Below are 144,179 nucleotides of genomic sequence, written 5' to 3'. Positions count from 1 at the left end.
ATAGTTCCAAGTGGGTTAAATGAAAGCATATGGTCCACAAATGCTCCATGCTGGCATCCTCTAAAGTGTACAGATCTGCCCGGGCCATTGCACGGTCATCCCTCCACAATGGCCTCCTCTGTTCTGTCTTCCTACCTCCTCTCTGACCATATGGTCCAGGTGCCTTCTGCTGCCATGTCCTCTTGTCAAAGACATAGAACTCTCTCAGAGCATTTTGCTTGATCACTTATGACCTCCCAGGCACAGGAAGTGTTAGACTGGGATTTGGGGCTGTCTCTCAGGACTAGTTCAGGCCCTTGGCACCCGAGCATCTATCTTTCTTCTATGTTCCTCTACTGTGAGGGGAAGCAGACTCCTTCCTCATTTCTCCTTCTCAAGATTCCTGGTTGGAAAGATCCAGTGTCTCCTCTAATCTTGTATCTGAACATTTTTGGGGGGATTCTCTCATCATTCCCTTTTCCCTTGAAGTTAATAGGGAGGGCAGGATACACCTCTTACCCAATATCAAACCAATGTGTAACAATTTTTCTTCCATCTCAAGTTTCCTCCTCTAGCTTGGAAAATCTTTAGTCAGAAGGGTAGTGGAAGAACTACCTCAGTAAATAGTCCTTCTGTCTTGTTTTATTATCAGTTTTAACTTGGAAGCTGAGAAATTTTGTGTTAATTCTTTTATGGCAATGCTCCCTGGAGGACAGAGCCTCTTAGGGCTGAGGGAAAGGACTTGTGAAACAACTGAAGCTTAGAAAGGAGATAAGTAATTAAATATTTCACAGAGCTTGCAAGGTGCAGATTAAAGACCCTCCAAGCCTCTGGTCACAAAATGTACAAAATTCCAGAGAAAATATACAGAATATTATCCAATGAATGTCTGCTCCTACAAAAAGACATTTCTCTAAAGCCAGAAAAAAGCAAGACAAAGTTAGAGGCTATGAGTGATGCAGGAAGATGCCAGTAGCTAATAAAGGGCAGGGAACAGTTGACCAAGTCTTAGGTCTACACAGGGGGGTCAGCTTAGCAACCCCTCCACCCAAAGCTGGGACTGAGAAAAGGGTGAGCTGACACAAACTCACTAAGCTCACAATAAGGTGGCACTGTTTTCTAAGTCTTTGTTCAGTTAGGGATTAAAGCAGAATAAATAAAATTGTTTATGTGTCTTTGGGTCTGAATTATACTACATACATTATCTAAATATCTGTACACACAGAACTGTAAAGATGGTTGCATTGGTAATATCCCTCTGTGTCTGGCTAAAACAAATGTAAATCTCTGATAAAGCATGCTCAAACCTCAAAGGAAGGTATAAGATGAAAGTACATATGGTGAGTAAAAAGAGAAGTAACTATGGGTAAATTTAATAAAATGTTGACTATCTAGAAAAAGTAATGCTCTGAATAATATATAAATTTTAGAGATTTTTCAAAGGACACAATTGAAAGGCAAGATAACAATAGCATGTAAGCTGGGAGAGTTTAAAGAGTTTAGAATCCTTAAATCGTTTAGAAAGAGGATAAAGGACCTGGTCTGCATTTAATCTTTTAAGTTAGGCATGCATGTTAAAATTTTAAGGCTAATGACACACACACACACACACACACACACACACACACACACACACACACACATAAAATTATTTTTCTAATTATTTTAAAAAGTTATTTGACAGAAGAGGGTAAAAATAGAATTAGAGAAAAAACAGTTTTATATTAACACAAAATAAAATGTGAAGTGCAGGACAAAAGGAAACAGGAAAATCTTAAGTAATAGGCAGCAAGAGTAAGGTGGTAGAAATAAATCTAAATATACATATATATCCATGTATATATGTATATTTAGACATTGAGTTTAAAAAATCCAACTACTTGCTTTTTAGTAGAATACTCCTAAAATATAAAAACTGATAAAAATAAAGACTGAAAATTTGGGAAAAGAAACCCAAGTAACTCTAACCACAAGAAGGCTGGTACAACCATCTTTGCTCAGGGATACCTTTTCTCATGGGGGCAGCTGACTGCAACAGTAGTGGAAGCCTTTACTGACTTTACAGCGGTGGACATCAATGACGGGAAGCAGGTGGCAGGACACAATTGGGGCTGTTTTTAAGCTCATGTGAAGTGCCTTAGGGAAATTCTCAGATATTCTTGTCTCAGAGTGGGGAGACTGTTTTGTGGTCTTAGAGAATTATGATAGGCTTATAAGTTAAGGACAAATAATGTCACATTAACTATAGTTAACATTTTCTGACTTGCACCAGCAGGGAGATGAGATCTGGGGAAATATGAGTTGTGCCTTATTACTTGTGATTACAATTTCCCAAGAGACCTTGCTTGTCACTTATGGGCAGTTATTGACCTATCAAATGAGAATTATCTCAGCAAATGAGTAGACCTGACTAATACTAAATATTAGTTAATATCAACTTAGATCTTTTTTGTAATCAAACAATGAGGGAGATTACGGATCTCTCATAAATATAAAATTAATTACATCTAAACTAGAAACTATAAAGCATACAGGGTGGTAATAAAGTACTATCAGTTTTAACTTATTGGGCATATATTTGGTGTCAAGTACTAGTTGGGGTGTTTTTCTTTTAACATATTCTTATTTGATCTTCAAAAGTAATCAATATAGTGATTATATTATCATTGCTTTTAGATAGGAAAATTAAAATTTAATGAAATTATGTAAGTTTTTAAGGTAACATAGGAGAACTTAATATCACACTTCCCTAAAAATCCATATCCTGTTTATCTGATTTATTTTTTCTCCTTAACACTTACCACTGATGTATTGCAGTATTCATTAAACTTTTTCTTCTTTTATTGTCAATCTCCCCAATTAGAAAGAAGCTCCATGAGGGAGATTTCTGATTGTTTGATCACTGCTCCTTTCCCAGACCTCCTGGCACAGAAAGCAACAACATTTCTTTTAAATGAATGAAAAAATAAATGAATGATCTGTGATTGAGACTTTAGGTTTGTTCAATGCGTATTGACTTCAAGTCTTTATTATGGAGAGATGAGATGGTATCTGTGGGATATCCCATCTGCCTGGGAAGCCCTGTTCAAAGAGGGAATTTTTCTTTCTTAATCTGGAGACAAATCATACTATTATATAAAGTGTTGAAAAGAGAGGATTTAAACAGTTGAAAATAAATTACCAAAGAAAACCTGGAAAAAATCATTATCAGGTAAGAAGGAAATAATAGAAGAACTAAAAACCAGTGTGGATTAGTGATACCATTTACAAAATGCAGAAATTAAGGGAAGAAATGAACACATTTGCATATTTACTGAAGGAATATAATTGTGTATTTTGTGATTTAAGGCCAGTGATATCACCTTTGGACACAAATCAAAGCCACTAGCTGTGTCGTAACTCAAAATAAAATGGTTTACTTTAATAAAAATTAATTGTGTTCCAATTCCATGTTTATTATAATTGATAGGCAATACTATATGTCTACTTCACCTCTTGCCCATAATATGACTTTTAAACAAGCCTGAATAATGTTCAGTTCCTCAGATCAGCCAGAGCAGTAATCTTGCCTCTAGCATTAATTAATTGGTGGCTTGTAAAGTTGAGGACACAATTTCACTTATGTAAATATTCTGTTTCAATTACTCTAAGTTATAGATGAATTGTGAGCTTAGTTATAAGAAGAAATCAAGATGCACTTTAATTAGTATATTCAGGTCTACCTATGTAGGGACAGAAATAATCTGAAAGGCATTTTGTGTTTTGCATTCAGATTGAATTCATAATTTGTTTTTGAAATGTTATTGCTGTAGTTATTGTAATGTTCACTAAGATTTTATTGTTAAAAATCACTCATTTTATTATAAAATCTTATTAATATAATTGAATCCCTTATTTTGTATGGATGTATTTTGCCTAACCCACTATGAATGTGTTCTCTGTTCCTTAGGTCAACATATGAACTTGTGGTGTCAAGCATGGATTTCTATTAAACAAATGATACTAGTAGTAATAGCTAACATTTATGGAGTGCTTACTATGACCTGGGCTTTTTTTTTTTCTAAGTACTTTATATGTATTAACTTATTTAATCTTAAACACAGTGGTGTGGAGTATTTGCTACTATAAGTACTATCATTTAACAGATAAGAAAACTGAGGCTAGTAGAAGTTAAAGTAATTATCCAGGTCACATAATCTATGAGCAGTGGATCCAGGATTCAGACACAGGTAGCCTGGATCCAGAGCACAAGCCATTAAATACTATAATGATATTAAGTATTGTGAGAACTAAAATAGCAATAGCACCCACCACTTACATGACAAGCACAGTGCTGGATGTGTTTATACAGATTACCATCTCTTCATTAATTTACTAGATCTTTTACCTGAAGCCAATTGACCATAGGTATGCATGTCTATTTCTGGGCTTTGTTATTTCCACTAATATAAATATTAATATTTATACCTATATCACACTAATGAGTACAACAACTTTAGAGTAAGGCTTGAAATCATGTAGTGTAAGTCCTCCCATATTTCACCTTTTTTTTTTCCAAATTTGTTTTGACTATTCTGGATGCTTTTCATTTCCATATAAATTTAAAAATCAGCTTTTTAACTTTTGAAATAAAAAAATATTGTTGAGATTATTTAATCAGGTTGTTTTCTTATTGTTGAGTTTTAAGGGTTTTTTTGTTTATTTTGGCTAACAGTTCTTTATCAGATGCGTCCTTTGCAACTAACTTCTCCCAGTCTGTGGCATGTATTCTCATTCTCTTGATATTGTTTCACAAAGTAGAAGTTTTTAATTTTAATGAAATCCAGCATATCAATTATTTCTTTCATGGATCATTTCTTTGGTGTTGTATCAAAAAACGGTTTCACCACACTTAAGATCATCTAGGATTTCCCCTATGTAATCTTCTAAGAGTTTAAAAGTTTTGCATTTTACATTTAGGTCTGTGATCCAATCTGAAATAATTTTTGTGAAAGGTGTAAGGACTGTGTCGAGATTTATTTTTTTACACGTGGATGTCCAGATGTTCCAGCACCATTTGTTGAAGAGACTATCTCTGCTCCATTTTATTGCCTTTGCTCTTTGTCTAAGATCAGTTGTCTATATTTATGGGAGTCTATTTCTGGCCTTTCTGTTCTGTTCCATTGATTTATTTGTTTGTTCTTTCACCAGTACCACACTGTCTTGATTACTGTAGCTTTATAGTTAATCTTGAAGCTAACCACTGCCATTCCTACAACTTTGTGTTCTCTTTCAATATTGTGTTTATTCTGGGTCTTTGCCTATCTATATTAATTTTAGAATCATTTTGTCACTATCCATAAAATAACTTATTGAGACTTTGATTGGGGTTGCACAGATCCATCGATCAAGTTGGGAAGAACTGACATCCTGAAAATATTGAGTCTTCTGATTCATGAACATGGAATATCTCTCCATTTATTTAGCTATTTGATTACATTCATCAGAGATTTGTGGTTTTTATCAAATAAATCTTTTATATATTTTGTTAGATTATTAGATTATTATATTAATTTATACATAAGAAATTTATTTTGGTGAGTCCTGATGTAAATAAATGGTATTGTTTTAAATTTCAAGTTCCACTTGTTCATTGTTGGTATATAGAAAAGCAATTGATTTTTATATATTAACCTTGTACCCCAAAACCTTGCTATGATCACTTATTAGTTCCAGGAGGGTTTTTTGTTTGTTTGTTTTTGTTTTTTTTTGTATAGGATTTTCTACATAGGTGATTATGTCATCTGTTAACATAGTTTTATTTCTTCCTTCTCAATCTGTATTGAGATTCCTTTTCTTTCCTTTCCCTTTCTTTCTTTTCCTTTCCTTTCCTTATTGTATTAGCTAGTACTTTTAGTACTATGTTGAAAAAAGTCCTGAGAGGGAATATCCTTACCTTGTTCCTTATCTTAGTGGGAAGTCTTCATATTTCTCACCATTAAGACTGATGTTAGTTGTAGGTTTTTTGTAGACAGTCTGTATCAAGTTAAGTTCTCCTCTATTCCTAATTTACTCAGAATTTTTATCATGAAAGAATATTTGATTTTTGTCAAATGCTTTTTCTGCATCTATTGCTATGATCATGTAATTTTTCTTTCTTAGACTGTTGATGGATGGATTACTTTAATTGATTTTCAAATGGTGAACTGGCCTTGAATACTTAGGATCCCACCTGATCTTGGTGTGTAATTATTTTATACATTTTTGGATTTGATTTGCTAATATTTTGTTGAGAATTTTTACATCTATGTTCATGAGAGATATTAGTCTGTAGCTTTCTTTTCTTATAATGTCTTTGTTTGGTTTTGGTAATAGGGTAATCTTGGTTTCATAAAATAAGTTAGGAAGGAATTCCTTTGTGTCTATTCTTTGAAAAAGATTGTAGAGAATTAGTATAATTTCTTCCTTAAATTTTCGGTAGAATTCACCAGTGAACTCATCTGGGCTTGATGCTTTCTCTTTTGGAAGGTTATAAATTATTGATTAATGCATTTAATAGATATAGGCCTACTTCGGTGAGTTTTAGAAAATTGTGTCTTTCAAGAAGTTGGTCCATTTCAACTGGGTTATCAAACTTGTGACCACAGAGTTGTTCATAATATTCATTTATTATCCTTTTAATGTCCATAGTACCTATAGTGATGTCACCTCTTTCATTTCTGATATTAGTGTGTGCCCACTCTCTTTTCCAGTGTGGCTAGAGGCTTATCAATTTTGTTGATCTTTTTAAAGTATCAGCTTTTAGTTTCACTGATTTTCTCTATTGATATCCTGTCTTGAATCTCATTGATTTCTGCATTTTTATAAAATTTCTTTTCTTCTGCTAAGTTTGGATTTAATTTGCTCTTCTTTTTCTAGTTTTCTTAAGTGGAGACTTAGATTATTAATTTTAGATTTTTCTTCTGTTCTAATATATGTATTCAGTGCTATAAATTTCCTTCTAAGTACTGCTTTCACTACATTCCACAAATTTTGTTAAGTTGCATTTTCATTTTCATTTACTTCAAAAAATTGTTTAATTTCTCTTACTATTTCTTGTCCCCTTATTTAGAATTATATTGCTCAATCTCTACTATTTTGAGAGTAATCTTTCGTTATTGATTTCTAATTTAATGCCATTGTTGTCTAAGAGTAGGCATTGTATAATTTTCATTCTTTTAAATTTGTTCAGGTGTGTTTTAGCACCCAGAATATGGTCCGTCTTGGGAAATGTTCCATGTGAGCTTGAGAAGAATGAGCATTCTGTTCTTATTGGATGTAGTAGTCTATAGATGTCCAATATATTCAGTTGATTGATGGTGTTGTTGAGTTCAACTATGTCCTCACTGATTTTCAGCCCTCTGTTTCTGTCCATTTCTGAGAGAGGAGTGTTGAAGTCACCAACTATAATAATGGATTCATTTATTTCTCCTAGTTCTATCATTTTTTGCCTCACGTAGTTTGACACTTTGTCATTAAACATTGTTATGTCTCTTGTAGAATTGACTCCTTTATCATTATGTAACGCTCCTCTTTATCCCTGTTAACTTTCCTTGCTTTTCTGCTCTGTCTGAAATTAACATAGTTACTTCTGCTTTATTATTAGTGTTTTCATATCATTTTCTCCATCCCTTTACTTCTAATCTATGTCTTTATATTTAAAGTTAGTTTCTTGTAGAAAACATATCATAGGCTCTTCTTTTTTGACCTACTCTTTTAATTGGTGCATTTAGATTATTGATGTACAAAATGATTATTGATATCATTGAATCATTATCTTCCATATTTGTTACTCTTTGGGTAGAGTGAGTACCTTTAATAACAAAGTAATCCTAATTCATCCCTCCAGTCTCTTGTAGTATTGCTGCCATTCATTTCACTTACATAAAAGCATACATAAGCATATATATATAGGAGAACCATTGCTTTACACACACATATATATATATATATATTTTTTACATCCTTATTGGAGGATAATTGCTTTACAATGGTGTGCTAATTTCTGCTTTTTAACAAAGTGAATCAGTTATACATATACATTTGTTCCCATCTATCTTCCCTCTTGCGTCTCCCTCCCTCCCACCCTCCATAGCTCAACCCTCTAGGTGGTCACAAAATACTGAGCTGATCTCCCTGTGCTACGCGGCTGCTTCCCACTAGCTATCTATTTTACATTTGGTAGTGTGTATATGTCCATGCCACTCTCTCGCTTTGTCACAGCTTACCCTTCCCCCTCCCCATACCCTCAAGTCCATTCTCTAGTAGGTCTGTGTCTTTATTCCTGTCTTACCCCTAGGTTCTTCATGATATATTTTTTTCTTAAATTCCGTATATATGTGTTAGCATACGGTATTTGTCTTTCTCTTTCTGACTTACTTCACTCTGTATGACAGACTCTAGGTCTCTCCACCTCATTACAAACAGCTCAATTTCGTTTCTTTTTATGGCTGAGTAATATTCCATTGTATATATGTGCCACATCTTCTTTATCTATTCATCTGATGATGGACACTTAGGTTGTTTCCATCTCCTGGCTATTGTAAATAGAGCTGCAATGAACATTTTGGTACATGACTCTTCTTGAATTATGGTTTTCTCAGGGTATATGCCCACTAGTGGGATTGCTGGGTCATATGGTAGTTCTATTTGTAGTTTTTTAAGGAACCTCCATACTGTTCTCCATAGTGGCTGTACCAGTTCACATTCCCACCAGCAGTGCAAGAGTGTTCCTTTTCTCCACACCCTCTCCAGCATTTATTGTTTCTAGATTTTTTTGATGATGGCCATTCTGACTGGTGTGAGATGATATCTCATTGTAGTTTTGATTTGCATTTCTCTAATGATTAATGATGTTGAGCATTCTTTCATGTGTTTGTTGGCAGTCTGTATATCTTCTTTGGAGAAATGTCTATTTAGATCTGCCCATTTTGGATTGGGTTGTTTGTTTTTTTGTTATTGAGCTGCATGAGCTGCTTGTAAATTTTGGAGATTATCCTTTGTCTGTTGCTTCATTTGCAAATATTTTCTCCCATTCTGAGGGTTGTCTTTTGGTCTTATTTATGGATTCCTTTGCTGTGCAAAAGCTTTGAAGTTTCATTAGCTCCCAATTGTTTATTTTTGTTTTTATTTCCATTTCTCTAGGAGGTGGGTCAAAGAGGATCTTGCTGTGATTTATGTCATAGAGTGTTCTGCCTATGTTTTCCTCTAAGAGTTTGATAGTTTCTGGCCTTATATTTAGGTCTTTAATCCATTTTGAGCTTATTTTTGTGTATGGTGTTTAGGGAGTGATCTAATCTCATACTTTTACATGTACCTGTCCAGCACCACTTATTGAAGAGGCTGTCCTTTCTCCACTGTACATTCCTGCCTCCTTTATCAAAGATAAGGTGACCATATGTGTGTGGGTTGATCTCTGGACTTTCTATCCTGTTCCATTGATCTATATTTCTGTTTTTGTGCCAGTCTTCTGCCATAATGTCTTGATTACTGTAGCTTTGTAGTATAGTCTGAAGTCAGGGAGCCTGATTCCTCGAGCTCCATTTTTCATTCTCAAGCTTGCTTTGGCTATTTGGGGTCTTTTGTGTTTCCATACAAATTGTGAAATTTTTTGTCTACTTCTGTGAAGAATGCCAGTGGTAGTTCGTTAGGGATTGCATTGAATCTGTAGATTCCTTTGGGTAGTAGAGTAATTTTCACAATGTTGATTCTTCCAATCCAAGAACATGGTATATCTCTCCATCTGTTTGTATCATCTTTAATTTCTTTCATCGGTGTCTTATAATTTTCTGCATACAGGTCTTTTGTCTCCTTAGGTAGGTTTATTCCTAGATATTTTATTCTTTTTGGTGCAATGGTAAATGGGAGTGTTTTCTTGATTTCACTTTCAGATTTTTCATCCTTAGTGTACAGGAATGCCAGAGATTTCTATGCATTAATTTTGTATCCTGCTACTTTACCAAATTCATTGATTAGCTCTAGTAGTTTTCTGGTAGCATCTTTAGGATTCTCTATGTATAGTATCATGTTATCTGCAAACAGTGACAGCTTTACTTCTTCTTTTCCGATCTGGATTCCTTTTATTTCGTTTTCTTCTCTGATTGCTGTGACTAAAACTTCCAAAACTATGTTGAATAAGAGTGGTGAGAGTGGGCACCCTTGTTTTGTTCCTGATCTTAGTGGAAATACTTTCAGTTTTTCACCATTGAGGACAATGTTGGTTGTGTGTTGTCATATATGGTCTTTATTATGTTGAGGAAAGTTCCCTCTATGCCTACATTCTGCAGAGTTTTTATTATAAATGGGTGTTGAATTTTGTCGAAAGCTTTCTCTGCATCTATTGAGATGATCATATGGTTTTTCTCCTTCAATTTGTTAATATGGTGTATCACATTGATTGATTTGCGTATATTGAATAATCCTTGAATTCCAGATATAAACCCCACTTGATCACAGTGTATGATCCCTATAATGTGCTGTTGGATTCTGTTTGCTAGTATTTTGTTGAGGATTTTTGCATCTATGTTCATCAGTGATATTGGCCTGTAGTTTTCTTTCTTTGTGACATCCTTGTCTGGTTTGGTATCAGGGTGATGGTGGTCTCGTAGAATGAGTTTGGGAGTGTTCCTCCCTCTGCTATATTTTGGAAGAGTTTGAGAAGGATAGGTGTTAGCTCTTCTCTAAATGTTTCATAGAATTCGCCTGGGAAGCCATCTGGTCCTGAGCTTTTTTTTGTTGGAAGATTTTTAATCACAGTTTTAATTTCAGTACTTGTGATTGGTCTGTTCATATTTTCTATTTCTTCCTGATTCAGTCTTGGCTGGTTGTGCTTTTCTAAAAATTTGTCCATTTCTTCCAGGTGGTCCATTTTATTGGCATAGAGTTGCTTGTAGTAATCTCTCATGATCTTTTGTATTTCTGCAGTGTCAGTTGTTACTTCTCCTTTTTCATTTCTAATTCTATTGATTTGAGTCTTCTTCCTTTTTTTCTTGATGAGTCTGGCTAATGGTTTATCAATTTGGTTTATCTTCTCAAAGAACCAGCTTTTATTTTTATTGATCTTTGCTATCGTTTCCTTCATTTCTTTTTCATTTATGTCTGATCTTTATGATTTCTTTCCTTCTGCTAACTTTGGGATTTTTTTGTTCTTCTTTCTCTAATTGCTTTAGGTGCAAGGTTAGGTTGTTTATTCGAGATATTTCCTGTTTTTTTAGGTGGGCTTGTATTGCTATAAACTTCCCTCTTAGAACTGCTTTTGCTGCATCCCATAGGTTTTGGGTTGTCGTGTCTCCATTGTCATTTGTTTCTAGGTATTTTTTGATTTCCTCTTTGATTTCTTCAGTGATCACTTCGTTATTAGGTAGTGTATTGTTTAGCCTCAATGTGTTTGTATTTTTTACAGATCTTTTCCTGTAATTGATACCGTCTCATAGTGTTGTGGTCAGAAGATACTTGATACAATTTCAATTTTCTTAAATTTACCAAGGCTTGATTTGTGACCCAAGAGATGATCTATCCTGGAGAATGTTCCATGAGCACTTGAGAAAAATGTGTATTCTGTTGTTTTTGGATGGAATGTCCTATAAATATCAATTAAGTCCATCTTGTTTAATGTATCATTTAAAGCTTGTGTTTCCCTATTTATTTTCATTTTGGATGATCTGTCCATTGGTGAAAGTGGGGTGTTAAAGTCCCCTACTATGAATGTGTTAATGTCGATTTCCCCTTTTATGGCTGTTAGTATTTGCCTTATGTATTGAGGTGCTCGTATGTTGGGTGCATAAATATTTACAATTGTTATACATTCTTCTTGGATCGATCCCTTGATCATTATGTAGTGTCCTTCTTTGTCTCTTCTAATAGACTTTATTTTAAAGTCTATTTTGTCTGATATGAGGATTGCTACTCCAGCTTTCATTTGGTTTCCATTTGCATGGAATATCTTTTTCCATCCCCTCACTTTCAGTCTGTATGTGTCTCTAGGTCTGAAGTGGGTCTCTTGTAGACAGCATATGTATGGGTCTTATTTTTGTATCCATTCAGCCAATCTGTGTCTCTTGGTGGGAGTATTTAATCCGTTTACATTTAAGGTAATTATCAATATGTATGTTCCTGTTCCCATTTTCTTAATTGTTTTGGGTTTGTTATTGTAGGTCTTTTCCTTCTCTTGTGTTTCTTGCCTAGAGAAGGTCCTTTAGCATCTGTTGTAAAGCTGGTTTGGTGGTGCTGAACTCTCTCAGCTTTTGCTTGTCTGTAAAGGTTTTACTTTCTCCATCAAATCTTAATGAGATCCTTGCTGGGTAGAGTAATCTTGGTTGTAGGTTTTTCTCCTTCATCATTTAAAATATGTCCTGCCAGTCCCTTCTGGCTTGCAGAATTTCTGCTGAAAGATCAGCTGTTAACCTTATGGGGATTCCCTTTTGTGTTATTTGTTGTTTTTCCCTTGCTGCTTTTAATATTTTTTGTTTGTATTTAATTTTTGATTGTTTGATTAATATGTGTCTTGGCATGTTTCTCCTTGGATTTATCCTATATGGGACTCTCTGTGCTTCCTGGACTTGATTAACTATTTCCTTTCCCATATTAGGGAAGTTTTCAACTATAATCTCTTCAAATATTTTCTGAGTCCCTTTCTTTTTCTCTTCTTCTTCTGGAACCCCTATAATTCGAATGTTGGTGCGTTTAATGTTGTCCCAGGGGTCTCTGAGACTGTCCTCAGTTCTTTTCATTCTTTTTTCCTTATTTTGTTCTCCAGTAGTTTTTTCCACTATTTTATCTTCCAGGTCACTTATCCATTCTTCTGCCTCAGTTATTCTGCTATTGATCCCATCTAGAGTATTTTTAATTTCACTTACTGTGTTGTTCATCGTTGTTTGTTTCATCTTTAGTTCTTCTAGGTCCTTGTTAAATGTTTTTTGCATTTTGTCCGTTCTATTTCCAAGATTTTGGATCATCTTTACTATCATTATTCTGAGTTCTTTTTCAGGTAGACTGCCTATTTCCTCTTCATTTGTTAGGTCTGGTGGGTTTTTATCTTGCTCCTTCATCTGCTGTGTGTTTTTCTGTCTTCTCATTTTGCTTATCTTACTGTGTTTGGGTTCTCCTTTTTGCAGGCTGCAGGTTCTTAGTTCCTGTTGTTTTTGGTGTCTGTCCCAGTGGCTAAAGTTGGTTCAGTGGGTTGTGTAGGCTTCCTGGTAGAGGGGACTAGTGCCTGTGTTCTGGTGGATGAGGCTGGATCTTGTATTTTTGGTGGGCAGGTCCACGTTTGATGGTGTGTTTTGGGGTGCCTGTGGACTTATTATGATTTTAGGCAGCCTCTCTACTAATGGGTGGGGTTGTGTTCCTGTCTTGCTAGTTGTTCGGCAATGGGTGTCCAGCACTGTAGCTTGCTGGTCGTTGAGTGAAGCTGGGTGCTGGTGTTGAGATGGAGATCCCTGGGAGATTTTCGCCATTTGATATTATGTGGAGCTGGGAGGTCTCTTGTGGACCAGTGTCCTGAAGTTGGCTCTCCCACCTCAGAGGCACAGCACTGACTCCTGGCTGCAGCACCAAGAGCCTTTTATCCACACGGCTCAGAATAAAAGAGAGAAAAAGTAGAAAGAAAGAATTAGTAGAGGTAGAAAGAAAGAAAGGAGGTAGGGTAGGAGGGAGGAAGGAAGGAAGGAAAAAAAGAAAGAAAGAAGATAAAGTTAAATAAAGTAAAGTAGATAAAATATAATAAATTTATTAAAATAAAAAATAAGTATTAAGAAAAAAAAAACGGACAGATAGAACCCTAGGACAAATGGTGGAAACAAAGGTATACAGACAAAATCTCACACAGAAGCATACACATACACACTCAGAAAAAGAGGAAAAGGGGAAAAAATCATAAATCTTGCTCGCAAAGTCCACCTCCTCAATTTGGGATGATTCGTTGTCTATTCAGGTATTCCACAGATGCAGGGTATATCAAGTTGATTATGGAGCTTTAATCCGCTGCTCCTGAGGCTGCTGGGAGAGATTTCCCTTTCTCTTCTTTGTTCTCACAGCTCCCAGGGGCTCAGCTTTGGATTTGGCCCCGCCTCTGCGTGTAGGTCGCTGTAGGGCGTCTGTTCTTCGCTCAGACAGGACGAGGTTAAAGGAGCCGCTGATTTCGCGGCTGTGGCTCACTCAGGCGGGGGGGAGGGAGGGGCACGGAGTGCGGGGCGGGCCTGCGGCGGCAGAGGCCAGCGTGACGTTGCACCAGCCTGAGGCGTGCCGTGCGTTCTCCTGGGAAGTTGTTCCTGGATCCTGGGACCCTGGCAGTGGCGGGCTGCACAGGCTCCCCGTAAGGGGGTTGTGGATAGTGACCTGTGTTCACACACAGGCTTCTTGGTGGCGGCAGCAGCAGCCTTAGCGTCTCATGCCCGTCTCCGGGGTCCGCGCTTTTAGCCGCGGCTCGCGCCCGTCTCTGGAGCTCCTTTAAGCAGCGCTCTTAATCCCCTCTCCTCGCGTACCAGGAAACAAAGAGGGAAGAAAAAGTCTCTTGCCTCTTCGGCAGGTCCAGACTTTTCCTCGCACTCCCTCCCGGCTAGCTGTGGTGCACTAACCCCCTGCAGGCTGTGTTCACCTCGCCAACCCCAGTCCTCTCCCTGCGCTCCGCCCGAAGCCCGAGCCTCAGCTCCCAGCCCCGCCCGCCCCGGCGGGTGAGCAGACAAGCCTCTCGGGCTGGTAAGTGCTGGTCTGCCCTGACCCTCTGTGCGGGAATCTCCCCGCCTTTCCCTCCGTACCCCTGTTGCTGTGCTGTCCTCCGTGGCTTCGAAGCTTTCCCTCTCCGTCACCCGCAGTCTCCTCCCGCGAAGGGGCTTCTTAGTGTATGGAAACCTTTCCTCCTTCTTAGCTCCCTCCCATTGGTGCAGGTCCCATCCCTATGCATTTGTCTCTGTTTATTCTTTTTCCTTTTGCCCTACCCAGGTACGTGGTGGTGGTGGTGGGGGGGGTTCTTGCCTCTTGGGAGGTCTGAGGTCTTCTGCCAGCGTTCAGTAGGTGTTCTGTAGGAGTTGTTCCACGTGTAGATGTATTTCTGGTGTATCTGTGGGGAGGAAGGTGATCTCTGCCTCTTACCCTTCCACCATCTTCCCGATCTGCTTTATATTTTTGTCTTTTTTCCCTTTCAGTTATTTCAAATGAAGGGGATAGTTCCTGTTATTTGATCTTGTCTGGAAGTGGAATGGCAAGAATATTTTTTCTCTAATAAAAGAGTAAATATGAAAGTCAGAGAAAAACGTTTAACAGTTTGGAGAAACAAAAAGGTGTTTGTTTGCAGGTAATCTTTGCTAGGTTTAATTGAATGTGAGAAAACTACTCAGATATTAGTATTGATGATATTATATAAGCAAATTTTTTTAAATGTGCAATTTTAATCCAGTAATTGGACTACCTTTATGAATTCCAACATGTATCATCTTTTTGTGTTTTGAATAAATGGGTTTTTTTATACTGTCATTTCCCTCCAGTCAAAGATCACTGGGGATACACTTACAGTTTAGTAAAGTTATTTTATTGCTCCTGAAAAGTAGGGAGAGAACATACAATGGGAAAATGTCTCAGTAAGAGGCTGTTTGAAAGGACTTTTAGGATTTGAACTTGAACTAGATGACTTTGCAGAAGACTCAAGGAAGAAGGGCTTTGCTCTAGATTGAATTTGTCAAGAAGTGGGGATATTTCAATGATTGAGTATCTAATAAATATCATCTATAAGGCAGGAGAAATAAATTGAAGCTAAAGTTGTAATTGGTATGAGGCAGCAGTCCCTCATATTAGTCAGGATTGGATGTTTGGTCTTCTTTGTGGCACAGATAATGATTATATCATTATTATAATTATCAGCCATGACTATGAAATGATTTTACTTTGTCTTAATTTATCAACATCAGAGTAGCCTTGTCTGATGTTGATGTTCTGTGAAAGTATATATGTTCAACAGAAGAAAACCAGTGTCTAGCTCTGAGTACCAGGCCAACTCCCAGATGTTGAAGGTTGTTTCTCTCTTTCTCATTGTCATGATATGAAGGGCAACATGGTAGAGTGGCAAGAACCCTGCACTGGTATCCGTAAGATTTGCATTACCAACACCCTTCTTCTATCATCTGCACGTCCTTGGATATGTAAACTAAAATTGCTGTGTCTTAGTGTCTAATTTACCTTAGGCAAAATTTCTGGGTCTAACTCTTTGTAAAATTTGAGGGTTAGATTTGATGATTTCTAAAGTTGTTCCCATTTCTTGCACTCCATAAATGAGAATTTTGCTTTAAAGCTAACAGAATTCCATTCTGAAATCTGAATAAAATAAAACCATCAGGAAGTTTTATTTACTATTTCTTTAGATCTAAGCTTTACAGAGAGGATAAAGAGTCTCTATGCTCTGTTTATAGCTTCCTGAATCTCTGGGAATAAGTCAATGAATAAAGCTGTCTCTTATTTCATCCTTTCCAGCAGTGCCAATAATAATACTTCTATTTCATTGAGTCACTCTGAAAATAATGAAATTCATTTTTTCCTTTTAATAGGAAAGAGTGTATTACAAATAAATCTTTCATTTCCCTTCCCTACAATCTCAAATCAATATGTTTTATGGGAAATTTTTTATTTAGTATGTTTTATGGCTGAGTTTATAAATAAGACAGAAAATGTTCAGAATTTTAGAATTATATCCGTCACTAAGATCCATATTTTTGTCTTTTTCTTCTTTGTGACTGCTCATTGCTGTCAGAGCCTCACATTTTAGCAACGAATTCTTTTAAAATGTTTCACACCTAGGTAATCTAAAAGGAGAATAGGCATTTGTTTCTTTTGTTCTCATGTTGGTTTTCCATGAAGATTCTGCTGTTTGCTGCAGGTCATTAGATATCTCTTATCTCTTTCTTAACTGATATTTTGTTATATTATGGTGTGAAATATTGTTAAAAGCCAATATGTCTTCATGTATGTCAGAGTCTTCTTAGTATAATCCTCTGAATACATAACCCAAGCTGCTAAATCAAAGTATGTTTCCTTCTACTTGTATAAATCCCCTATAAATGACTCAATCAGTGACTAGAGCGAGTACTGCCTGTCTGCCTGGTGTGGATCTTTTGCATGTTGACAGATGACCGTGCTTCATCTGTCTACTCCTATGAGAATTATAGGCTGGATGTACATAGATACAATGAGAGTTTGGCCTGTTAAGTAACCACTTAGAATCTGCTTAGATTTATCTTTTTTCTTTTAACTTATACAAATTATCAAAATGAGATAAGATTTACATACTGTTCTTTAATGAAAGAAACACATGGGCATGTGATAACTTGGCTAACAAATATATTGGAGAAGTAAATATAAAGTTTAGCATATGATTTTATTAAGTACAAATATATTTAGACTTTTTTCAGCATTCCTGGCTTAAATGGACTCTTTTTTAGAACAAGTTAGCAATAAAACATGGAAGGTTGATACGGGATGTGGTGACATTTATCCCTAGTGTCCTAGGAAGTGAAATTTATGGTTCACTTCCTAGAAAAACCATTCTGCATTGTTTTTAGCCTCAAGTGTATTTTCAGCTCAGCAGTGATCTTGGCATTCCAGGGAATCGAAATACACATGATGGTCCCTTCAAACAATATACCTATATTGTATAAGATGTTAAATATTAAAAATTATAAAAACTAAGAATTTTCTAAAAGAAAACAATCAAGTAAGCAACATCATATCATAATAATATATGGATTTTTCTGAGATAATTCCCACTTTTCAGAATCTTCTTCCTTTCTTAAAGTGATATTTGTAGAATTCAATGTATATCTCTTTGCAGTGCTTTTATAAAAATTTAATTTTTATTTTATATTGGAATATAACAATGATGTGTAGTTACAGGTGTACAGTAAAGTGATTCCATTATACCTATACAAGTATCAATTCTTTTTCAAATTCTTTTCCCATTTAGGTTATTACAGAATATTGAGCCAAGTTCCCTGTGCTATAAGGTAGGTCCTTGTTGGTCATCTATTTTAAAGGTAGTAGTGTGTACATGTCAATCCCAAACTCCCAATCTGTCCCCCCACCCTTTCCCCTGGTAACCATAAGTTCATTCTCTAAGTCTGTGAGTGTTTCTGTTTTGTAAATAAGTTCATTTGTGTAATTTTTTTTAGATTCTTCATATAAGCAATATCACATGATATTTGTCTTTCTCTATCTGACTTCCTTCACTTAGCATGATCGTCTCCAGGTCCATCCATGTTGTTGCAAATGGCATTATTTCATTCTTTTTAATGGCTGAGTAATATTCCATTGTATATATGTACCACATCTTCTTACAAGAATCTAAACACGTGACTGGCTTCTCCATTTTAGAATGTGGTTATACACCCAAGTACATGCAGAAAGCCATAGTTATAGATAAACGTATTCGTATATAAATGATTTCAGAGATGAAGTGAAATTTGAAGTGCGTTTTAAATGATGAAGATTAAAGTAAGAAGGAGAGAACATAGAGGTTTTGAGTGAGAAGAACTATATAAATGAAGGCACAGAATTAGGAGACTTTGTCTTGAATATGGAGAATGGTGAAAAGAGTAGCCTAGAGGGAGCAAAGGTATATGGGGGAGAAACAAGAAATAAAGTTGGATAGCTGAAACAATACTAGTGTTTGGAAGACCTTGAAAGCTGAGTTTAATTTTACAGGATAAATATTATTGTTATCACTGTTCCATGATCAAAATATTTTTATTATGAGGAAAAATGTTTTTCCTCAACTGCCACAGGAAACATGGATTGTACAAATTCAGATACACAAGGTGGAAGCCAGCATGATAAAGTAGACATAGGGCAAAATTTTGAATTTGAGATTTTTAGTTTAAGTTATCATGAGAAATTTACTTAAAGCACTCTAAGTTTCAACTTTCTCGTTTACAAAATCTAGGTTACAGTAATAATACCACTTTCTTATGGTATAATGTTCACATTTAAAAAGTACATGTTAAAGTGCCTCATAAAATAATAATAAGTGTTATTCAGCATTAGTTATTTAATATTTTTCAATTAAAACACTAAAAATCTAGATGTGGTTTGATAAGGGCCTGGGCAGTGGAGATGACATGCAAAAGAACTGCTTGGATCTGAAGAAATATGATTTTCCTTTTTCATGGTGTATAACTTCCAGGTTCTTTCCAGTTCTTTCACAGTTTTACTCAAGTAGAGCTTCTCCCAGCGGCACAGGGGCCTAGAGATCTGCAGCTGTTGAAGCCTATCAGTCCAAAGCCATGTCACCCTCTTTAACTTCAGTTTAGGAAGGCATTAGATATAAGTGTAGAACTTGGTAACTGAAGGACATGAGGGAGAGAAAAGCATCAAAACCAGCTCTTTCCTTATTTAGAATTCCAGAAGAATAAAGCTGCTATTGAAAAAAAAAAAAAAGTGTTGTAGGACGGAGAAGCAGTTTATGCAATAAAAAATGAGGGCATTCAATTCTGAGTAAGACATACTTCATTTTGGGCATATTGAGAGTTAGTTGCTAGTGGGCCATCTAAGTGAAGATGATTTGTAGTTCATTCCACATATAGCCTATTATAAAACAGAGTGGGCTAGCCTTGCATACAGATTGTGAAGGAAGAAGAAGAAGAAGAAATTAAAGATGGGAAGGGATATGGAGAATGGTAAAACAATAACAAAACAAAAAATGCAATCTTAAAGAAATTTTTTTACATATGTGTATTTTGTTTTATTTTAAATTTTTTATTGACATATAGTTGATTTACAATATTTCAAGTGTATAGCAAAGTGATTCAGTGATACATATATATAAAGAAAGAAATTTTTGAAAAGAGGAAGTGGTCAGTGGAGTCATAGAGAGTTCAGGAAAGATGAGTATAGTTAGAAATATTTTTTATTTGGTTAGAAAAAATTAATCTTAAAAAAGCAATTTCATTGCAGAAGAGGATTAGGGATGGGAGACTCACAAAAGAAACAAGGGAAACAATGAATAACACTAGAATAGGTCAAAAACTGGCCCAGGAATCTGAGGAAAATCTGTGCGACAAGGAGGGGAGCTTCTTATTAAAGTGTGTTTATGTCACACGTATGACGTAGGGAAAGTAATTGTGATTGAAGGTCTCAGGAAGAGTAAAGTTGGATAATTGATGGAGGAAATTGGAGAGAGAAAATGGGCAAGGGTAAGGATCTCAGGGGCGATTCAATATCAGGTTGCATGATATGAAGTCAAAAGCTATGATCTCTGCAGAGACAGATTCCTGCCCCCTTAAAGGGAAGAGATGAGTATCTCAAAAGTAGTTTTCTCAGCTCCCCATAGCCCCCCAAGTTTCTAGAATGTCCCTGAAAATGGTGTGCCCTCCAATAGAAAAGCTACTTTATATAGTTTTTTAAAATGCTTATGGGAAAAATGTGCCTATGAAGCATAGAGAGAAATAAACAATTTTGAGGACCCACTAGAAATTCAGTACATTTAATATCTGTGAGACCAAATCAATGAACAGACTTCAACATGGAAATTTTTGTTGTGGAAAGGCAATATGATACAGCAAAAGAATTCTGAGATTAGAAAGACCTGAATTGAATTCTGGCTTTACCATTCAGAGAGTATTCTAAAGTCCATTTATTTCTGCAGCCCTTAAAGGACATATTAATATCTGCCTTCATAACAAGAGTTTTCTGAGCATTTAATAAGATAATACATATCAAAATGCTTTCTAAATGCTAAAGCACCGTACAACTTAAAAGTGTTAGAATTATTGATATTATTATTATCTAGATGATACTAGATGAAAGATTAGAGTCAAATTTGAAGACCTTGGTATTTAAAAAGTAATTTACCTGCAGAAGGCACTAGTAGTAATAACAATGAGAATTGAAATGAAGAGATTTGGAGAAGACACAAGGATTATTGATCAGAAAATTCTTCTTGTGAGCAAGCAGCAGAGTTATTCTACCTGCCACTGAACAGAAAGCAAGCAGGCATTCACTTGAGATGACATTATGGTCTATAATGTTTTCAGGGAAGAGCCTAATTTGCATTAGAGCATGCAACTAGAGATAAAAGGAGTAAAGATTTAATAAGTATGTCTGTATCCTTTTACATATATTTGATGAAGTAATACTATTATTATCCCCATTTTACACATGAGAAAACTGAGGGCAAAAATATTAAATAATGGTCCTAGTTTTTCAAACAAGTAGTATAGTTTAGTTCCCTAATTCCAATCTAATGTTTTTAGGAGAAAAAAAAAAAAGCCTATGCTCTTTCCAGTATTCCTCTAGAGGCTTAAATGTTAGATAAAATTGGTTTATATGGATTTCACTTTTTTCTGTTGTACTGAGCTTTAAAAAGGCTTCTTTTTGGTGAGGGCAGATGAAAGCTCACAGGAGCCCTTTCTCTTGGAGGGGACAGGTACCCTTCCTTTATTTCTTTATTTGAGAAATGAATGAAGCAAAGTTTACAGTCAACTGAAATGCTACTGGAATTTGAAAACTTGCCTTTTGATTTTCTCCTCCTTCTCCTCTTCCTTCTTCTTCAACTGCTTGCTTCTCTTCAGGAATCTGTGTGCCAGAGACCCACTCACTCTTATTATCCACACACAAGTTGCCATGGCATTGTTGCATATCCCAGCCTCTCTATGAATTTTATGAAGGCTCTTCTTCAATATAGTATTGGGTTGGCCAAAAAGTTTGTTTAGGTTTTCCCATAAGATGTTACGAAAAACGTGAACGAACTTTTTGGTCAACCCAATATATGCAGGCAAGACTGCACTCTCCTACAGATGTGTGGAGCAAGCTGTGGTATAGGGATTTTTTTTTTTGACAGGAGGCGGCTCATAATAAACACATTGCAGCCAAAAAATTGTAAATAGTAGTTTTTTTAACGTTCTACAGTGAGAGCTGAGGTTTTTACATACTTTTCTGATTTTTGTTTTAAGTTTTTATTCTTCAAATATGTGTCTCATCTAATTCTGGGTTTATCTAAACACAGGAGATTTTCCTATGTTCAGGACATCCTTATAATTCAGGTATATAACTCTCTTTCTTTCTCCTTAAATGGTTCTTGTTCTTTTTTAATTTGTATTGGAGTATAGTTGATTTAAAATGTTGTGTTAGTTTCTGCTCTATAGCTAAGTGAATCAGTTATACATTTACATATATCCACTCTTTTTTAGATTCCTTTCCCATATAGGTCATTACAGAGTATTGAGAAGAGTTCCCTGTGCTATACAGTAGGTCCTTACTAGTTATTTATTTTATATATAGTAGTGTGTATATGTCAATCCCAATCTCCCAGTATTTCCCTCCCTCTCTTCCCCCTGGTAACCATAAGTTTGTTTTCTACATCTGTGACTCTATTTCTGTTTTGTAAATAAGTTCATTTGTACCATTTTTTAGATTCCACATATAAGCGATATCATACGATATTTATCCTTGTCTCTCTGACTTACTTCACTCAGTATGTCAATCTCAAGGTCTATGCATGTTGCTGCAAATGGCATTATTCCATTCTTTTTTATGGTTGAGTAATATTCCATTGTATACATGTACCACATCTTCTTTATCCAATCCTCTATCGATGGATTTTTGGTTGCTTCCATGTCTTGGGAATGTAAATTGGTACAACCATTGTGGAGAACAGTATGGAGGTTCCTTAAAAAACGAAAAAGAGAGCTTCCATATCTAGAGAAAACCATGATTCAAAAAATACGTGCACCCCAGTGTTCATTGCAGCAGTATTTACAATAGCCTTAAGTGGTTCTTGATTGAATGTACTGAATATGCTATTGCACCCTGCTGTGGGGCTCTGGAAGTAAGAGTTGAGGAAAGAAGAAAAGCAGCAGGATTTCTCTGTATATTTAAGAAGAACATTCTGATATTCTTAAACAGAATATCCATAAACCAAGAAAAAAATCATTTAAACTTTGGGGAATTCTTAACATTTGGAAAGGAGTCTAAGGAAATAAATGCAAATGATCTCCTTTTAATATCCAGACAAATGCCTAGCCAGAAATAAGAGAGTTGAATAAAAAGACAATAATGGGTAATAGCATGATATATACTAAAATATATTATCTCAGAGACCAAACAAATTGCATAGACAAACAGATTTCATAAGTACTTATTCAAAGGAATTAAATTTGGGTTTCTATGTATTATTTAAATCATTTGGTAACTAATTCAATTAAGATGAAAACATTTCAAAACATTTTTAGTTCTAATTAAAGTATCCTGTTCTCTCCAAGATTTTAGATATAGTTTTGTCATCACTAATATTCTTAAAACTGTTTTATTGTATATTGGCTTCATATTTACTTGGTAGCAGATCTATCAGGAATTTCCATAATTGAGTTTTATCTTGCAAAATACACTTTTAATTTGTGCCAATTCAGAAATAAGTGAATGAGTGACAGAGGAATATGCGTTTGCAGGTAGAGAGCAATATTGTTAATTTCTCCCAAAGGAACAGTCTACCATGCCAGAAATGGCTAAATAATTAAAATAGAAAGATAAAGAAAGCACACACCTGTTGTAAGTAATTTGCCAAGTGAGTTTTATTATTAAAAGCTGTTTTCTTGGAGTTAATACAAAGGAAACTGGTTGTTTTTGAAGATAAGATCTGGATAAAAGGTCAAGTAACCAAATATAAAAACAATATATAGTTTTAGAGATCTGCTAGAATGTTTTTTAGGTTCAGGTGACAAATAGCCTCTCTGATTCCTCCTCTCTTCTAAAAATCTAGAGAAAATAATTTTTTTTACTTTCTTTTTTTTTCCTCTATACACATCTCAATCAGATTAGCCACCAAAGTATTAACTGCTCATCTGCTGAGGACCTGATAGTTTACCCAAGAAGGTATAAACCTAATAAGAAACCCTAAAGGCTGAGGAATTTAGGACTTTTTCAAATGCCCTCCAGTCCTAAATCCTACTAATTAATTTCCATTTACTAATGGGCTTTGATAATAATAATAATTCAAAAATGTCAAATAAAAGAACTAATTTTTCATTTACTTGCTTTGTTTTTCTTGATGATACATATATTAGATACAGATGCATAATGTGTATATAAATGGTATATGTTACACAGTAACATTATTTAGACTATTATGATGTTACTTAAAATATTAAGATATAATATATATATATACACATACTTACATATGTACACATATAATTCTAAATAATATGACTACCTGTAAAAAAAAAATGTACATCACATTTCTTGAAAAATAAAGTAGTTCAGATGACTGGGGTTGCTAATGCTTCAGAAGTATCGTGGTTCTGGTTATCAATTTGTACTCAAATCTCATGAAAGAAGTAGAGCCCCAGAATAAAGAAGGGCCTTCTTTCTCCCTGCTGGTCATCTACTCAAACTATGCTTCAGCTGACCTTAAACAAATAGATTGCCAGACATTCCTCCAGCAAAGATGGGTTTATTCAGGATAAGCAAAGAATTACAATTCAGGATCTGCAACCATGGCAAGCTACGTGCAAATCCCTGCACATCAAGGGAGGGAGAACACTTTTATGGAGAGGAAAAGTAAGTTGGGAGGGTATAGTAAACAAAGAGTTAGTGGCTTCTCATTGGCTGAGTCCTTGCCAGGAAAGAAGAGGAATCGTTCCTCCTGTTGGGATCTCTGTTATGCCCGTTGCAAGGCACGAAAGCTCCCCTTCTGGTCATCCAACTCTATTTAATGTGAGATTTCTGTTTATTAAATGTTTACATGTCCTTTCTCCTGTCTTCACCTGCTACCAACAGTAGATGTGAGATTCAATTTTTGTATTCTCCTATTGCCCTGTTCAAAGGTAGGTGGAGGCAGAGTGGGGAGGGTGCAAGTCCCCTGCCTTTTCTAATTTATAACACACAGCAACTGCCTCCACCTGCCTAACATGCTGCAAATGCACAAAAGCACATTTTATAACAGGCTCTCAGAAGAAAAAGAATAAAACAAAATATATGTGTAACTCTCAGATATGTGATAAAACAGGAACTTTTGTGGTACATGGGGAAGGACTAAATAACATTTGAAATATGGTGCAGTTTTCTTTCTACTTCTGTAGCATCAAAACTGGATTTTATAGTTGTTATTTAGGTAGAAAGGCAAAAGCAAAGATACGCCATGTATAATTTAGCATGGCAGATTGTGTGCTCCCTCCTCATCCCTGCAGCCATTTGAATAACTCTAGATCCTGTCTTCAGCTAATCACAAACATGCCACTTTCTTGGAACAGCATTCTCCCTGTCCCCCCTTATCCTCTGAGTAGCTAGGCAATTTTTTTAACTTGTGGGAGCAGGGCTCACTTCGCCATAGGAATTGCCTTCCTTTGATATCTTTAACCACCATGGATATGCCATCACAGAATGGCCTACTACATATCCAAAGAGAAAATGTAGGAAAAATCTTCACTTACGGCATATCGCCAGGTTGAGAGTCAGTTACTAGGGCATGGTTTCATCATATTTGTATCTATATTATATAGCATAGTACTCCTGCCTTATTTATTGACTCTTCTCCCAACCTCTTCAACATGTACCTGTAAAAACAATGTAGGTCTCAGTATTTTACAATGATCCAACTACATATAAAATTCAATTTAAAACTTTTATAATTGCACTTCAATATGTGTTGATACTAGGAGGTAATTACTTATTATCAAAAAACAAAGCTAATTAAATAATGGCAAGTTAATATACTAAAGCAGCACCCTTCAGCCTATTACCCTTCAATTGTGTAGTTTCACTTAATAATATGGTGTTAATCTAACAGAGATCATGCCTGGTTAATTTCATATCTTCATGTAAAATGTAATATATACATACATTCAGTCAAAAACTATATATGGTATTTTAATATCTGATACTCAGATTAATTATTAATTTTAATATTAAATTGATTAATTGTTAATTTAAATAATTTTGTATTTGATTTCAATCATTATTATAGACAATCTAATTATTTGAACAGCAAATATATATTTGAATAATATTCCTTAAAGGACATTTTAGGTTAATGAATATTAGAAATGACTAAGGAGATAATTTGAATGAAGCTTAAAAGCCTTTAGATAATTTATCTTTGAAAATGTATCTCTCCTAACTCAGTTTGAAAGAGGAAAAGGATACCAGGTTTCTCTTCTAAAAAGGGTCATTATTCAAATAGAATAAAACACAATCCTTTACCCAAAATTCCAACTTTTCACTTTATGCAAAGCTGGCTATTGAATCTCCACAACCCATTTAGTAAAAACAAGATTATATTAAACGTTATCGAACTTAATTGTCCCTACCCACTGCACACAGAAAACTAGAGGATTTAATTAGCACTAATACTCTTGATTGCAGAATAAAGGAAGCAAACTAGTATTTATTGCTTTTTGCCACGTGCTCACACCTATTTTTTGATCTCCTCAAAAGAAATTTGCAAAGTACACATTACTTTACAAATAAATATAAAACATCTGAGATTCAGAAAGAGTATATGATTTGCCTGATGTCACAAGGCTATTATATAGCAAACCTATTATTAAATCTGTGTCTGCCTAGCTGTAAACCCTGATGACTCATTCCTAATGTACTACCTCATTCTTAATGTAATTAATCATGTACTATCTTGAAATCTTATTTAACTTTCTTGTACAGGTTGTCCTTTCAAGAACCTCAATGGCATGGAGCATAGGATTCCAAAAGAATGAACTTAGAAGTACTGGGGTTTAATTTTAATTGTCAGTTACTGGCAAGTAGCAAATCTCTATGAACCTCATTTTACTGATCCATAAAATGGGATTATGATATTGTCCTAATGAATTTGTTAGTTTACTCTGTCCTCCTTATCTGAGGGGTCCACAACCACAGATTCAACTAACCTCAGATTGAATTGGTTGAATCCTCAGTTTCAGAACCTGTGGTTATGAAGGGCCAACAGTACTGCACCATTTTACGTAAGGGCCTTGAGCATCCCAGGATTTTGGTATCCACGAGGGACCTGGAACCAATCCCACGCAGATACCAAGGGAAGACTGTATTAGTGAATATGAGTACTTAACTTCGTATTTAATAGATATTCACTGCCAACACAAATTTCCTATTTCTTATGCATGTATTCAACTACCTACTTGAAACTGCCACTTCAATATCTAATCGATATATCAAAAACAATACATCTGACGTAGAACTCTTCATTTCTGAGTCTGTAAACTAATTCTGCCCTAGCCTTTGCCAACCTCAGTAAATTATACTTCTATCTGCTTACCTGTTCAGGCAAGAACCTAGGAGTCATCATGATCCCACATATCCTATCCAGTAGCAAGTCTCAATTCATCTACTTCTCTCTACTTCTATCATCATTAGAATTGATCACCTCTGATCTGTATGACTATAATAGCTTCCTAACAAGTCTGTTCCTTCTAATTGCATACTTGTTACCTGTTGACTGTACACAAAAGCCAGAAGGATCCTTTAAATATGTAAAGTACATGATCTCACGCTGGTGGCTTCCCACTGCAAGAATAAAAAGCCAAACTTTTTATCCTGCCCTACCAGTCTCTGCATAACATGGTTTCTGCTTATTTTCTCCCTTACTGTATTTCAGCCATACTGTTTTGGGGACAGTCTCTTGAGTAACCAAACTCATTTCTGCCTTCAAAATTTGACACTTGCTACTGTCCTCAACTTGAAAACTCTCCAGCAGTTCTCTCCAGTTTTTTATAGAACAAGGTTTCTTCTTACATTGTATGTCTCAACTCCATACTAATTCTTTAGTGAGTTCTTTCTCCATGATGCCATCAAATGTGTGACTTACCTGAGACCGTTTCTAACAGCATCCTGCTTTATTTCATTCATAACACTTATTGCTCTTGGGTCTTCCATTTTCCCCTTGTATATGTTATTTGAATATAAAATAGCACACAGTTTATGAGGGCAAAGATCTTTTATGTATTATTCAATGCCATATTGCCAAGTGCCTAGAACATTTTCTGGTACATACTGGTTCTCAATGAATATTTGTTGAAGGAATGAATGGAGGAATAAAGAGATGTTATATTCATTCATAGCTGATTAAAAAAAAAGGCCAAAGGAGTTTAAAAACCTAACCAGCAAAATTAAGAATAAACAGAAATTAGCTAATGGAAATAGGTGTCTAAAAATTGTATGTGGCATATGTTTATCAATGGGTGACACATAAGCATAGATTTATAAAATATACCTTCAGGAATTCTTCAGAGTGAATTTTTTTCCAATCATCAAGATATTTTTGAGGACTGGTGTCTTCAACTTGTATTGAAATATGTGAATTAGCTAGTGTTTCACATATTGCTTCAAAGGTATCTTGTATTCTCTACCTTCTGATGGTTTGTAATGAGACAACTCTGGCAATGATTGTAGTAGAGTTTCATCTTTGCCATAGTACATTAATTAGCTTGTTGTGCTTTTTTTCCCAACTGTGCTTGCTAAAATCCCTGCCCAACAATCCCACATCAAATGTGGTTGCTATTGACTGGCATAATTAATGTTAATGTTGTATTTCATGTAGGGAGGACACAGGAAAGACAAATCTATCATGATCCATGAAGAAGCATACCATTAAGATTCCAGGATTGAACTGAGGCAAATTTCTGAAGTTAAAGCATTTCATTCCACTGAAGAAAAGTTTCCAAATGACAGGATGAGGCAGAATGGAATTTTACTTAATATCTAAGATGCCTTTCATTTGGTCTAAAACTACTATACTGCTTTAAGGAACTCCCTCCAAAATAGCTGTGCAGTATGACATACATTCTGATCGAACCGAGGAGAAGAAAGGAGAGAGATGACATATCCTCTGATATTAATTCTTTGAGCTTTGCCTCACTTCACTATTCCCAACTGGAATCAGTCTCTTTCTCTCTGAACTCCAATGACAATTCACTTGTATCTTTCTATTTTATTGAATACAACCTATCACATTTCAAATTGTGGTATGGTTCGTTGTACCCATATCTTTCATCTCACACTAGCTTATAACCTCCTCAAGGGAAGGATCTGAGCTTTATTTTTCTGTTTGGATGCTAATATACCATATACCATGGATGCTAATATACCATAGCACTTGGCTTTAAAAGTTTGTTAATAACAGTAACTAAAATTGCTCTTTTTAAGCATTCATGACATTTTTAAGTAAGTTACAAAATTTATCTCAGCAGAAAAATAAAAAGAGAAAGGAAGGCAAAGAGGAATGAAGAAAGGAAGGAAGGAGATGGAAGAGGAAGGAATAATGCCTAATTAAAGTTACTATTTAGACAGGAAGACTTCGATCTAAGGAGTTTAGCTAAGAGGCAAATTTCTTCCTCATATTTTCAAACCTTTAATTTATTTTAAATCCACTGAAGGTAGGGACACCAAATATCCAGGCACCAAGTAACAGTTTTCATCAACAAGGTGATAGCTTGCTCCTAATGTTTAGGCAATTAAAAGATCTAACGGAGGCACTGCTCTTGCCAACATAAGTCTTCTGCCTTGGTGACTCTGCCACGCTTCCAATCCCCTGACATGTGTCTCATTGATCTCTTAAGGGAGTAGCAATTAATTCCAGGTGTCTCTTTGGTCAAAGCATATTCTTGGCTCATTTGTAAAACTGCATGTTTTCTAACAAATCACTTTGCTTTCCACATTCAAAGGAAGTGCATTTACCTCTTCATGATGTAGTGTGCTCTGAGTCCAAGGTTTCTCTAGCGAATGTTTGCTGCAGTTCTCCAGTGACTCTCAGGGATTTACCTGTGTGACCTCGAACACGTCTTTCAGCCTCAATTTCCTCCCTTTTAAATGTGAATAATAATATTGCTGCTAACTGCTTACCAGGGTACTGTTGAGGGGAAAGTGGAAGAAATGAAATAAAATTCTGCAAAATCAGAAATATAGATGTAAGTTCTCCTAGAAGAAAGAAATGTCAGACAGGTGAGTTCCCTCATGGATACTGCATTTTATTGACAAATAGTATAGTAGCATGTGCAGAGCCAGTAACTTTGCCTAAATTGTTTGGAAGGACAGGAATAAAGCATCTAGGTAAAAAGATAACGTAAGTTACAAAAAAAAAAGAAATCAAAATACTGACATTATTTTTCCCCCTCTCAAGATTAGAGGCAAAGTAAGAATTTTCCATATGCTTAATCTAGGCTAGTAAAGCACAAAAAGAATTAAGAGCAACTCAGGTTAAATAAGGAAGGAAGGAAGGAAGGAAGGAGTAAGTTAGGGAAAGGAAAAGAGAGGAAGGGAAGGGAAGGAGGAAATTCCTAAATTTATTCTAGGGTCACTTTTATTTTCTTTGTTTTCCTATCATAATTTTTACACAGTAATTATTACCAAGAGTAATAATTTAGCTAAGAGTAAAAGCAAAGGAAAAAAATATTCCTCAGTTGTAAAATAGCTTTGATGGCAAGAATGTAGACCTACAATGTGTATACTTTCTCTAGTGTATTTTCTATTGATTACCTGAAAAATCCCTTGTTCAACCTGACCCAAGGAAAATAATATATCTTTGAATAATATTTTCCTAGGTAATAAGACTTTCAAGGAGTTAGAAGCTGTCATAACATGCAAAATTTTTTCACATGTGAGATTAGAAAGACAGTCTCTGGTTTAATACCTGGAAAATGACCTAAACTACCCAATTTACCCCAATATTTAGTTATTCTTCTTGTTAAATTTACTAGTTGGACAGGTAGGAGAGCAACACAGTTGCAATAAGGAAGAATACCTCTGAATTCTTAACTTCTAAAACATTATTCTAGTATAAGAAGATAATTCATTTTCATCTTCAATAAATTGCTTCATTTCACAATTTTATTGCAGTGATATTGATTTTAGGAAATATTAATTACTAAAATGGAACTTGATCACTTGTATCTAATGGGATTTCTTAAAGTGATTTTGTTTTTTTCTACTGGTGAATTATAGGCAAATTATGTTCCCCCAATAGCAGTCTCTTCCAGTTTATCAAACTCTTTGGCCAACCCAATAGATATCATAATTTATCTTTACTAGGAAATAGGGTAGTATAATAAGTATGGCATTAATGAAGTTAACTCTTATTGGTTTGTTATTATATGTTTTATTTTTCATTCGTTTGGCAATTATCTATCAAGTGTTTACTGTAAGAATAAAAACAGCTAATATTTATTGTGAGCTCACTGTGTTCCAGGCATTGCTCTAAGCATATTTTTTATGAATTGATACATTCTGTCCTCTTTAACAATCTGTGAGATCAGTATGTTTTAAACACAATTTTTTTAGATATGGAAACTGAAGCAAAAGGAAATAATTAGTTATAAATCACATATACAGTTGATGACAGAGCCTGAATTCTAATTCAAGCATTCTGGCTCCAAAGTCCACCACATCTTTATTATATAGGAACAGTGATAGAGGATATACTTACTCTGCTTTCAAAGAGCCTAAGTTCTAGAAAGGAGATAAAGGGGTTTGCAAATACATAATATCCAGTAAAAAGTCTCAAGTGAAATAGAAGAAGGGGCAGCGAGGAGATGTCAAAGACAATGTTGTCTACAAGGGGCTCATATTCTCCCCAAGGATAGGCAAGGGAATGTCAATAAATGCAGATGCATAGACAATTAAGCCATAGAAAGTGTTAGATACTATGTTAGCATTATGTAGCAATCATAATGGAAGCACAGGTGAGAAGGTAAGCAATCTCTCAGTAGGTATAGAGAAGAGTAGAAAAAGGTTTCCTGGACCTTGAAAGAGAAGTAGATGATTCCCAAGTAACCAAGGGCACATGAGGCAAAAGGAAAAGTAAAAAAAGTGAGTACTACGAGGAAATAAAGTCAGATGGAGCATATGGTAGCCAAGTATGTCTGAGAATAGCAGGGGCTTCAATTTGCTGGCACATGGAAGACGGGGTGGACATCTATTTCAATGTAAAGCCTCAACCTTTAGAAAAGAAGATCATTAAGGGAAAGAAATAGATGAAATGCTATTTACTTTTCCTCTATGAAAAGCCTCAGCCAATCACAAACTAATTTTATGAAAGGAAGTAAGGGGTTTGTTAAAACATGAGTCTTTAGTAATAGAGATTACAGTGGAGTCACTCTCTAATATATCATTTATTCAATCATTTAGTCATTCATTCAGCCATTGAATCTTTCCAAACTACTTGGAATCAACCATTATGCTCAAGGCAGTGTGCAAGGGTCCTTAAGGGTCATAAAGGTAAATGATGAATAGATTCTGTCCTTTAGACACTTAAAGCCTTGTAGGTACAGCTATGGCATACTGACTCATATCCATTCTGATTAGTTGGTGTCCGCCCACAACTTGTTGTTAAGTATTTTGACTAACAATCCTGCTCGCAGGTAAGTTGGCTTATACATGGCCTATCAAAGCCTGTCCATAGAATGTCATAATGGCCCACTGTACATTTTTAAGATTTATGTGAGTCGGTTGCTAAACAAAGTTATTCAAAATTAAATAATAGAAATATACAATTAAATGAATTATATTAAAAAGAAAATAAATACTCATTACTTTTTTTAATAGACCTTTATTGTAGTATAATTGCTTCACAATACTGTGTTAGTTTCTGTTGTACACTAAAGTGAATCAGCCATATGCATACACATGTCCCCATATCCCCTCCCTCTTGAGCCTTCCTCCCATCCTCCCTGTCCCACCCCTCTAGGTCATTGCAAAGCACCCAGCGGATCTCCCTGTGCTATGCTGCTAATTCCCACCAGCCAACTATTTTACATTCGGTAGTGTATATATGTCGATGCTAATCTCACTTCGCCCCAGCTTCCCCTTCTCACCCCGTGTCCTCAAGTCCATTCTCTATGTCTGCGTCTTTATTCCTGCCCTGCATCTAGGTTCATCAGTGCCATTTTTTTTTTAAGATTCCATATATATGCGTTAGCATATATTTGTTTTTCTCTTTCTGACTTACTTCACTTTGTATGACAGACTCTAGGTCCATCCACCTTACTACAAATAACTCAATTTCGTTGCTTTTTATGGCTGAGTAATATTCCATTGTATATATGTGCCACATCTTCTTTATCCATTCATCTGTCGATGGACAGTTAGGTTGCTTCTGTGTCCTGGCTATTGTAAATAGTGCTGCAGTGAACATTGTGGGACAGCTGGGAAGCTGTCCAGTTTTCCCAGCACCACTTATTGAAGAGACTGTCTTTTCTTTTTGAATTATGGTTTTCTCCGTGTATATGCCCAGTAGTGGGATTGCTGGGTTGTATGGTAGTTCTATTTTTAGTTTTTTAAGGAACCTCCATACTGTTCTCCATAGTGGTTGTATCAATTTATATTCCCACCAACAGTGCAGGAGGGTTCCCTTTTCACCACACCCTTTCCAGCATTTATTGTTTCTAAATTTTTTGATAATGGCCATTCTGACTGGCGTGAGGTGATGCCTCCTTGTAGTTTTGATTTGCATTTCTCTAATAATTAGTGATATTGAGCATCTTTTCATGTGCCTCTTGGCCATCTGTATGTCTTCCTTGGTGAAATATCTATTAGATATTCTGCCCATTTTTTAATTGGGTTGTTTCTTTTTTTTGATATTGAGCTCCATGAGCTGTTTGTATATTTTGGAGATTAATACTTTGTTGTTTCATTTGCAAATATTTTATCCCATTCTGAGGGTTCTTTTTGTCTTGTTTATGTTTTCCTTTGCTGTGCAAAAGCTTTTAAGTTTAATTAAGTCCCATTTGTTTATTTTTGTTTTTATTTCTGTTACTGTAGGAGGTGGGCCAAAAAAGATCTTGCTGTGGTGTATGTCAAAGAGTGTTTTTCCTGTTTTCCTCTAAGAGTTTTATAGTCTCTGATTTTACATTTAGGTCTTTAATCCATTTGGAGTTTATTTTTGTGCATGGTGTTAGGGAGTGTTCTAATTTCATTCTTTTACATGTACCTGTCCAGTTTTCCCAGCACCACTTATTGAAGAGGCTGTCTTTTCTCCATTTTATGTTCTTGCCTCCTTTGTTGTAAATTAGGTGCCCATATGTGCATGGGTCTATCTCTAGGCATTCTATCCTGTACCATTGATCTATATTTCTGTTTTGGTTCCAGTACCATACTGTCTTGATTACTGTAGCTTTGTGTATAGTTGAAAGTTGGGGAGCCTGATTCCTCCAACTTTGTTTTTCTTTCTCTAGATTGCTTTGACAATTCAGGGTCTTTCGTGTTTCCATACGAATTGTACAATTTTTTGTTCTAATTCTGTGAAGAATGCCATTGGTAATTTGATAGGGATTGCACTGAATCTGCAGATTGCTTTGGGTAGTTTACTCATTTTCACAAAATTTATTCTTCCAATCCAAGAACATGGTACACTTCTCCATCTGTTTATGTCATCTTTACTTTTTTCATCAGTTGTTTAGATTTCTGAGTACAAGTCTTTCACCTCCTTAGGCAGGTTTATTCCTAGATACTTTATTCTTTTTTTTGCGATGGTAAATGGGATTGTTTCCTTTATTTTTCTTTCTGATTTTTCGTTGTTGTTGTATAGGCATGCCAGAGATTTCTGTGCATTAATTTTGTACCCTGCAAACTTACCAAATTCATTGATTAGTTCTAGTAGTTTTCTGGTGGCATTAGGATTTTCTATGTATAGTATCATGTCATCTGCAAACAGTGACAGTTTTACTTCTTCTTTTCCAATTTGTATTCCTTTTATTTCTTTTTCTTTTCTGATTGCCGTGGCTAGAACTTCCAAAACTATGTTGAACAAGAGTGGTGAGAGTGGACATCCTTGTCTTGTTCCTGATCTTAGGGGAAATGCTTTCAGCTTTTCACCATTGAGTATGATGCTTGCTGTGGGTTTGTCATTATGGCCTTTATTATGTTGAGGTAGGTTCCCTGTATGCCCACTTTCTGGAGAGTTTTTATCATAAATGGTTTTTGAATGTTGTCTAAAGCTTTTTCTGTATCTATTGAGATGATCATATGATTTTTATTCTTTAGTTTGTTAATGTGGTGTATCACATTGATTGATTTGCATATATTGAAGAATCCTTGTATCCCTGGGGGAAATCCCACTTGATCATGGTGTATGATCCTTTCAATGTGGTGTTGGATTCTGTTTGCTAGTATTTTGTTCAGAATTTTTGCATCTATGTTCATCAGTGATATTGGTCTATAATTTTATTTTTTTGTGTTATGTTTTTGTGGATTTGGTGTCAGGGTGATGGTGGCTTCATAGAATGAATTTGGAAGTGTTTCTCCCTCTGCAGTTTTTTGGAACAGTTTGAGAAGGATCAGTGTTAGCTCTTCTCTAAATGTTTGATAGAATTCGCCTGTAAAGACATCTGGTCCTGGACTTTTGTTTGTTGGAAGATTTTTAATTACAGTTTCAATTTCATTAGTTGTGATAAGTCTGTTTGTTCATTAGTTATGACAAGTCTGTTCTTGTGTTTCCCGCCTAGAGAAGTTTCCTTAGCATTTCTTGTAAAGCTGGTTTGGTGGTTCTGAATTCTCTTAGCTTTTGCTTGTCTGAAAAACTTTGGATTTCTCCGTTGAATCTGAATGAGTTCTTTGCTGGGTAGAGTAATCTTGGTTGCAGGTTTTTCTCTTTCATCACTTTTAAGTATATCCTGCCACTCCTTTCTGGCCTGTAGAGTTTCTGCTGAAAAATCAGCTGATGACCTTACGGAGATTCCTTTGTATATTATTTTTTGTTTTTCCTTTGCTGCCTTTAATATTTTTTCTTTGAATTTAATTTTCGTTACTTTGATTAATATGTGTCTTGTTGTGTTTTTCCTAGGGTTTATTCTGTATGGGACTCTCTGTGCTTCCTGGACTTGGATGATTATTTCCTTTCCCATGTTAGGGCAGTTTTTGGCTATAATCTCATCAAATATTTTCTCAGACCCTTTTTTTTTCTCTTCTTCTTCTGGGACTCCTATAATTCGAATGTTCATGCATTTAGTATTGTTCCAGAGGTCTCTGAGATTGTCTTCAATTCTTTTCATTCTTTTTCCTTTATTCTGCTCCTTGGCAGTTATTTCCACCATTTTGTCTTCCAGCTCACTTATTTGTTTTTCTGCCTCAGTTATTCTGTTATTGATTCCTTCTAGGGTATTTTTCATTTCAGTTATTGTGTTGTTCATCTCTGTTTGTTTGTTCTTTAGTTCTTCTAGATCTTTGTCAAACATTTCTGAGATTCTGGATCATCTTTACTATTATTACTCTGAATTCTTTTTCAGGTAGGTTGCCTATTTCCTCTTCATTTATTTGGTCTTGTAGGTTTTTACCTTGCTTCTTCATCTGAGACATATTTTTTTGCCATCTCATTTTTTTTTTTTTTTTATGAGTGGGATTTTGTTCCGTTCTTACTGGTTGTTTGGCCTGAGGCTTCCAACACTGGAGTTTGCAGGCTGCTGGGTAGAGCTGGATCTTGGTGCTGAGATGAGGACCTCCATGAGACCTCACTCCTATGAATATTCCCTAGTGTCTGAGATTCTCTGTTAGTCCAGTGGTTTGGACTCAGAGCTCCCACCACAGGAGCTATGATCCGACCCCCAGCTTGTGAACCAAGATCCCGCAAGCTGCATGAGGTGACAATTTACTTTTGGGTTCCTCCCATCTCCTTGGGCATCAGCATCCCCCACCAGTAGCCAGCAGGCACCCTAGTTGTGGGGAAAGATAACTCGGTATCTTCCAACACTGCCATCATGACTCTGACCCCCCAAACGCATTACTTTTTAAAAATACGTTTCTGTATTTCCTATGATCTTGAAGTAATAATTGTATCTGTGTATTGGAAATATTATGTAGTGATGTGCTAATTCCTATGCACCTCCTCCTAACTTTGCATTTAGTGAGCAGTTTTATATCTAAAAATAACCATGGTAGGATTATTTACATCATGGAAATAATCAAATCTATAAATGAAAAAATTTTCCCCTGGGGATCTGGTTGTTAAACACTTACCACCATACCACTGTTCATCCAAAAAATAGCAGTATGAAGTGTACCACCGTGTGTTCTTACCAGCTCAAATCGGAGTTATCAATACCCCAACCTGTCCACAGAAATTAGAAGCTCAAGTGCTCCACCCATTTACTAGTAACATCAGCAATCTAGAAGAATCTCTAATGCCCACCCTACCACATACTCTGAGTTTTCTGGCACAGTGGTTCTCAATCCTGGCTGCATATTGGAATCAACTAAAGAGCTTAAAAAACTTTCTAGTGCCTGGGTCTAACTCTGAACATTTGAATCAGATCATCTACCAATAAGAACTGGGTATCCATGTTTTAAGAAATGTGTATTCCTAAGGTAATTGTAGTTGTGCAGCCAAGGCTGAGAAAGTGCTCCAGAACTTACAAGTAATGTTGGCATTGCTGTAGTGAATCATCCTCTGTTGCTAGGAGAGTGCATATTTCACATCCCACAAAATAAGCATGGGGGAGAAGCAGGTGGCTGTTAGAAAGTAGACTAGAAGCCATGCTTTAAAAACAGTGATAAGTCTAGCAGATGGATCCAAAAAATATTGCTGCGATTTATATCAAAGAGTGTTCTGCCTATGTTTTCCTCTAGGAGTTTTATAGTATCCAGCCTTACAATTAGGTCTTTAATCCATTCTGAGTTTATTTTTGTATATGCTGTTAGAGAACATTCTAATTTCATTCTTTTACATGTAGCTGTCCAGTTTCCCAGCACTATTTGTTAAAGAGACTGTCTTTTCTCCATTTTATATTCTTGCCTCCTTTACCATAGATTAATTGACCATAAGTGCATGGATTTATTTCTGGGCTTTCTATCCTGTTCCATTTATCTATATGTCTGTTTTTCCGCCAGTGACATACTGTTGTGATGACAATAGCTTTGTAGTATAATCTGAAGTCAGGGAGCCTGAAATACAAGCCAAATAAGTAAATGGAACCTAATTAAAGCAAACGAAACCATAAACAAAACAAAAAGACAATCTACAGAATGGGAGAAAATATTTGCAAACAATGCAACAGACAAGGGATTAATTTCCAAAACATACAAACACACACAGCTCAATATCAAAAAAACAAACAATCCAATCAAAAAATGAGCAGAATATCTAAATAGACATTTCTCCAAAGAAGACATCCTGATGGCCAACAGGTACATGAAAAAATTTTCAATATCGCTAATTATTAGAGAAATGCAAATCAAAACTACAATGAGGTATCAATTCACACCAGTCAGAATAGCCATCATCAAAAAGTCTACAAATAATAATAAGTGCTGGAAAGAGTGTGGAGAAAAAAGAACCCTCCTGCACTGTTAGGGGGAATGTAAATCGGGGCAACGACTGTGGAGAACAGTATGGAGGTTCCTTAAAAAACTAAAAATAGAACTACCATACAACCCAGCAGTCCCACTACTGGGCATATACCCTGAGAAAACCATAATTCAAAAGGAGTCATGTACCAAAATGTTCATTGCAGCTCTATTTACAATAGCCAGGACATGGAAGCAACCTAAGTGTCCATTGACAGACGAATGGATAAAGAAGATGTGGCACATATATACAATGGAATATTACTCAGCCATAAAAAGCAACGAAATTGAGTTATTTGTAGTGAGGTGGATGGACCTAGAGTCTGTCATACAGAGTGAAGTAAATCAGAAAGAGAAAAACAAATACCGTATGCTAACACATATATATGGAATCTAAAAAAAAAAAAAAAAGGTTCTGAAGAACCTAGGAGCAGGACAGGAACAAAGACGCAGACATAGAGAATGGATTTGAGGATACAGGAGGGGGAAGGGTAAGCTGTGACAAAGTGAGAGAGTGGCATGGACATAGATACACTACCAAACGTAAAATAGATAGCTAGTGGGAAACAGCCGCATAGCAGAGGGAGATCAGCTTGGTGCTTTGTGACCACCTAGAGGGCTGGGATAAAGAGGGTGGGAGGGAGGGATATTCAAGAGGGAAGAGATATGGGGACACATGTATATGTATAACTGATTTACTTTGTTATAAAGCAGAAACTAACACACCATTGTAAAACAATTATACTCTAATAAAAATGTTAAAAAAAAAAAACTAACTAAAAATATAGTTAGCATATGAACCAGCAATCCCATTCCTGGGCTTATATCTGGAGAAAACTTTAATGCAAAAAGATACATACATCCCAATATTCATAGCAACACTATTTAAAATAGCCAAGACATGGAAGCAACCTAAGTGTCCATCAACAGATGAATGCATAAAGATGATGTTTTTATATATATATATATATATATATATATATATATATAAAATGGAATATTACTAAGCCATAAAAAAGAATGAAATAATACCATTTGCAGCAACATGGATGGACCTAGAGATTATCATATTAAGTGAAGTAAGTCAGACAAAGTCAAATATCACATGATATCCCTTATATGTAGAATCTAAAAAAAATGATACAAACGAACTTATTTTCAAAACAGAAATAAACTCACAGACATAGAAAACAAACTTATGGTTACCAAAGGAGGAGGGGGTTATAAATCAGGAATTTGAAATTAACAGACACACACTACTATATATAAAATAAACAAGTATCTACTGTTCAGCACAGAGGACTATACTCAATATCTTATAATAACCTATAACAGAAAATAATCTAAAAAAGAATATATATATATGTATAACTGAATCACTTTGCTATACACCTGAAATTAGCACAACATTGTAAATCAACTATATTTCAATAAAAATAAAAAAATAAAATTTTTACCTCTAGGAGGTGTCACATTAAAAAATAAATAAATAAATAAAAATAGTGGTAAAACCAGGGTTTTCTGCTGACTGTAGCATCAACTTCTTCTTCCCCAGCCAGGAATAATACTGTTTCACAACAGCTCTTTCTTCAGTTAGTGCCCACTGATGCCTCCCTAGGTTGCAGAATAAGTTACTGCACCTAGGTCACACCATAGAGAATAACCATTTATCTTTGGAAGCCACACACAATAACCATCTCTATGCTGCCTGTAAAGGCTCTTACCATCCAATGCCCCCTCAAGCTCAACTTGATTGACTCCTTTTCTGTGTGCTCATGACATGTCCTCCACCCCTCTTATAGTGTTTATCATGTTGAGTCAGGGTCAACTTTTGTGTATTTTTCCTGTTACATTGTGAGTTCCCTAAGAAAGAGCACTGTGTACTCTCGATCCTGGCATTCCCGGAACCTGGAATAGTGCTTTGACATATATCTGGCATCCAATAAATGTGTGTTAAATTGAATCAAATTGAATTGATATTCCCATAGGTAGAGAGTTTCAGTGTTTGGCACATCGTAGGCATAATTAGTTTTTAAATTAGTATTTTGAGTATAATTACTTATATTTTTAACCACATTATCTAAGCTGCAAAAGAATCATTGTAGACACTAGCCTGCTTTAATGAGATAGGGGCAATTCAGGCTACAGAAATTACCTAATGGATTTTGCTGATATCATTAGGGGCTGGCAATTCCATTTCACAATTATATGATGCTTAGAGGAGAGTTGAATAAATACAGGGAATCATAACATTAGGATGCATAAGAAAATAAGCCAACTAAAAATCTGATACAGAAATGTATGTAATGAAGTTTTTAAAAAGAAGGTAATACATTGAGAATCAAACCAAAGAAATGAAAAGCTCACTTCCAGTTAGTAATACAATTCAGTGTTCCACAATAGACTGGCTACCAAAGTACTTTGGGGTTAAGTGTAGGTAACCCTTAGAATGACTTAGCAATATAATAGTGTAATATAAGTTCATTGCAGAAAGTGAAAGTAGAATCTAGGGAAGAGGATGTAATTCTAACAGTATATTAAGATGCTAGATATTATACAAAAAATAAGGACTAAAGGCTAATATATTTGAGCCGTAGGTGTTGATCTCTCCAAGGTTTAAGAAGCTTTTCAGTGGAAGTAAAAGAAAAAAGAAGAGCGTAATCAATATACTGCTTGAATATCTGGGCCAATCCTAACTCAAGGGTTGAAAATAATTTATAGGAAATGAGGTGAGCTATGGCCAGAACGCCACAGAATATTGCTACTCTTCATTCTCTAAATTTTAAGTCATGTGCTTCCCCAGAATTTGTTGGAAGTCCAATAGATCTAATTAACATCAACATAATATTTGCTGAAGTGGAAAATTCTAAAATGCCTACTACTGTTCTCAGGATTTTCTCTATGCTTTAATCCTGGAATGAACAGGAATGAACAGAGGCTCCTACCTATGCTGAATCCTCAGCCTAGACATGTTTTTCTGAGTTCTGTAACTTTCTTTTTTATAACACCTTTATTGGAGTATAATTGCTTTACAATGGTGTGTTAGTTTCTGCTTTATAACAAAGTGAATTAGCTATACATATACACACATCCTCATATCTCTTCCCTCTTGTGTCTCCCTCCCTCCCACCCTCCCTATCCCACCCCTCTAGGTGGTCACAAAGCACTGAGCTGATCTCCCTGTGCTATGCAGCTGCTTCCCACTAGCAATCTATTTTACATTTGGTAGTGTATATATGTCCATGCCACTCTCTCACTTTGTCCCAGCTTACCCTTCCCCCTCCCCATGTCGTCAAGTCCATTCTCTCGTAGGTCTGTGTCTTTATTCCCATCCTGCCCCTAGGTTCTTCATCATCACTTTTTTTTTTTTTTAGATTCCATATGTATGTGCTAGCATATGGTATTTGTTTTTCTCTTTCTGACTTACTTCACTCTGTATGATAGACTCTAGGTCCATCCACCTCACTACAAATAACTCAATTTCATTTCTGTTTTATGGCTGAGTAATATTCCATTGTATATATGCGCCACATCTTCTTTATCCATTCATCTGTCGCTGGACAGTTTGGTTGCTTCCATGTCCTGGATATTGTAAATAGAGCTGCAATGAACATTGTGGTACATGTGAGTCCTGTAACTTGATGGATGCATAATCTGAGCAAGTTTTAAAACTCTCTAAATGTCAGCTTTCTTATATGAAAAAGAATGATGATAATTTCTTATACTGTGGTTATTAATGGACACCTGATATCAAATAAGCCTAACAGTCTGGTATGTAGTAGATGCTTCACGTACATCTGATCTTTCTCCCTTCCTTGTATGTCAGATTCCTGAGGGAACTGCATTAAGATTGGGGTTTGCTATTAAAACTCAATGTTTATAAAGGTCCTGCTCTCAACTGTTCAAGCTGACCCTGCTCCCACATTTTCTATGCATCTTAGGGCTGAACTGTGTTTTGTTACATCTCTGCTTATACTTATCTTTTGGGAATGATGGAGTGACTCTTAGGAAAATGCTCTTATTTTGTTAAATTTTCTTTCTGAGTGATTTGAGGGTGCTAGTAAAAATTTAAACTGGGTCACAGTATTTTCAATTTGGGGGTCCCATAACTCGCAGCTAAGTTAAAACAAGAAATCCTCTAGTTTCTATTTTTCTTTCTCTCTAGGTCTGTATCTTGCTACTAAACTTGTGATGCTTTGTAGAAAGCAGACTGACACAAGAACAATAAAGACTCACCAACTGCTGCACGATTTGACATTGGGAGTATGATTCTCATTTGGACTAGTGACCCAGAAGTGACAGTTTTGTGTATGCAAAGAACTTTTTGTCTATCATCAAACACAAAATAAAATAACACTAAAGGTATGGATTCTTCTGTGTTTTTGTTTTGTTTTTATTATTTGTTTTGTTTTATTTATTCAGTAATTATCACTGAATTACTTTACTTGAGATATAAAATTCTTAACATTTATAAAAATTCAGTTAGTTCACTTATGCCATTATGTTTAATCAGCTCTGCTTTTATTAACAATTTTTATGAATTTTAAATAAATTTTAAATGAAAAATTAATGATAAATTAATTAGAATTAATTATTCTCATGGGCAAGGTTTCTGACAGATTCCTGAGCAAAAAAGAAGAGTGTGAGATTCATCTCACTTGACTTGGCAGCATGAAAAATATATTAATGGAAAGAACACTCAATTTAGATGAAGAAGACCTTGGTTCTTCTGCCTCCACAATTACTGTCTGTGTGGTATTGGTCAAGCCATTAACACTTTTTAGAAACTGCCATGTTAATTTCAGCCCTGTCTACCTCACATGATTTTTTATGAATATCAAAATATGATTTATGTGAACACACTTTAAATTGCAATTTTGTGTAAAATTTAAATAATTATTTTTCTGATTGTTTCCAGGCATAGACTCAAATTACATTTGTTATTGTGCATTTTAACAATCGAATTTTTGTTTCACAAATGGAAATCCAACTAGATATCTGCAGAGCATGATGGACACATGGGCTTATTTGGTAGATTTATTAGATTTATCTGTATAAATGTACTCTTCATAGGTGTCTTTTGCACCATTCATTGAAAAAGAAGAGACTGTGAAATGTTATATAACACATAACCAACATTTCATGTCTGTTGATTTATTTTTCCTTTCTATTATTTATTTAACATTTACCTCTATTATGTGTATATCCAATATTAATGGTGGAAATATATATGTCCACTGAAGTTAATGGGATGGTACTAGGAAAAAACTAAATCCTTCAAATATCATACAGTATTAGTACTACTACAGTACTACTAACAGTACGACACAGTCACAAAATAATTTTATAGCATACAAGGTACTTGACTTTGGTCTTTATAATCACTCTAAATGGAGAAGTTGATAGAGAAGTTATATCAATTACCTAGGGTCAATCAGTCAATTATTTGATAGGCATAGATTGTTTTTAGTTGGTTTAGATTAGTAAAATCTCAAATATTCATTTATTCCTCTATTGTAGACATCAAATCTTAACTTGATCTCTTAACTTGATAAAAAAATCAGCCAATATACCGTACCACTAACTACTGGTGAACAACTTTCACAGAAAGGATGAGTTATTCATAAACAGTAGTATCCCATCTTTTCAAGTCACATGTAGTACTTTGAAACTCACTGAGTTTCTCAATAAAAATGTATTGAGAACCTAGCAATTTGCTAGCTTCTTGGGAGGGCTTAAAGATAAGCTATCTCCAAGTAATATAATTTCGCTGATTCAAAACAAGAAATATATTGAAACTGATCAACTCAAGGTGGCATAAGCTAAGTACCAAAATAAATGTTTCAGACAAAAATGTCACAGTATGGTATAGATGGAAGTCTGCATTCTTCTTCTGTCAGGCACATGAAAGAAGATATTCTTGTATATGTTTCTATCTAGGAGTATGGCTAGATTTTTTAACAGATTATGTCATGCATAAAATATATAGAAGTTCCAAAAAACCACCTCTAATTCACCTCTCTTTTTCTCTCTCCCATGATTCTCTGTATACAAATGCATTGGGATTCCATCATTGGAAACCACTGCCTTAGGTATCTAGTCAGGTAGAATGAAAGGTTTGGGAAGATTTAATGAAGTAGAAAGGATTTATATTGTATAGGATTTAGGTGAATTGGAAACAGTGATGAGACATTCTGCATACAAGTTCAGTTTTTATAAAATTATATGAATAGTGAGGGTAAGTACTAACTTGCCCAGTATTGATTTCTTATAGGATGACCTCCCAGCGGGATAGAGATGGCCTCACAAAGTGAAGAATCTTTTGTGAGTTGAAAACAGCTCATGGAAAATATACAAGTAAGTATGTAAGGCAGTCAATTTGGTAAAATACTGAGGGATCAGATCAGTGCTAGAAACCACTCAGATGCCATGCCAGATAGCCACAACCACAAAGCTTGGACTGAAGACTTAGATCAAGCCAGACAAGGGATTGTTTACCCCAGCCATGAATGATGCATTGGCAGAATAGTTATGAAAGTATTGAATTGACATGAGAAGATTCCTCCCTAGCTCCTGATTACATCAGGGAGGTGATTCTTCCCTTATATTGTAAATTATAAGACTCTGACACTTAGCCCAGCTGAATCACTGTATGTTGCCATAGAGAGCAATAGGCAATAGGAAACAATGCACCTGCTCCTATCTCCCTGAGTTTTCTCCCAATAAACACTGTTCTAGGACTGTTGTTGGTATTGCCTACAACACCAACATTGTTTAACCAGTAGTGATAAAATGGCACACTTCAAGAATGGATGGGAAATCCATTTTAGAGCAGCGACTTCCTGTTTGATTGGAGAGAGAGAAAAGTTCATGTATAAAGTGGTGCAGTAAGTCATTGTTTATTATGAATCTAGGCTGCAGATTCATATAAGAATGCTTGTTATGAACTGTCATGGTTGAACCTCTCACACACACTTTATTCAACACCAAATTTTAAGACATGTAATTTTACTTTCAGTTGTAGTATTGGGGGTGAGAGGTATATATGATGGGATTCCACTTTATAAGAGGTATCATTTTGAGGTTACTAAGTAATGTGTGCCCTGGCCTTTTTCTTCTCTTTCCTATAACTTTTGATGTATAAAAATTGAAACTGCAGTTCACTAGAATATAGTGAGATATATGTATATATTGACATACAGATATGTCTATATAGATATATATATTCTCATCTGTAGCTTTATCCCTCATTGGGGTTTTAATTTAAAATGTATTTTGCATTTAAAAATTTTATTTGGTTAATTCTGCAAATCTGCTTAATAAAATTGTATAGTTTCTTATTTTCTGCTTATACTTTCAAGTTTGTATTCTATTTCCCTAAATAGTAGTAAGCATAAGTTTAAAAAATATTTGTCTTTGTTGGTTAGCAGACAGTAGTCCATGCCAAAAGGTCCTTGAGATTTGGTCCTACCCAAAATGTCCATGAGCATATTTGGTCCATGCCAAATGGTTTGGGACAGGACCAAATATCAAGGACTTTTGACATAGACCAAATGTGTTATGAATGTTTTGGACAGGACTAAATACGCTTCAAGGCTTTGTAGCCTCTGTAGGTCTAATTATGTTGCGTTGGTTGAGAAGTGGCTAGTTCTTGCTCATGATGAGTAATTTTCTTGGCGCTAAAAGATTTTGACTACAAACTACTCAATTTTATTAGAAAATTATTTGGTGAAATTCTTTGTGGCCTAGGATTATAATGGGTTTATCTAGAGAGGATTTGTTTTGCTTTTCCCAGGTATTTTGGACATATCCAACCAGGGACCATATTAAAGTATATTAACACTTTGAAGGATTTGAGAATTCACAAATGTATGAATTTGGATTGCAAACCGATATAAGAACTTGCTCTCAGAGGTAGGTCTTTTCCACCATTGCTTTCCTCAACAACAAAGCATATATACTATATATCTTTTAATTTCTTACTTATAAGTAAAAATGACAAACAAGGCTGAAAACAAAGACACGTGATGCGTGGTAAGTAGTCAACTCATCTGTATTGGCACTGGTCATTTGGATTTATAGAATTTATGGACTATTTGCCCAATGCAGCAAGTCAGGTGAATTTAGGTAAGATAATTTTTTCTGTATTTTACTTTGGCCAAACACCAGAGAAACTGAGGTAAAATTACAGGATCTAAGAATGAATAGGTTTGCTGGGAAACAAATCATAAAATACCTGAATTGTCAAGTTAGAAATTATAGATATTATTGAATTGGTTATGGAATATCATTAAAACTTGTATAGTTTTTTGTTTCAGTATTGGAGTAAAATAAGGGCTCTTCCTAAGATTATTCTACCAACAATGGATTGAAATGTTTTAATTATTTATGAAAATCTGTAGACAAGTAGATCAGTAGAGTTCTATCATGGTAAATTGAGTAAGAAAGAAAGAATTTGAACAAACGTAGTGGTACTGAGAACAAATAGGAAGGGCCAGTCTGAGAATCATTGCAGGATTTGAATGAAAAGCACTTAGCAAATTATAATATCTGAAAAGGGTAGAGTTAGAGATAAATAGCATCTATTATCAATAACAAATTATGGCTTTAATTGCTGTCACTCATACCATTAAAACCTCTTTATTATCAACTCATCAAGATTAAAGGCAACTAGAAAAGACTAAGTGATAACAGATTAACAGTCATTTTAAAGAAATTAATTACTTCTAAAAGGCTTGTATCTCTTTTCTGTTTTCCAATGCCATATATATATATATATTTCAGCATGAATATAAATACAATCTTTTAATTTGATGCTTATTTATTTTACTTAATCACTAATTTGTTAGTAAATACTAAATATATATAAACATCATGAAACACAGCATAGGGACCTGTATGTTGAAAAATCTAGTCAAAACAAATTTCCTCAATTGCATTTTTAAAATTTTGAATTATTATTATGATTCCTTCCACTTCCACTTAACCTGCAAAGATAAGATTTGGACATACCAAAGATTAGAACTTCTTACAGGCTGAAGAGAGAAGAAAAAAAAAAACCCAAAAAATTTCTCCTTACTTAGTAAAACAGCTGCTGCTCCTGACTGCTTCAGTTTATGGTTGAATAAAAATTAAATACATGGTACCCTGAGGAAAATTTTTCAATTACATCAAATGAATAAAGCATGATGCCAGAATAAACTTTCAACCACACCGATACATGGACAAAATAAATTATTTATATTATTTTATTGTTTTCCATCTGTATTTTAAGACAGAGCCCACACTTCAGCAATATAAGAAGCTGAACATTTTTAATACCAACTATTAATTATGTGATAATCAAGCTAGTCATAAGTAGCAATGCCCATGTATCCTTAATATGAGTGGAAGTAACAGATTGACTATATATGCCCTTGTGCCTTTGTTTTCTCTTTTGTATTTAACTACCATATGGCTTGTGACAACCCAGGAAAAGTGGAGTGATTATTCTTACTAACCTTAAAGAGAGTAATACTTAGTAAATGTGAGTCAGATATATTTAATATTTGCATGTTATATGAAATTTGTTTTGGTCTTATAAAAGAACTCTTCTTTGCTCTACAACTTCAGCCTAACTATGGGTTTGCCTCTTATTTCTAAATGTATAATTCTGTCTTATTTCAACAAATTCAGTCTAGCAGTTGTATGCCCTAATACTTTTGGTAAAATTATAGTTACTGTCATTTTAAGTACAGTGTGTCTTGGTGTGTTCCTCTTTGGGTTCATTCTGTATGGGATTCTCTGTGCTTCCTGGACTTGGGTGACTATTTTCTTTCCCAGGTTAGGGAAGTTTTCAGCTGTTATGTTTTCAAATATATCATGATAGATACATATGTAATTTATTATATTATTCAATCAAATCAGTAATTCAAAGAAATATTTTCAATATTTTAATAATTCTAGAAAAAGAGGTCATTTAAACCTTGCATTCTAGATAATTCATTATTTAAGTCAATTTAAAATTAATATCATAAGATTTGTCACTAAATAATATATAGTCATCTTATATAAAACAAATGGTCAGGAGTGGGATTAGCTGTTCATGTACCTCCTACAAATGCATTTTTCTCACCTCTGCCACAGTCCTGAAGCCACTGATTTAATGCCTCCATAACTCCAATTCTGGCATCAACCATCCTCCACATGCCACCCCTGATACCACATATATCACGTAATAAGATGATAACTATGGTGTGTGTTGACTTGATAGTCATAGGAACTCTGAGTTTAGGTCTTATCAACACTGGCTGTAAGTCGGGATTATATGTACACTGTCTGAAAAATTATCCAAAATTGTAAAATAAGGCAAAAAGTGGTGATAGGTCCTTTCAATGTTATACTAGGGCAAAGAGCACTGAAAATTATTTAGGAGCATGTACTTAATTTGATTCACCATTTACCATTGATGTAACTTTAACATGTCTGATAATTTAAAGTTAGCTTGTAGATTTTTGTCCAGTAGACATATAAATAATTTCTGTTCTATGGAACACATAACCGTAAAGATTTTTGTTTCACAGCCTTCGTGGATAGTAACCAATTTTGTAACCTACTCAGTGAACTTAACATCCTATAAATAGCCTAGCTTCTCAGCTACTCTTTGAGTCAGTCATACTGTCATTTTACTGAAACTCTCATGAATTGAGTTAAATAATATTTTAACATTTCTTTCCCTACATTTGCCTGAGAATCATTAGGTTAAGCTATTTGAAAGATGTTGTTTAAGAATAGCTTTTGATATATGTGGATATCTCAGCCATATTGCAGGCTTCCCTGTTTGGAGACTAGTACACCAGAGTCCATAGATTCTCCAGGAAAATATTAAGGAAAACTCAGCAACATGACGAAGTCTATGTAGGTTGTGTTCTGTGTTCTACCAGTACCTGGTTGATGCCTCAGCCTTGTTAAAGGCTCCATGTAGTATGACTTTCTTCATCTTCAATACCCATCCAATGATTGCTTCCTCTGAGTCTTCTCTTATGCCCAGCATCCTGCAACTCAGAAAGAATCTGTTTCCTTCCTCTTGCAATCTGATCTTTTATTCACATTTCTATTGTATTGTAAATTTAGTTCCTGTGTCACTTTCATTAAACTATCATCACTTCAGCAGAGATTCTGTCTTAGTCATTTCTGTTTAGTTGTCTCCTAACTCACTGGCAAGAAGAGAGCGCGTACACAATGAAAGTGTACTAACATAGTAACTCAAGAATGAATGAAAAATGAAAGAATAAGTTAACAATGGAAAGGAAATTATCATATTAGCACTAAGGCAAATAAGTCAACTTGATAAAAAGAGAGTAGAGAGTTGTGTTGAAAGGGAGTACAATGGAAAACAATAAGACAATGATTGGCCAAATCAGGAATGACTTTGCAAATAGGATTATTAAAATTTTTCAGTTAGAATAACTTACTTCAGTATCATCTTTATATCAGTACTAAATGCTTTGAATTTGTGAAAATATAAAATCTTTTATCTAAATAAATTGTTTAATGGTCTAAAACTTTACCCAAATCAACATACTGTATACAGTTTTGCTGTTTAAATTATCTACAGACTTTAAAGCATGTGCAATTAAACAGCAAATGTGTTCCTCACTACCTTCTGAGATTAAGAAAATAATTTTTAGCTGCACTACAGTTTGGATTGTATAAAGAATTTCATTTCTCAATTTAACTCCTAATATAGAATAAAATGTCCTTTTTTTTCATCCCTCTCTTGAGGGAATATTTCAGATTCACTGAAGAACTAGAAGATAAAAGAAATAGACAAACTTTTTGTAGAGTTTTTTCAAAGGGAAATTTATTTTTGAAAGTATGAAGTTTTTTTAAAGTTCATGTGAATTGCATTCCCTTTCTGTGTCAGAGTCCTGATCTGCTCCTCTGTTGTGCCTTCCTTTTTTTCCCAGTCCTTTCTGCTTTCCTTTCATCTTTTGCCTTGTTAAGTTGTATCTTCTGTGCAGGATTAGACCTGAAGGTTTTAATGTTTTTTTTCAGTGTTTCTTAAATCAAGTGTGGTTGCAATCAGGTACCTGTTTGGAGAGGTAAGGAGCAAAAGAAAGGAGTAAAGGGAAGGCCATGCTGGGAAGAAAGACCAAAACAGGAACAGAGAGAAGGTAAAGCTCTGCTAGCAATTAACACAGCATGTCCTTTTCACTTCAGGATCTAGAGAAATATTTGATGAAATAAAGGAAATGACTCATAAGCTACCTCTGAACTACTTTTTATTAATCTACTTTTTTTTGGCATGAAAATGTCTCATTTAATGGGATGACTACATTTAGAGATTTGAACTCTGCTTTAGAAGTAATAATGACCTAGCCCAAAACTTTTAGAAATATACTGGAAAGGAACAAAACAAAACAAAATTCTAGAAAATTCAATGGTGAGCTCCAATTAGATTAATCTTTAAATAAAAGTTCATTTCTCTAAACTGTTATAATGGACAAATAACTAAATATTAGTATTCCACATTGAATGTGCATCTTCATTTTCCTACTCCCGCTTATATACAGTAACCCTAAACTGTTTGATTTAATTTAGTCCTTTTTTATTTGTTTAATGAGAGAGGGAAGAAATGCATCTTTGCTTTGTTTGCAAAATTCAGCTGCTGACACATCAACCTTCCTTGTTTTCTTAAATTTCTGATTGGTAGACTAGATTGCAACAATTCCTCAATCCTCCTCTTCAGAAGGAGGAAATTTAGTTATTAATTAAAGACAGGAATCTGATCCTGGTTTCACCTTGATAATCAAATGCACTCTGGGAGGTCTATTAGAAATAGATTTCAGTTGGCTGATTAGGATAATATTGAGACAGGAAATTTTAAAATGCTATACTTAGAAATGGGTCAGGAGAAAAAAAGGAAATATATTTCTATATTGAAAGAAACAAAAGAATCTTAATCAAGAGTTGTTTTCCCTGCTCCTCCCTGAATAATAATTTGGGAACTTCACCAGCAATCAAATCTATTTGATTCTTTTTTTTTTCAACTTTTGTATCTATGTTGTAAACCTAACTCTGAAAAGCTTGTGAAAACTACTATTATAGAAAACAATGTAACTAAATCTATAAACTGTGACGCTAGAGAACAAGCACGAAAATAGAGGAAGCATGGTGGTTAGAAAGTTAGTATATTGTCTAGAATCTTCCTTTTCTTCTCTCTGCTTTAGAAGCGAGTTGCTACCAATTGTTAAGTTGAACTGCTTAGATAGTATTTGTGTTTCAATTAGCCCTGTTAGTTCTATTCTTCATTATTATAGATATAGCAGAACCTTTGAATAGGTTTATTAAAACATTTGGATCCTCCAGTTGCAAGCTGAAGTTTCACGATATGGGATGGCTTGTGATGGTCCTGAGACAAACTTAATCTTATCCACCGTGGGCTGGCTTGTGCAAATGAGTGTGTGGTGAGCAATCCTAGCTCACTGTCCAGCATCTGTGGCTCAGTGTGGCATCATTTTATTCTACTTCTTCTGTGTGCAGTCACATGTGTAGTGATAAAGTCTTGTGGTTTTATGAGAAAAGGGACTCCTAAAAGAAACCAGTCACTTTTTTCTGTATTTAAAAGTGAAGAAATCTTATGGGGAAAAAAAAAAAAGAATTGTTTTAATTTAGGTAAGAGGAATTATGGAAAAATAAAAAGTAGAATATTGAACTTCCTGTTGTTCTGATATGGAAATGATAAACATTCTGTAAATTTTATATCAAACAAAAGAGAGAGGGAGAGAGGGAAAGAGAACAATATTTGTAAAACTGCCTTTTACTTCAAACAACACAAATATTTCAGTCTGGTGAAAAAATGAACTGTTGAAATTTGAAAAGCAGCAAAAATGGTTTCATGAGATTTATAAATAATTTTACTTTATGTTTATAGAATATTTAATTATCTCAAAGGATCACTTAATATTTTCAGTTAAGCTTTATGTCATAGAGGATGTAGTATAATTTTTAAATAGTCAGTAGATTTGGGACTTTATTCAGTAATATAGCTTTTATGCATGCTAAGTATTTACTATATTTATATATGCACGCATGTATTTTAGTTGGAGTTGATATATGTTAACCATAGATATTTTCCCTAAGATTTTAAAACCTATATAGCTGATAGTTCCCTCCTCTGTCAGTTTTTTCAGAGTTTCTGATTTTCATTTATTTGCTTCATTATGTTAGCAGCTTTCTCTATCTTTTATTGTGAGTCCCTGTACTTGCTAATAATAATACTTTTGTATTGCTTGACTGAGATATACCCAATGAAAATTCCACAATAAATTCAGCAATTTTAAAATAAACTTGCATTTTTATCACAAATGCAGATACATTGACAAACAGTATATTGTTCAATAGTGTATTAAGCAAAGGCTAACTTTGATCAATTTACAAAGCCATGTGCTCCTTCTAATAGTTGTTTAGGCCCCCCAGATATTCGTTGCCTTGGAAAATAAATCTGTCATACTAATTCTGTCATTTGATTAACAGAATTGGTTGGCAATTTTATGTTATTTTGCCTGCATTCTAGTGAGGCACGTCTCCCACTGAGGAGGAGTTATGAGTTGGTGAAAACCTGTATTAAGAGCTCTAATGCCTATTACACCATGAACTTATGGAAAGCTGTGAGAGTAGCAGGTGAGAGGGGCTGGTATACCTTTAAGCCACATTCTCAAAGATGGGCACAGTGGTCAATGTGAAAGTACTTTTACCCATCATGCCATTAACCATGAAACTTGGTTGAGCAGATTAAATCCTCTCCACAAATTTCTTGCTGCCACAGAAATGGTTAACCTGTGGGCCCTCAACATTTGATGTGGACCCTGCTCACATTCCCTCCAGGATTTTTATATTGTAATATTATTTCTGTTCCAAAAGCCCTTGAGTATTTTTTTCTGCTCCAAGCTATCTTCAAGTGGATAAATATCCCAAGATTTTTCTCCACAGGTTTATAACATAATATTTACTTATATTCATGAACATAAAGGAAAAATCTTGAACTAAATGTACACTTTTTCCAAATGCAATTACAAAACTTTAGAATCCCTGAAGATAATCTTGTATAATCTTATGTAACAACACCATGAGCATACTGATACAAATTATTGCATTGCTAGCCACACGCATAAAGACTGCGAGTGTGTGCTCATGTGTGTATTTGTACTCATTTTTACCTACCTATAATAATACTTCAGTAATTGCTGAATAAGATGCCACAGTAAAATTATGTGCTTTTAAATAATCAACAAAATTACAAGAACTTCTTAGCAGTCCACAGCTTACCAGAATATTTAACACTGCTTATTCAGCCATTAATTTTTGGTAACTAAGTTGAATCAGTTTGTCTGTAGTGTACTTTACAAAACGCAAGAATGGGTCAAGTATAAGAATGAGAGTATTGACAAAACAAGAATGGCAAATGTTGACAATTTAAAAAATTATTGAAAGTATTTGGGGACTCACATGCTTTGGGTTATACTTTTAAATTTCCAAAATAAAAATTTTTCTCATCAACCAATTCTATACGATTTTAGGTTATAATAATCTGTTTTGAAAGACATCAAGGCATCATGGAGAAAATGTCTTCCCTTTTGTTTTTATTACTGAACAGACCTGTATAAAGTAAGACATTCAACAACACTTAAGCTTGAACTAATAAACAAAAATGAAAGTATTCTAGGAGAGTGTAAAGGAGATGGTAGAAGCTAAGGAATGATTGCAGGAAGCAAAGAGAAGTCCAAGGATCAAGTCCAGAGAAACTTAAACATTTTGAGATCAAGGAGAAAAGAGACACCAGCAAAAAAGATTGAGAGATAGTGGCCTGAAAGAAAAGTAGGTTTACTGGAAGCCAAAAGAAAAATGTGTTTAAGGAGGAGAGAGTGACCAATTGTGTTAAATGCTGCCGGTAAGTCATTTAAGATAAGAGTTGAGAATTGAGCTCTGAATGTAGCAATATAGAGGATTTGGCTGAGCTTTCTAACAAAAGTGTCAGTGGAGAAGTAAGAAATCTTGATTTGAATCAGTTTTAATAGATAATGAATATTTCGATTTTGTAGTGGAAAGAGGGGAAATTGTTAAAGCAGTAAATAGGAGACAGATGACGCTGTCTTGGGCACTAGTAGAGGAGCTGACCTTAGTGAGTACAGAGATAGGGCATTCATAGTAACAGAACAGAAGATAGAGAGTATGGGCACAGTTGAAAGTGTGGGTAGAAGTGGGTAGAAGTGGTGGTGCAAGTTCATAAAAGTCCTCTGCCACAGGTTTCTATTTTTCTAGTGAAATTATTATTTGATTATATTCTTTATTATTTATAAAGTTATGTTTTTAGAAAGCTTTTCATGTAACAAAGTTTTCAAATTTGTTACCATAAAATTGTTTTGAATTTTCTTATAACTGTTTACTTTTTTGTTTTTGTTACTGTATCACCTTTCTAACTCTGTGTGTGTGTGTGTGTGTGTGTGTGTGTGTGTGTACACAGATACACATATATACATTCTCACTTTTTATGTTTATTACCCTATTTGGAAGCTACTTACCAGAGACATTTCAAAATGAGCCAGAAGAACATGATTTTAAATCAAATGTTTCAGATTCACCAGGTTCCTGACATTTCATACATATCCATAAAGCAGATATTAACAGACATGTTTGCATTTTTGTCCCTTTGACTCTACACTCCTGAAAGACAGCTGATCTCCAGCTAGACATAAAAGTTGAAATTAGAAGTTGAACAGTATGTTAGATGTCCCAAAATTTCCTAGATCTTTCTCTGTAAAGCAGGTCTTATTTCAAAAATTCACCATTCACCACCCTCACTTTTGGGAATTTTAATTCTTCAGGGTTTTTATTTTGAGAAACAGCCCTATTCAGTAATATGCTGAAAAAAACCCCACAAACCTTAACCTAAGAATTGTCCTCTGTGAATAAATCACAGAAACTCCTTTACTCTCATCTTTCTCCTTGTTACTTTTTTCCCATCTACTTACCTATCTAGCACTCACTTCCACACTGCAGTTGGTAAGAGGGTTATAAGCGCTTCTCCTGGTCAGTCAGTGCCTTGGAAGCCATCACTAAGAAGTCCTTGCTATAAAATAGGAAGCCAGCCTATAATTAACATGCATTATCAATATCTATGTGCCTTTGCCCTTCACCCTGGAGTCTAATTCACAACACAGTAGGAATGATCATTTCTGGGCTTCACATCACAAATAAAGGGGGACTGAATCATATCCCACTATAAGCTCTTTGTTGGCTCCATGAATATTATTTCTTTACATGTATTGGAAAAGGCAAGACCAAACTTCATACGTGGAACAGTCATCTACAGAACCAGCCAGAAGGCCCAGGGCAAATCTATATGATTTCTTGACCGAAAAAAAAAAAAGCACAACCTAAAAGTTGCGATGCTTTATTTGGGGACCTTACTGAGAACTGCAGTCTGGGAGACAGCCTCTCAGATAGCTCTGAGGAATAGTTACAGAGCGGTAAGGAAGGCGCCAGGATATATAGGAGTTTTTGCTAGAGAAAACACCCAAATATGTAGTCGAACTTTGAAAGATTACTGTTAAATCACAAAAAAAACCCAGACTTTTCAGGTTAAAGATTTTAGTGCTTTTCTATGTATGGGAACATGCAGGAGTCTGGGCTCAGTTAAATTATTCCTTTATATACATCTTTAACTATCTATGGCCAGTATACTGTTTTTTTCTATCCCGAATTCCCCTCAGAGTGCACCATAGGGTCGGCCGCAGTGGCTGATGATGGCAGGCAACATTTTTTTGTCCCCAGATTAAACACACACACACACACACACACACACACACACACACACACACACACACACACACACACACACACACACACCATTTCAACTATGATTTTGCTGACATTCAGTTCTCTTTAAGATTTAAGTAGCATCAGGAGTGACAGAGTTTTGCTTAGAATAATGGACCTATAGGTCTAGAGTCTTACGGAAAAATGTTCAAAATAAACCTGACAATAATAAATAATTAACCATGAGTATCTTAATTTTGTCAAGGTTTGAAAATAGTGTTTGAATATTATTAGATTGTTCCTTCAATTGTAATTCATTTTTCTGTTGACTCTCTGGGCTTCCTCTTCACAATGGAGCTTTGAAATGGAAAGGTGCTTGCATGCCAGCATATTGGCCCAGCTGTGCTGTAGTTGTCTTAAATGTGAGCTGATAGAAGAAAAACAAACAGTAAGAGACTTTGTCCTCAACCCAGCCACTGCAAATGAGACCAGCCAAAGCAGAAATGACATTGAGAGTAAAAACATAACCCATTCCAAACTGGATGAGTAGGCCATTTGTGTTTAAAGTGAGATATTCTATCACAAACTATATCGAGGCTGACTCTGGTGGCCCCAGGTTAAGGCCTAAAATAAAATTTAGAGAGAATTTCAAATTATCACAATTTTAATTCCTTCTATGGTCTAGGTTATTTTTATGTTTACTATTTTTATTTTTTATTCTTTAAAAGGAGAAAAAATAGAGGCTTTCTTTAGATAAAAAATCTAGATAAAAATGTTATTCTTTTTTATAATGGTTTTTAAAATTGAAATCTATTTAGTTTACAGTGCTGTGTTAGTTTCAGGTATACAGCAAAGTGATTCAATTTTATATATATATATTCTAAATAAATAAATAAATATATATTCTTTTCCATTATAGGTTTTTACAAGATATTGAACATAGCTTCCTGTGCTATACAGTGGGTCCTTATTTACCTATTTTATATAAAGTAGTATGTATATGTTAATCCCAAACTCCTAATTTATCTCTCCCCCTCCCCCTGCTATTCCTTTGGTAACCATAAATTTGTTTTCTATGTCTATGAGTCTATTTCTGTTTGTAAATAAGTTCTTTTGTATCATTTTTTTAGATTCCACATATAAGGGATATCATATGGTACTTGTCTTTCTCTGTATGATTTACTTTACTTAATACGATAATCTCTAGGTTCATCCACGTTGCTGCAGATGGCATTATTTCATTCATTTTTTATGGCTGAGTAGTATTCCATTGTATATATATAACACATCTTCTCCATCCATTCATCTGTCACTGAACATTTCGGTTGCTTCCATGTCTTGGCTATTGTAAATAGTGCGGCTGTGAACATCGGGTTGCATGTATCTTTTCGAATTTGAGTTTTCTCCAAATATATGCCCAGGAGTGAGATTGCAGAATCATACGGTAGCTCTATTTTTAGTTTTTTTTTTTTTTTTTTTGCGGTACGCGGGCCTCTCACTGTTGTGGCCTCTCCTGTTGCAGAGCACAGGCTCTGGATGCTCAGGCTCAGCGGCCGTGGCTCACAGGCCTAGCTGCTCCGCGGCATGTGAGATCTTCCCGGACTGGGGCACAAATCCGTGTCCCCTGCAGCGGCAGGCGGACTCTCAACTACTGCGCCACCAGGGAAGCCCTATTTTTAGTTTTTTAAGGGACCTCTATACTGTTCTCCATTGTGGCTGTACCAATTTACATTCCCACCAACAGTGTAGAGGGTTCCTATTTCTCCATGCCCTCTGCAGCATTTATTATTTATAGACTTTTTGATGATGGCCAGTCTGACCGGTGTGAGGTGATACCTCATTGTAGTTTTGATCTGTATTTCTCTAAAAATTGAGCAATATTCAGCATCTTTTCATGTGCCTGTTGGTCATCTGTATGTCTTCTTTGGAGAAATATCTATTTAGTTCTTCTGCCCAAATGTTATTCTTTAGTTGTTAGAATTACTACAAACATTATATTAAATATGATAGTAAAATAGCTGAGCTTTCTCAAAGGACATGTTTTCAAAAGGTGTGGTCATTTTGTATAGGACATACAATTCAAACAACTGCCCACCTGACACCTCATAACACCCTTTAAGTGTTAGCTTTCTCTAATACTGCATATTAGAATCACCTTGAGAATTTAGAAACAAAATAAGACAAAAAATCCTAGACCAGATTTTGATTTAATTGGTCTACCACGGAGCTTAGACATTAGTATTTTTAAACCTCCTCCCCCCCACACAGATGGTTCTGATGTGCAGCATGAATTTGTAGAAAGAGTCTCTTTTTAATCCATCCATATCTCAGCTGCTCTCCATAATGCTCTAAACTGTTGGGCCTCTGCTTTTTTAGTTGCTGGATATCGTCTTAAATTTCAAGATTACCACTTGTAAATGCCAGGCTTTCCTCAGCACCATGGTGATGTGCAGAAAGACCACTTCATCCATCCTTTTGTTTCCAAAAAGGAAGTGGGATTATTTGGAATTTCTAAAGGGAATTACAATGTAAAACAAAAAGAGTATAATCTGTTCCTAGAAAGTAAAAGGATGCATAAACTATTCAGAGAGGATATATTTATGGATAAATGTGAATTTCAAACTTTGCTTTCATGCGGTGAGTCTATCCCCCTTTTCTATTAGAGACTAGCCCTTTTCAAATATCTGGAGCATAAATACTATCTGTTCCATTTTGATATTTAAATTCCCATCATTAGTTTCTTCCTGGGATCCATTCTCCTACTTCTGCCCAAGCATTCCATAAGATGCAATATTCTTCAGAACTGTTATATCCCATAATTAAATAGCTCCTGAATATAACCACAAGTGACGACAATAGTTAGAAACAGGATTAGCTGAGTAACAGAGACCCAAAATATAATTGCTTAAATAGTATCATAGTTTATTTCTTTCTCCTATAAATATATGAATATATGACAGCTACAAGGTCTCTGGGACCCAAACTACGTGTAGATTTCTATTTTCTGTGTTTAGCGTATAGCCTTTAATGCATGGTCCACAATGAAATTCTTGTCATTATATTCAGCAGGATGGAAGAAAAGAATACTTTCTGTCTAATGGCACTTCTGCTTGCACTCAGTTTTCATGTATTTGATTACATGGCCACATCACAGCAAGGAAAGTTGGGAAATACAGTCTTTATTGCAAGTAATAAGATGTCCAGACCAAACAAAACAAGAATTCTTTGAGGAAGAGAATCAGCAGCTAGGGGTCTTTGCTCCAGAGAATTCAGCATAGCAATCTAAAGTAGGATTTGAAATTAAGGTAAGCAAAAGACTTTAGAATAGATTTTGATGCTGTAAAATCAGTCTCTTTCAAGGCATCTCCAAACTGTGAGCTGAAAGAATATATGGAAGATAGGGTGTATGCCACTCAGGGTCCTCCTTCAGGACCCAGGAACTTGTTTCTCCAAATAGTAGGAGTGTTGGCTGCAGATTGCTTGCAGCCAAGTCCTTCTTTGGGAATTTTCTTTGACTAAAAGAAGTTGCCTCATCCACAGTCAGGTCTCTGGCCCTACTGACAGCCCATGTCTGATAATTAGTCAATGTAAAGGTACAAAGATCTGCCAGCTTGCCTCAATTCTGGGTACACCATCTTCTGAGTTTCCTGGTGGGGTGGACTGAGGCCACTGTTGTAACTTCATTTCATTCTCCCTCTACACAATCCTGATTTTCTCACGTCCTCCCAGGTGTTTTCTTTGAAAGCACTCAATAAACCTATGCGTGTGAATCTCTGTCGCAGAGGTGTTTCCAAGAACCAAATCAATGAAAGTTGATACCAGGACTGGTGTTAGCTGGTTCATCAGCAGGCTGACTAGCAGTGAGGGCCTCATTGCAGACAGAAAGTGGAGTACTACTGGCCCCTCACATGTTATGTTGGTACTACTGTTTAAGCTTTCCTTTGAGGGGAACTGAGATGGCATATTCATAGAAAGAACCATACTGAAAAGCACAGTGTATCACACTTTTGAGAAATTTTGGAAAAGAAGGAATTTTAAGGAGTATGGAACCATTGGCAGTCAATGGAAACTATCAAAGTATTAGAGAAAGACAGTAAAAAGCTGAGGACAACTACTTACCAATTTAAGGTGATGTTAAAACTCACAAGTTCTCCTTACCAGGGTGTATAGAGTTTTTCATCTCCTCTAGCAACAGGACAGAAAAATCTGAGGACCAGGCCCAGGACTTAAATATATAAGAAAAGTAGAAATTCTATGACATTTGAATTCCCAGCTGTATCAGATCTGTTATGCCAAAGCCAGGGTTCTAATAAGGCCTGAGTCTTGGGATGAATATATTTGGGTAGATGAACTCAAGAATCTTATAATTCCAGATATCTCTGAACTCCCTGGACCAGTCAAAATGACCCAGTAGTCTCTATTAAAGTTTAGTGCTTTCCCTTGCTTGAAGACAATGCAGGTGCCTCCTTAGCTTTTTATTCTCAGTCCCTATGTTATAGCCCTCCTCTACTTCTCACCTCATCTCTCAGGCATAATACAAATAACTGGGGTCAAATTAAAATATAACATGGCTGAAGAAGTGCTGGTCTGTCAAGGGAGGAGGAAATGGAAAACATGCTAAATTTGCTAAATGTCCTAGCAAACACATATAACAAGAACCAGGAGAGTATGAATGAATCTGGATCATGAAGGTTCTAGATCAGGGGAGATGAAACATAAAATTGAATAGGGAAGAGATTATTAAAATGACAATACTCTTTCATTATATAGGAGTTAATATCTTTAGTTCCAAAGGACCTTACAAAATGGTGCTAACATGCTACTAAGATGTCTCTTGGAAGCTTGGAAAAAGGGATGGCCCAAATTAAGTAAAGTAATATTGTGTGAGAGACAAAAATGAAGAGATCAAAAGGCTCAGAGTAGTGTATAGGCTACAGTGGATATACTATTAAGGCTGGGACAGTCATCATTGGTTTCTTATCTCTGGGAGGAACCAAAGGACGCTTCATTTACAAATGTGGTAAGAGAACAAGCATTGTTGAGATGCACATGAGGAACTGTCCTCTACAGGCTAGAATTGACCATAAGAAATACTGTTATAGAACTGGGCTTTCTAACAGCAATGGGGTTAATAGGATTTAGAAACAATAGACACCATACTGTATTGTTTAACCGTCAAAAACAAGGTGATCATAATTACCGTAAAGGGTGGCAGAGTGGCAATGGGTGGAGGTATGCTGATTTTCAGAAGGCTATGGATACAAATGTAATTAATAGGACACGATGTTCTTAAGACTAAAATAGCTGGGCAGCAAATAAGAATATTGGATGATTAGAATTCTGAAGACAGCCTCCAATAGGAATTCATAAGACCCTTTTCAGTTTCTTGACCTAATATGGTTCTGTGACTCAGAGACCACTGTCCGAAGAAGAGGCAGAGTCCCTTTGAGAAGGGACTCTACAATACCCCAAAAGAGTATATAGTAATAATTCCCCTAGGCCTTCTGCAAAAGTACCTATAACAACTTACACAGGTAACTGTACGATGGGGGTCAAGAATTGATGTATACAGGATCTAAGTTGACATTCATACCTGGACTTGAGGCATCATTATGACCCACTTTTATCTCCATTAGAGTGGGGGTGAATGGGGTATAAGTAATAAATGGAGTCCTGACCCTGGCTTGGCTCTCAGTGAGTGTACTGGGGTCTGTGAACTCACATGGAAGTAATTTTCCTGGTCTTCAAATATATAACTCAGTGGATATACTTGGTAGTTGACAGAACCCCTGCAATGGTCCATTGGCTGTTAAGAGTTGTTATAGTGTGGTGAGCCAAGAGGAGGCATCTGAAACTGTCCCTTTTCCTGGCCAAGATAGTACAAATCAATAACAACTTCCAGGGGAAATAGCAGAGATTAGTTCTGTCCTTAATTATCTAAAGGATGTAAAGGGTTGGTCCTCATCATATTCCCATTTAATTCATAATCTAGAACCTACAAAAGAAAATTGATCTTGGCAAATGACAGTTGACTATCACAAACTCAACCAAATAGTAGGCCCAACTGTAGCTGATATGCCAGATATGGTATCTTGGTGAGAAAAGATTAACTCAGCCTCAGGCATGCAGTCATGATCAAGTAAAAACATTTTTTTCATCCTTTTCAAGAGAAATGATCAAAGCAGTTTACATTTATATGGAACAAACAAGAAAATACATTTAACATTGTGCTCCAAGGCTATGTTAATTTTTCTGCCTTAATAAACTCAGAAGGGGCCTGGACCATCTGGACGTTTCACAGAAGACAAAAGTGGTCCACTATTCTGATGACATTAAGTTAATTAAACCAGATGAGCAAGACATGGCAAGTATATCAGAGGCCTTGATAAGGTACATGTGTTCCAGAAGTGAGAGAACCCTATAATGTTTCAAGGGCCTGAAGTTTTTAGTGGTCTAGAGGCCAGGGGCATTCTAGGAAAGATTCTTCAAAAAAGGACAAAATTATTACAACTCACACTTTCCACACCTAAGAAGGAAGCAAAACACTTGGAAGTCCTCATCAAGTTCTGGAAGCAGCATACTCCACACTTCAGAATATGAGAATACTGCTCTGATTCATTGCCACCCCCAGTCATGACAATCAAACACGTCTTCAGACATGGCTCAATGTCTGCTGGAGGCAGAATTTTCCCTGGTTGAGAACCATATCTCTAAAGGTATCTGTAGCAGGGAAAACCACTATGTGGATTTAGGACAAACTCCATAATCAAATCACAACGTAGACCTATGGGGGTCTAGTATGAAGATGTGCTATCTGCCGCAGAGATATACACCATTCAAAAGAGGCCCCTAGTAAAAATAAAGAATCTAACCATAAAACATCAAACCACCATGAAACCAAAGCTTCTCTTGATCTGGGTCTGACAGATCCACAAAAGTATAAGATATATCTGAGATGAGGTACCTGTGGGGTCAGAAGGCATAAGACCAATGAACTGCACAAATATTTCAAACCTATCTTCTGCACCTCTTCCTCAGCTCACCGTTATGGCCACAAGGGGAATTACTTATAACCAGCTGAAGGAGGAGGAAAAAAGCTGAGATTGGTTCATGGATCAGTTGGTACAGTAAATACAAGCTGAAAATGAACTACTGTTACAATACAGCCCTACTTAGAGGTAGAACTGAATAGGGCTACAGTGGTCAATTCATATTTGACATAGTTGCTAAAGAAATTTAATTAGAGAAAGGTTTTTTTTTTTCATCAGGTAGTTTGGGGGAACAGTAGCCATTTGGATAAAAATGAGCCTCAGCCATTTCTTTGTAACACCCATGAAAAGTAAGCCAAAATGAATCATAAACTTAAACATAAAAGCTAAATCTACAAAATGTCTAAAGAAAATATAGAAGACAATCTTTATAACCTTGAGGTAAGCAAGATTTCTTACATAAAACATAAAAAGCACAGATCATAAAATTAGATTAAACATTATGAAAATTAAGAACATCTGCTTTTTAAAATACTTTATTAATAGAATGAAAAGACAAGCTACAAACTAAGACATATATTTGCAATAATTATATCTGACAAAGAATCTGGTATCTGAATATACAAAGAATGCCTGCAATTTGATAATAAGAAAACAAACCGCAGTAAAAATGGTTAAAAGATTTAAACAAGCCTTTCAAAAGAGGAAGATATACATGTTGAATTAACATATAAAATATGTTCAGCATAATTATTCATCAGAAAAATGCAAATTAAAATAATTAGTATCACAACACCTGCATCAGAATGGCTCAGATTAAAAGGCTGATGACATCAAATGTTGATAAGGATGTGGAGCATTTGTAAGTACGTTTTATTGTTGAGGGGGTTATGAAACAGTAAAAGTGCTTTGAAAAACACCTTGAGAATTTTGTTGAACGTGCTTACATAGAGCCACTAATTATCTTCTACTTGTTTAAACAAGAGAAACAAAAACATGCATCACACAAATACTTGTGCATGAGTGTTCCTGACATCTGTATTCTCAAAATCCAAAACTGGGAACAACCTAAATGTCCATCAAGTGAATGTATTAAGAAATTGTACCATATTAATGCAATTAAATATTACCCAGGATAAAGATCAATTATTGGTATGTAAAACAACACAGATGAATATCAAAACCATTTTGCTTAGTAAAAAGTGTCGGACACAAAAAAAGAAGATGTGATATGATTTCACTTATATAAAATCCTAGAGCACTACTCAAAATGGATAATTCATCTACAGGTAAAATGTAAAAATACAAAATTTCAAGAAGAAAATTTACACAATTGTTAGTTATACAAATCTTATTTCTTTATTTTTCCTTGGCTGTGTGTTTTGATATGTGTTTACAATCTCTATTTTATTTGTTGGTGAGTTTCATGAAAATAGGAAAACTTAATGTATGCTTCTCTCATCATCCACTAGCTTGCTTTGTATTATCCCATAGTGATATTGATGATCAATAAATACTTGTTAGTTGACAGATTAATTTGCTTTACATACTGTGATTTCCCCCCAAATATTCCATGCTTCTTTTTACAGATGTGAATTTTCTTTCCATTTGGGAATATTATTAAGTGCAAAGAAGAGATTAGCTGTTACATTAGCGACCATTTAGCAAGAGAGCAGAAGGTAGAAGTTAGGTGTTAGTGAGGTATAACTGTCGCTCACAGTGTGAGTGTTAATTGAATGTTATTGCTAATACCACAGCTATAACAGTAAAGTCACTTATTGAGTGTAGAAACAAAGTGATTATGGAAGCCAAAACAGTGAATTAAAACAGGCAGGTAATGGAGGGTCTTGTTAGCACACCATCATTTTTTCAAAGAACTAAAATTGAATGTAGTGAGCCCAAGACAAGGGCTAAAATATTCTTGGTGTTCAAGTTAACTCTTTTGAACTTAACATTCAAAGAGAATTTTGGAGTCAAATGTAGGATATAATATTCAATATTGAATGCATTTGCTCTCTGATAGGCAGTTACCACTCATATCTGTTGATTCAAGTATTCTAGTACTTGCTTAGTCTTGAAATTTTTGACTCAAATTTATTCTTTAAAATGTTTGTTTTGATAGATTATTTCCTAATGGAATATGTTTAATTTTCAGAATATAGCTTTCATTCATATTAATCCCATACTTGTAGATAATTGAGAAGATAATGCCCAATTTGAAATAATGGAGTGCTTCATAAAACAGAAAGTAAGGTAAATGTAGAGAACTTTACCAATAGGTAAGAATCATGGAATAAAATCCAGAAAAGTGTTTTGTTTGCTTTACCAGTTACATATGAAACCATGATGATTATGTACATTATTTCAGATTTCTATTTTGTTCACTCTGTTGTTGGGCATATAGTGTTAACAGTGTCTTCATATGTCATATGGAAGTCAGAATTAGTTATGTTATAGCATGTGTGGGAACCATATATATGTGTCATGCTTGAGGAATTTGCCGAGCCCATTTGGAGATTCAGTAGCCTTTCTTAACAGTATAAGTATGCTAGTATAAAAAGCTCATTATTACTTGATAGCAAAGGTGCATTTAAAAGCTAGAATCAGAATATCACTAGCGATGAGCACTTCTTTTAGTGGACGTAGAAGAGATTAAAACTAAGAAATCTCTCTTTCATGCTCCATCATCTCCGTTCTGTCTTTCTTTGGTTCATTCTCTTTCTCATCTTGCTCTTTCTTGCATCATTAGAAAATGAATTTGAGATGGCAATGAAAATGACTGTAAACAAAATTATCAAAATAAATGGTTGATAGAATGCAATAGAAGGAAAATAAGAATAGCTCTATTATAAAGATGGTAGAGAACTAACAAACTTTAATGTGTATCACAGTAACCAGAAATACTAACAAGATACTCTCCACATTAATGCATTTATAGCATCTGTATTTTCCACATATTTACTCAAAGTGATGCTGACTGACTTGTGTTTGAAATGGTGCATTTACATAACTCAATTCACTCAGGAAAGGTATATGTGAAGAGGAAAGGTATATGTGAAAGGGGGACATATGTGAAGAGGAGAGGTATATGTGAAAGGGGGACAAGGTAGATGAAAAAAATGTATAATTCACTGTGTTTCAGACCCTAATTTTCCACAAAATAAAATATTTATATGTTTTTAGGACAGTCATTTGAAGTTCTCTGGGAGCTATAGAAGCCTATATGAATTTGAAAGTTTTTTTTTAACATTCCATAAGATACTAGATAAAATTAAATTTAGAAATCACTATTTTAGAAGTTAGAATTCTATAAAGATCACAAGTGGAACAAATACTTTGAGTCTGATCCCATCTTTAGATTTTGAGCCCCAAAGGGGCATGAATGTGAATCATCTTAATTCCCAGTCATCACTAGCACGGGGCTTACATATAATGGTGAGATAAATGTTGGTTTGATGAAAATGAAGCTGACTCCTTGTTTAGTTTATTCTCTCATAAATGCAAACTGAGTACTACATACAGATATTTAAAAGTTGTTAGATTCTTCCCGGAGGGAGAAACACTTTTATGATCTTAGGTATGGGTCTATCATGAGGGGAAAAAGAAGAAAGTAAGAAATTAAATTGGATAATATATAGGTATGTGTGTGAATCTATCTGTGTATGTGAAAGTATTTATTTAAAAAATTTCTTGTTTGATATACCCATGATAGCAGACACTGTTAGCTGCCTACCCAATATCGATTCTCCCCATCTTCTACAAAATAATAAATTTTGTAGAAATTTATTTCTACAAAATAAATTTTTATTTTGTACAAAATAATAAATTCTTTCAGAGGCCCAGGTTGTCTGGAAAAAAAACTTGCATTCCCAGAATATCTTGCAATTCATGTCCCCATGCAAGCCAATTCTAACCAATAAGATAAAAGCAAGCATTATCGATGAACTAGTTAAAAAAAAAAAAAAGTAAAGATGGAGTCAGCCAATATGTGCCTTTTGTCCTTCTGCTTCTTGCCTCCTGGTGAAGTACCATTTACATGTATGAGGACAGAAGCCAGGGTAAAAAGACCTTGGGTTCCTGAAGAAGCCAAAAATGGATCCAAAATTCTAGACCAGTACTGTCTCCTTCTGGGCTACTTTTATATTAAAAATACATACTCTAATTTGAATAAGAGAATGGTAAGGTTTTTGTAGCCTGCAGCTGAATGCAACAGATATGTTACATTAGCCTCTTGCTCAGAAGAGATTTAGGAGCATATAGCTATATAATAAAACTATAAGATTAATAGTTTAAAAGGGTGAAGGAAAAGAATAACATGGGGAAAATGATGGGTTTTCACATACAGTTATTTCAGGAGGAAAAGAAGGCCTTAAAGCTTTGTTAGAAGAGGCTCACAAGTTTGGCTTTGAATTTTCTAGGAGTCGAAACCAAAGTGGAAGCCTGATCATAGGCCTATGGGCAAAGGAAATCAACTGTATAGATAAAGCCCAGCTCTTTCTGATACTCTGGTCCTAAAGTGGAATAGGTTGAGAAGGGACTAATTATGCAAAGGGCAGGATAGGGAGAAAGATGGTAGTATGTTTGGATAAGAGGGGTAATGATTACTTCTCAGTGAGAGGGTAATTGTAGTGGCAGTGGTTAGCCACTTTATGCTGTGCTGTGTCAGAAATGTGAAATACGTTCTGAAGTTACTTGGTAGTGTATGAAATCTCACCCAATTCCCAAACAATAGATTATTGGTTAAGGCATTGATAGAAACCTACTACTTAAAGAAATCATGAAACCCATTCATATATTATGGTGAGGGTAGGACTTCACCTGGGATAGTCATGGCCCCTCTATGTATTGATATATGACTTTGATAGTATCAAGTAATCTTTTGAGTCTTAAATAATTTTCAGACTTCTAAAGAATAATAAACCCACAGAACTAATCTAGCTTATATTAGGGAGCAGTGGGAGTCTTTGAGGCAATGCTTATCCTATTTTAGGAAAATGTAATGACAGTGACCTGATCAAATTCAGGTCAGAGATGTAAGATTTGATGACAGAAAATGATATGAGTCAGGGAAGCACATTTGAAAGAAAACTTGGGTGACCCCTTTCCCAGCAGTTTCAGATGCTGATAGACTTATAGGGCACTAGAGAAAAGTTAAGGATCCTGTTGCTCCTGCATTTCGATACAGTGCCTTAGAGATAGACTTGTATGATCGAATTTCTAGACACTTCTTTATTCCCCCCTTGGTTTTACTCCTTTTTTAAAATTTAGCAGGATGCATTGTACTAATTAAACTCACCTCAGGTCTGGTAGCTTGTCAAGATGAGAGAAATCTTTATGAAAAAAAATATGTAAAGCTATTTGTATTAGATATGCCTTTTCTTCTAAATTCACAGTGTTTGAGTTATAACTACCACAAGATACTTTTGTTTTTCTCTCTGCCTTAATGAGGGCTCTACAGTATTTGTAGTACACAGGATCGCACTGTTTCCCAATTAGGGAAGTATACAGGATGCAAGCCTTATCATTATTCTGCACATAACTGAGCCATGCATCTCCTACCATCATCATGGTTTTATCTCCCTCAGAGATGCTCATTATCATGCATAGCTTTTGCTTTTTGGCAGAATCAAGAATGTCCTTTGGGGGCTAAACCTCAAAGTAACGCGACATCCTCATTAACTTTTATGGCAACTAAGGTACTGAGCTTCCTTACACTGAAGAGTTGTCTCAAATTCTTATAATTTCTTTCTTTCTCCATCCATTCATTACGCATAATTTTATATTTATTAGGGGATCAGAAAAAATGAGAAGAAAACCAAAAGAAGTCATCTAGGTTTTTGAATATATTTTTAGTGTATGTCTGAGTAAGAATGGCAATTTTTTTTCTCCCATAAACCAAGAGGTAGGCGTTCTATTGAAACAAACATTTGGTAGTTCACATAACCATTTAGTTTTGTAATTTCAGAGAATTTGAAGCCTGAAAGATGTGTTAGTGATTACTGAGATTACCCATCTTATTTTACACATGAGGTTGCAAGAGCCAAAAGAGAGTTTAAGACTCACCAAAATTAGCAGAAGAAAATTAAAATCACAGACTGTTTTTCTAAGCTAACTGTGTCTAATGCATGTTAAAGGATGCAAAAGTGTTTTAAGTTATGAGTATTTAACTTTGGTCGGGCAGAGAGAATTATCCAAATTTCATTCCTTTCCAGGCCATCCTCCAGATCACTGCAATACACACACACACACACACACACACACACACACACACACACCACACACACACACACACACACACACACAGGTACTTCTCTGTCTCAAATTCTTTGCTAGTTCTTCATCACCTACAATATTGTTTCACAAACTGGTATGATCATCAGAATCCCACAGGACCTACCATATCATGCCCTTTATTCAGCATTCAAACACATATTGTCCTATAATTGCTCACTGAATGTGTATTTTCTTTGGAAGACCATTGTGGATGGACACTTCTTTTTTCTTCCTGGATTGTGTGTTGGAAATCTCTGATTAGTCTTTTCCTCCCCAAATATATCACTCCTCTTTTGTTTGGACTGGAAGTGTGCTTTCATAAGTCACCTTACGAGATGCCCACCAGGGGGAAGGGTGGGCCATTCATTAGGACCAAAGGGCTACTTGGAGTGTGTGGTTGTGAATTAAGAAATGGCTGTGGCTTTTAGGAGTGCCAGAGGTGGCACTGAAATGAAGCAGTTGATAGACTGCTTGACTTAGAAAAAGTCTTTGTAAGCTAATATATCTTCACTAACCACACAGTTAAGAATACTATTTATAATTGTGGAATAGATACACAAATAAACATCTCTATCCACCCACATCTCCATTACGTCTCTAGAACTTGGAGATCCATGTGTTCCAGTTCAGCATAGGGTTGCATTTATTAAATCATAGGGCAGTCTCTAAAAGTAATATTAAAATAATTCAAATCCTTTGCTTCCATTCTTGAATATGTTGAAAGAGGATCCAAAAGGTATAATTAACATTATTAAACTCCTTCATTCCTTTTTCCTTGATTCTTTGCTTTGCCTAAAACCCTCCAAAGTCTTGCTCCACAAACAACAGCAAATCTTCATATTCATGCCATTGTTTATTTTTCTCAGATAATTTCATTCTCTTGACCACTTTTGTCCCCACCAGAACCCCTAATCATACCTATGCCATACCCTCATAGCCACCACGATGTTAACCAATGAAGCTCTCAGCTGCTCATTTCCGGAAGACGTAGACTCTATCTTTCATGTTTGCTTCTTTTCTTACTAAAATGAGCCCTATCTGCCACCCTCCCCTTGTTGAATTCTACAGGAGTTGGGAATATATGATTGTAGATACTCGTGAGTAATTTTATAAATTATATTTGTCCATATAATCTTTAGTATTTCTAATTTTGAACATTTAGTGTCTAAAATACACAAAATAAAACATAACTAAAACCCCATGAATTTTTAACCACCCAATGGTAAATACAATTAACAGATCATTGTGTCTTTTTTTCCAGTTGTACATAGATATATTTTTTTCAACATGTACAATCCAATAACAGTATTTGGATTATATTGTATATAAAATTTTCTATTTACAATTATTATGTGATGATATTTCATAAGGACATTTTAAATGTTTCTGTAAAAATATTAGTTTTAAAATAATAGTGTTATATTTTATTATATGAATATACCATAATTTTTTAAACCATTCTCAGACATGTGGACACATATGTGAATAATCCATATTCAGATGAAATGAACCTCAGAAGTTTCCATTTTATAGAAAGAGCAATCTGATTTCAATACCTGAGAGATTCACAAATACTTTTGAAAACTCTTCAGAATCTTCAAAGAACCAAAGATACTTTCAACTCCAAAAGAAAATGTTTGGTGTAAAATGAAACTGGCTTGGGTCCAGTTAAACTTTCTTTTTAAGTCACTTAGGAAGTAAGTCAAGGTGTCACTTCCTCTATCCCAGTGGAGGAAATAGAAATTTATCAATTTCTATTTTTAATTACATTTTAAGTTAAGCTGCAAAGTTCTTTTTCAAATTTAGTTTTTATGATAACCATAAGTATATGCTCATCAGAGGTTATTTTAAGCTCACTGTAATCATTCAATTACTTCATCAATTTAATAGAGACAGTACTTATTTTTCATGGTAATTTTATTCAGTATTTTGCAGTCCAGGCACACTAAAAACACATTTTTTTAAACAAATGAAATTGGAACAGACAGTGAAAAGAGTCTAACTCTGATGGAATTTTTAAGTAAATGCCAACTTCAGTATTCAATTTATTTATTCAATCAGAGGGCAATTGACAGGTAAATAGAAAAATGATATGTTTTAATCAGATTCTAAATTCATAGCTTAGCCCTGTGATAGAAGATACCAAATAGTGTAGAATAATACTTTTCCCTTCTTTGAGCCTCTCCAAAGAAGCTTTAAAAGTTGCAAACACTAACCTTTCTTGTAACCTAGTAAAACTGGCACAATCCACACTTCTCAGCTAAAGGAACTAAGAAACCAAGAGGTTAAAATCATAGTGTAAAGTAAAATAGCAACTTAGCAAGCATAGCCAAGGTAAATCTTACACTATCTGATGCCTGTCTCGGCAAAAGAAAAATTACTATTTTGACAGTGATGACACTGATGGTGATAAGGTCAACAAAAATAGCTACTAATATTACTCTAATAGTAATGATAATCTTAATAGAAATAGCAATCAGAACAAAAGATTTTCATGCGGAGTTTCAAAAATTATCATCAAAATTAATTGAAATATTGGAGCTTACTACTCAAGCAGCCCCTCAGAAGCTGCCCAGATCTCTGACAGTGGCTGCCCCACCACAGCTCACCCCCCAAAGCACACCAAGAGACCATGCAGGGTCTGCCTACCTGCAGAGTGATTCCACAACAGGTCAGGGACAGCGGAGGCTGGGGGTAAGGATTGGCTGTGAGGGACAAAGGGGACTTCACCCAAGGCTGTGTTTGAGTGGAGTCATGGATGCCTGCATAGGCAGTGCACTGGACCTCTGTCTATGGCTGACATGGACCCCAATTGCTTCAGCACTCCCCCATTGTGCAGCAAAGATCATGGTGTGGATAGATGGAAATACACACACTCAAAGGGAGCAGAGCCAGCTTGGACCAACCCTTAGGACTTCTCCAACAACTTGGGATCAGAATCTACCTCCGTTAGGGCGGTGACAGCCACTGATTGGAGGACAGGTCCCACCTCACACCCAATGCCTATTTTAGGCCATCCATCTCAAACGCCATCCCTACCAAGGTGAGAGCTGCCAGCACATCCTGAGGAAAGATGTGACTTGCAACCATTTCAAATCCAGTTCTCCCACCAAAGGAATTGAACACAGCCTGTATAGGGATGCTTCCATATAAGATCACTCTTTCAAGACTGCAATAGGCAACTGTTTCACCTAAATTCATAGAGGCAGGAAAAGTTAAGCAAAATAAAAGGCAGAGGAACTATTCTCAATTGAAAGAGCAAGAGAAAAATTCTGAAAAAATAAAGGTTGAAACAGAAATTAACAATTTACCAGATAAAGAATTCAAAGCATTGTTAATAAATATGTTAACTGAATTAGGAAAAAGATATACACAGTGAACACTTTAACAAGGAAGCAGAAAAAAAAACCCAATCAGAAATGAAGAATTCAATAGCTGAAATAAAAAACACATAGAAGGAATGAATAGCAGGCTAAGTGATATGGAAGAACACTTAAGTGATCTGGAAAACAGAAAAATGGAAATCACCCAATCAGGACAGCAATATGAAAAACAGATTTTAAGAAAATGAAAACAATTTAAGAGATCTACAGGATAACATTAAGCATACCAGCATTTTCATTATAGGGGTCCCAGAAGGAGGAGAGAGAGAGAAGGGAGTCAAAAATGTATTTGAGAAAACTATGACTAAAAACGTCCCAAACCTGAAGAAAGAAATAGATTTCCAGGTACAGGAAGCACAGAGATTCCAATGGAATTTTGATAGGAATTGCATTGATCTATAGAATTCATGATTCATGGTATATCTTTCCATTTATTCGTGTTTTCAATTTTTTTCACCAATATTTTATAGTTTTCAGTGTATGAAACACAACTGATTTTTCTATGTTGCTTTTGTATGCTGCATTTGTTTATTAGTTCTAACAGTTTCTCATGGAGTTTTCAGGATTTTCTATATATGAGAACATGTCGTATGCAAAAGTAACACTTTTACTTCTTCCTTTCCAATTTGGATGTATTTTATTTCTTTACTAACTATTCTGGCAAAGACTCCCAGTACTATGTTGAATAGGAACAATGAGAGTAGACACCTTTGTCATGTTCCTAATCTTAGAGAAAAAGCTTTTATGCTTTCACTGTTGTGTATGGTGTTAGTTAGCTGTGAGCTTGTCACATATGGCTTTTATTATGTTGAGGTATGTTCATTCTATACCTGGTTTGTTGAGAGTTTTTATCATGAAAGTAGGCTGAATCTTATTAAATGCCTTTTTTGCAACTGTTCTGATGATCATATGATTTTCAGACTTCATTCTGTTAATGTGATATATCACATCTGTTAGTTTGCATATGTTGAACCATCCTTGCATTCTGGGGATAAAGTCCACTTGATCATGGTGTATGATCCTTTCAACGTGCTTTTTTTTTTTTTTGCGGTACGCGGGCCTCTCACTGTTGTGGCCTCTCCCGTTGTGGAGCACAGGCTCCAGATGTGCAGGCTCAGTGGCCATGGCTCACGGGCCTAGCCGCTCCGCGGCATGTGGGATCCTCCCAGACCGGGGCACGAACCCACGCCCCCTGCATCGTCAGGCGGACTCTCAACCACTGTGCCACCAGGGAAGCCCTTTCAACATGCTTTTGAATTCAGTTTGCTAGTATTTTGTTGAGAATTTTTGGCTCTATATTAATCATGGATGTTGACCTGTAGCTTTCTCTTCTTGTAGTGTCTTTTTCTGGCTTTGGTGTCAGGGTAATGCTGGCCTTATAAAATGAATTTGGATGTGTTCCCTCCCCTTTAATTTTTTGGAATAGTTTGAGAACGATTGGTGCTAATTCTTTGAATTTTGGTAGAATTCACAAGTAAAATCATCTGGTCCTGGACTTTTTTTATTGGGAGGTTTTTGATTACTGATTCAAACTCTACTCATTACTGGTCTTGCAGATTTTTTTTTCTTCATGATTTAATATTGGTAGTTTGTATGTTTCTAGAAATTCATTCATTTCTTGTGGGTTGTCCAATTTGCTGGCGTATAGTTGTTCATGGTAGTCCCTTATGACCCTTTGTATTTCTGTGGTATCAGTTGTAATGTTCTTTCATACAAAGTTTCATTTATTTGAGTCCTCACTTTATTTTTCTTGGTTAGTTTAGCTAAAGGTTTGTCAATTTTGTTTATCTATTTTGAAGAGACAACTTTGTTTCATTGATCTTTTTTATTGTTTTTCTATTCCCCATTTCATTTATTTCTGCTCTCATCTTTATTATTTCCTTCTTCTAAGTTTGGTTTTCATCTGTTCTCTTTTTCTATTTCTTAAGAAATTAAGTTAGGTGTTAATTTGAAGTCTTTCTTTTTCCTTAATGTAGGTGTTTATCACTATAAACTGCCCTCTTATAACTGTTTTTACTGCATCCCACAAGATTTGGTATGTTGTATTTTCATTTGTTTCAATATATTTTTTATTTCCTTTTGATTTCTTCTTTGGTCCATTTGTTGTTCAGAAATGTATTGTTTAATTTTCATGTATTTGTGAATTTTTCAATTTTCCTTCTATTATTTATATCTCCTATTAATGATATCTTCAATATTATTCCATTGTGATAGGAAAAGAAAATTGATATAATTTCTATCTTCTTGAATTTTTTGAGACTTGTTTTGTGGCCTAACATGATTTATGCTGAAGATGTTTCATGTGTACTTAAGAAGGATGTATAGTCTGCTACTGTTGGATGAAATGTTCTCTAAAAGTCTATTAGATTCAGTTGATCCATAGTGTTCTTTCAAATCCACTGTTTTGGGCCAGGTCGTAGGCTGTGCTCCCTGGGAGAACAGTGATTCTGGTTGGACTCCATGATTGGGCAGGGCTGCATGCTGAGTTCTGCAATTGCTGCTGGTTGCATGGAACCTCAGGCTGTGCTCCCTGACTGTATGATGCCATTGGCTGGACTCTAGTTCCAGCAGGGCTTCAGGCAGTGTTTTGTAGTCAGACAGGGCTTCGATGTTGAACAAGGTCACTGGCCAGGCTTCCTGGTTGTATGGGGCCTTTAGCTCTACTTCCCACTTCGATGGGGCTGAAGGCTATGCTTCAAGGTTGAATGGGGTTGCTATCTTGTCTCCTTGCCTGGGCAAGACCACAAGCTGTGCTCAGCAATCAGGCAGGGCCATCGTCATGGCTTTACTGCAGGATGGTACCATAGGCTGGGCACGGAGTTTTGCTCAGGGTCACCGTTTATGCTCTCTGACTAGGCAAGGCCAGTGGCTATGTTCAACAGTTGGGCAGGACTGCTGGCTTCACTCTGCCCAAGAAGGACTGTAGAATGGGCTTTGTAGCTACCTGAGTTCTCTATCTAGATTTCCTGGCCGAGAGGGACTGCTGTTAGGTGGGGCTGCTAACTTGTTTCCCTGCTCAGATGGGCCACAAGATGTGCTCTGAAGCTGCCTGGCATCTCAGGCCAGGCTTCCTGGGGGTGGGGCAGGAGAGTAGGGGACTAGAGGATATGCTAAGCAGTTGGGCAAGGCTTCAAACTTGCCTCTCTGCCCAGGCGGAGTCATAGAATGAGTTCCATTGCCAGTATGGCCTGTTGGCTGGAACCCAAGCCAGGCAGACCTGCCAACTGAGCTCCCTGGCCAGATGGGGCCACCATCTCGGCTCTGGAAATTGGCAAAAACCCTGGCTAGGATCTCTGCTTCTGTGCTGCTGCTAGTAGAAATGCAGTTGGCCAAGATCCACGTGCTTGTTTCTGTAAGCCCTGCCCGCCTCCTCTCTCTGTCTGATATCCAGTTATCCAGCTCTGAGATTTTCCCAGTAAACCCCAAGGTGCAAGACCCAAAAGGTCTTTCTCAGGAAACATCCTGCAATAATGGGCAAGCTGGAGGTACATTTTGGGCTCTCTTTCTTCCACTGAAAAAACCATGGGCTTGGTGTAGTGCTGTGCCAGCCTGGGGGAGGAGGGTCAGAGTGTGAAACTACTCTTATTACCCTTCTAATGTGGTCTTTCTCTGTCTCTGTGCCCCAAGAGGTGTTTCTGCTTCACCTCAGGTTCTGGGATTTTCACAATGGTGTGTTGTCTATGGGTAGTTGTTAGTTGTTCTTCCTGTGAGAGAGACTGAAGTCAGGAACTACCTATTTTGCCATCTGGATGACATCACTCCTCTTTGGCTTTTTATCTATTCTTTTCTATCAATTTTCTTCTCATTTCATATTCTTCTCATTTCTCCTATCTTTTTTCAAAATTTTTAATCTATTTCTTCATAATTTATCTTTCAACCAGATGTCAAATTGAAAATTTGTTGTGTTTATTTAATAAAAATTTATGTTAATGGTTCTCAATTCCAAGACCAAGTAGTTGTATTTCTTTTTTTTTTCTTTTTTTTTTTTTTGTGGTACGCGGGCCTCTCACTGTTGTGGCCTCACCCGTTGCGGAGCACAGGCTCCGGACGCGCAGGCTCAGTGGCCATGGCTCACGGGCCCAGCCGCTCCACGGCATGTGGGATCCTCCCGGACCAAGGCACGAACCCGTGTCCCCTGCATCGGCAGGCGGACTCTCAACCACTGCGCCACCAGGGAAGCCCCAGTTGTATTTCTTTTATTCAAAAACCTCTCCCTACAGTTAATTATGTTTTGTTTTTGTTTATGTTTGTGGTTTTCCAACGATTTTCTTCTGGAAAATCTAAGGTCACCAGTCCTAAATACACAGAACAAAGACTTTCTCTCAGGAGCTAAAAGTAAATCAAAATCAAACATTTTAGATAATCTTGGAATCTTGACTTTAAAAGGTTAATACTGTTTCTACCACACTTAACCTTTCCTCCTGCCTTTAGGAAAAGTAGATAAATATACAGTCAAAGGAAAATAGTGAATTAAAAAGTCTTTGGTATTTTTCTTAGCTGGCCTATTGGATTACAGAAGACTTTTTTAGCCTGACCTGTGTTATTTACATATATATGACACAGTGAGTGTGATTGGAGGATATGTCTTTTATGCATGGGAAGCATGGGCCAATATGTGTGCAGTGGTTTGAATAATGTTCCTCTAAAACTCATTTCTACCCAGAACCTCAAAATGCAAGGTTACTTGCAACAGAGTCTTTATAGATGTAGTTAAGTTTAGATGAGGCCACATTGGATTAGGTAGATCCTAAATCAAATGACTGGTCTCCTTATAAGACAGAGGAAAGGGCACAGACAGACGAAGGCCATGTGAAGATGGGGGCAGAGAATGAAACAATGCAGCTACAAGGCAAAGGATGGCAAAGATTTTCAGAAGCTAGGAAGAAGCAGGGAAGGATCCTTCTCTAAGGCCTTCAGAAGGCATACATGCCTGCTGACACCTTGATTTCAGACTTACAGTTTCTAGAACTGTGAAAGTATAGATTTCTGTTGTTTTAAGCCACCAAGTTTGTGGTATTTTGTTACCGCAGCCCTAGGAAACTAACAATGTGTTCTGCAAGTTTTTTACATCATGCTTTGGAATGTGTGGAAATTGCTCTTACTAACCTTCCTATCCAGACAATATAAATTTATGTTTTTTTTTTAACTTCTCAAGTTTGCCCAATTAAGTAAATTGAAATTTATTCAGAGTCAATAATATTTACAGCATATTCCAGTGAGTTATAAATATTTCTTTACATACTCTTTCTGCCAACTAAACTATAACTTCTTCTTGATATGCACTGTATTACTCCACATGTATCTAGAGCCAATCAATAAGTGTTTAAGGAAAAATAAGAGAAGTGGGGAGTAAACAAGAAGGAGAAAGATAGAGGGTAAAGGAGAAAGGAAAGGAAGGAAGAAGAACGGAAAAATTTATGATGAGAACTTTAATACTGGCACTATTTTACTTGAAGATTGTCAGAACTACTTGGAAACTTTAAGTAGGGGGTAGTCTCCCCACAAGGAATGAAATAGGATAAAACCAGAAATGAGTAGAAATATTGAATTATATTAGCAAGAGTAAATATTATTGACTACTCATCATGTGCAAGGTACTGTGTTAAGTACTAGCCATGAGTTATGCTTGAACCTTGCACCAAACTCCTGAGGCAGCTACAGGTGTCACTATAATCAGTGTATCTAAATCCCAAATGTAGAAAATGTCAAGATGGGCATTGAAACCCAAGACAGCAGTAATTCACAGCCATTTTCTTGATACTTCTATTACATCTCCTAATGCGGCCCTAGGAAAGACTCCATCCTTTGTTTCTATGGTCCTCTTACTGGTCTCTTGGCTTTGTTCTCCTTTGGTTCTCTCATGCCTGCTTCTGGGCAGACTTTTCCACTGTGAAACTTTTTGCTCTGAACTTCTCCACTCATTTGTTTCTCATCCTCACTGCTAGCAAGACACGGCCCTCCTCACTGGAATTAAACGTGAACAGGAATTTGTTTTCTGAGTCAGTCGTGTCTGCAGACACCCAAACCTATTTCCTTCCCAATTCTGATCCTTGGAACTGACAGAGACACTAATGTTAAAACAGTCGGGGCAGCCCCAGCCAAGCAGTATCAAACAAGTTATCATAAAAATGGTCCTCAATTTTTTCACCTGCCGTGAATCTCCTATAAAGAAATCTTTTAACAAATGTAAACATTAGAAGTTCTTTCTTTTCACACTTGGCTCTCCTGAATTCTACAGCAAATTTACGTACCTCCAAAATATGCTCATTGTTAAATGGCAAATTCAAACTAGAAAATTAATTTTACGCATATGTTAAAAAACACTACATTATTCTTTTGATGACACTTAAACTCTATATTGAGCACATCATCTTGGGAAAAAAATGATTCTGATAACTATATTCAGACTGAAACCATATTGAAATAACAGATTCTTTGAGAAAAAACAGCACAGTCTGTGAGCCAAGAAGAGATATGGGGACATATGTATATGTATAACTGATTCACTTTGTTATAAAGCAGAAACTAACACACCATTGTAAAGCAATTATACTCCAATAAAGATGTTTTAAAAAAAAAAGTGGTATCATCGTGCCAAACTAATAAGAGTAATAGAAAACTGTGCAGCCATTTTTTGAATGAGATTATATCCAACCTCATTTACATTAGCAAATTGTTTTTAATCTATTATATAGTGGCTCAAGCTTAAAGGGTATAATGAGATGCTGGCTTTAACTCACAGTAGCCACTACTATCTCTGAATGTGTTTTTTTAGGAACAACTTCAAATTTTTCATAAATAAGTGCAAAACCAATTTTCGCTTTGAAAATGACTAAACACTCTGGAAACAGAGATATCACCCTTCATTGTGGTTAAACCCAAGTCGAGCAGTTTCCAGGAAGTTTATGATAATCACCCTTTCTTTTTATGCAGCTACTTATGGTTAATCACTACATCAAGAGAGATTTCATTTCTACTTAAAGTTTAGTTATGTAAATAAGCAAAATGGACAGAGATTAGACAGTTGTTAATTATCATATGAAAATTTTAAATAGAAGTAAATTAGAAAAAAATGTGTATTGCTTATTTGCATTTTCCAAGGACATATACTGTAGCTTCTCCTGAATCACTTATTATAAGTCTTAATAATTAGCTCCAGTGTAATTAACTGTTAAGTCAAGAAAATGTAACCAGCTTTGCTGATGAAAAGTTAAATAGTGCTGTGTTCTCAAGTACGAAACATTGTTTCCTTAAAGTATACTAATACTCTACTTTTCTTCATTTATATTTTTAGTCATGCTTATCCATTTTTGGAGAATTGATAATTTAATTAAGGATCTTAAAATATTAAGTATTAATAATACTTCTATGGTATAATATATTTTTGTTGTTAAAGTTGTTTATAGATAAAGCTTTCTATTGATAAATTGTTAATGTTAGATATTTTGCATGGGCCCTTCCATAACAGTGTATATTGACAAAATTAAAAAGTGGCGTGCTTTGTCTTCTAGATATTTTAAAAGGAAGATAGTGTCATCTATAGCAAGAAATAAAAAATCAAAGAAAAGGGGATAGAAAGATATCTTAAATAGTCTCCAAAATGAATTAGATACATTAAAACTAAAAATGCCTTTTATCAAAAGACACCATTAATATGTGAAAATAAAGAGTAGGAGAAGTGTTCTCTAAGTGTATGGTAAGATGTACAAAGTAATTGCACTTGAACAGTTAAAGGATCCATTCAAGTCAACAAGAAAAAAAGATGACACAATTGAAATAAAAAGCACAGAAGATTTGAATAGTCACTTCATAAAAAAAGATATCCAAATGGTCAGTAAACCTAAAAAAGATGCTCATTAGCTATCAGGAAAATGAAAATTAAAACCACAGAATTATACATATTCACCAGAAAGACAGACAATTCCACCTATTGGTGAATAACTGTAACACATACAATGCTAGTAGGAATATAAATTGGTACAACACTTTAGGAAAGTGACTGTCACTCTCTACTGAAGTATGCTAAATGACTCAGCAATGCCACTCATATAACTAAAAGAAATTCATTCACATAAGAAAAAAATGATGTTTGAGACTGTCAAAGTAGTATTCTTCATGATAGTCCCAACATTTTAGCAATTCAAATGTCCATCAAAATCAGAATGGATAAATAATTTGATTTTATTCCAACAATGAAATGTTATACAGTTATGAGCATGAACAAAGCTATTGCTCCACATAAAATATGGATGAATTTTACAAACTTAGCACTGAGTGAAAGAAGCCAGGCACAAAAGAGAACATATTATATGTATGCTGTTAAGTTCTATTTCTCAGTCTGGGTCTGGTTACATTAGTGTGTTCACATCGTGAAAAGTTACTGAGATTATGATTTATATACTTTTCTGCATATAATTTATACTTCAACAAAAAGTTAGGAGTAAAATCAAATGGAAAAAGGAAAATATATTCTGTAACAAAAATCAAGTAGCCAAATGGTATTTCAGGGAAAGTAAACATAGTAGAAATGTTCCTTTAGGGTAGATATTGAAATATTGGGATTATTCATGATAATAAGGTCAAACCCACTGGTAAAGAAACTCACACATTTTTTTACATAGCCTTTAGTTTAAATTGCAATAAAGAGGTAGAATAACTTCATGGAAGGTCATAGCTTAAGAATTAAACATACCTAGGAAGGAATCCTAATTCCAAAACTTATTATTAGCTGTATGATTTTAAGCAAGGAGCCATTTAGGCATTAACAAAACTGGGATAATAATATCTACCTTGAAATATTTTGCTAAGGATTAGAGATAAATTTAATTTACAGTTCTTGCCATACAGTATGTGCCCAATATATGACAGCTTAAAAATGGATACCTTACAGATATCGTCTTTTATATATGCAAAACAAAGTCCGTGTTCAAGGATAACAATGAACAAATGAAGCCACAGGAACAGGTAGTTTAAAGAAATAAGGGAATAAAAGAAGAGTTTATTATTGGACCACAATATCAGAGAAAATTCTCTTTGTAGTTGTCAGAAAATTATGTCTAATTCAGGTGTCTATGAATTATGAAGGAAAATCCTATAATAATCTAGTAATTAATTTACTTATTTTCCTACTTTACCACAAATATAAACATTTTTGTTATAGACTTTAAACCACAAAAGAAAAACTAAAATATCAGTTGTTGCCTCTTGGGATGTTTATCATTTTATGTAACTAGATTTTTAAAACAAAGTACCAAAAAACTCTTTATTTTCCTCACAATTAGGGGAATACGAGCAGTGGTCCTTATAGAAACGTGCACTATGACATGAATGAATCCTGAAAATTCATGAGTAATGTAAATCTATGTAAAGCAAGCAAGCTTTTAAATAACAAAATAAATGAATATGTTAGATGTTGCTCCTAATGGTAGCCAAGATTTATCATCTTCCTGTAGTCTAAGTTGACTTAAACAATTATGAACAATATTATATTTTAAATGGAAGTAATTGTAAAAACTTGTTGTGTATTAATCAAATTTCAGAGAAAAACCTAATATGTGGCATATATCAATAATGACAATTCTGCTGTCTTAGTGTAGAAGCAGCCATAGAAAATATGTAAACAAATGGCTGACCCTGTGTTCCAATAAAATTTTATTTTCCAAAACAAGAGATGGAACATATTTAGCCCACAGGCCATAGTTTACTGACTGACCTCTGCCCTAGGGCATTATTGTCACACAGCTGAAGCTGGATTGCTACCCCTTTGGGGTACTGGCCAGTTGGAAGGAGGGATAAAATGAGAAAGGGGATAGTGTCCACTGTCCTAAGGACCATTACTAGAAGTGGCACACATCACTTCTCCTCATATTTCACTGGTGAAAATCAGTCATATATAGCTGCAGTAAAAGCTAGAAAATGTAATGTTGGGCAGATTTGTGCCTGCTACAATTCTATTGATGTGGAAAAAGAGTAGAATGAAATTTGGTGGGGAACTAATAGCTTCTGTCACAAGAGGAAAGCCTGATTTCCTTTAACATGCCTGAGTTCCAGTGTTAGCTTTGCACTCTACTTAATATAATATGTATTTATGCAACTTTACCTCGTTTCTTTGATATGCTTGTTCATACACTGAGGTAAATAATAGAACCCACTCAGAGATTTATAATGTACATTAAATGTTACCACATTTAAAGAATTTTGAATGCTTTGAGAAAATGCTTCAAAATTGCTGTTATATCACTAGAGGTAATATTAATTTCCACTTAATAGATTGATAAACAGAGGTTCAAATTTGAGTGCATTGTTTAAGACCACATATCTAATAGGTGGCTGACCAAAGATGAAACCAGGTCTTTCTGATTTCATGCTTTCACTACACTAAACACTGAGCACAGAAAAAGGACACCAATGGAACAAGAATGTGTGCAATTTTTAAAAGATAGATGATACAGAATATTTGCATGTTGATTGGGTTGACCCAATAGGAAGGAAAATATTGATGACAAGGGAGTAGAGAGAGGGTAATTCCAGAGGAATTCCTTCTTGAATAGGCAAGGAGGTTGTGATTAAGTCCATAAGTACAGATCTCGACCGTAGAGAGGCACAAAAATGTCCATAGTTGCAAGCAGGAGGAGAAAGTACATGGGTATAGGTGTAGGTGGGTTAATACGGTGTGGTGTCCGGTGGTGGTAGCATAAGAAAGATCCCTTCTAATGGCTTTTATTTTTCTCTAGCTTTATAGAGTTATAATTGACAAATAAAATTTTAAGATATTTAAAGTGTACTAATTGATTTGATATACCTACACATCATGAAAGAATTCACCCCATTGATTTAATTAATGCATTATTTATTTATTTATCTATTTATTTTGGTGAGAACATTTAAGTTCTACTCTCTTGGGAAATTTCAATTATACAACACAGTGTTATCGACTGTAAGTACCATGTTATGCATTAGATCCTCAAAACCTTATTCATCTTATAACTGAAAGTTTGTACCTTTCCATCAACTTTTACCTATTTCTGGTATCCCTCATCCCCTGGCAATCACTTTTCTACTCACTTGTTTTTTTTTGTTTTTTTTTTTTACATTCCACATATAAGTGATACCATGCCATATTTGTTTTCTCTGTATGTTGTTTTTACACAATATAATACCTTCCAGTTTCATCCATGCTATTGCAAGTGACAGAATTTCCTTCTTTTAAAATTTTTATTTATTTATTTATTTTAATTTTTATTTATTTATACTTGACCGCGTTGGGTCTTTGTTGCTGTGCACGGCTTCCTCTAGCTGCGGCGAGCAGGGGCCACTCCTCGTTGCGGTGTGTGGGCTTCTCATTGCGGTGGCCTCTCCCATTGTGGAGCACGGGCTTTAGGCACACGGGCTTCAGGAATTGTGGCGCACGGGCTCTACAATGCAGGCTCAGTAATTGTGGCACTGGGCTTAGTTGCTCCGCAGCATGTGGGATCTTCCCAGACCAGGGCTGGAACCCTTATCCCCTGCATTGGCAGGCAGATTCCCAACTACTGCGCCACCAGGGAAGCCCTCCTTCTTTTTTTAGAGTTGAGTAATATTCCATTGTGTGTGTGTGTGTGTGTGTGTGTGTGTGTGTGTGTGTGAAATTTCTTTTATCCATTTATTCATTGATAGACACTTAGGTTTTTTCCATACCTAGGCTATTGTGAATAGTGCTACTATAAATGTGGGAGCAGAGATATCTCTTCAAGATAATGATTTTATTTCCTTTGGATGTATACCCAGAAGTGGGATTAATGAATCATATGGTAGTTCTATTTTTAATTTCTTGAGGAAACTCCATATTGTTTTCCATAGTGCTGTACCAATTTATATTCCTACCAACAGTGTACAAGGCTTCCTTTTCTTCTGCATGCTTGTCGGCACTTATCTTTTTTTTTTTTTTGATAATAGACATCCTAACAGGTATGAGATAATATATCATTGTGGTATTGATCTGCATTTCCCTGATGGTTAGTGAAATTAAGCACTTCTCATTACCTGTTGGCCATTTGTATGTGTTCTTAGGAAAAATGTCTTTTTTAGATCCCTTGCCATTTTTTCATTGATTATTTATTTTTTTGCTATTGAGTTGTATGAGATCCTTGTATATTTTAAGTATTAATTAACCCTTTATCAGATATTTATGGTTGCCAATATTATCTTTCATTCTATAGGTTGCATTTTAATTTTGTTGATTATTTCCTTTGCTGTACAGAAGCTTTTTAGTTGGTTGAAGTCCCACTTGTCTATTTTTCTCTTTTGTTGCCTTAGTTTTTTGTGTCAAATTCAAAAATTCATTGCTAAAACCAAAGTCAAGGAGCTTACTTACTATGTTTTCTACTAGAAATTTTATAGTTTCAAGTCTTTCATTCAAGTCTTTATTCCAATTTGAGTTGCTTTTTGTGTATGGTGTAAGATGGGGTCTAATACCTTTTTTTAAAATTTTTGCATGTGGATATCCAGTTTTCTCAATATCATCTGTTGAAGAGACTATTCTTTCCCCATTGTAAATTCTTCTCAAAAATTAATTGATCATATATGCAGGAATTTATTTCTGGGCTGTCTATTATGTTCCATTGTTCTATGTATCTGTTTTTAAGCCAATGCCTCACTCTTTTGTTTTGCTTTGATTTGTTGTGTTTTTGGTTGTTGTTTATGTACCTGTTACCACCTTTATTTACCTTTTTGTTTACTATAGCTTTTAATAGAGTTTGAAATCAGAAAGTTTGATATCTTCAACTTTTTTCCTCTTTCTCAAGATTGCTTTGGCTATTTGGGAGTTTTGTGGTTACATAAAGTTTTAGGAGTATTTTTTCTATTTATATGAAAAATGTCATTGGAATTTTGATAGGAATTACATTGAATCTGTAGATTGCTTTGGTTAGTATGGACATTTTAACAATAGTAATTCTTCTAATCCATGAGCACAATATCATTCTCTGTGTGTCTCCAATTTATTTCATCAATATTTTATAGTTTTCAGTGTACAGATTTTTCACCTCCTTGGTTAAATTGTTTCCTAAGTATTTTATTCTTTTTGATGCTATGGTAAATGAGATTGTTTTCTTAATTTTTCTTTTTGATAGTTTGTTTTTTTGTATGTTGATTTTGTATTCTGAAATTTTACTGAAATTGTTCATTAGTTCTAAATTTTTTGGTGGAATCGTTAGAGTTTTTATATATAAGATTATGTCATCTGCAAATAGAGACAATTTTACTTCCTCCTTTCTGATTTGAATGCCTTTTATTTATTTTCCTTGCCTAACTGCTCTGGCTAAGACTTCCAGTACTTTTATTTTGAATAAAAGTGATGAGAGTGAGTGGGCATCCTTGTCTTGGGTCCTAATCTTAGAAGGAAATCTTTCAGCTTTTCACCATTGAGTATGATGTTAGCTGTGGGCTTATCACACATGGCCTGTATTATATTCAGGTACATTCCTTCTATACTTAATTTGTTGAGAGTTTTTATCACGAATGGATGTTTAATTTTGTCAAATGTTTTTTCTACATGTATTCAAGTAATCATATGATTTTAATTTTTTATTTTGTTAAAGTGGCGTACTACATTTGTTGATTTACTGATGTTGAAACATCCTTGCATCCCTGGAATAAATGACAAATCACTGTGTAAGCTGCTGTTTGCTTAGTAAACTAGAAACCAGGGTCAGAGTGTGGAGAAAGGAACAGTGTTAGAGGTGTGAGAAAATGGTGTTAAAGAATTTTCTCTGAGGGTGGAAGTATATTTAGACAAAAGAAATGTAGAAAGAATCTTGGCAGCATTACATGCCAAGTAATTCGTCACATTTTTAAAGAACATAGCATCAATATAGTTTTCTGTTTTTCCCCACCCAAGTCAGCTGCCAAAATGAAAATGTGGGATAGATAGATAATTGGGTTTAACCAGGTTTGGGGTTTCCATTTCACAGATGGAGCTGGAGTGGATGCAAGAGGAATTAGTCTAAAGATGGACTACAGAAACCATGCTGAGAATATGGAAGAATGAGAAAGAGAGACAAATTAGTAGAATCAAATGAAGTTTTATTTAGGGTCTAATGAGGTCAAAGAATTGTACTAGTTGGGGAAGAAGTGGGAGTACACTGGAAAGACAAGGAGTTGTATTCAGATAAGGAGATGTTGAAACTGAGTTGATGGAAGAGGTTGATATTGACAGTATCTGTGGTATCTATGGTTTTAGCAGTGAAGACTGAGGAAATGTGGCAGATAAGATCAGATGGAGAGGTGATCAAGAAAACAGGAGGAGGTCAAAAACTATTGGAATAAGGTGATCTAAATACATGGATATTGAAATTGCCAATAATTAGACAAGAGAGGCATTGGAAAGAATAACAGTAAATAAGGTGCTAAAATATTCAAGGAATTAGAAGCAGTGATCAGTGGATTTGTAGATGATTGCAACAAGGAGGGATTGCAACTATAGACTGATAGTAATAACTATATTGTAATTATGATTTTGTCATTTGGGCTTTCTCTTTGTTTATTTTTCAAGTATTCAGTGAATAAGAATAATTTAGTATAACAGTGATTTTCATAATTGAAAACAATAGACAGGAAGGTCTATGGAGTTCAAGATTTCCTATAGTTTAAAAAAAGTCACAATAAAAGTAATTAAGTCTAATGAGAGAAGATGCATTTGAAAATCAAACTAACTAATTGACCTTCGTTTAAGAAATGTTTTGAGGGGCTTCCCTGGTGGCGCAGTGGTTGAGAGTCCACCTGCCGATGCAGGGGACACGGGTTCGTGCCCCGGTCCGGGAAGATCCCACATGCCGTGGAGAGGCTGGGCCCGTGAGCCATGGCCGCTGAGCCTGCGCGTCCGGAGCCTGTGCCCCGCAACGGGAGAGGCCACAACAGTGAGAGACCCGCGTACCGCAAAAAAACAAAGAAATGTTTTGATAATTACAAAGTAAATTGCTTAAAATATACACTGGTCTCAACTAAATTTTAGTGACCAAGATCAGCACAGAATCCCTGAAGATGAGTAGTAATAAAAACAAATGGTTATTTATGAAAAAGTCACATCATATGCAAACATATGGCAATGGACCTTGCATGTGCAAACATTAGTTCTTTGTAACTATAGCTAAGAAATCTACCACATTTAATGCTTGTGGAGCTCAATGTAAACCCAAGTAGCACAACTATATAAATATTAAATAACATTATACAAGGAATAAATTTGGTGATCAGCAAAATCATATAAGAGTTAGAAAATACTAAGTTACTATTTGGAGAAAATGATTCTGATTTATAATGCTTATGTTTAGTGTTTCAGCACACTTAGGCTCTATATATACATCACTAAAACATGAGGTTATTTTAATAGACCAAAGAACTGGTTTGACTACATTTTAAACTGAATTTCTAAATTTACTTAGTTACAGACTTAACAAAACCATAAAGTAGAAAAAGGATTATTATTTCTATCTCTATGTACTTAAGGAGCAGAAAGGCTTAGGAAATCATGTTTATATAATAAAGCGAGCAGAAGAGGCAAATCTGAGGATCCGTGGTATTTGTAATGTCATGAGAAGACAGAAAAATAAGGAGTTAGACCTGGAGGCTCAGGTCAGGAGCACAGGAAAGCCTAAGTGACATAACTAAGGCAGGGTGGGAGTTTTTATGCCAGCCACAAAAATTGGTGCATAACCATGCCCAGAATGGATTCCCTAAAGTCAAAGGAATTCAAGGGTCTGGCTTTACTATTCCATCATGTACAATGAAGCTGGAGTGGCATGTATTACTAAAAGTAAATAATATTTTTATTAAGCTGGGAACACCTTAGGAGTTAGGTATTTAAAGTCCATTCTTTCCATACATGGCTTTTCTTCTAAATCGTTCCTGGCTCCCTGATATTTAGAGAGGGTTAGCCACTCTTTCAAGCCTTGCTTCTTTTAGTAAGGAAGGAGAGTAGCAATTCAGAGAAAAGTGATTAAACTCTGCTTTTACCTTGATCAATATTTTTTGAAAGAGCTTTATTGAGATGTAGTACTTAACTCATGATTCATCCATTTAAAGTGTATGACTAAGTGGTTTTTAGTATATTCACAGTTGTGCAGTGGTTTTAGATATTTAAGTCATCTCCCAAGGAAACCAGGTATTCATTAGCAGTCTATTACCATTATTCCCACCCTCAGCTCGTCAATCACTAATCTACTTTTTGCTTTATAGATTTTGCTTATTCTGGCCATTTTATAGAAATGGGATTGAAAAAGTTCTATTCCCAGTTCGTTGAGTATTATTATTATTATTTTTTTTATGAAAGGTGTTGGAATTTGTGACATATTTTCTGTGTACCTATTGATATGATCATGTTGTTGTTCTTTATTCCTGTTAACCAAAATTTTCAGAAATGAAGATCTGATTGAAATAAACAGGCATTTATTTAGGGTTTGTTAGTACTGCAGCCTGGGAAACACAGATTCAAGAAGCACTTAAATTGTGTTATGTTGGACTACAAAATAGAGGAAGCTTATACAGGCAAAACCCACAAAGCCACAGTTAGTTACATAAGCTGTTTGTCAAGAATTATGACTGGGACTGGCAAGAAGTAAGGGTGCTTATTAAGCAAAGATTGTTTAGGGTCCAAAAAGTTACAGAGATGCAGTGGAGGGGGTGAGATGGGAAACTTTGAGACCACAGGGTTGCAGCTAGGAGCCGTTGTTCTAAAATGGCTAGTGGAGTCTTTGGGAGGTTGCTGTTTGGTACAGTTCAGAAAGTTCACATTCTCAGTGGTGCAGAAATATTTCTGAGACCAGATGCTCAATGGCCACCCGACTACATTCATATGCCTAAACTATGATTATTCCATTGTGATTTTCAATTTGTCATCACTCCATTTCTATGCTGTATACATTGATGGCTTTTTGAGTGTTAAAACAACCTTGCATTCCTGAGATTACTCCTAATTGGTTATGGTATATAATTCTTTTCATATGTATATAAATTTTGATTCCTACTATTTTATTGAGGATTTTTATATCTTTAGTCATAAAATATATTGGTCTGTAGTTTTCTTTTCTTTGTCTAATTTTGGAATCAGGTTAATACTGGCCTTATAGAGTAAGTTGGAAAATATTTTCTTCTCTGCTATTTTTGGAGAAGAATTGGTGAAGGATTTGTGTAAATTCTTTAACTTTTTGGTAAGAGTCATCAGTAAAGCCATCTGAATCTGGATTTTTCTTTGTGGGAATTTTAAAATTATGAAATCAACCTCTTTTGTTTTTATACATTTATTCTTACTTTCCTCTAGAGTCAGTTTTAGTAGTTTGTATTTTTCTAGGAATTTATCACCTTCATCTAAGCAACCTAATTTTTTGGTATACAAATGTTCATAGTGTTGCCTCATAATGCTTTTTATTTTTGTAAGTTTGGTAGTGACAAAGGTAGAGTCACTCCGGCTCGTTAATCATTATTATTTGTATGGTACAATTCTTTCTTTCTATCTTTTACTTTCAATCTATTTGTTTCTTGAATCTAAAATGTGTCTTGGGTAGACAGCATCAAGTTGGATCTTGTTAGTTTTTTTTTAAATTAGTGTGACAATTTTGACAATTTCTGCCTTTTGATTTATATAATGCATTCACATTTAATGTTACTGATATGGTTGAATTTATGTCTATATTTTGATTTTTGTTTTCTATATTTCCCCTATCTTTTTTGTTCCTCTGTTCCATCTTTACTGACTTCTTTCACATGAGAATATTTTCTTATATAATTATTAACTCATTTAATGATTGCTTTTAATTTTGTTATTCTATTTTATTCTAATAAACTTTTTTTTTCTAATAAACTTTTTTAAAGAAACTTTTTTATATTTACAGAAAACAATGTGAAGGTAGTACAGAGTTCCCAAATACCGCACACCCAGTTTTTTCTATTATTAATATCTTACATTAGTATGGTACATTTGTCACAATTAGTGAACCAATTGTGATGCTTTATGATTAACTAAGTACATACTTTATTAAAGTTTCCTTAGTTTTTACATAATTTTTCTTCTGTTCCAAGACCCCATCCAGAATATAACATTATATTTTTCATATATTCTAGGCTACTCTTTGTTTTCACAATTTCTCAGACTTTCCTTATTTTTGATGACCTGACAAATTTTGAGGATTACTTATCAGGCATTTTGTAGAAAGTTCTTCAAGTGGGAATTTTCATCCCTTCATATCAAAGTCCATACTATCAACATGACTTATCACTCTTGATGTTGACCTTCATCACCTTGCTGAGGTTGTCAGGTTTCTCCACTTTGTAAAGTTACTCTTTTCTCATCTTTCCATACTGTACTCCTTGGAAGGAGGTTACTATGTGCAGCTCACATTTAAATGGGAGTATTGTTCAATATCCTTGAGGTCAAAATATTTACATAAATTATTTGTAATTTTTCTACATGGAATATTTGTTTCCTCTTTGCCACTTATTTATTTATTCAATAATTTATTTATATCAGGAAGGGCTCATGAATATTTATATATACTTTGCTGTAATCCAATTAGTTTTGTTATTCTAAGTGTTTTAGCTTGGCCTTTAGGAGCTCTTTTAGTTGACTTCTCTGTCCCCTTGACAAACTCCATCATTATAGGGTTTGTTGTTGGTGATGATAGCAGTGATAGTTTTAGCTCTCTCTTACTTCATGGCACTACAAGATGCTGCAGGCTCATCTTGCATATTTCCTTCCCCAGTCCTAAAATAAACTATTTTTCTAAGGAACCATAGTGCTTTTTATTGGAAAATAGTATTAGAAATCATAACCCGCATGCCGGGTGCACTCAGTACTATTAAGGTACTGTTATTTTTAGGCCATCTCAGTTGACAAAGCAAAGAAATGTGTTTTGGTACTAACCTGTGGATGTGTGCATATCTATAAATATTTCTGTACGTAACCATTTGTATCTACATTAAGCTAAACATGAATTTATATTAAAGTCTCTAACTCTAATCCATTATTATACAGATCATTCTAATCTTCTCTTCTTGCATATCTGTAAACTCCCACTTACAACAATTAGAAACCTGACTCCCACTGTCTGTTCACTTGAAAGTTCGTTCTATTATACAAATATAGCAGTATTAATTGTATATTTTTTGCTGTTATATGATTAAAAGTTCACAGTTTCCCCTTAAAATAAGTATCATCATTCCCGTTTTTCAGGTGAGAAAACTGAGGCTCAGGGAACTTAATTCATTTGCCAGAGGTGCAGTGTTTATGAAGTTAGAAGTGGGATTCACACCTAGAAATAGCTTATTACAAAATCTACCAAGAACTTCAACCTCCCGTTATTGGGAATATGGCTATGTTTCTAGTTACTGGTTAATGAAATTTTATGTGTGTACCATTTTAATGGAGTAAGGTGTGGAATGAAGAGCCTCTACCTCAATGAGCAACAATCTGGGAAACGTTAAAAATGTCTCTCTCAGCTACAAACATGAAGTAAGGATATCTCGGAAGAGAGAAGCAAGTGGAGTCAGGAGGAGATTAGATAGGCCTGAGGGGATTAGTAGAGAAGGCAAATCAATCAAGAGAGAAAGATCTAAATATACTGTTCAGTGTGAGAAACCAAGTAGGCTTAGTTCTATTAGGTAAACCATATGAAATAGCTGACATTTGACTCTTTTTGACTTATAAAAACAACAATTTCATTTGGTTCAACCCATACATTCCTGCCAAAACCTGGGGGGAAAAAGGGCCATTTTTCTCTTTTACAACTAATCAGTAGATAACGATAGAACAGATGGGATTGCTTTCCAGAAAGTGATAGCCATTTTATATCTTGTTCCCCTACCCTTATTTAACCCTAAGGATAATAATCTTAACAAAATTTTCTCTTTAAAATATAGATTTTCCTTCAGAGGGCTTTGCTGCCCCACCCAGGCTTCTCCCCTTGACTGAGTGGCCCATCCCATGGTCTGCATCCTATGGTCAAGTCTCTTTCCTGGGTTGTGGCCACCCCAGATCCAGTGCTGCACTATGAGCAGGGCCAGAGCATTGTCTCAGCTTGGGCTGGAGTACAGGGCGAGGAGCCATGGGAAACTCAGCACCAACTACAGCAGACCTCTCTCTAGCCTGGCTCAGGGGCAAGCCTGCACTTGAGCACTCCTCACAAACAGAGTCCAGGCTTCCCACAGCCCTTCTATTAGTCCCAGCTGTTCTCCAACCAGCCAAAGGAGCTTGTCTCCTAATGTATAGGACCTCAGGACTGGGGCGTCCAGTTTGTGGCTTTTTCTGCTCATTCCCCAGAGCAGGTGTCTACCCCACCCCCTTGTTATCTCCCATTTCTTCTGAGTCCCCTCCCAAGGGCACAGGTCCCGACCCAATAGCTTTTCTTGTCTTCCTACCCAATTACCTGTATATCTTTCTTATAGCCTTGGTTGTAGAGTCCTGCCAGTTTCCAGTTAGTTTTCAATGAGCATTTTTCCACATGTAGATGTAGTTTTGATGTGTTCACGGGGGAAGGTGAGCTCCATGTTCTCTTATTCCACCAACTTGATTCAAACCCTCAACCAGTGTCTTTTGATGCATGAATGGGTAAAGAAAATGTGATGGATATACAGATAATGAAATATTATTCAGTCATTAAAAAGAAAGAAATCCTGCCATTTGTGACAACATGGGTGAAGCTCGAGGGTGTTATGCTAAGTGAAGAAAGTCAGATAAAAAATACTGTATGATCTCACTTACATGTGGAATTTAAAAATTGATCTTTAGAAACAGAGAATAGATTGAAGGTTGTCAGGAGCTGGGGGTGGGAGAAATGAGTGATGGTAGTCCAAGGGTACAGATTTCCAGTTAGTTATAAGATGGGTAAGCTCAAAGGATCTAATGTATAGGCTGGTGACTATAGTTAACAATACTATGTTGTATATTTATAAGTTGCTAAGTGTAGATTTTAAATGTATTCTGCTCATCCTACCCCATAAAGTAAGTGAGGTAATGGATATGTTAATTAACTTTATTTTTATAATCATTTTGCAGTATTTTTGATTTGATATTATCACATTGTATATCATGAACTTACACAATTTTATGTCAATTATACATCAATAAAACTGGAGAAAAGAATGAGAGCTTGGTATGAAAGAGAAAGACAGGAAGATAGAGAAATAGAGAAAGAACTCTTTTTTTTGAGGTTTCCATAATAACTTCTTCCCTACTCCCTAACATCCTGACCATTTAACTACAATTTCTCCATAAACCTCAGTTCCCTGGAAAACAGAGATGCTGAGACCACAGCAAGATTCAACACATCTGGCAAATGTGACTTCTGGATTTTGTCCAGGCCATTTTAAGAGGAGCTCCTGTTTCTCTTAAGAATTCCTTTATTGCATGGAGAACATCTCTGAGTCATTTATCAAGAGTTGGTTCTGTACAGCTGAAATTTCTTCTGCTATGTTTGCATTTGTCTCCCTTTTTCTTCACAAATAAAAATAAGGAATTCCAAATGAAACATTTGGAAAATTTCCCATGAGACTCTGGATTTTTCTACCTGTTTTGTTAAGTAATAGTGATTTTTACAGTCAGTGAAGTGGATGTACCCCTTTTTTCTAAAGTGAAGAACAGTGCCTATGATATTAATTACTTATATCATCATCATTTATGATGTGATATTATTTATTGATATATTCTTTCAATATTTATTGAAATATTCTTTCAATATTTATTGATGTTTACTTAGTGGCAGACAGTTCAGAAGTACTACTTTTTCTCCCAATCTGTATATGACATATAAAAGCATGTATGCTGGACAATTTTTTAATTGCAGTGTGATTCTTAGTTAAAAAACATGCCATCTGCTTTGATGATTGCCTGGTTTTAGCAAGAAATTATAGGATCCAATAGGATCCTTCATAGAATTTACGGGAGAGGTATAAAATAGTATTGTCATTTTCACTGAAAATTAATGTGATCTTTAGAGCAAGATATTGTAGTACTACCTCTGCATTGCAAAATAGGGCATTTACACACAGATGCAGACTCTAAAAACAACTAGCCTCAAGGTTAAGCAACATGGTGAGGCTAAAGAAATACAGCAACTGTTATGGAGTAGTGCTTGGGGGAAAAAAAAAAAGCTATACTTCACAGGGAGTGAACTGTTGACACATGTTCTCATTGAGAACAGAAAGAGATCAATTACCAACTGTTAATTATGCTTCTCGCGGTATTTTTCCAAGAAAGTGACTACAGTTCAGAAGAACAAAATACCTTTGGTCAAAATTGTTTGGAGTTAGAGTATATGTTAGAGCTCAGAATGTTTGTCTAAACTTTACTATATCCATATCTTTAAAAACTGTCAGATGCGCCACTCTTATTTCTACTTAATATCAAACATAGGAATGCAGATTTTCCAAAGTAATAATATAATGTTCTTACATATTAGTCACTGAAGCCCAAGAAAATCCCTTTGAAATGAATGAAATGTTAATACTTAATTTTCATGCCAAATACTATAATTAGGACTAAGTATGGGTTACAGGAGACTGTTGCGCTGAGCAAGGCCTACTTCTTCAGTGTCCTTTGTAGTACACCTTGGCGTTGTGTTCTCTGATCCAGCCCTTTGAGCTATCCTGACCCTGTAACTAGGATAGGAGGTGAGGTGATTCTGCTGTTTCTATAGCATGTGGATTTCCAATATCAGGACAGTCATTAAATTTATCACAGTTGTTTCTCTATTTTCTTCTCTAAATAAACATAGTAGCCAAAGCTTAGTCTTATTAGTTCTGTAATCCTGACCCAAGGACAATGTCTTTCCATAGTACCTGTCTAATAAATATTTTCTAGATGAATGTATATACTAGTAAATACCAGAATAGTTACTAAAGCACACTCCATCATTGTGTATTGAGCCATATTTTTCATACATCTAATTATTAAAAGCTGTTAACCTAGATTTGTCTTAAGCAACATTTTACTTTTATTAAAAGTGCCTTTTTAAAACAAACTACAAAGTTCTTGTAGTATAATTAAAAGAATACATAATAATTTATAACATAGAAGCTTAATATTCATGCTTTATTGTTTTAGATTAGCAATAAATTTGCCTTGGATTGGAATTGTTACATTGTTTCATTAAAGTGTAAGGGATTTCAGCAAGAGAGCTGGTTACTCTTGTTAAGTATTAATCTCAGATTTTCTTTGACATTAGAAAATGTTGATGTTTGGATACAATATAATATTGAGTTTTCTTTTTACACCAGTTAAAAAACCAAAATTGCTTCAAATTTATACACTCAAAAATGTTTAAAAATTAATTATACTTTTTGTTTCTAGCTATTTATGTTTTAATTATCCAGGATTTCCCCCACCCATTTCACTCATTGTAGTCTTAGCTTATTGGAGTGCTCCAAATTAGGAGAAAACCCTTTGAATAACAAAATATGAAAGTATTTTATTCGTCATTTTTGTAGATGGCCGTCTAAAATTGTTCCCAATGATTTGCATCTCCTGTTCTCCACACCCTTCAATAATTCTTTTCCTTTAAGTGTGAGCTGGACCTAGTAACTTGCCTCTAATAAATGAAATATGGAAAAAGTGATGTGTTATCTTTTTCAAGATTATATTATAAAAGACAGATTTCTATGCTGATGTCTGCCTGTCTGTCTGTCTATCTGTCCCTCTCTCTCTGGACTTTCTCATGTGTTTGCTCTGATGAAGCAATCTGGTGAAACCTAGGTGTTAAGGAACAGAGGAAGGCCTCTGGGCAATTGCCAGAGAGGAACTGAGGCCCTCAATTCAGTAGCCCATGAAGAACTGAATCATACCAAAAACCACGTGAGTGAGCTTAGGAGTGAGTCTTTCCCCAGTTAAGTCTTCAGCAAGTACCTCGATTGCAGCCTTGTGAGATACCCTAAAGCAGGAGACTCATTTAAGTGATGCCAGGCGCTTGAATCTCAGAAATTATGAGATAATAAATGTGTGTTTTTTTTAAGTTGCTAAGTTTTGTGGCAGTCTGTCACAAAGCAATAAATAACTAATACAACCATGTATCAAACTTCATTCAGAGATGTCCAGAATCAAATCCAATTCAAAAGAGAGATTTTCACGAAACTTAGGAGTTCTAAAACAACATTACATTCCCTAAAAAGGTTAATTCCTTTCCAGCATAAATTCATCACTGTCTATACCCAGACTGGAGATGTAGAGGGGATTGAGAGAAATTTAGCAAGAGATACAACTTGCCGCTTCAATGGATCACTGGAATTCATTAATTAAAATATACTCTTGTAACCCATAAGAATATTGACTCTATTCCTAACTTCAATGCCCATTTTTAAACTTCACAGAGCCCAAATTTACATATCTTATTGAGTGATGCACACTTGCTTCACCTTCCCAAACTGTGATCATCATTTAAAACTGTTTAAGTTTTTAATTTTCCTCCTTTTAAGGCTCATGGTAGGATTGTACTTTCAATTTAACCAGTGAAATCTGTATTGCTTTCTGGAAGAATTGTCTTATTTGCCAGTATAAAACGATGTGTCGGTCTCTTTAAACTGATTGTGGAAACATATGTAAGAGGGAGCCTTTGATAACCTGGCTCCCTGAGTGACTACAGTGGACACCTACAACATTGTGAACTCATAATGGACATATTGTGAGAGCAAAACATGAATTAATTTTGTGATAAGAGACTGATAGATCATTCATGTTGTCACTGTAACATAACCAGATTTACCCAGACTAATTTATGCTGGAGGTTAAATTGGTTCCGTCAGTCCAAATATGGAGCCATGTTTGGGAAACTGATTTTTTTGTTGTTGTTTTGGCTCTTCAACTCAGAACCTAGGAAAGATTTTAGGCAGATAGGTAGCTATTCAAACTTATCTTGTCTTAAGTTTCTTCCTAAAAGCTAATAGGGGAATAAGTAGTGCTTGAAAATTTTTTAGTCCCTCTGAGTTCTTTGTTAATTTTATTTTAATATTAGACTATTACATAAGTATTAATATTATTGTCCAAGTTTTTGTGAAAATTAGTTTATAATGTAATAGATTAAGAGTAATGAATATAATATGTGGCAATTTCACTTTGGGGATTATCCCAAAGACTGAATCAGTTATGGTGTTCCAGTAAGTTCCCAGTTCCTCTCCTGAATCATCATTTTTAACTCTGTGGACCTTCTAATATTTGCAAACACATACCCAGTTATATTCCCCATCTTAAAATATAATCAATTAAAACCTCGACTACCTTTCTACTTCCAGCTGTAGTCCCGCTCATCTCCTTCCTTGTAAAGCAAACTCCTTGAAGAAGTAGTGTGTTCCACTGCTCCAGTTGCTCTCCATTCTTTCTTTTTGGAACCCGGTCCAATCCTGCAAAAATGTTATTGTCAGTATTACCTGATCACTTCCCCCACAGCCTGGTTCTCTCTCAGCTTTTCACATCTTAGTTAATAATAACTCCATTTTTCCTGAGGTGTAGGCCAAAGAATTTGATGTCATCCTTGAATGTTTTATTTTGTACACTCTCCATGTCCAATCCATCAGTAAATCATTTTTGCTCTAATACATCCAAAATCCAATCGTGTTTACACTGCTTCCAGTATCCTACTTGAGTCCAAGCTCTCCTTATATCTTGCTTGGTTTTCAGCAATAACTTCCTAACTTGTATTCCTGATTCTGATTCTGCTATGCCTCCTAAAGTCTATTTTTAATTCAGCTGCCAGAGTAACTTAGATCATGTTATATCTCTGCTCATAAACTTGTGAATGGCTTCTTATATCAGTCACAGTGAAAATCTAAGTCCACAGTGATGTGTAAACCTCTATAGAGTTGACAACTTTGGACCTAACTTTTTTATCTTCTGCTACTCTCTCTGTCTTATTTGTTCCATTTCAATTTTGTGGGCCTCATTATCTCTGTTCAGAAAACACCCCAGATACCTCCTGCCTCAGAAAATACCTTTGCATTTTCTATTTTCTCTTTCTGGAATGCTCTTCCCTAATATATACATAATATATTACTTCACTAATTTTACTTCTTTCAGTAAATGTGATCTTTTCAGTGAGACCTGCCCTGCTACATTATCTATATAAGGATCTCCATTCCCACAGCAACAATTTCTAACCCTCTTTTCAACTTTGTTCTACTCCTTAGCACTTATTGTTATATACATTCTTATATAGTGTTCTTATTCATTTTATTCAATAACTGTTTACAGTGGTAGAATGTAAGCCCCATAAGTGCAGAGATTTTGTATGTTTTTACTGCTATATTCCCATCATACAGAAGAATGCTTATTTATCAAATTATTTAATGAAGGGCTTGGCCCCTACCTTCCAGTTATATGCCAGTTAGTAATCTACAAGGATGGTGATGCATGCTTCTCCCAGGAAGCTTTTCGTTGTTTTCTTGTCCCCTTTCCCTAGAAAAATGATTGAGATAACTACTCCTTCTAAAGCATCTGTTTATGAACTTAAGGAAAAGAGTTAGCATCTATTGCTCAATCAAGGATCAATGCCATTCTTCTGTCCTTACCTTTAGTTGCTTTCAATTTAAGGAGACATGATGAATAAAAATGGAAGATCAATATAGACTCTTATCATTTTAAAAATGTGATTCGAGTATTCAAATTAGTAAATTGCAATAGTTTGGGCTCAAACCTGTGATAATGATTACCTTATCTTAGTTTTCAAAATGCAATTATCAATATTAAAATGTTTACTATATAAAGCAGAGCCTTCAATTGCTCTCCTATGTTTTCTTTTCCTTTCTATTCAGAAAGTAATAGGAAGAACCAAAACTAAAGATCAATGTAATTTGGCCTGATTAAAGCTCTAGCATCAACTTTAATATTAAGGTATAAATGAAAATTCTTTGATAACAGAAAAGAAAAACCATGCTAGAAAACTTTGGTCAATTTTTTATTAATTTCAACCCCAAGGTCTTTTTTTCTAACTCTGTTTGTGTTATAAGTTCCAGCCTGAATCTCTCAAAACATAATTCATATATTTATTATGCTTTCAAAGTGTCTTCTAATTTTATAGCCAATGAGAGCAATCCAATTACTGTTGTCACTCTTCTGATTTCCTTAACTGTTTCTTATCACTTTTCTTCTCATAACTCGGTATTATGCAGCCTGTCCTAAACTGTAAACTTTCAAAGTAATAATAATCTTATTTGTACAAAAAAAAGTCTCATGTTGGAACTTATCCAGGTGCTGTTTGGTAAAATATGATGCCTTTCCATTTATATTCTCTCTCTCCCCTCATGAGACTTATTTCACTGAGTTTTATACCCACTCCAAGTAAACAATCAAAGAGCTATTCTCCAATGATTTCCAACTTAGTTTTTCTTTTACTCTTCATAAGGTTTATGGAATGGCATATGTTCCTCATCTCTATGAATCTATAGTACAATAAATTTAAGTTATCAGTAAACTAATAAATCAGACGTTAATGGTAAAATTATTTTGACTCAGATTATAATATTTCTCACATACGTCTGATTTGCTATCATCATAAAACTCATTTATGTGGATTATAAAACTGCCTCATGATGAATTATGTAATGCTCTACTTACCAGTCAGGGAAAAAAATGCCATTTATATCCATTTTGTTTGCTCTCTTCAACTGAAATTATTCTTCTTTACATTGTTACTGGATTTCATAAAAATGTTTGTTGAAAATCAATATTTGGTATGTAACACATATATATTTTACAGTTCTCATATTGTCTTTTAGCACCTGATGATTTGACTTTTGCTGTATATCTTCTGAGTTCCCTATTTTCTTGGATTTTCTGTTTTTAATCACAAACAAAACACTTTTAAAGGATATCCACAACCTCTCTTATAATCAGATTTTGTTGTTAATTTTGTTGCTTTGTTGCTGCTGTTTTCTGTCCCCACTTTTACTAGGAAGAGGGAATGCTTGACACAGAGACAGACTGGATTCCCGTGCTAATAACTCCGTGAGAATTTCCCCTGAGCATATTCTTCTCACTAGATGTTGAATTATTTTACTGAATAACTTTTCTTTAAGTCATGCCAAGACAACCCAAATGGTTTCAGTATGAAATTTCTCTTTTCTTAGCCAGAAATAAAGACTGGTCTCACATCAACCTTTCTTTAGCAAGATTGAAACCAACTTCACACTCCTGGATAAAAAGAAGCTTCTCATTAAATGACAAAATAAGTTCAATATACGGATCCGTGTCTGTCAATCCACAGAAATGGTGTCTAATGTAGTTTTTCTGGCAGAAGCCTATGGAAAATATTTTGGCAGTTAGTGTGGTAATTAATATACAGGGTCAAGGGGCTTCCCTGGTGGCACAGTGGTTGAGAGTCCGCCTGCCGATGCAGGGGACACGGATTCGTGCCCCGGTCCGGGAAGATCCCGCATGCTGCGGAGTGGCTAGGCCCGTGAGCCATGGCCGCTGAGCCTGTGTGTCTGGAGCCTGTGCTCCGCAACGGGAGGGGCAACAACAGTGAGAGGCCCAAGTACCGCAAAAAAAAAAAAAAAAAAAAAAATATATATATATATATATATATACACACACACACACACACAGGGTCAAAGAAAACATTATACTTTTTCTTCCACATATCAGGAAGCATCTATTTTTGGAGAGTAGAAATGAAAAACAAAGTTATATTAAAAGGAAATTATTGATAAGATAGGTTATGAATTTAGATAATTAGGAAAAATCAGCTAAACAATGATTGATGTTAATATCCTTAATAATTTAGTGATTCAGGAATAAATTTATTATGCCTTAGTAATTTTATTTATATCATTTAACCCATGTCCTGTATCATATAAAGTTCTTAGATCTATGTTAAACAAAAAAATTCAAGGGAAAACAAGGTGTCTAGATTGTGCAAGATAAAGTACCAAAGAGGCAGTCTGTATAGAATCTTCTTCAAGTATTCAGCAGAGTAATGATTACTACATATGTGTGAGGAAACTACCTAAGGCAAAGAACCACCTAAAATTATAAAAAGGAATAGTGTCCAGGCTTTTACAATGCCAAGAACAGTGCCTATTTCAACCAGCCAGACTGGACAAAACTCATAATATGGAGCATTGAGTAGAATACTCAGGAATGCCTTACCTCAGTAGTTGGGGGTTAATTAGCCCTAGACTGAACTCTGCTTCTAATCAGCCAAAAGAAAAGTAAAAGCAAGATCTGAAAGTATCAGACTGTATCCAAACAACCACATGTCAGAACAAAGCTAAAGAATAGTAGAAATACAAAAACATCCAGAACCCAACGAGGTAAAATTCAGTTTTGGACAACCAATGAAAGGTTATCAGGCATGCAAAGAAGCAGTAAAACACAGCTCAGAAGTAGGAGTATAATCAGTCATTTTATTGGGAACTGGCATAGATGTTAGAATTAGTAGACAAGGACATTAAAAAAAATGTTATAACTGTATTCCGTATGTTCAAAAAGTTAAGTAAACACATTGAAGCTGTAAAAATGGGTCCAATCTGAACTCCTTGAAGTGACGATTACAATGTACAAAATAATGCATTGAATGGGATTAATGACAGATTAGACATTACATAAGAAAATGAGTTGGTGGGTACAGTGGACTTCTCTAAATACTCAGGATTGGCCAGGCCACAGCAAGGACCTCTTATCTCATCCCTGTCTTTAGGAAGTACACCACGGGGGTGGTATGGAGGAAGGGATTCCCTTAGAGTCTGAGTATCTTTACTTCTAACACCCTCACACAGCTTTATCAGCAGGAAGGAACAGGAACCTCCTTAGCGAGGGGCAAGAAGTGGATTCCTCTGAGCTTGTTATTTTCAAATTAGGCTCTTGACTCAGTTTCTCCATAACTAACAGGCATTCTCTCTTTTACTGTGCCACCAATTAAATTTACCTGACAGTCCCCCCCAAGAAAAAGAATTAAAGGAAAATAGAGTGAACTGTGGGAAAATTTCAAACATACTAATATATATGTAATTGGAGACCTTGAAAATGAGAAATAGTACATAAAAAATATTTAAAGAAATATTTACTGAAAATTTCCTAAATCTGATATAAAGTATATAATAACTACAAATCCCAAAACTAAAAAAAACAACAAAAAAGCACCTAAGGTACACTATAATCAAACTTTTAAGATATAATCTTACAAGCATCCAGAGAGGTAAAAAGAGAAAAAAATTCTTAACACAAATTAGTAAAACTGGTCAACAGAAAATCACTATTAAAAAAAGAAAAAGAAAGAAAAAGAAAATCACTATGAATAGACAACACTTGAACACTCCACCTAACAGCAACATACTAAACATTTCCTTAAAGTACACAGGAATCATTTTCTAACATAGAACATATTTTGTGGGGGGGCCACAAAAGAAGTATCAACACATTTAAAAGCATTCAAGTCATAGAATGTATTTTCTTTAATAAAATGATAAAAATGAGAAGAAATTAGAAATCAGAGATATCTGGAAAATTCTCAAGTATTTGGAAACTAAATCACATACATCTAAGGGAAAAAAGTTAGAAAGTACATTGAACTGAACAAAATTAAAAACAAGTGTATCAAAATTTGTGGAATGCAGGTAACACAACACTTAAGGGAAATACATAACAGTAGATGTCTGTATTAGAAAAGAAGAAGATCTCAAATTGATTACATCAGCATTAAGCAATCAGAAAGAGTATAACAAATAAAACCCAAGGGAAGCAGAAAAAAGAAAAGAAAAAAAAGAATCAGAGGGAGAGGAGAAAATGAGGGAACAAAAGAGAAAATTGACAAAACCAGAGGGTGATTTTTTGAAAAGATTAACAAATTTTGATGAACTTCTAGCCAGACTAATTTGGAAAAAAGGACATAAAAAAAGCAATATCAGGTAGCTTCCATGTATACTAAAAAATAATATTATAAACAATTTTATGCCAGTATATTCCACAACTTAGTTTAAATGGATAACTTTCTTGAAAGACACAAATTTGACTTAAGAAGAAATAAACTCCCAAAGCCCTATATCTATAGAAAAAACAAAAGTGAATTTGTAGTTAAAAGCTTTCCACAAAGGAAAATTCCAGGCCCAGAAGGCTTCAACGGGGCATTCTACCAAATATTTATGAAAGAAATAATACCAACTCTGCATAAACTCTTCCAGAAAGTTGAAGTAGAGGAAATTCTTCTCACATCATTCTATGAGTCTAGTATTGTTTTGATACCAAAACCAGGAAAAGATATTAAGAGAAAACTATTGACCAATATCCATCATGAATCTAGATAAGAAAAAAGTTTTAAAAATATTAACAGATTAAACACAATAATACATAGAAAGATAATACATCATGAGAGCAAGCTGGATTTATCCCAGGAAGGCATGGCCAACCATTCTAAAATCAATACACTAATTCAGTATACAACATACTAAAAAAGAAAAGCTTTATGAAAATTTCAATAGATGTAGAAAACATATTTAACTAAAACCTTTCAAGAAAGTAGGAATATAAGAGAAATGTCCTATCTTGATAAAAGTCATCTATGAAAAACTTATGGCCAATATCATACTTAACAGTGAAAGAATGAATGTTTTCCCTATAAATTAGGAAAAAAACCCCCAAGGATTTCTGCTCTCACCACTTCTATTCAACATTGCATTGAATGCTCTAGCCAGTGTAATATGGCAAGAAAGAAATGAAAGGCATAGAGATTTGAAAGGAAGAAATAAAATTGTATTTTTTAGCAAATGACCAATCATATCTGTAAAATATGATGAAATCTGCAGAAAAGGAACAAGAATTAAAGTGAGTTTAGCAAACGTTGTAGGGTACAAGATCAATACACAATGAATAGCAGTAATGAATAATAAGAAATTAAATTTTTTTAAGGTTACGATTTATAATAATATATTAAAAAAAAGAAGTAGTTAGGAATCAATCTAATCAAAGACATGCAAGACCTATACACTGAAAACTACAAAATATTTCTGAATTTAAAAGACCAAAAGAAATGGAGAATATAGTGTGTTTTTGGATCCAAAAATTCAATATTGCTATTATGTCAGTTTTCTATAACTTTATCTGTAAATTGAATGCAATACAGTTAAAATTCCCAGAGTAGATTTTATCTTTGTTAAATTGACAAGCTGACTCTAAAATTCATATGGAAATGAAACAATATCTTTGAAAAAAATATTAAGTTGAAAGACCTCTACTACCTCCACTACTGACTTTAAATCTTATTATGAAACTACAGTAGTGAAGTCAGTATGCCACTGCTACAAAAATGGACAAACAATCCAATGGAACAGAAGAGAAAATGTAGAAATAGATACATATATATGGTCAATTAATTTTTGTGCAAAAGCAATTTAGTGGAAAAACTACAGTAGTTTCAATAAGTGGTGATGGAGCATTGGATATGTGTATGAAAAAATAATTACCTCCATCACAATATACATAAAAATTAACTCAAAATGAATCATTGACCTAAATGTAAAACCTAGAATTATAAAACTTCTAGAAAAAAATATAGAGGAAAAATTATTCTGACCTTGAATTAGGCAAAGAATTCTTAGATAATAACACCAAAAGCATAATCTATAAAAGAAAAAAATGATTAATTGGACTCCATCAAAGTTAGCATTTCTACTGTCTGAAAGATTTTCTGAAGAAAATGAAGAGGCAAGTCACAGATTGGGAGAGAATATCTGCTAATCATACATCTGATAAAGTTCTTATATCTAGGATATATAAAAACTTTCAAAACTCAATAATAATAAAATATACAACCCAATAAAAAAAATTGGGAAAAAAGTTTGAAAGCCATTTCACCAAAGAACACATATGGATGAGGGAAATAAAAATCATGAAAAGATATACAACATCATATTCATTAGGGAGATACAACATAAAGCCACAATGACATACCATTACACATGTATTAGAGTGCTTAAAAAGTCTAATCATAACTTTGATAGAGGGAGCAACTGAAACTCATACACTGCTGGTGTGCCTGTAAAACAGAACAATTGCTTTGTAAAAGTTTGGCAATTTCTTAAAAAGTTAACCTAGGTTCATCAGAAACTTTTTTTTAGATTCCATATATATATGTTAGCATACGGTATTTGTTTTTCTCTTTCTGAATTACTGCACTCTGTATGACAGACTCTAGGTCCATCCACCATACTACACTACCAAATGTAAAATGGATAGCTAGTGGGAAGCAGCTGCATAGCACAGGGAGATCAGCTCGGTGCTTTGCAACCACCTAGAGGGGTGGGATAGGGAGGGTGAGAGGGAGACGCAAGAGGGAGGGGATATGGGGATATACGTATGCATATAGCTACTTCACTTTGTTATACAACAGAAACTAACACAACACTGTAAAATAATTATACTCCAATAAAGATGTTAAAAAAAAAAGTTAACCTACATTTACAGTATGATCCAGGTACACCTAGGCAGTTACACAGGAGAAATGAAAGCATGTGTCTATAACAAAGACTTGTATGTGGACATTCAACATGGCTTTATGCATAATAGGTAGACACTTGAATTAATCCAAATTTTCATCAAAAGAGAATAGGCAAACAGCTTTTGGTATGTCCATACTTCAGCAATACAAGGGAATAACTCTTTTTTTTAGATTTTTATTTTATATTGGTGTATAGTTGGTTAACAATGTTGTGTTAGTTTCAGGTGCACAGCAAAGTGTTTCAGTTATACACGTATCTATTCTTTTTCAAATTCTTTTCCTATTTAGGTTATTACAGTGTATTAAGCAGAGTTCCCTTCACTATACAGTAAGTCCTTGTTGGTTATCTATTTTAAATATAGCAGTGTGTGCTTGTCAATTCCAAACTTCCAATCTAGCCCTTCCTCTCACCCTTCCCCCTGGTAACTATAAGTTCATTCTCTAAGTCTGTGAGTCTGTTTCTGTTTTGTAAATAAGTTCATTTGTATAATATTTTTTAGATTCTGCATATGAGCAATGTCATATAATATTTGTCTTTGTCTGACTTCATTTAGTATGATAATCTCTATGTCCATCCATGTTACTGCAAATGGCATTATTTCATTCTTTTTGATGGCTGAGTAATATTCCATTGTGTATATATGTACCACATCTTTATCCATTCATCTGTTGATGGACATTTAGGTGGCTTCCATGTCTTGGCTATTGTAAACAGTGCTTCAATGAACATTGGGTTGCATATATACTTTCGAACCATGTTCTTCTCCTGATATATGTCCAGGAGTGGGATTGCTGGGTCATATGGTAGCTCTATTTTTAGTTCCTTAAGGAACCTCCATACTCTTCTCCATAGTGGCTGTACCAATGCACATTCCCACCAATAGTGTAAGAGGGTTCCCTTTTCTCCCCACCCTCTCCAGCATTTAATGTTTGTAGACTATTTGATAATGGTCATTCTGACTGTTGTGTGGTGACATCTCATTGTAGTTTTGATTTGCATTTCTCTAATAATTAGTGATGTTGAGCATCTTTTCATGTGCCTGTTGGCCATGTATGTATCTTCTTTGGAGAAATGTCTGTTTAGGTCTCCTGCCCATTTTTTGATTAGGTTGTTTGTTTTTTTTATGTTGAGCTGAAAGAGGAATAACTCTTGATATGTTCAGCATTATGGGTTTATCTCAAAATAAGTAAGCTAAGTGAAAAAGCCTGATATAAAAAACATAATCTATAGTTCCATAATTATATAATTATAGACAGTACAAATTGATGTATAATGAGAGGAAGGAGGTCAGTCACTGCCTAAGGGCTAAGGCAGGAAGAGGCAGAAGTGAGAGGCCCTACAGAAGACAACTTTGGGGATTATGGATACATTCAATGTCTTGATTGTGTTGATGGTTTTAGAGTCCATATGTACATCATACCTTACATTGCACATTTTAAGTGTACGCAGTTTGTTGCATGTTGGTTATACTTCAGTAAAGCTATTAAGAAATCACAGTCTTTATTTCGTATTAGTTCTTCTTAACCTTGAAATTCTATATTAAAGAAACATTTAGAGTTCTGCCAAAGTACATTTAATAAAACATATAGTGAATTTGTTTTCTGATATAGCACTCCCGTACTCTTAACACATAGCTACGTTCAGGTTGCTCTATGGTTCACTTGGATTTAAAATCTTTATATGGAAAAAAAATCAGAGCAAGAATTTACTGTTTTGTTTTAAGTGAGAATCTTAAAAACATCATTTCTCAACATAACAATTAAAGAAGAAAAATCTGTTTTCCTCTCACTTTATCATTGACTAACAAATAAAAGAACTTCCACTTAAGCTCCAATTTCCTTAAATGTATATGTGTGTACATGTATGTGTATATAGATAAGATACACATGGACACACACACATATATACACATGTATGTATATATGCATATAGATATAAATATATAGACATATATTATATCTATACATATATATGCATATTATATATATACACACATCTGTATATATATAAGAACACATATTTATGTTTCTATACAGATCTAATTTTCAAAAAGGAACTCAAATTTTAAAATTAGTTTTTATTTTGTTTTTATTTTGCTCAGTTTCTTTGCTTGCAAGTATATTGGCAAATAGAAGTGTTCAATTTTCCTTTTTCACTCTTTGGTTTCCCCTCAAATATTTGTTGTCTTTATTTGATGACCACGGTTCTGACAGTGAGGAAATCTCTACTGTAAGCTCCTGTTTGTATTGTGCTTTTTGAATCTGCTGTGCATCTAGGCCACTCTAATATACCTGGTGGGTGTGAATATTTCCCTGAACACCTCACTAACAAAACAGATTAGTTTTTATGACTGAAGTATTGCCAGTGTTAAGTATCTCTTTGTCTTCCTGCAACTCTGGCACCAAGGAAAAGAGAATTTAATGTTTTCATGTGTTTTATTTTAATTGAATCAGCTGCAAGAACAAAATACTTTTTAGATTGAGAGAGAATTGCTGCTTTGGTTCCAAGTCACTGCTTTGTAACCAAATAGCTCCTCTTGGTCTAGATTTATTATAGTTCTACCTCCGTATGGAAGAATTTCGTAGTCAGTCTTATTTGGAACATTAGCTGTTGAACTCTTTCACTGACACTTTCCTCATTAGGCTACTGAGAAAATTAAATAGATTCTATCAGTCTCTTTCCTAACATTCTGGTGAAACTTTATGGGCTATAGGCTGAGAGTGAGGAAATTTAACTGTGACTTCTAAGAACTAACATCCCATTAGGCGAACAAAATATTTTATGCTTCCTATCCGGATGGATGTGGTAGAATGAATGGGAAGAATGGCCGCATCCCCTGTGAGTCAGATTAAAGCCCCAAACTTGACACTACAGTTGTTCCTAGCACAGTATCTGCCAACTTTTAAAACAAATATAAAAGAGCCAAATATTTCCTAATTGGTGTTAACCATGTTCCCTAGGCTTTAATCAGCAGTAACTCTGAGGCCAGCCTTTAGAATCACACTTGAGAACATGGGCACTTGGGTCAGACTTTCCCTGCCTGGGAGTCAGTCGTATAATGCGTAGGCTTTGGAGTCAGAAATCCCACTCTGTACACGTCACTTTGCCACTTCCTATGTCTGTGATCAAGGACAAAGTCCTTAATTTCTCTGAGTATCAGTGTATTCTTCTGTGATATGTAAGGGTTAGTATTAATTGTCTTAGCTAGAGAACAAGCTAAATTTAGTGTGCAGTCATAAGGAGATGCAGAAACATGTTGACTTAAATAAGAAGTTTATTTCTCTCTAATGAAAACAGTCCAGGGCTGATGAGGTGGATTTGTAATCTTCAACTCATGGCTTCTGTCTCAAGGCTGGGGTCAAGGCTTGTGATCATAACTTCTAGCCAACTGAAGGTGAAGGGAGGAAAATGAGGGCAAGCAGTTTCTTTGTTGAGTTTATTGCCCGTAATATAAAAGCAACATTGTTGTTTCTTCCCCACTGGCAAGGGCTTGGCTGGAAAGCCAACATGGCTGCATGGGAGTCTGAAAGAATGTGTCCCCAGGTGGTAGGCCATGTGTGCAGCTAAAACTTGGAGGAACCTCTCTTGAAAAGAAAGAAATAAGCATGTATATTGGAGAACAATGAACAAACCCTGACATTAAAGTATGCAGGTAATATCTGAAACCAGGTTAGATATAAAGCATTTTGAAATGATTCAATAAAAGCTCAGGTGTTTTAATTAATGAAATAATTATTTAATCCTTCTTATAAATAGAAGCTCTTAAAGTTTCTTTATTAAAGTTTTAGACAAATACAGCCATGTGTTTGTTTCTGTCTGCTAAAACAGATGTCTAAACTGAACAAATCAGCTTTCAGAGTTAACAAAAACAGAGGTAAACACAAAATAACCAAGGAGATACTTACATTAGAGATTTTAAACTATTTTAGGTTGTAATGTAGCAAATAATATAGTTTGAAACAAAATTGTAGAGCATTACAATGGTCATTGGTTTTAGAATCAGAAAAATCTTGTTTGGGATTCCAGGTCAATCATTTTTACTTGCTGTGTAGTCTTAGAGCAAGTATTTTCCCTTTTAAAGACAGTGTTCATTTTGTTTTTTATATATATATAGACCAACCATAAGCACTCATACACCCACCACTAAGAACAATGATAACACTCTTGTGCTATTTAAATTTGATCTTATCAATTCTCTTGAACAAATAAAAAAAGATTACAAATAAAATTGAATTCATTTTATACTCCTTCAGCCACCAATAACTGCCATTGTGATTTGTATGTATCCTATTTAGGTGTTTTTAGACTTACTCTACATATGTACCTATGTAACATATATGAGTTGCATATATTTGTGTATCTATCTGTCATTCTCTTTTTCTCTTCTGTGACTTGCCTGTTCCTCACTGAACATTTTTTTAAGTGTCTTCTTCATATTGATGTGTGGGTATTAGAGCTAATCAAAGACCTAATGCTTTTGTCTATTATATATGTTGCAAATATGTTTTCAGGGTTTTTCACTTGATTTTAAATTTTCTTGTGATGCCTTGTCATACAGAGAGTTTCATTTTTTATTTGACATTGATGAAATAATTTTCCTTTTGCTTGTATATATGTTCATTTATTTTTTAAAGGAGTTTTTCCTACTCTGAGACTGTAAAATGTTCTTCTATAGGTTCTTTTAAAAGGTTTGGAAGTTCTATTTTAAAAATTTAGTTCTTTCATCCATCTGGAATTTACTTTTTCTATGAGGTGTGATAAAGCAGTCTAATTTTATTTTTCCATATGGATAGCTAATTATTCTAACACTATTTACTGAATAGATAATTTTTCTCAATTCCTTATTCTTTTCCCTTTCCTTATATAATTTCTATTCTCTTCTCCTTTCAAGTCCATCCCATCTCTCTACCCTCTCTTGTACAGCCATTCACCTTATCTATCTTTTGCTTCCTTCCTATTTCTGTCTCCTCCTTCTCTGTCTTTGTCTCCTCTTCCTCTTCTTTTTCATAATAATAATTATTATGAAATTAGTGCATATACCAAAAATATCAAATAGCATATCACCTAAAACCATAAGCAAATTAACAATTCTTTCCTCCAAAGTCCAACAAAGGTATCCGTTGTTGATTCATTTTTCATTCAACAGATTTTTTTTTTAGCAACTGTTAGGTTGGAGGCACTAGGGATTCCAAAGTGAACAAGATAGAGAAGATCTCCAGCTTAATAGAGGTTTAAATAAGCATATGCAAAGACTGAAACATCTTTATCAAGATAGGTACAGTTTTTAGAAGCAGTAAATGTGGTAGCTCCAATGCATCCTCCAAAATTATAAATAAATGTTGTATAAGTATATATAATTTTAAAAATATATAATATATAAATATCTGTATATGGTATAAAATATTTTATATTATATAATAAATACATAACAAATATGTGAAATAATAATAAATATATATTACTATATAGATGTAAATATAAATATTTGTTATAGTGTGGGATGTAATTAAACATTTATATCAAAGCAAATAAGACTTTGACATGCTCTTGCCCATTTTAAAGACCTAATTTCCCCAATGAGGAACGTAAAAACCAGTCTGAATTCCCAAGTTCTTAAGCTTATAATAGAGACTGATCACATTATTCTCCCATTCTGTATTATATTGAATTAATTTCAAACTTATAAACATTATATTGATAACATATTGAGTTAATTTCAACCTTATAAAAATTGTAATTATTTATAATAGAAATGTATGTGTCTGACACCAGTTAGAAACTGCAGCTAATAGTTCTTTGGAGTACCTGAAGCATCATTACGCATATTAAACGAGTAAACAAGATCTGATTTAAGGGAATTAAGGAAATCTCAACTTGACAAGAGTCACTGCCCTTGGGCAGTACTCTTGGCAAACTCTGACAGCCCACATTATTTCCCAGTAGCTATAATACATACAAAGATCATTTTTTTTCTCTCACAAATATATTGGTCTTTCTTCCTTGAGGCTGCCTCTACCCATAATAATTACTGGATATTTTTAAGAGCCAGAAAGAGGTTTTGGTTAAACTACCAAAGCATGACTTAATTTGATTAAGCCAAAAAAAACAAAAAATAAAACAAAAAAAAGGAGGTGTATACTTTAAGGCCTAAGTGGAAAACTTCATGCCATATTGAAAAGCCACCTGAGCTTTGCTCTTTAGAGATTTTAATGTCATCAGACCACTCCTAAGAAATGTGAAGATTACAGTAGTTCCCCCCCTTATCATAGGTTTCACTTTAGCAGTTTCAGTTACCCGCTATCAACCATGGTCCAAAAATACTAAGTAGAAAATTCCAGAAATAAAAAATGCATACATTTTGAATTGCTTGTCATTCTGAGTAGCATGATGGAATCTTGCATGATCCCTCTCCTTCCTGCCCAGGACTATGATGAAACCATCCTTTTAACCAGAGTACTTAAGCTGTACACGATCCTGCCTTGTTAATATGTGTAGGCAAAAACGTAGTACATGTAGAGTTCAGTACTATCCATGGTTTTAGGCATCCACTGGGGTTCTTGGAATGAATCTCCCACAGATAAGATGAGAATATTCAGTTAAATTCTGAACCTGGAGATGTTACCTGTACTTTGCAAACCAATCTGGCTTCTTGATGAATCTCATTTGATTTTTTAGTTAAAAAAAAGAGAGAGAAAAGATAAATAGTTTTGCTAGATCATTATCCTTAAGGCTTATTAATTTGCCTACTACTAGCTTAAATTCATTTATATATTTTAATAAATATTTTCAATTGTCTTATGTATCAGACTTTAAATTTGGTTTAAATAAATAAGAAATAATTGATTCAGATGAGTAAGAAATAATCTTTGAGCCGCCTCTAGCAACTTAAGCCAAAAAGGAAAATGTCACTCATAAGAAAATACCAGAATTAACTGCAAGTGTTGTGATATTAATTTATTTGAAAATAGTATAATTAAGATTCATAAGTTTACTTGAGAAAATTAGAGAAGGTGGCTATTGAGCTTAGCAAAAAAGATGATTTGATGTTCATTGGAGGCCAATTTTGGGATACAGTGGAAACGAGATTGGGCGTAGGTGTTTTCACATAGAATAAACATTGTGAGCAAAGGTTACACAGGTATAAATTAGCCCAGGATGTACAAAGAAGTGTAAGAATTGTATTATTATTGTTTTAATGTCAAAACACTAAGGATGCAAGAGTAACCCTGCCAAAACCTATAATGGATAAAATCAGTATCTTTGACAGAACACTTGATCTCGGAGAACGTTGAGTGTCTAGCAATGAAAATAACTTCATTTTGAAACTTGAAATGTTTAAATGAGATAATAACATTTTCAGACACATGCTTAAATCAATCACCATTTAGGAAACACTTGCAAAAGTTCACTTGAGAAATGGTAAGAACCTAAACATGTGCAGTGTAAACGGACACAAGGAGGATGTTTCTAGTGGAAACAGTAGTAAAGATGTTGAATTAACAGGTTTCCATTAGATACAGGGATGTGAGGGAACGCAGTCAGGGGAGACCCATTCACTGACATAGAGCATATAGTAATTACACAAGATGGGTTTGTGAGAGGTAATGAATTGTGTGTAGGAAAGAATTGAAGGGTATAGGGTAGTAGATAGCTGGATAATTCTACTAAAATTGGGACTTCATGGAGGTTAATGGATAAAACTAAAAATAAGATTGAATAACATTTTTGCATGCATTTGACTGACATTTCAATCAAATATGAACCAAACCCATGAACCATCATTACCAAAACATAATAGCTTTCTGTACATTAGTATTGACAATTGGGAAAAAAATAATATGGATGTTATTGGTGTAAAGACTCATGGTTTGCAATGGCGGTGGTATTATCACAAGAAGGTATTTGCAAAATGTGTATATTTTAATTTATCAAAATTATTAGCAGCATAATATTGGCCTTCAGTGGATGGCAGTCAGACATACTAAGCATCTACAAGGTTCACAATAGACCTACATGATACAGAATTATCTCAGAGCCAGCACAAATTTTGAATGTCCACCAGATTTTCGTGTAACTGAAAACCTGGTTTAAAAACATTTTAGCCTAGAATTTTACTCCATACTACAAAAATATATAACTTATTTTTTGTATAATTTAATGTTTATAGAATTTCCAGAAATGCTGCTGACTTGCAAATAGAGAAAGATACATTTTTTGGTTCAAAAGTTTACAAAAGTCGTTCACCATTTCATAATATTGCATCAGTGAACACAGCACTGTGGTTTTAGAATTGCCTATACAACTTATCTGTGTCAATCCACATTTATAGCTATGATTTTCTCAAAGATTCTACACATGTTTGCACTATATGGCTCATTTGTTATGTCTTCAAGATATGTTATGTCCTAACATTTGCATAATGAAATACATATTATTTAATTATAAACTATTTTATTTCATCTTTATATTATAGTTTGGTAATTACAATGCTTGTTTTTAAAATTATGTATGTAGATAAGTTATTTGCTTCATGAATTTCATAAAAGATAGTAGAGATGGCATAAAAAAGTGCTTGAAAATCATGGGTTTAAATACATTAGTTAGAAATTACCAGGGGCTTCCCTGGTGGCGCAGTGGTCGAGAATCTGCCTGCTAATGCAGGGGACACGGGTTCGAGCCCTGGTCTGGGAGGATCCCACATGCCGCGGAGCAACTAGGCCCGTGAGCCACAACTACTGAGCCTGTGCGTCTGGAGCCTGTGCTCCGCAACAAGAGAGGCCGCGATAGTGAGAGGCCCGCGCACCGCGATGAAGAGTGGTCCCCGCTTGCCACAACTAGAGAAAGCCCTCGCACAGGAATGAAGACCCAACACAGCAAAAATAAATTAATTAATTAATAAACTCCTACCCCCAACATCTTCTTTAAAATAAAAAGAAAAGAAATTACCATATGCAATAACGTGTGTGGAATTTAGTAGTCTCGTTCACCCACATTTTATCATTCAATCTCCATACCACTGTGTAAGGTAGACAGGGTAACCATTATTTTTAATTCCATTTTCACTATGTGGAAACTGAGGCTGAACGGGATCTCAGGACTTATCAATGATCATACAAAATTAATAAATGCCAGATCCAGAATCAGAATCCAGGTCTTTTTTCCTTCAACTTTGAACATTTACCCCAACCTCATGTTGTTGCCCTATGTTGTAGTGAACACAGACTATTTTATAATAATTTTCTTCTTTTTCTTTATTACTAGAACCTTCTTGTATATAAAATGTTGTCCACTGTTAGGTCATTTTAAGCTTTCTTCAAACTCAAAGGTAGCACAAAACTTTTATTTCCTATTCTTATAGAAATGTACATCTTCACTAATAAAGTGGACTTTAATATTGAGGCAATATTCTGAAAGTTTCAGAGCAAAAGCAAAACCAACAAAAACCCACCCACAGTTTTAGCCTTAATTGTCTAAATCTTTCAAATCAGGGCAATATTTTTCTTTTCAGTCTGGCATTATTTTTTTCCTAATCCTGGCTTGTTCTGGTAATTGCCACAAGCACTTCGTTTCATTTTCTTGCTACCTACTTTAGGTCTGGGTAGCTTTCTGCCTACTGCTATCTGCCAATGTTCTGATGGAACAGAAGATGCATAGTGGCAGCAAAGGACACATTGATTGCCTGTAATGAATGGACTGTGTGATTGTGGGTGGGTTTCCAACTGAACCTTTAAGAGTAAGCCTGTTCAGGTCATGCCTGAATAGCAGTAGAGCTATGGTAAGATTTTTCCTGCTGTTTACTAAAAGCTTTTAGTCCAAAAAGACTTCACCTCTAATAAATGGTGAAACATTCAATGGAAAAATTGAATGGAATTTGTTTTAGGAATATAGAAGAAAACATATTAGGAAACCCAAAAGCTTGTCCAGAACTACAAATTTAGTTGAATGGCTGATAACATTTGGATTTCTGAAGTTTTTTTATTAAGGTAAATGCCAACAGATTCAAATATGTACTTACACATTTCAGAAATGCATTTAAGCCAATTATTAGTTGCTGGAAAAATTTTTGGCTGATCTTGAATACATTAAACAGATATCTTTAAAAAAATAAAAGTTTGTCTCTGAGTAGGAGGTTAAGAAACATGGCTAGTTAGCATACTTAGCTGATAAATATTTCAGAAAATAGGCATATTAATAGGCATCATTCTCACCAAAATTTATTATCAACATTCATATTTCTTTTCAAATTATCTTCTTTTCTTCTAGCTCCCTCTCCTTATCTTTCTTTCCTTTTCTTCCTTCCTCTGTTCCCTCTGTCTTTCTTTTCTAGATTTACACTCCACGATTTTTACTAAAATTTGAAGGCAGGAATTACTATGTGCCATGTTTTAAGAGGAACAAATAGAAAAATACCCATGGGAAATAGCTAGCATGGTGAACTTGAAATGAAGACATTACAGAATAGCCTTGTCAAACTTTATCTTTTGCCCTAGATTATATTTTCATCATTAAAATGGATGAAGTACTTTCAGAAAATCACACTGATGTAAGACATCAGTGTATCTTATATAAACTGTTAAGTTTATAAAATCAAGTGATATTTGGAGTTCTGAAGGAGTAAACTAGGCAGGTAAGATCAGGTAAGAGATCATAACCACAGCAAACTTGATTTTGGAGAAAGTTCCAGAGCATGTAGTGTTGGGCTACCATAAATTTGACTTGGTTTCCATTCTAAATATAAATTTTCCAAATGTTTACATCTTTCAATAATGGAAAATATCTTATTTGCAATTCTTATGTTTGGGACATTTTTGCTCTGTACTAGCTTTTATCGTTCCTCATTGCTGATTGTCCTCCAAGCTTCGTTTCAGAAAGTCTTGGAAGTGGTAATGCCAACAAATAAATACTGAGACAATCTGTCTCTGTCACTTCCTTTTATCTGGTCTTGTTCTTTAGATTTAGCTTTCTTTTTAGCAACCCTTGCTTACAAATTTATAATATTAGAAGATATTTGATTCCATCAAGTTAGAAACCAAATGATTAACAATGTTAATCATTATTGTTTCCTTGAATCTTCACGTTTTCTGAGTATAAGGCTATTCTTTTTTTTTAATTAATTTATTTTTATTTTTGGCTGCATTGGGTCTTCGTTGTTGTGCGTGGGCTTTCTCTAGTTGCGGCGAGGGGGGCTACTCTTCTTTGTGGTGTGCCGTCTTCTCATTGCGGTTGCTTCTTTTGTTGTGAGGCACAAGTTCTAGGTGTGCGTGCTTCAGTAGTTGTGGCTCGTGGGCTCAGTAGTTTGGCTCGCGGGCTCTAGAGCACAGGCTCAATAGTTGTGGCACACGGGCTTAGCTGCTCCGCAGCATGTGGGATTTTCCCCAACCAGGGATTGAACCGGAGCCCCCTGCAATGGCAGGCGGATCCTTAACCACTGCGCCACCAGGGAGGTCCCATTTCTCTTGAATGAGAAAATGTTGAATAGAATGAAATCATGACAAGAAGTATATAATAGTTTAAGCATGTGTATACATGCCAGATAATTTGTATCTTTGTGACATTTATTTAGTCACCTACATATCATTGATTATATATTTTGGTTGTTTATAATATTACAATGTGAAAGTTGATGATTCTTTCTGGTGCAAAGTTAATTATCAAAAATATTTTTGTGAAGTCTATAAGGAATAGGAAGCTGAGCAGAAATCTTATTAGCATCAATATTCTTGACTAAAAAAAACAATGTCACAAAAAATATCTGGGTTTGTAGGACAATGATGACTGCCTGATTTTGAATTTCTCTATAAATCCTTCACCAAAACAATACAATCATCAAGAAAATCAAATAAAACAATGCAGGACCCAAACCTTCAACGGTACTAGAACTAAAATACCACAACTTTTCAGTTACTTACAAGTAGAGAAATAAACCAAATTCCAATAAAACCCCTATTACCTATTGCTCTAAGCTTAAAAGACTTAAAAGCTTAAAAGACTCTGTGAAATGAGGACAGATGCCTGAATAACTTAGATGATGGATTGACAAAACTAATCCAAGCTAGTATAAATTAAACATTAAATATTAGTATACTAAAACAGATTGGGACTTGGTAATCACAGCTTTCTCTCTAGGGAAGGGGCTTGAAAATGAGTAGGGCTGTTAGAAGTAGACAGAGAAACATCATCTCTAGGGTAGAATCAAATACAGAAGGGGATGGTCCTCTTGGATTGGTGGACTTAAAGGAAAAGAAAGAAGTAATGGAGGAAAATAAGGATCCCACAGAAATGAAAAGAACCAAGACATGCCAGTCATCTCTCCACAACAAACAATAAGACATCCATAAAAGAAACTGAACACAATAGGTCAGAAATGACAGAGTAGGGCATTCTCATAATAGAAGCTCTGTTGAAGAAGGTAGGTTATGACCATATAAAACTACTGGAAAAATATCAGTAGATGCAAATCAAAATATGTCTGGTAATTAAATTTCTACAAGCTACCCTCAAAAAAGGAAGCTGAAGAGAACTGTAATATATCACTCCAAACTGAATTTAAAATCCTTAAATAAGGATGTGGTAATAAAGATTTGCTAATGAAAATTCTCTGAAAAAAAAAAAAACTAAGCTAATGATAATTATATTACAACACTCCAAATGGATTTGCATATGCTCAACAAGAATATGAAGAATCATGGACAAAAATAAAGAGAAATAAAATGAGAATTGTTTGAAATTAAGAAAGAAATAGAAGGAAAAAATTAAATCAGAAATAAAGCCTAATTTACTAAGTGCCTAAGGCAGAACTTATTTAAATGAAAATTTAATACGGGTCTCTAAAAAAGCAGGGAAATTACCAAGAAAATAAAAATAAAGTAAGGGTCAGGTATGAAGTAATTGAAATGGAAGACAGACAACAAATAACTAACATTTATACAATTAGTATCTCAGAACCATATTAAATCAATAGAACAGAACTAACATTTAAAACTATAATCCAATATTGAACCATAGCTCCTTAAGATATGTGGATTTTTTTTGCAAGTGCATAGAATTCTGGTGAAAAATATTTTTAAATTAGTGAATATAAAATAAAACGCTTAGACATTTACAGAAACCTGAAGAAAACTTTAGAAGACCGTAAGTGTGGTGTAATTTTTGGATTACCATTTTGTTCTGATGTTCTTCTTTGAATATTTGTAATACGAAAAAATGACAACTGGAGAAACTAATATTTATCATTTATGCATTGTGCTAGCCTCATTTAATCATTATAATAATCCTATGAAGTAGATATCATCATCATTTTCATTGTGCAGATGTAAACACTGAGGCTTAGAGGGCTTAATAAGAGTTGGGATTTGTATCTAATTTTTTTATTCCAAATTAATTAATTTAAAAAAGTCTTCTCTTCCCAGAATGGAAATGTTAACACCTGAAATATTCAGAATTTATTTTTTACTTTCTCTTTTTTTCACTAGCAAAGAATGAAAGTGTAAATAGGGAGTTTTGTGCTGTGCTAATGTGGTAGCTGAAGGCATTATTTTTATCTGCTACATAATTTATTATATGTTAATACATCTTCTGATTTGGAAGTGAAGAGAGACATGTCCTGATTAGAATTTCTATGGCACTTCTGCATAGCTTTTCCATTATTCCCAGATAATTATTTGAACTTGATGCTTCTCTGAATGTGACTTAAATGATCTCACTTAGTTTTCTGTTTCCTCCTTTCTATTTTCAGAGAGGTAATTTCTCATAAAAATAACACCTGATTACAAGGAGTAATACATTTGAGTTTCAATAAAACTTTTAAATCTTCCACTTTTATTTCTAGTCTTGCTCTTCAAAACAGCTTTATTTATTCACCAGTCAATTCAAAATACCTTTATACTATCAGTCAATCATGAGATTTGAATGGATTGCTTCCTTAAATATTTTGAGCAATAAAAATTACTGTATTAAAAGTTAGGGACGATTTCTAAATTTCTATTTTCTTTTTATACTTTTCTCCCATATGGATTCCTAAATTTGACAAAAATAATATTAAAAGTAAAATTTATCCTGTTTTAATTCTTTTTTTATGAGCATAAAAATAAATAGAACTTTGTTAGCTATATTTAATCAAAACTGATCCTAAACATTAGAAAAAAATTACTGAGGCAGTAGCTCAACTGGTATAATTCTATGTATTGTCCTCTTTTTTGAATCATGCTCCTCTAATTTTATCTTTCAAACAGTATATTCCCACTCAGCTAGAGTTTTCCTTTTGAAAATAGAGGTCACAGCACTCTCCAAGCTCTCTCAATGGCCTCCCAGCTGACAGGGAAGCCTATCTCCTTTTTAGCCTCGAGGCCCTGAAAAATCTCATTCCCTTTCTCTCCTGAAACTTAACCTGGCCCTGTCTTCTCCTGCTCTGGTCTTGTTCACTTTGCCAGCCCCACTGCCAGGCTGGCTATGCCTAACTTTGCTGAACAAAGGCATCCCTCCCCCATTCCTCCCCTCCTGTGTGCAGAAGAGCAGCTCCTTCCTGAGCACCTCTCTTACCCGCAGCAGAAATATTGCGATAGCCTAACTTACTGATCTTAACCAGAGTATATAATGTTGCTGTCCTTTCTGAGAATGCAGGGCCTATTCTATCTTCTTTTTTCCTTCTTTGTGGGACCGCCTGTTGGTCTGCTCTCCTTTATTCCAAACTGAATTAACTCCTACCTCCACTAATTGTCACATTCGTTTTATCCATTCCTCTTATTTAAGGAAGCTTGGAGGTTTATGAACAAGTAAAATGTTATAACTTTTACCTTCATTGTTCATGGTTTATATAACTCCTATTCAATGTAAACTGTATTAAAAAGTCAAATACACTGCACAAAATTAAATTTACATCATTTTTCTTTGACTTCAATAATTCTACAACTTAAAAGTGTGTCATCTAAAGAGAAACATATTAATTGGAGAGATAAACAGAGCAATTTGTATGTTAATGTAGTTTTGCTTTGAAAGCTTGAAATTCATTTTGACCCTTTGAAAAACATTTTTGAATATTTGCAAAATTGGATTAATCATATTTACATCCAAACAGAGGTATGAGAAAGAAATAATTATAAAACTGCAAGTAGAGGGACTGCCCTGGTGGCTCAGTGGTTAAGAATCCACCTGCCAATGCAGGGCACACGGGTTTGAGCCCTGGTCTGGGAAGATCCCACATGCCGCGGAGCACCTAAGCCCGTGCGCCACAACTACCGAGCCTGTGCTCTAGAGCCTGTGAGCCACAACTACTGAGCTCTTGTGCCACAACTACTGAGCCCATATGCTGCAACTACTGAAGCCCACATGCCTAGAGCCCATGCTCCTCAACAAGAGAAGCCACCGCCATGAGAGGCCCACACACCGCAACGAAGAGTATCCCCCGCTCACCGCAACTAGAGAAAGCCCACGTGCAGCAACGAAGACCCAACACAGCCAAAAATAAAATAAAATAAATAAATTTATAAAAATGAAAAAAAAAGAAACCTGCAACTAGAGCAGCTGGGTCTATGGACAGTAATTGTTTCTCAAAATAAAACAGAAAAGGAGAATCCAAGATCTCAAATGCTCAAGAGATTTTACATATATATATATATATATATATATATATATATATATATATATATACAAATTTTTTTATTATTGTATTTTAAAGCTACTGGGCCTTTGGTGAAAATATTGACAACTACATCTTGTAGATTTTCATTTTCAAGTTATAAAAATATAGTAGATTTGGGACAACAGAAAAGATTGCTGGCAAATGAGATTTTAACTAATTTCCATTTTCATGTTGGTTAATGTCATGTAAGTGATGCAGCTGCCAGTTGCCCTGAGAGGCATTTGAGACCACATAACTCTATGAGTAGATAAAAGAAAGTCACACACCTTCGTAGGATTGCCTATCTGAATAGATCATAGAAGAATTATTGTTCCTTTGGAATAATAACTTTAAAAAGAGAAATAACCAGTATAATAGAAACATCCATACGTCAGTTTCTTATTGGAACACATGCTAAGCTGAGAAACAAGTAACTATGAAAAAATCTTGTTATTTAAACCAAACCAAATACTCCAAATTTGAAATTTCATGTCAGAAAATCTCAGTAGGCTAATAACTTAGACCCATACTGCTGATGCACCAGAACCTTTATTCCTTTGTCTGATGATAAAGAACCAAAAATGAATTAATTATGTAAAAGCAAAAATAAAGAATTATTTTATAAGGAGAAATTAATTTTATTATTGCCATAACTGTATAAATATTTTGAACCTATACAATTGTGTGTATAAATATTAGCACTATAAAGAAAAAATTTCAGAATACTATGAGAGAGTGTTTGGTAGATTGTAAAAATGGCTACAAACAAATGCATTCGTGCCCTTATAATGTGCCATTGCAGATCTTTTCATCAAGAGAAGGAGCCTAGTTTTCACCAAAGTGTATCATATACTTTACTTTGGCCAATAGGCCTTTAGCAAATATGAGGCAAGCAAAGTCTTCAGAAACATTTGCTCATTAAGGCTTGCTCTGCCCTCCTATGTCCATTGCAGCATTATTTACAGTAGTTGAGAAATGGAAACAACCTAAGTGCCCATCAACCAGATGAATGGATAAAGAATAAATATATATAATAGAATATTATTCAGTCATAATAAAGAAGGAAATCCAAACCAAACTCCCAGTTGGTAGCAGAGACAGTGGCTGATTACAGAGATGTGACTGAGCCCAGTTGAGACCAGCAAAAGAGCCACATACCTGAACAGAGCCCCAAATAATGACTCATAGAATCATGAGTTAAATAAATGATTTTTATTAAGCCACTAAGTTTTGTTGTGCATTGAAAGCTAGCTGATATAGAGCATGTTAGGGGGACCTAATTTAACTTGTGGAGTCCTGGGGGTTTCTCTGACGAAAGTGTCTACAGGATGAATACAAGAGAGTCAACCAAAGCATGGCAGAGAGTGTATATTCAGACAGAGGAAAACGCATATGTGAAAGCCTGGAAATGAGGAACAACTTGATATACTTGAAAAAATAGAAGAATGATAATGTTCTTTCTTTGGATTCTTCATTGTTTCAGAATCTCAATGCTTTCTTCCCCATGCTGCCCTATATACATCCTTAGACTTGAGCTTCAGTAATTAGGTTTCCATCTAATTTTCTGTTTGTCCAGCAGACAAAAACTCCAGATCCTCTACCAGTGGGTTGCTCTTATTTTTACCATTCTCTTTCCAATAGATTGCAGTGTTCCCCTGACCTTGGCTTTGCTGGTTAGGGTCCTGCTACCTGTTGACAACATTTCTGATACCCATTTCTTGTCTTGGCTTTGAGAATTGGCATTCCTAGATTCCCTTCTCTACTATTTCTTATACCATCACACTGTAGAAGTTTGTATGGAAAGGGTCATTGTGAAAGATGGCCGTGCAGATAAGTAGATAGATAGATGACAGATTGATAGATGATAGATAGGTGATTAATAGAGAGATAGATAGATAAATATGGACAGTTAGGTAAAAAAGCAAGTTAGAGCATCTATAATGTAATCCCATTTTTATAAAAACAAAATAATATATGATATTTATTATATGCAACCCACATACATACAAACATGCACACATATACACATCAAACTTAACAGAGGTTGCTTCTGCTTATACAGTCCCAGGATTATAATTCTCTTTGTTTTATATACTCCTGTATTATTTGAATACATTGATTTAAATTTTCTATATAAGACTCATTCAGGATATATATATTCATTAAATTGTCTGCTGAGATATAAAACAAAAAGTTACATTTACCTTGGTCAGTTAATGGAGATTCATGTCTGGCACTTATATTTATGGCTAAGAGTAGCAGAGTTGACAGTGCTTGAAGATACGGTTTATTTGAGTCAATGTCAAGAGAGATGAACTAGTTAAAATCTGAGTATAGTATTTACACAATTTGCAACACACCACCAATGAAACCATAATAATCTCACTGGGTTATAAGTGTTTTTTTATAAAAATCTATGCCTACCAAAGAACTCTTTTTGTTTTTATAAAACAAAAGTAAATAAAGATTAATTCAAATATGCTTTTCTATTAAATGTTGCTATCATTGAATTTTTGCCCCTGGAAAGAGGGAGCAGGTAACATAGGAATATGACTGCATATTTTGCTTTTTTTAAGGGAGTCAAAGTCAAAAAATGTAAAAAGTGAGAATTATAGTTTTTCAGCATCCTTCTTCCTTACATGTAAATATGTAAGAAATATGCTTAACAAATGCTCACACATCTGATCACATTACAATTACCTTGTGAGGTTGTAAGGCAGGTGTTATTATCCTCCTTGTTTTTATAGTCGTCGAAGCTGAGGCTCAGCATTAAAGGACTCATCTACTGTTACACACTGGGTCAGTTGACTGAGAGTTTTTGCAGAGATCAATATAATAATTCTTTGGATAAGTTTAAATTATTCCCCCAGGGACATTTCAACTGGAGACATGTATTCCTTTTCATGAATAGTTTCTTCAGAGGACAGTTTAGTACATGGGACAGTTTTATTACAAACTATTTGGACCAACTAAATTGATTTTCTAGATGACTATGTAGCCATCTATTATAGGCAAAGATTTTATATAGTATGAAAAGGTCAGGTAAGAGCTGAAATATGTACATTTTGTGTCACCATTCATTTTATGTCAACCGTTTCTTTATTATGTGTGGAGAATTTGGATTTGATTTCTCTCTCATAACACTCAAGCAATATGAGAGTGTTTCATTTTATATTGATGAAATAAATAGAAATTCGGGCTTTCTTTGCAGGATAACCATCTTCATGCATCTATGTAGCATTTTAATTTCCAAACTGTTTTACAAATTTTTATTACTCATACTTTTCAACAACCTTGTGAATATGTGAACAGTATTGACTTAAAATGTAAATAGGAAAAAATACCTTAGGCATAAAAAGTTAATGACTTCCTCAGACATATAGAATTTTATATTCCTCACAGCTTCATGAATTATTAGGTTAAAATGGTGCTGTTAACCTTCTTCTATGTCCTCCGTTTATTATTAAATACTTTATATGAATTTAATAAAGATTATAATTCAGGAAAATATTAAGGAGTAAAACTTTTAGTTCAGGTCATAGCATAAACCACTTGTATCAGGTATTTGTAATTTTTAATAAAAATTCCACATGTGTAATATAATAAAAATATTTTGTTGGTATTTGAGGATTAGTTTTCATCCAATTCTATTTTATTTAATTTCGAAGTAATGTTCATTTGTATGACTTATTGCATAAGTATCTCACTTCTATGAATTGCTTAAGAGTCGAAATAAATTACTAAAGAGTTAAAATTTTCCACCAAATCAGGGCCATCTAGGTCTGGTTGTTAGTTAAGAAATAAGTTAGTTTTTACTGGGCCCATTTATCCATACTCTCTTCCCATCAACCCTTATTAGCAGGTATCACTACTAATTACAAAATATAACTTTAGAGGAAATAAGTTGACATATTCCAAATCCTAATAAAACCTCTGCTATGCAGCTGGCTTAAGAAATAATGCAAACAATAAGTTTTTCTGTGTACCATCACATACAGTAAATTAGTAGAAACATTAGACAAATGAGACTGATTTCTTCTTTTTTTAGGGATCTTGATCAAATAACAAATCTCTTGATATATTTTGATGAGTCTAACCAAGACAAAGATGTGTTGGGCAACTGACTTCCAAAATACATATTTGCATGATTTGATATTCAAGGCAAGGCCGCTACTAGAGAGAGCAGTTGTTGAGAGAGCGAGCAAGCAAGTAGAAGAGGTGGGAGGAGAAGGAAAGAGCTGAAATTACAGCATCCATGTGCTTCTCCACTATCAGTAAGAGCATAGAGTGGTGTTACAAAGTGCAGGTTGAAGAATGACCTCAAGAAGCCTGAGGAAGTAGGCTGTCTTGGAAAGGAGACTTGAAGTGAGAGAGCCGTTCCCCAGTTCCTTCATAGAACACAGAGGCAAGGCTGTAAAGCTGCATCGGAGTGATGGTGGAAGCTTGGACAACAGGGCGGCCCCTGGGCAGTGTTGCCAGAGGGCATCAGAAGCAGAGAGGGGAAAAATACATCCCTCACATGGCTTAGAGGTGGCAGATTTCAAGGAGGAAGGCTGAAGCAGGAGGTCACATATAAATGTCTTTCATTCAGCAAATATTTATTGAGTATCACTCTCTGTCGGCTATTGTACATGTTTCTGAACCCACATGAGACTGCCCCTGGAGAATCCTAAACATAACTGTAGAGACCTTTTTTGCTAGGTCTATTCAAATTCTATGTAGAACAGCACTATAAAAGCCAGCAAAATGATTTCCTGATGTTAAAGTTAGCTTTTATTCCCAAGAATGTTGTGTAAGTTGTCTGTGATCCTTTACTTACAACTTAAATTGGCTTTCCCCGAGAGACTGTCAGGATGAATTTCTTCAGGCCTCACATTCCTAATTACCTCACTTAATACCAAAAGTCTAGTGTGAAGATTCTTCTTCCCAGTTCCATCCCACTCTGCATAACTTTGCCTCACCCGATTTCAATGCCCTGCTCCTTTCCTGAGTTTTCTTTTCTGATGGCTGATGATCATTAACAACAGCAAAGACCTCTATATCCTTCACTGTATCTCTGAAGCTTCCCTTCCCACCCTAAAGGAAATCCACTCAGCTCTGACGAAGACCTCTCAAATGGAAAGCCTTCATTTCTTCCTTTTCTTTCACAGTCTGCATACATTTGTCCTGGCATTAGGATACAAATCCTCCTTGCTCCCTGTTGCTTCCTTCAATCAATTTCTTCTCCAAAGCCCAGGGCTTTTGACAGCCATTTCCTTCAACTTTCCCATCTACTGTCTCCCTTTGTTCACTGCTGGCCTTCCCACCACTATAATCAACATTTTTGGCAACTTCACCATTCACATGGATGATCCTTCCAAAACCTTGGTCTCTCAGTCCTTTCATCTTTTCTCCTCCATACCACTTCATCCATACTCTCACAGACACAGTAATTGCATCCAATGTAAAACCTTCAACTATCCTCTCTTTTTGCTACTTCCCGGTCTTCTAGCTCATGTCCTTTAGCATTTCTGTAGCATTTCTTCCACCTCTTAGCTCTAATACATCACCTATCACTTTCTTATGCTCACTGAGATTGTTTTCATGACAAACCCCAGAATCTTTGGATTCTCTTTATAACCCCAGAATCTATGGTTTACCTAATTGTCCCTACAAAACGCTTTACTTTCATTGCTTCTTCCTTTTTTGAAGCATTAGCAGTAAAAGCCCAGCTAATGTTAAAGATAACTTTCTATCACCTTTGTGCCTGAGTTTAAGATGATAAATGTTTCTAGAGAGGAACACACGCATTCGCTGACTACCTCAATTTAAATTGAGTTTTCAACATATGAATTTTAGGGGGACACAAACATTCAGTCCATAACAGGCACTGACCTTCCAGCCTGAGACCCAGAATGGGACACATGGAGCAGAGTCATTGCAACAGATTCACACACCTACAGCTTGAAGCAGAGTTGGCTGACTAATCCGAAGACCTGAAATATAAAATAAAGCTACTTTAGCTAAACTAAAGACAAAGCACAAAATAAATGCTTATTGTTGTATACCCTGAGCCCTCTAGTTCTCTGAGGCACTCTGTGCTCAGCAATGTCCATACAGCATCACTCCCTGAACACTGCATCAGGATGGTCTCAGGTGACCAGAACTCGTGCACCCAGAGTGTTAGGCTCTTACGATTGAAATCTGGATGCAATTTTTGAGTATTTTCACCTTCACTCCACATCCAAAGAGTCATGTATTCCTGCTTATTCTTCTTTTGCACTACTTCTTAAAATCACCATATAAAATTGTAAAGATTAGCTAAGAGTTTTCACTCAGGATTCCCTGTATCCTGTGACTTTATCTTCTTTAACCATCTGCCCACATTTTGTTCTCTCAAAGTAATTCAAATGCACACCCTATATGCTAGATTGCAGCTTTTACTAATTTTTCTTTCCATCCCCCAAACATTCAAATATCACCTTCCTCTCCTGAAATCATTAAAGCTCAGCTCTTTCAAAACAAAGCCATATTATTCTAATTATTTCTGTATCTCAGGCAATAAATTAATAAATTTTATTTATGCCTGTTATGTGCACAATTTTATGCTAGTTGTTTTGGTAGTACTGAAATATATTGAACACAGTCTGTGACCTCATTTACACTTAGGTTGCAGAGACAAATCACAGTTAAAAACCATTGAACAAGGCGGTATAAGGTAGGTACTTCACGAATGGGTTGGCTATGTGGTCCCACAATTGTGCCATGGCTGGTCTGTATGGATTATGTTTCAGCCACTTTTAAAGATCATCTTTTCAGTAATGTTGATGTTGAGTGTGTACTACAGGAGAGAAAATCATTTACATTTAGAATGCTGCCCACTTAAACTATATGAAATTTTGCCAAAAATGGAAGTGAGAAAATGCTGAAATATAAAGGTATATATATTAGCTCCACTCTATGAAACACAGATTGATTTAAAAAATAAGGGAATCTTTGCCCTTCATCCACATGTGAGTAACCGATACTTGTAGGAACTTGAAGGTTTTTTTTTTTTTTTTTTTTCCCGGTATGCGGGCCTCTCACTGCTGTGGCCTCTCCCGTTGCGGAGCACAGGCTCCTGATGCGCAGGCTCAGCGGCCATGGCTCAGGGTCCAGCCGCTCCGCGGCATGTGGGATCTTCCCGGACTGGGGCACGAACCCGTGTCCCCTGCATCGGCAGGTGGACTCTCAACCACTGCGCCACCAGGGAAGCCCAGGAACTCGAAGTTTTAACGTTAGTCTCTATTTAGTAAAATGGAAAAATTAAAATTCAGTATCTGTATAGGCAGGGTTTTAAAATCAATTTAATGTTTATAAAGTAATTTAATAAAAATATTAGTCCATTAGTGCTGTAAAGAATTACTAGTTAAATGTTTTGATCATGGATTTTTATTAAAAGCTTCTTTAAAACCAAAATAATTACTTTTCGTGAGCCTTATAATTAAAAAATGGTTACTTCACTTATGAATACTGTGTTCTATGGTGAGTGGGCAGAATTCCAAATGATATCCATCATTCATTTTTTCATATTGTTTTACATAGTCATTTAACTTAGTCCAACATTTGTGTATATAACTAAGAAGCCCAATGAGCCAGAACATATTTTAAGACCTTGCTGCCCTTTCAACTGAGAAGTCAGTGTTTGACACTGTTTCCTTAAGGAAATAATCAACAGATTTGCAGAACAGCAGAAGGCATCAAGTTTTACTGCTGGTCCCTGAATTACAATATTAAATTATGTGTTAAAAAGGTATTAGGTGTACAGTCTTCTGGAATAACCATCATCATTACATCATATTGCTTTCCATTTGAATTAGCATATAAATGAACAAAGATAGCCAACCATATAGCCAAGATGAGATTCGCCATCTTAAGCGTTTAGTTGCCTTGGAAGCAGGTTGTGTGAAATGCAAACTGGTGTGCTTAGATGCCGATATTTGCTTGTTTGGGAATTTAGAATCCTCTAGTTAGTCTTAGGATAGCAGAGACACACAGAGCAATTGCATACTTTTCCCAACAGATTTTTGAAAACATGTTCAAAAGATGCCAGAGAACTAAGCAAGTAGGAATGGTGGGCATTCCTGGTTCAGTGGACAAATACCCAGGGATATGAAACAAAATGGTACATTATAGTAGCTGTAGGCTTACCACAATAGCTGGCTTACCACCAACTATAGTCATGTGAAGAAAAAGGCATGGCAAAATACAGAGCAAGAATTGTTGGTGGGATGGTCTATGGACAAGAGAACCATTACAAGTATTCAATCATGGCAACCATGGGATCCTATCTGCATTATCAGGAGGGTGAGATCAGTAGCAATGTGCAGATGGAGAAGGGAATCAAAGGGGTAAGGTAAATTAGGAAATCAGAACAGTAATCTAAGTGAGAGATGATTCAAGTTTGAACCAACACACAAATATTGGAGATGTAGGAGGAATATCCTTACTTACTGTGATTGGAATCTGTTGGACTTGGAAATGGATGAAATGTGGCAGTAGAATGAGTAAGAGAATAAATTCAAGACAGTCATTCAGATTCCTAACTTAGAAACATGAACCTGTGGTAGTAGTTGAGCTAAGGAGAAGAAAAGAGAAGGCAATTAGTCTGAGGTATGTCTTTTCTGATCTGCTTAGGGGACATCCAGATGGCAACATCCAGTGACTAGTTCTCACAGGGACTGTCTACTGTGGCCTGAAGTCTACTCCAGGCCTGAAGTCCTTGACTTGGGTATCATCAGCACATAGTGATTTAATTCTTGTGTGGTTGCCGTCATCTAAGATTATGCAAAGTGAGAGTAAAATAGACCAAGAACAGGATCCTTGGATCCACCAACATTTAAGAAGGAGCTGGAAAAAGTGAATCCATTAGAGAAGTAGAAGGAGGATGGGGGGAGATTGCTAACTCAAAAGTTGAGGGAGAGGTTCAGAGGAAGGAATGGACATTAATGTCAAAGACCACCAGGTAAATAAAAATAACGTGAAGATACAAGTAATCTACTGGATTAATTAAGTGATTGATGAACTTTGTCAGAGATGTTTTAATGAATACTCAGATATGGGAGCCTTATTTCAGGGGATTAAAGCTTAAGAAGAGAGACAGGAAAAAGACTGAGTGTAGTTTGTATTAACCTGACTATAAAAGAAGAAAAAAAGATATAAGATAGTTTGTTAAAAAGTGATATGGGATTGAGGGATTTTAAAACTTTCTTCTTTCCATTTGAGAGGAAACTTGAATGTGTTTTTTTTTAAGCTGAGAGAAAGAAATGAGAGGGAAAGAAAAGTAAAAATTTGATGGTGCTGGATAAGAAATATTAAGAGAGAAAATCTCTTGAAACAGTAAGAGATTATTAATAAGTCAAATATAGTTTGAAGTTTTTAAATTACATAAAACTTTTACGTGTTTTTAAAGCACATAAAAGTAGTCAGTTTTTTAAGTTTTAAAAAAGAGTAGGTTGTCATCTTTCGACATTCAGTTTCCCAATATCAACCCCCCAATTCCAGCCCAAACCACCGCAGACACGCCCTCCTTCATGAACTGCTAACAGTTTGGTGTATATCCAACTGATATATCTGGTATGCTTTGAGAGCACACTTATACACATGTATGTATATACATATATACATTTTGCTTTTATAAAAAATTAAACATACACAATTGCTCTGGAATTTATATTAAAAAATATTGCTATTTTTCCAGGTGAATGTGCCTATGTAGCACATTCTTATTAAGGGCTGCTTTCTTATGGCTGTTTAGTATGGATGCATTTTATGGACCATTCCCACAATAATGAATGTTTAACCTGTTTTCAACTTTTGATGTGGAAAGTTTTTCTTTAAAAAGAGATTTTTATTCTCTAAAAAATAAAGGAAGATTGAATACAGATAAATTTTTGTTGTTGTTTTACCCCTGCTTTATTGAAGTATCATTGACAAATACTTTTACGAACATATTATTTTATTAATTTTATTACAGAATATCTCAGTCTCTCCCTTATGTTATGCTGGATTACAGGGTAGAAGAGCACTCTCTCTTGCCTCTGGAATTCTCCCCATTGAGTCTAGGTACAAGGAAAAGACAAACATCATTTCAATATCCAGCCTCCATTTATGAACCTCGTAAGAGGCCTGAGCAGCGACTGCAGTCCTACAGACTTCTTCCCATAGTGTCTCTTTTCAGATTCTCAAGGCTTTTCCGACCCATGATATAACCTGTCCATCTGCCAATGTTTAGGTTTTGGAGAACATTTCTTTCTTTAGTCTGTGCCCTGGCTCTGCCCATATATATTTATTCACCCACCTACTCCTTTTCCTCCAGGGAGAATTTTCAGTAATGATTCCTCTAGTCTTTGATCAGTTTTGTGTTTCTAACACACAGTTTCTTATGCTTTTTTACAAAGTGGTCTCGCTAGTGGCATGACATTTGGAAGGCTCCGTAAGAGAAATCAAACTGTTTCTACTGCTTATATTTTTCCATTTACTTGATCTGATGGTAAGCAATCAGCCAAATTCTGTTAGGCAACCGTATTACAGAATTCTACTGAGTGAGATGATGATAGAATTCCAAGCACTGTAATTTTCTAAATCTTTTTTTTTTTTTTACATCTTTATTGGAGTATAATTGCTTTACATGGTGTGTTAGTTTCTGCTTTATAACAAAGTGAATCAGTCATACATATACATATTTTCCCATATCTCTTCCCTCTTGCGTCTCCCTCCCTCCCACACTCCCTATCACATGCCCCTACGTGGTCACAAAGCACCGAGCTGATCTCCCTGTGCTATGCAGCTGCTTCCCACTAGCTATCTGTTTTACGTTTGGTAGCATATATATGTTCATGCCACTCTCTCGTTTTGTCACAGCTTACCCTTCCCCCTCCCAATATCCTCAAGTCCATTCTCTAGTAGGTCTGTGTCTTTATGTCCTGTCCCTAGGTTCTTCACAACCATTTTCTTTTTTTTTAGATTCCATATATATGTGTTAGCATATGGTATTTGTCTTCCTCTTTCTGACTTACTTCACTCCGTATGACAGACTCTAGGTCTATCCACCTCATTACAAATAACTCAATTTCATTTCTTTTTATGGCTGAGTAATATTCCATTGTATATATGTGCCACATCTTCTTGATCCATTCATCCAATGATGGACACTTAGGTTGTTTCCATCTCCTGGCTATTGTAGATAGAGCTGCAATGAACATTTTGGTACATGACTCTTTTTGAATTATGGTTTTCTCAGGGTATATGCCCAGTAGTGGGATTGCTGGGTCATATGGTAGTTCTATTTGTAGTTTTTTAAGGAACCTCCATACTGTTCTCCATAGCGGCTGTACCAATTCACATTCCCACCAGCAGTGCAAGAGTGTTCCCTTTTCTCCACACCCTCTCCAGCATTTATTGTTTCTAGATTTTTTTGATGATGGCCATTCTGACTGGTGTGAGATGATATCTCATTGTAGTTTTGATTTGCATTTCTCTAATGATTAATGATGTTGAGCATTCTTTCATGTGATTGTTAGCAGTCTGTATATCTTCTTTGGAGAAATGTCTATTTAGGTCTTCTGCCCATTTTTGGATTGGGTTGTTTGTTTTTTTGTTATTGAGCTGCATGAGCTGCTTATAAAGTTTGGAGATTAATCCTTTGTCAGTTGCTTCATTTGAAAATATCTTTCTCCCAGTCTGAGGGTTGTCTCTTGGTCTTGTTTATGGTTTCCTTTGCTGTGCAAAAGCTTTGAAGTTTCATTGGGTCCCATTTGTTTATTTTTGTTTTTATTTCCATTTCTCTAGGAGGTGGGTCAAAGAGGATCTTGCTGTGATTTATGTCATAGAGTGTTCTGCCTATGTTTTCCTCTAAGAGTTTGATAGTTTCTGGCCTTACATTTAGGTCTTTAATCCATTATGAGTTTATTTTTGTGTATGGTGTTAGGGATGATCTAATCTCATACTTTTACATATACCTGTCCAGTTTTCCCAGCACCACTTATTGAAGAGGCTGTCCTTTCTCCACTCTACATTCCTGCCTCCTATATCAAAGATAAGGGGACCATATGTGCATGGGTTTATCTCTGGGCTTTCTATCCTGTTCCATTGATCTATCTTTCCGTTTTTGTGCCAGTACCATATTGTCTTGATTACTGTAGCTTTGTAGTATAGTCTGAAGTCAGGGAGGCTGATTCCTCCAGCTCTGTTTTTCGTTCTCAAGATTGCTCTGGCTATTTGGGGTCTTTTGTGTTTCCATACAAATTGTGAAATTTTTTGTTCTAGTTCTGTGAAAAATGCCAGTGGTAGTTTGATAGGGATTGCATTGAATCTGTAGATTGCTTTGGGTACTATAGTCGTTTTCACAATATTGATTCTTGCAATCCAAGAACACGGTATATCTCTCCATCTATTTGTATCATCTTTAATTTCTTTCATCAGTGTCTTATAATTTTCTGCATACAGGTCTTTTGTCTCCTTAGGTAGGTTTATTCCTAGATATTTTATTCTTTTTGTTGCAGTGGTAAATGGGAGTGTTTTCTTGATTTCATATTCAGATTTTCATCATTAGTGTAAGGAATGCCAGAGATTTCTGTACAGTAATTTTGTATCCTGCTACTTTACCAAATTCATTGATTAGCTCTAGTAGTTTTCTGGTAGCATCTTTAGGATTCTCTATGTATAGTATCATGTCATCTGCAAACAGTGACATCTTTACTTTTTCTTTTCCAATTTGGATTCCTTTTATTTCCTTTTCTTCTCTGATTGCTGTGGCTAAAACTTCCAAAACTATGTTGAATAAGAGTGGTGAGAGTGGGCAACCTTGTCTTGTTCCTGATCTTAGTGGAAATGCTTTCAGTTTTTCACAATTGAGGACAATGTTAGCTGTGGGTTTGTCATATATGGCCTTTATTATGTTGAGGAAAGTTCCCTCTATGCCTACTTTCTGCAGAGTTTTTTATCATAAACCGGTGTTGAATTTTGTCAAAAGCTTTCTCTGCATCTATTGAGACGATCATATGGTTTTTCTCCTTCAATTTGTTAATATGGTGTATCACATTGTTTGATTTGCGTATATTGAAGAATCCTTGCATTCTTGGAATAAACCCCACTTGATCACGGTGTATGATGCTTTTACTGTGCTGTTGGATTCTGTTTGGTAGTATTTTGTTGAGGATTTTTGCATCTATGTTCATCAGTGATATTGGCCTGTAGTTTTCTTTCTTTGTGACATCCTTGTCTGGTTTTGGTATCAAGGTGATGGTGGCCTCGTAGAATGAGTTTGGGAGTGTTCCTCCCTCTGCTATATTTTGGAAGAGTTTGAGAAGGATAGGTGTTAGCTCTTCTCTAAATGTTTCATAGAATTCACCTGTGAAGCCATCTGGCCCTGGGCTTTTGTTTGTTGGAAGATTTTTAATCACAGTTTCAATTTCAGTGCTTGTGATTGGTCTGTTCATCTTTTCTATTTCTTCCTGATTCAGTCTTGGCAGGCTGTGCATTTCTAGGAATTTGTCCATTTCTTCCAGGTTGTCCCTTTTATTGGCATAGAGTTGCTTGTAGTAATCTCTCATGATCTTTTGTATTTCTGCAGTGTCAGTTGTTACTTCTCCTTTTTCATTTCTAATTCTATTGATTTGAGTCTTCTCCCTTTTTTTCTTGATGAGTCTGGCTAATGGTTTCTCAATTTTGTTTATCTTCTCAAGGAACTAGTTTTTAGTTTTATTGATCTTTATTATTGTTTCCTTCATTTCTTTTTCATTTATTTCTGATCTGATTTTTATGATTTCTTTCCTTCTGCTAACTTTGGGGTTTTTTTTGTTCTTCTTTCTCTAATTACTTTAGGTGCAAGGTTAGGTTGTTTATTTGAGATGTTTCCTATTTCTTAAGGTAGGATTGTATTGCTGTAAACTTCCCTCTTAGAACTGCTGTTGCTGCATCCCATAGGTTTTGCGTCGTCATGTCTCCATTGTCATTTGTTTCTAGGTATTTTTTGATTTCCTCAGTGATCACTTCATTATTAAGTAGTGTATTGTTTAGCCTCCATGTGTTTGTATTTTTTACAGATATTTTCCTGTAATTGATATCTAGTCTCATAGCGTTGTGGTCAGAAAAGTTAGTTGATACAATTTCAATTTTCTTAAATTTACCAGGGCTTGATTTGTGACCCAAGATATCTATCCTGGAGAATGTTCCATGTGCACTTGAGAAAAATCTGTATTCTGTTGTTTTGGGATGGAATGTCCTATAAATATCAATTAAATCTGTCGTGTTTAATGTATCACTTAAATCTTGTGTTTCCTTATTTATTTTCATTTTGGGTGATCTGTCCATTGGTGAAAGTGGGATGTTGAAGCCCCCTACTATGAATGTGTTACTGTTGATTTCCCCTTTCATGGCTGTTAGTATTTGCCTTATGTATTGAGGTTCTCCTATGTTGGGTGCATAAATATTTACAATTGTTATATCTTCTTCTTGGATCGATCCCTTGATCATTATGTAATGTCCTTCTTTGTCTCTTCTAATAGTCTTTATTTTAAAGTCTATTTTGTCTGATATGAGAATTGCTACTCCAGCTTTCTTTTGGTTTCCATTTGCATGGAATATCTTTTTCCATCCCCTCACTTTCAGTCTGTATGTGTCTCCTGGTCTGAAGTGGGTCTCTTGTAGACAGCATATATATGGGTCTTGTTTTTGTATCCATTCAGCCAATCTGTGTCTTTTGCTGGGAGCATTTAGTCCATTTATATTTAAGGTAATTATCGATATGTATGTTCCTATTCCCGTTTTCTTAATTGTTTTCAGTTTGTTATTGTAGGTCTTTTCCTCCTCTTGTGTTTCTTGCCTAGAGAAGTTCCTTTAGCATTTGTTGTAAAGCTGGTTTGGTGGTGCTGAACTCTCTCAGCTTTTGCTTGTCTGTAAAGGTTTTAATTTCTCCATCAAATCTTAATGAGATCCTTGCTGGGTAGAGTAATCTTGGTTGCAGGTTTTTCTCCTTCATCACTTTAAATATGTCCTGCCAGTCCCTTCTGGCTTGCAGAGTTTCTGCTGAAAGATCAGCTGTTAACCTTATGGGGATTCCCTTGTGTGTTATTTGTTGCTTTTCCCTTGCTGCTTTTAATACGTTTTCTTTGTATTTAATTTTTGACAGTTTGATTAATATGTGTCTTGGCATATTTGTCCTTGGATTTATCCTATATGAGACTCTCTGTGCTTCCTGGACTTGATTAACTATTTCCTTTCCCATGTTAGGGAAGTTTTCAACTATAATCTCTTCAAATATCTTCTCAGTCCCTTTCTTTTTCTCTTCTTCTTCTGGAACCCCTATAATTCGAATGTTGGTGCATTTAATGTTGTCCCAGAGGTCTCTGAGACTGTCCTCAGTTCTTTTCATTCTTTTTTCTTTATTCTGCTCTGCAGTAGTTATTTCCACTATTTTATCTTCCAGGTCACTTATCCATTTTTCTGCCTCAGTTATTCTGCTATTGATCCCATCTAGAGTATTTTTAATTTCATTTATTGTGTTGCTCATCGTTGCTTGTTTCATCTTTAGTTCTTCTAGGTCCTTGTTAAATGTTTTTTGCATTTTGTCCATTCTATTTCCAAGATTTTGGATCATCTTCACTATCATTATTCTGAATTCTTTGTCAGGTAGACTGCCTGTTTCCTCTTCATTTGTTAGGTCTGGTGGGTTTTTATCTTGCTCCTTCATCTGCTGTGTGATTTTCTGTCTTCTTATTTTGCTTGTCTTACTGTGTTTGGGTTCTCCTTTTTGCAGGCTGCAGGTTTGTAGTTCCCGTTGTTTTTGGTGTCTGTCCCCAGTGGCTAAATTTGGTTCAGTGGGTTGTTTAGGCTTCCTAGTGGAGGGGACTAGTGCCTGTGTTCTGGTGGATGAGGCTGGATCTTGTCTTTCTGCTGGGCAGGTCCACGTCTGGTTGGGTGTTTTGGGGTGCCTGTGGACTTATTATGATTTTAGGCAGCCTCTCTGGTAATGGATGGGGTTGTGTTCCTGTCTTGCTAGTTGTTTGGCATAGGTTGTCCAGCACTGTAGCTTGCTGGTCGTTGAGTGAAGCTGGGTGCTGGTGTTGAGGTGGATATCTCTGGGAGGTTTTCGCCATTTGATATTATGTGGAGCTGGGAGGTCTCTTGTGGACCAGTGTCCTGAAGTTGGCTCTCCCACCTCAGAGGCACAGCACTGACTCCTGGCTGCAGCACCAAGAGCCTTTCATCCACACAGCTCAGAATAAAAGGGAGAAAAAGTAGAAAGAAAAGAAAGAAAAAAGAAAGAAAGAAAGGGAGAAAGAAAGAAAAAAAGAAGACAAAGTAGAATAAAATAGATAAAATAAAATAAAGTTATTAAAAATAATAAAAAAATTTTAAAAGGAAAACAAAAAAAACAGAGCAAAAAAAGCAGATGGATAGAACCCTAGGATAAATGGTGCAAGCAAAGCTATAGAGACAAAATCTCACACAGAAGCATACGCATACACAGTCACAATAAGAGGAAAAGGGGAAAAAATCATAAATCTTGCTCTCAAAGTCCACTTCCTCAATTTGGGATGATTCGTTGTCTATTTATGTATTCCACAGATGCAGGTTACATCAAGTTGATTGTGGAGCTTTAATCCGCTGCTTCTGAGGCTGCTGGGAGAGATTTCCCTTTCTCTTCTTTGTTCTCACATCTCCCAGGGCTCAGCTTTGGATTTGGCCCCGACTCTGCATGTAGGTTGCCAGAGGGCATCTGTTCTTCGCTCAGAGAGGACGGGGTTAAAGGAGCAGCGGGGACTCTGGCTCACTCAAGCCGGGGGGAGGGAGGGGTATGGGGTGCGGGGCAAGCCTGCGGCGGCAGAGGCCTGCGTGATGTTGCACCAGCCTGAGGCCCGCTGTGCGTTCTCCTGGGGAAGTTGTTCCTGGATCCCAGGACCCTGGCAGTGGCGGGCTGCACAGGCTCCCCGGAACGGGGGCGTGGATAGTGACATGTGCTCGCACACAGGCTTTTTGGTGGCGGCAGCAGCAGCCTTAGCATCTCATGCCCGTCTCTGGGGTTTGCGCTTTTGGCCGCGGCTGGTGCCTGTCTCTGGAGCTCCGTTAAGCGGCACTCTTAATCCCCTCTCCTCACGCACCAGGAAAAAAGAGGGAGGAAAAAGTCTCTTGCCTCTTCGGCAGGTCCAGAATTTTTCCCCGGACTCCCTCTCGGCTAGCCGTGGTGCACTAACCCCCTGCAGGCTGTGTTCACGCAGCCAACCCCAGTCATCTCCCTGCGCTCCAACCAAAGCCCGAGCCTCAGCTCCCAGCCCCGCCTGCCCCGGCAGGTGATCAGACAAGCCTCTCGGGCTGGTGAGTGCCGGTCGACCCTAATCCTCTATGCGGGAATCTCTCTGCTTTGCCCTCCACACCCCTGTTGCTGTGCTCTCTTCATGGCTCCGAAGCTTTCCCCTCCACCACCCGCAGTCTCCGCCCGCGAAGGGGCTTCCTAGTGTGTGGAAACCTTTCCTCCTTCACAGCTCCCTCCCACTGGTGCAGGTCCCATCTCTATCTTTTTGTCTCTGTTTATTTTTTCTTTTGCCCTACCCAGGTACGTGGGGACTTTCTTGCCTTTTGGGAGGTCTGAGGTCTTCTGCCAGCGTTCAGTAGGTGTTCTGTAGGAGTTGTTCCACGTGTAGATGTATTTCTGGTTTATCTGTGGGGAGGAAGGTGATCTCAATGTCTTTCTCTTCCTCCATCTTCCCTACGATCTCTCTAAAGCTTTTTTTTTTTTTGTGGGACGCGGGCCTCTCACTGTTGTGGCCTCTCCCGTTGCGGAGCACAGGCTCCGGACGTGCAGGCTCAACGGTCATGGTTCACGGGCCTAGCCGCTCCGCGGCATGTGGGATCTTCCCAGACCGGGGCACGAACCCGTGTCCCCTGCCTCGGCAGGCGGACTCCCAACCACTGCGCCACCAGGGAAGCCCTAAATCTATTTTTTAATGAGAAGTTTTTGTAGGGAAGACAGCCATAATACAGAAAATTATTACCTACAAAGAAAAAGACAGAGTTTAATAATTTCAGAGGCATCAAAAGAAAGCAAAAATCTATAAATATAATTTTTGAAGATCATATATTATTAGTAAATTTCATGCATTAATAAAATTAATTAAAATCCTAATGCAGAAAAGAATTCTATTCTTCCAATAATTGCTGAATATTAATACTAGTAATATAAAGCTTCATAATATCTTTGTATCTAACCATATTAAACTTTTAAACCCTATATAGTGTGTTGCTTGCTTTGTATCCTGAAATTTCTTTTTTTATGAAATTAGCATTATCCTTGGTTCCCTTCCCAGGAGCAAGGCTCAGACATTTGAATTTCAGAAACAATGAAATAATAACAAGAAATATAGTGTGAGGTGAAGAAGTTACCATAACTTAGTGTACCTGGACTACTTTTTCCTGTCCTGTATAACCGGATCACAGGAATTTTTTGTTAAGTGGAAGAATGAGTGAATGATGAAATTGTGGGGAAGACATTTTGTGTGTATTTTTTTTTTACAATAAAATGAAGATTATAGAAAATCCTCATTGTCTGGGAATTTATCACATGAATTCTTGCAAATGGAGTGTTGGATAGGACAGCAAAATTACCTATAAAAATATTTACGTAAAAATTAGTTCCGAGAAAGCTAGATATGCACATTTTTTCTCTTCACTTTCAATTTTTAGGCATTGCTTTATTTTCCTTTTTTGTTTTAATTATATAAAATATTTAAATTATTCTAAAGTTAAAGCTGTAAAGCTAGTTCAATCCATAGAAGTCTCACACGATCAGTTCCTCACTCCTCATATTGCTATATATTTATTAGCTTTTTGCTTATTCTGTCATTTTTCTTAGAAAATATAAGCAGATGAAGATATGCATACACATATCAAATACATATTTATACACATGCAGACACATACATTTCTCTTTCAAACATAAAAGATGTTTTGTATGAAGAATACTGTGAAAATTTTGCCTTTTCCACTTAAAAGAGTATCCTAGAAATTATTCCATGACCAGTATATAAAGACCTTCCTCAACCCTTTTTATATATTCATAATAATCCATTTACAGATAAACCAGATTTTATTTCACTAGTCCATATTGATAATATGGAGGTAGTGTCAATCTTTAGTTATTATAAATAAAGCCATAACATTCTATGTATGTGTCTTTATTTATTTTTGCTAGTGTATCTAGAGATAGATTGCTAGAAGTAGAATAAGTAAAAGGTAGATGTGTATGCAATTTTGATAAAAAGTATGAAATTCATCTCTGAAGGGGTTATAACATTTGAATTCCAACAAGTGATGGTCACTTAAAGCAGCTTGGTTTTGTGTGTTTGGCATTGTTTTAAAATTATGAGCTATATTTTGTGGTAATCCTGAGGTTCTAAATCTTGTCCTCTTCCAGCAAGGATTTTGGTTTTTTTCTGAACCACTATTGACTGCTTTTCACTTTCAGAGTTCTGGGTATAAAGGAGTTTAGGATTCAACCCCAACTCCTACCCAAGGGCACAAAGCATAGAATTCCATTTTTGTTCAGGTGTAGACCTTTGCTCAAAAGACAAACCCATCTTTCATGCTGTGTAAACCTCAGTACTTCTTTTGTTTACAGCTTCATATTCTTTTTTGGGGGAAAGGGTGGATTCCCAAGGCTTTCTAGAAAGTCTAGAAGAGTTTAAAATATATGTTTGCTGTAATTTATCCACAATCTAGATGTACTTTGGTCCTGGAAGGACCTTTGGGGTGTATCTGCTGGGGTGTATCTGCTCCGCCATGGTACCAGAAGTAAATATTATATTTTTTAAAAGATATTTTTTCATTGCTTCTTTATTTGAGGTCTTAAGTTCTTTCTCATTCTCAGAATTGTGTTTTTCTTTTTTGTTGAGTAATCTTGACAGAGAATATTTGTTTGTGTGTTTTATATTGGCCATTTCAATGTTCCTAGATATATTTATTATTTCTCCCCTTTATAGTTCATCCAACTCCTGGATTTATTTATTAATTCTATCCTTTATAATCCAGCCATATTTATAATATCTGTAATTTTTAAATTGAATACTTATTTATTTCATGTTTAAGAAATAAACTGTTTAGAGCTGATTATTTACTCTAATTATAGATTTGGCTATATCCCATACATTATTATATGTATTACTTTCATTGAATTCAATTATCTAAATAAGTTATCATTTACAAGAATCTTTAAAAGTGAATTTTTTATATGTATGAGTTGCAATGTTTCCTATCTTTATCTTTTTAATTTCCAGTTTCATTACATTTTGGCCAAAATATGTGACTTACAGGGTTGACCATTCAGATGTATTGAGTCTTCAGATATGTGAGAGCAATGTAATCAAAATTTGGTAATGTTCCAGGGGTAATAAAGAGAATTATTCTCTGTACTCTGCTTATATAACTCAAATTCACTGTGGATATATTAGACCAAACTTTCTCACTGTACCAATGACCTCCATTGCTTTTCATGGCTTTTCGTCCTCGACCTATATGGCTAGTTGATTAGTTACTCTAAGAGTCCATTACCAGGTTGGTTATCCAGGCACCAGTGAGTCTGAGCACATGGGCTCTACTACTTTAGGAATAGGATTTCTTTATTTAATCTCTTCTTGAGGTCTAGGAAGCCCCTGTGCCAGGGTATTTATGTATTCAAGATACTCTTCTCTTTGGTCCAGCTTCCATACTAATAGATACATCATGGGGCCATTTTCAGCTTCACTTGGTACAAAGCCTTTAGAGGCAAATTCTTTGCACCTGGGATGCTTTCTATTCAAGGGGATCAGGTTGCTTTTGGAAAGCCTAATGCAGCTGCTGATACATGCTAGTGCGCTGTTCCAGGGATAGTGGCCTTTATCTTAACTTTAACCTGTCTTTAGTGTCAGCTTCCAAACACACCCTGCCAAAAATAAAATGCTAGATGTAGGGCATTTTGGCCAGATTGTGCTCTGTTTACATCCTGTGGCCAAGCACCATCTTCTCAGGAAGATCAGTTGTGAGTAGATTCATGCTGTTTCTTTCAATCTGATCCTATCTGCATTATATATGGAAGAAATTCTCAAGGTCTGTCTTATATGGTTAATATCCTCCTTTATATAAGTTTTCCTTTGATCATTTAAATCAGGATTTGAGAAACGCCAGATGTCACTTCTTGAGATGACATTCTTTAGTAATCTCTTGAGTCATTTTTTGGAAGCATTGAAAATGAGGTTTTTTTAATTTGTGAAACTAGTTGATATTTTAAAATCCACTCCCCCCATATCCAAATAACTAAAATTGGTCTATCAGCCTAGAAGTATGAGTTTTTTAACTTTGGAAAGATTACAGTAGCCAGGATAAGTGTAGTGGACCAGGAGGTATGGACAATTGAAACAGAGTCCTACTTCATAAGGGTTTAGAATGAGAGGATAAAGAAATTTGCCCCTAGCTTATCTTTACCCATACCCACCAAACTAAATTGGGAATGTTCAAATTAATCAGTGTCAAATACCTAGGATTCCACAGCTACTACAGTTTTTATTACTTTCTTTGTCAAGATATTTTGGTAATTGGGCTTCTTAGTAGATACTTGAAGTCAATTAGCATTTTAAAATCAATGTCTCCTACTATATTTCTATTTCATAATCTCAGTGAACAATAGCTAATGTGAAAGAAGGGCTGCAATGCAGTGATTTTCCTACTTCAGAAATCAGAGAACACAAAGGGGCAAAAGCTGTAAGATGTTTATGATACCGAGAGTAGTGAAGGTGCACAGTATTTTTTGATGCACCAAGTCAAAATTGTGCATAAAATCTATCAGGCAGTGTCACTGACACTGCTTTAAATGTTCTTTGTTGGCTTGAAATTATGCACATAATTATATAGCCAAATCTGGCATTCTGTTTTCCCCTTAAGGAAAAAAAAAAAAAAGCTTTCTTACAGGAACACAACCATTTCAACAGAAGGAGGATGATGGTGGGAACTTAAGCTAAGGAGCCAGTCAGGTTTCAAAGCCCCTCCTATGACAGGCTAGCTTCCAGACTCTGAAAGTGAAACCTGATGCAACATAGGATGCTTCCTGTAGGTAGAACAGCATGCACTGAATCACAGCTCCATCAACTCCTTGCTATAAATCCATGGGAACTCACTAAACCTCACCTACATTCAGTTTGCTCATATGTACATTAGAAGGATAACCAGATCTCCCCCTGAGGTCTGTTGTTAGAAGAGCATTACTGAGATTGGTAGTAAGTACCAATGTCCAGAAATATTCTTCTTGCTTAAAGGCATGGACCTACCGATGAATCTTATCCTGAGCAAACCCCTGTTGCAAAGCCCTGGTGTTAGAAAGGCATAGACGAGTACATATAATAAGTTTTATTTCTATTTCAGATAAGATTCAAAAGTTATTGGTCACCAAACATG

Source organism: Lagenorhynchus albirostris, chromosome 5, assembly GCF_949774975.1.
Source record: "Lagenorhynchus albirostris chromosome 5, mLagAlb1.1, whole genome shotgun sequence".
Lineage (NCBI taxonomy): Eukaryota > Metazoa > Chordata > Mammalia > Artiodactyla > Delphinidae > Lagenorhynchus > Lagenorhynchus albirostris.
This window is presented reverse-complemented; position numbering follows the sequence as displayed.